At 42.4% G+C, this 139658-nt stretch overlaps 13 protein-coding genes, 1 non-coding gene and 2 pseudogenes across 18 annotated transcripts; 9 read left to right on the top strand and 7 right to left on the bottom strand.

The window, feature by feature from the left end:
• Positions 1-2681: 2681 nt before the first annotated feature.
• On the bottom strand, positions 2682-7941 carry LOC127763459 (protein RADIALIS-like 3). 2 transcript variants are annotated; one of them, XM_052288164.1, is made up of 3 exons: positions 7733-7941; positions 4321-4533; positions 2682-2977 (listed from the first exon to the last, which is right to left on the bottom strand). In XM_052288164.1, exons 1-3 carry the CDS (start codon positions 7810-7812, stop codon positions 2953-2955), a joined length of 318 nt encoding a protein of 105 aa, XP_052144124.1. In that variant the 5' UTR covers positions 7813-7941; the 3' UTR covers positions 2682-2952. The 2 variants fall into 2 exon arrangements, with proteins under 2 accessions (XP_052144124.1, XP_052144125.1); XM_052288165.1 differs by lacking the exon at positions 7733-7941 and adding an exon at positions 4717-5323 and having other exon boundaries at positions 4321-4622.
• Positions 7942-18065: 10124 nt separating this feature from the next.
• On the top strand, positions 18066-24139 carry LOC127763612 (U-box domain-containing protein 6-like). Its single transcript, XM_052288376.1, has 6 exons — positions 18066-18569; positions 20312-20410; positions 20861-21046; positions 21164-21271; positions 21720-22918; positions 23039-24139. The coding sequence occupies exons 2-6, from the start codon at positions 20354-20356 to the stop codon at positions 23799-23801; spliced, it is 2313 nt and encodes a 770-aa protein (XP_052144336.1). The 5' UTR covers positions 18066-18569; positions 20312-20353; the 3' UTR covers positions 23802-24139.
• Positions 24140-41822: 17683 nt separating this feature from the next.
• On the top strand, positions 41823-44017 carry LOC127761338 (transcription factor bHLH63-like). Its single transcript, XM_052285615.1, has 6 exons — positions 41823-42282; positions 42369-42635; positions 42730-42864; positions 42968-43261; positions 43358-43436; positions 43849-44017. Exons 1-6 carry the CDS (start codon positions 42010-42012, stop codon positions 43884-43886), a joined length of 1086 nt encoding a protein of 361 aa, XP_052141575.1. The 5' UTR covers positions 41823-42009; the 3' UTR covers positions 43887-44017.
• Positions 43924-47761, bottom strand: LOC127761339 (uncharacterized). Its single transcript, XM_052285616.1, has 5 exons — positions 47298-47761; positions 46203-46282; positions 45851-45969; positions 44726-44802; positions 43924-44227 (listed from the first exon to the last, which is right to left on the bottom strand). The coding sequence occupies exons 1-5, from the start codon at positions 47548-47550 to the stop codon at positions 44202-44204; spliced, it is 555 nt and encodes a 184-aa protein (XP_052141576.1). The 5' UTR covers positions 47551-47761; the 3' UTR covers positions 43924-44201.
• Positions 47762-49092: 1331 nt separating this feature from the next.
• LOC127761337 (tubby-like F-box protein 5) lies at positions 49093-52792 on the bottom strand. The gene is made up of 4 exons (XM_052285614.1): positions 51495-52792; positions 51331-51418; positions 50153-50285; positions 49093-50066 (listed from the first exon to the last, which is right to left on the bottom strand). The coding sequence occupies exons 1-4, from the start codon at positions 51885-51887 to the stop codon at positions 49394-49396; spliced, it is 1287 nt and encodes a 428-aa protein (XP_052141574.1). The 5' UTR covers positions 51888-52792; the 3' UTR covers positions 49093-49393.
• Positions 52793-59820: 7028 nt separating this feature from the next.
• Positions 59821-62104, top strand: LOC127761690 (pheophytinase, chloroplastic). The gene is made up of 5 exons (XM_052286014.1): positions 59821-60022; positions 60109-60213; positions 60343-60481; positions 60906-61332; positions 61427-62104. Exons 1-5 carry the CDS (start codon positions 59941-59943, stop codon positions 61811-61813), a joined length of 1140 nt encoding a protein of 379 aa, XP_052141974.1. The 5' UTR covers positions 59821-59940; the 3' UTR covers positions 61814-62104.
• A 1592-nt stretch (positions 62105-63696) lies between these two features.
• Positions 63697-72429, top strand: LOC127762638 (uncharacterized). The gene is made up of 17 exons (XM_052287115.1): positions 63697-63925; positions 64050-64184; positions 64666-65224; positions 65755-65870; positions 66893-67098; positions 67188-67256; positions 68347-69565; positions 69794-69904; positions 69989-70021; positions 70466-70634; positions 70721-70902; positions 70983-71119; positions 71227-71322; positions 71513-71582; positions 71701-71775; positions 71858-71903; positions 72258-72429. The coding sequence occupies exons 1-17, from the start codon at positions 63743-63745 to the stop codon at positions 72323-72325; spliced, it is 3474 nt and encodes a 1157-aa protein (XP_052143075.1). The 5' UTR covers positions 63697-63742; the 3' UTR covers positions 72326-72429.
• A 2002-nt stretch (positions 72430-74431) lies between these two features.
• LOC127762263 (soluble inorganic pyrophosphatase) lies at positions 74432-79264 on the top strand. The gene is made up of 9 exons (XM_052286708.1): positions 74432-74573; positions 76733-76864; positions 77004-77032; positions 77489-77554; positions 77902-78009; positions 78091-78156; positions 78508-78628; positions 78736-78817; positions 78922-79264. The coding sequence occupies exons 2-9, from the start codon at positions 76735-76737 to the stop codon at positions 78962-78964; spliced, it is 645 nt and encodes a 214-aa protein (XP_052142668.1). The 5' UTR covers positions 74432-74573; positions 76733-76734; the 3' UTR covers positions 78965-79264.
• Positions 79265-79923: 659 nt separating this feature from the next.
• LOC127762262 (ornithine carbamoyltransferase, chloroplastic) lies at positions 79924-82882 on the bottom strand. Of its 2 annotated transcripts, none has more exons than XM_052286705.1 (5): positions 82593-82882; positions 81480-81814; positions 80844-80975; positions 80484-80756; positions 79924-80331 (listed from the first exon to the last, which is right to left on the bottom strand). In XM_052286705.1, the coding sequence occupies exons 1-5, from the start codon at positions 82771-82773 to the stop codon at positions 80149-80151; spliced, it is 1104 nt and encodes a 367-aa protein (XP_052142665.1). In that variant the 5' UTR covers positions 82774-82882; the 3' UTR covers positions 79924-80148. The 2 variants fall into 2 exon arrangements, with proteins under 2 accessions (XP_052142665.1, XP_052142666.1); XM_052286706.1 differs by having other exon boundaries at positions 82602-82882.
• Positions 82883-84629: 1747 nt separating this feature from the next.
• LOC127762737 (uncharacterized) lies at positions 84630-88591 on the top strand. Of its 2 annotated transcripts, none has more exons than XM_052287212.1 (4): positions 84630-84682; positions 85388-86238; positions 87280-87708; positions 88094-88591. In XM_052287212.1, exons 2-4 carry the CDS (start codon positions 85458-85460, stop codon positions 88252-88254), a joined length of 1371 nt encoding a protein of 456 aa, XP_052143172.1. In that variant the 5' UTR covers positions 84630-84682; positions 85388-85457; the 3' UTR covers positions 88255-88591. The 2 variants fall into 2 exon arrangements, with proteins under 2 accessions (XP_052143172.1, XP_052143170.1); XM_052287210.1 differs by lacking the exon at positions 84630-84682 and adding an exon at positions 84696-84882.
• TRNAS-GCU (transfer RNA serine (anticodon GCU)) lies at positions 86902-86989 on the bottom strand. Its single transcript has one exon. It is a non-coding gene; the product is annotated as a tRNA-Ser (tRNA).
• A 446-nt stretch (positions 88592-89037) lies between the features above and the next one.
• On the bottom strand, positions 89038-91808 carry LOC127762738 (lipid phosphate phosphatase epsilon 2, chloroplastic-like). The gene is made up of 4 exons (XM_052287213.1): positions 91292-91808; positions 90269-90494; positions 89679-89752; positions 89038-89526 (listed from the first exon to the last, which is right to left on the bottom strand). The coding sequence occupies exons 1-4, from the start codon at positions 91592-91594 to the stop codon at positions 89302-89304; spliced, it is 828 nt and encodes a 275-aa protein (XP_052143173.1). The 5' UTR covers positions 91595-91808; the 3' UTR covers positions 89038-89301.
• Positions 91809-95880: 4072 nt separating this feature from the next.
• On the top strand, positions 95881-101763 carry LOC127763504 (uncharacterized; annotated as a pseudogene).
• A 24337-nt stretch (positions 101764-126100) lies between these two features.
• LOC127762856 (9-cis-epoxycarotenoid dioxygenase NCED1, chloroplastic) lies at positions 126101-128210 on the top strand. Its single transcript, XM_052287359.1, has one exon. It carries the CDS (start codon positions 126134-126136, stop codon positions 128060-128062), a length of 1929 nt encoding a protein of 642 aa, XP_052143319.1. The 5' UTR covers positions 126101-126133; the 3' UTR covers positions 128063-128210.
• A 917-nt stretch (positions 128211-129127) lies between these two features.
• Positions 129128-132592, bottom strand: LOC127762857 (WAT1-related protein At5g45370-like). Of its 2 annotated transcripts, none has more exons than XM_052287360.1 (6): positions 132262-132589; positions 132014-132130; positions 131643-131928; positions 130767-130922; positions 130302-130453; positions 129128-130002 (listed from the first exon to the last, which is right to left on the bottom strand). In XM_052287360.1, exons 1-6 carry the CDS (start codon positions 132534-132536, stop codon positions 129798-129800), a joined length of 1191 nt encoding a protein of 396 aa, XP_052143320.1. In that variant the 5' UTR covers positions 132537-132589; the 3' UTR covers positions 129128-129797. The 2 variants fall into 2 exon arrangements, 1 of the variants encoding a protein (XP_052143320.1); XR_008015605.1 differs by having other exon boundaries at positions 129854-130002; positions 130302-130496; positions 132262-132592.
• A 975-nt stretch (positions 132593-133567) lies between these two features.
• LOC127764427 (uncharacterized) lies at positions 133568-134998 on the top strand (annotated as a pseudogene).
• Positions 134999-139658: the final 4660 nt, after the last annotated feature.

The raw sequence follows: 139658 nt of genomic DNA, 5'->3' as shown, positions 1-139658 counted from the left end.
TCAACGACCTAGATAAAGAGAAACAAATAGAGTGGCTCATGTGTTAGCCCAATTGGCAATGAGTATAGGTCATGTGGGAAGTGGAGACTATGTGCTTCCGCAATAATCTAGACTTAAACCAGGAATGTAACCTCTTATATAGTCACTAATAAAGCTCTCCTTTTAACCTCAAAAAGAAAATAGCGCACGCAAAAACTATTAGGTTCACTAACCAATACGAAAACCGCGAGAGAAAAACTGACCTAGTTGACCCATCCTCTCCTAGTCGTCCTCCTGTTCCCAACCCATAAAAAATCACTAAAAATATAGAGAGAGAAAAATATGAGAGGAGTTGGGAAAAAAGAAAAAGACGGATAAAAAAAATTAAATCATGTTCCTCATATTTGGGGAGAAAAACAAATAGTTTGAAAAAAAGGGAAAAAGACGGGAGAGAAAAAATTAAACCGTGTTTCCCCTATCCGGGAGGAAAAAAAATTGAACCACATTCTGTGCGGACCATCTTGTTTCTCATCCCCGTTGCAACTTGCAATACATGACATGTGACTAGTCTGAAAAAAAAAAACTGAGATTCAGGGGGGTGGATAGGTGACCGTGCTAACTTATCTCAATTTTCCCCTAAAAATAACTTATCTCAAATTTACTTAAGCTACAATTATTCACAATGATGGGATCAAATCCTCCGCCCCTAGAGTTCAAGGACTGTACATGCTGAACAATCAACTATGCAAAAAAAAAAAAACTCTTAGAAAAACGTATGCAAGAAAAACGTTTTTTCATTTTTTATGTGATACCTGCTTAGGGGTACTGTTGACAAAGAACAACTTAGGATCTGTTTACTTTAATGCCAAAAAAACCTTACCAAATTTTGGTATAGTTGCCAAAATTTTGGCAGGATTTCTTATATAGTTACCAAAATTTGGCAGCAAACTAAATGTAGCCACTTTTTTTGATAACTTTACCAAAATTTGGTAAGATTTTTTTTAGCATCAAAGTGAACAGGCTCTTAGCCAAGAGAAATTGGAATGGTAGTTTGAGATATTATTTTTTATGAAAAATGAGACTATTCAATATCTTTTCATAGAGTGTCATTTTGCAAAATTTCTTTGGAGAGCTGTTCAGGTTTCATCTGGTTTATATCTCATATATTTAAAAATTGGCTTGTGGGGGTTGATAAAAAAACCAGTAAACTTATTTTTATAGGAGCATCTACTATATGTTGAGCTATAGGGTTGAGTAGGAATGATATTGTTTTTGACAAATCACCACCTATGTCCTATATGCAGATTCTTTTCAGGGCAACATATTAGCTTTGGTCCTGGGCACAACTATAAAAGTATGATGAAGACTATAAGCTTTTGAAGTCTGCATGTCGTAATCTTGAGACGACAGTTATGCATCCTTTTGTCAACTTCGGATGGAGATTCACAAATAAAATTTAATAATTATGCGCTCTTTATCTTGTGTTGGCATTTATGAGTTTGTGTTCGCTTTATGTTTGGAAGAGTTTTTTTAAGTTCTCTTTAAGTTGCACTCGTTTTGAGTGATTTCGTGTAATAATTGGTTGTAACTCGTTTGAGCAAAGGCTAGGATGGATTTCTATTCCATTATTATCTTAAAAAATAAAAAATAAAAACGAGGTATAGCGGTACTACAGCCTACAGGCTACATCTAGGTTGCGGAGACCTAATAATACCCGCCAAAGACTGTGCATGTGGATATATGGTCTACGAAATCACAATGCAGATTCCTTAAGCGGGTCTTAGCCGACCAACCTGGTGTCGATTTCCATTGTACATTTTAACCTGAATCGACAATGACATGGCAACCGTCGTGCAATTATACAAGCTTAGCTTGCCTTGCGTCCTCTTGTTACATGGTGTAACTAACTTACCCTACACCCAGTTGTTATACTTGCTTAGAGTGTTCTTGTTATACAAGCATACAACTCATTGCTTGCTAGTTGCTACGTACACTTGCATGGTGCATCTGACGCCTGTGATCATCGAGTTGTTTTTTTGTCCATGGATGCTAGTATTACTCAGGACTGATCGATCTTATCATATCTTCCACGATCACAAGTAGACTGCTGCTCTAGCTTTGCTTAGGGACCACGCTGCCGACAGAGCTGGATCATGGCCCTCGCCTATCCAAGATGGCTATTTTTTCCTTATCTTATGACTATTGATGAGTACTTAGACATGGATTCGGTACATTGCATCCAAAAGCCCTGAACTTTCGTTAGCGTCCAAATCCTGTCGCACTGTCGCGGTATCGTGCAACCCCGCAGCATCATCTTTACGACTCAACAACATAATAGATTAATAATACCTCCGTCTCAGGTTATAAGACGTTTTTAACTTTAGTCAAAGTCAAACTGCTTTAAGTTTAACTAAGTTTGTAGAAACAAGTAGTAACATTTTCAACCCAAGACAAATTTATTATGAAAATATATTCAATTATTTATTTGATAAAACTAATTTAGTATTATAAATATTACTATATTTTTCTATAAACTTAGTTAAACTTGAAATAGTTTTACTTTGACCAAAGTCAAAATGTCTTATAACCTGAAATGGAGGGAATAGTTGACAAGTTGGTACACAATCACAATGACACAATGGGAGTTCGCAAAGTAAGACAACATGAAGATAGATATATAGTAAGAACATGTGAACTTTAGATCGCAGAGAAGATTATAAACTTTCCATCAGATATTACATATACAGCATCGTCAGATGGAATACAACAGTATAATTCAGCAAACCAGTCATAGCTCAATTGAAACTAAGTTACTAACTACTGGTCTATTAGGGCCAGTTCTGATTCACACACGCGCATAATAGAAAACATAAACGAAATAGTTAAGGTAGCATCTGCAGGGACAGTCGATCATATGTGTCGGTCTTGCTGGAACTCAGGCTGCTTTCGGCTTTCGAGATGTCAATGTCACATTCACTGAAAGTTGTGGTACCTCCTCCTGCAACAAGAAAAGAAATTAAAACAGCAATAATAAACCCATTTATTCATCTTCTCCAACGGAAAGATGAAGATAAAATGTTACCACTTCCATGCAAGACAAGAAAAGCCCCACTATTTGAAAGCGCTTTATACCCGTCATAAAGGCGAAAAACTTTAAGATGGTGGGGTTCTATGTTGCTTTTCCTGCAACTCTTCGGTAAAAGATGCATATGGTTGCTTAATGCTGTGCTAGGTTCCATTCTCATGGGGCCTTTCTCTTTCTGGAGAGGAATCCAAAGGCAGGTTCCAAAAAGATGGATACAATTCTTGGCGCCTTTGCCTGTCTATTTTCTCACAGACGCACACAACTAGAGTAATCAAATTAAAAAGCAAGTGTGAAGCAGTGCAGACATACTGATAGAAAGAATGCCAATTGTTCACTTGCATAAACGATTTTCTGGGCCACGAGACTAGGGCCTTACAATATGTAGTTATGAGTCCTGGCCTACTTATCCTTCCAGCAGAGTGCACACTCATCTCTTCAACAAATAATTGAATGGCCGAGTTATGTTTAATAGCTAGGAACTAGCTAGGACTACTAGATTATCTCCATATCTTTCCCCAGATTAAAGAATTTAGAATCGAAACCAAATTAGATCAGATGGGCAGATGATGTTGAATTTGCATATTGCCTGCAGTTTCCCGTACAGAATATTTCCATCTAGTTAAATTTGCATGTTGCCAAACAAAGCATGTAATTGACAATTAGACAAGGGATGGCAAAAGGAAATAATGTCTTTTCTCATTGAAATAAAGTCCCAACAAACATAGAGCAAAAAACAGGAAGAAAATAGCACAACTTGTTACCAGTAATTGTAATAAAGAGATACGACAATTGTAGTTTAGATAAGGCCAAAAAAAAGGCACTTTGAAGAGCTAGTAAAATTTCAAGTTTTCATAAGAATGTCTAATTAACAAACTAATGGCACGACTTGAGAAACAAGTCGCCTCCAGCTAAATCCTAAGAACAATTGTTAGCCTTACTTTGTGGAAATCACATGGTAAGGATAACCAAAGGTTGTGTCCACACACACAAGCAAAATAACTAGAAATGCTAGCTAACGGAACAAAGCAGAACAAGCAATAAAAACATGTTGCAGATTAGAAGGGAAAAGATAATCAAGGTGGACAGCAGAATATAGTAAGCTAGAAACAATAAAATGAACAAAAGCCTCTAGCTCAAGTAAACATATACTCATGAGTCATGGCCTGTGTAAATAACTTCATAAGAAGAGGATGTACAGGGTAATGATGGTGCATATATGGAACGATCATGAAGAGAGTGATGAGCCACCAAATTACCTCTGGTCCTCATTGGCACTGCCCCGAGAGTTGCTGCTGCTGCTGCTGCTGCTGCTAGCATTGGAGCTGTTGTAATGGGATCCTTGATGGCCTCCTGTAGAGTCAATGCGATCCACGTCCTTGATCAGCTTTTCATAGTGCCTCTTCACATCATCAACTGACTTTCCACCACCAACTGCCCGTGCCACATTCTGCCAGCGATCTGGCGTATCCCTGTCATATATTGCCAGCGCCCTCTCAAACACCTTATTCTGCTTTGTTGTCCAGGATGAACTCATCCTCCTTCAAGAAAGGCCAAGGTCCTAGAAATGGCTACTGTTTATGGTTGCTTGTATTTCAATGGAACAAAGAGTGAACATGGTGCTGCTATTTATACAGAGGGGCCAAGAAAAATACCCTGTAATGGTGGTGGTGGTGTCACTGGTGTAGTGGTGTGGTGTGAACCATGTTGATGGGAGTACCAAAGAGGTACTGTATCATTTATTTGGAATCTATAGACGTGTACCACAGAGGTTTGGCCTTCTAATACCCCCTCTGCCACACCCCAACCCTAACACACATATGAAGAAAAAAAGAACTATTTAGAGAGATCATTTATCCTTTGATCCCTGTTTGGGACAATGTGTTAAGGGTGCATTTGATGGTTAACATATGCTAGGTAATATGTTATCACTATGTGAAGGTATTGGCACTAACAACTTGTAGAATGTTTCAAGTAAAGGTGATTTATGGTACTGATTCAAGTCAACTGAATGGCTGTAGAAACCATAAAATGTGTATCAATTCAGTGATTACGACAAGCGAATAGTTTTTGGAATAGAAGCTGTGGCTATGAAGCCTTCCAGGTAAAAACAAAAGACTAGAAATTTGTATTAACATCCTCCCCTCTCAAACAGAAATGTTCAAATATTTTTTTTTATTTTATCACAATCTAAATGATGAGACATGTGCAAGTCCTAAACAGTTTATTGAATGCTTGTATTATATTCATTTTTAGTAGAATTAGAACCTTTATATTCAAATCAAGAGGACAAAAAGACTGCAGATTGTCTTGTGCAATGCACATATAGCAGGCCAGTCTTCACTATAACCTTCACTCTGCAGCTTCACTGAACCTATTTAAAGGAAATGCCAATAAAATGAGTAGGAACGGACACACATTAAATATATGCCTATTTGGACTTCCTCTAATTGAGGAAAATAAGCTTTTATTGCGCCAGAAAGGATAGAAGTACTTATCTACCCCTTCATATTTCAACTAAACTAATCTGTCATGGTGCTAGAAAAGAATGACATGCGAACCAGATATATTATTCAACTGCGATATGTAGTCAAACAAAACAGATAAAAACAATCCATATCAACACCTAGAATTCAACCCCTTTGCGCATAATGACGACATACTGGAGATATTCAGTCAAAATGTTCATAGACAGAAACTATATTGAAAATAGCTATTTCATTCAAACATTAAGTCACTTTGATGTCCAGTCACAGATAATTGACATTTTGGAAATTGACATGTAAGTTTGGGTTTGGCCATTAATTTCTACTGTAACATGTTTACGGAATATAAATATATCATGAACACATTTTTCAAGAAAAACTTACATAAACCTTTTTTTTCAATGTAATTGCAGTCATCCCAAAATGTCACTAACCTTGCTGGTGGGAGCAATATAGGTTTATTCTAGTAAAAAATATGTAAATAGGATCTAGTGTACAATGAAGTGCCATAACTAGATTCATGGGATAACTGCATGTTATGCGAGAGGATACATACTTACATGTTTGATTTCCGTAGCACAGTGATTGGTAGATAGTTCAGGGTACTATGAACCTCCAGATTTTCTATAAAAAGAAAATGACAGATCTGATCCAAGCATGATCCAAACAGTCTAAGGAATTTCTTTTCTGGTAACCCTGTAGGATGGTGAAATTACCACTTATTATAACAATGGTCCATTCCATGTAGAAAATCATGTTTTATTTCTCTTTCTTGGTGAACATTCCAATGGCATCATTCCATAACTTTCTTTTCTCAAAGGACTAATTGTTCAAGAGAACTTCAAAAGCTATACAAAATGAATTCGCTGAACATTTCTAAATGGTTTGTTCCTGCCGAAATGCGATTTGGTAGTTCAGTTTTTTTTTAACATTGTAAATTCTTAGCATTTACTTCAGATTTTTGTTCTTTCATCTTAGTCCTCAGGACTTCCAATTAAAATGAAAGTCCTGCCACGTCTACATTTTGGCCAACATCAAATAGTTGACTAGGCCACAAACTGGAAGTTTTTAATAAGAGAGAGGAACAGGTCATCCAGTTATGATGATGAGAGTTTAGAATAGGTTATGCCTGAAAGTGTGGATTACAAAATACTTACTGGCTCCTTTACATCAGTCGCATCAGCAAAAACAAAAGTCACCTGCACATATGCGAATCTCCCACGTGATAATTCAAATCGTCAACATCCTAAGGTGTGGACGATGGGGAAGAACCCCCACCATGCAAGTGGCCAAGATTCTTGTATTACATGGGATACAAATCTCTACAGTCAAGTACCAGGGTGCTCTCTTGGCAATAATCTATTCTACGGATTTGGTACTTGAAAACAAAAGGACTCATATATTTATTTGAATATTTATAACTCAAACTTACCAGCCAAGGGTATTGGATTTCCTGATCACGTTGACTAACAATATCAGCCTGTCATGATATGTGGTGCATTGAGAAAAATAATATGAAAGATGAAACAAGCTAAGAAAATTTATGATCAAATGAACCAAACTCCTAGCACTCCCAAAGAAAAACTTCTGATATTTTTCTGATTAATCATGTATTTACCTCTGCAAGTAAGCATGTAATTATGTGACGGTGACATCATAAGAACAGGATCCACACCATATACTAATATAGCACATCAAAGATTGGATTCCCAACATAGATGTGCACTTGATGAAAAGTAGGGAACCCAGCAGGAAACTGGAAAAGGTACCTGATAATTAATCTGTGGCATAGGAGCTAAAGAATGATGCCTGATTGCCTGGATAAGAATCATAAGATGCGATAAAGCCACTGTGAGAGGAGGAGGCGACGAAGTATAGATAGATTAACTAGAATAAGATCTAGCTGATCTCGGGGCTCTGATGTTTCCTTCTTCTTGCAGGGAACAATTGGTCCAATTTTGTGTAGACAGCAGGTTGGCACGTAGGGTCGTATCATTGGCCCGGTGATCTCGTTTTCAGCGGCCAAATCGTACGAAATGCCGACTTCCATTCCCTCCCCCATCCTAGATTCCCCCGTGTGTCTCGTCTCGCGGCCACAGAATCAAAGCATCTTCGCTACCCCCAGACTTAGATTACGCGCAAACGAACGATGCTATGATAGTGGAGGCCGGGGGAAAATCCTCACCTCACAGTTACCTCCAATGGCCGTCGGCTACGAAACCCACGGAAGCCGCGAGCGAGCAACCATGCCCGTGGCCAGCCCATGGCCTCCCGCGTTTGGAAGGACGCCGTTGCCCACCGCCGCCGCCGCCGCCGCCGCCGTGGAGAGAGAGAGAGAGAGAGGCGAGGCGGAGGAGAGGACACGCGCGAGCCGGAATCCCCAGGCTTCCCGCTGGGCCGTTCGCTGCGAGGGCCTGGAAAATGGGCTGCGGCCCATTTTACGAGCAAACTGGCCCAGCCGCACACTGGCGGCCACGGCCTATTCTCGGCGTGGCTGCGCTGCGATTGTTTTTTTTTTTTGAACTTTTTTTGAACATTGTGGTCATGACAACTGGATTGGCGTGGCAAAACTACGCTATCACGTCGGTCAGAATCTCGGCATGGCCACGTTATGCTTGCAATTTTACTTATTTTTTGAACTTTTAAATTTTAAAAATAAACCATTTTAAAACTTACTTTCAATATCTAAACATTTTGGCCACGCCAATCGGACTGGCGTAGTAAAACGACTGGCGTAGCAAAACAATGTCACGCCAGTGGCTAGCGTGGTAACTTTATTTGGTCACGCTATATTTTTAAAATTAGAAAATAAAAAAAATCCTGCGCTTGCCATATTGTGTGGCGAAACGTGTGGTTTGACGACATGAGCGGCGCCGATGGGCGCAGCCGTAGGACGGGTTGGTTTGTCCGGTCGTTCGGATGTCCGGGTCAATCCCGGGGGTTGGCATTCGTGTGCAATGCCGTCGTAGGCTTGGGGATGGGTCAACCTATCGGATCGTCAACATGTACTCCATATACAGAGAACCACCGGTCCACTTGCACAAAAACAAGCGGAGAAACGCCGGGGGTGCAGGTACATGATAACTACGTACTACTGCATCGCCTAAATATATTTCGTACACTTCTAGCTGTACCTAGAAATGTCCACTGCCTGATTGGTCTGGCTCGTTCATCTTAGCTGAGCGTCTCGATCGGTGTTTGCTTCGCGGCCCAATGAGCCTATCATTTGGTGTTTCTTGTGCTGAAACGTTCGGACTTCGGAGGCGCGTGGACGTGACAACGTTACGTGGTCCACTCACGCGTTGCTCCGCGTGGAGGTAGCATTGGTTGTGACCTGCGACTGATTTTGGGATTCGGAATTGGGTTCTCTTTTCTTCTTGAGAAAAGTAGTAGGATGGGTTTTCATTTTGGCCCATAACCCTATTGACACATGGTTATCGACTCTCTGAACTCTTGAGCTCTGAATATATACGTGTGCTGCATCCTGCATGGCGTGATCTGCTACAACGCTACTACTAGTTCATACCGGTAAAGGTATGTGATCTGTGAGTTAGCGAGCACAAGGCTTTCTGATCGCTCCGCAACAATTTGCAGCATGGTCTGGTTCTGAGAAATGTACACATATTGTCACTTGTCAGCTTCCGTTTGAGATCGATTTTGGAATATTAGGAAATGCTTTTTGGGTTGAAGAGTACACTATTTATGGACAAGTGTAAACCTGACTGGATTATAGCAGATCCTCCAGTCAAACCAAAGCGATCTTCTTGTCTGAAGGCCTTTTTTTTAGAACGTTGTCTGAAGGCTGGATCAAGTATTCCAGTCCACGAAAAGTGCATTTCATATTATTGCGCTATTGTATACTCTCTCAATTCCACAAAATATCAATTCCTATAATTTTAAGGACATCTACAATCAGGGACATTTTAATAGTACCCTCACTAACTGAGGGTACCCTCTGGGAACCCCCTCACAATGGAGGATACCCCTAATAGCCTAACGAGTGCCCCTAGCCCAAAAAGCTCAGGTAGGTATTTTATTATACTACCTCTCTCTTCTCCCCCCTCTCTCTCTTCTCATTTACCGGCGCGCCTCCTCCCCTCCGTCTCCACGCATGCTCGTCTCCTCCCCTCCGCCGCTCGCCTCTCTCTCTCCCCCTCTCCCTCTCGCCGCTCGCCATCGCCAAATCCCACGCCCCCCATCCGATCCCACGCAGTGCCGCGCCAAATCCAGCGCGCTGCCGCTTGCTGGAGACGCAAGGCGTGCTCAGCGATGGCGCGGTCCTCGGCCGTGGTGGCCTCATCGAACCCAGGGAGCGGCGGCGAGGACGAGGAGGAGGGACGCCTCTCCCGTTGCCGGCGTCCACCACTGCCCCTCTCTCTCCCTCTCTCCTGTCGTCATCCTCCCCGGCATCCTCTGCCTCGCGCCGTGGCTGGTCGGGGGCGCCAGATCCAGCGCGTAGTGGGTGGATCTGGGCCCCCCCGCTGCGCCGGCGGTGGCGGGCAAAGCGTCGGCGGAGGAGGCCGGGCAAGGCGTGCGAGGCGGCGAGCACGGGCGCCTCAAGCCGTCTCCACTCATCGCTGGTTGGTGGCCAACGGCTGCCGCGGCGTGCGGTGGCCGGATCCGGTCGTCGCTGTCGCCTCTCTCTTCTCTTTCTCTCTAAGGCCATCAGCAATGCGTCGACGGTGGCGGTCCCGGCGGTGGTGGGCGTGGCACCGGCGGTGTCGGGTGCGGCGCGACGAGACTGAGGAGAGAGCGAGAGTGAGGCGAGGGTGAAAGAGGAAATTTGGGGGGACGATGCCGTGCCCACGAGCTCCACACGCGCACAACGCGGTGCCAGGCTGCGTCTCCCCATGAAAAGTTGGCAAGGCGCAGAGAGAGCCGTGTCCCCCAGTAGAGGGACGCGTTCCATCGCAGGGGGACGACGCCGACGGAAAAACGGACGGCCGTCTGTAGGGACACGGGCTGAAGTACCGCATTGATGATGGCCTAAGAAGAAACTAGTGGAGAGTAAAAATGACCAAAATACCCCTAATTATTGGAAAAATAGTAATAGTGATAGATAGGTAAATGATATTTAAGGGATAAAACTTCTTGTTTTATGTGTTAACAGTAGATAGAGTGGTATAAGTTGATTTTTTTGGGACAAAATTGAAGATAAGGTTTTTAGGGACAGAGCGAGTACTCGCTATCAGTGGAATCAAGTCATGGAAAGAGAGGATAAATTAAACCCACAGGTAACCATCATTTGCTTACTGCATGCGCTCCACTCACGTACGTACGCTGCGTCGCCGCCCTGATGACATCAAATCAAGAAAAAGAAAAGGTCATGAACTAGTCACGTTTGAATCGTTCGTGATTAAATAATCATGTCATTGTATATATGCTCCCTGCGTGTTTTCGAATATTAGAAATTCTGATCCAAAAGGAGAAGGAGAATGACCATTCGCCATTTTCTAACCGTGTTGTGATCACTAGACGAAAAAGGACTTCCATGTATATGTATATGCCTTCCTTTTACCAATTGACCATGAGATTATTCTCCGGTGTCCACTTCCGAACGGAGACTCAGCTTTCCCCGGTCAAGAAAAGTCACCTGCAGATTCATATGCAACTGCTGCATATATATATATATATATATATATATCTGCATATCTCCTCTCTTGACGTTTTTTTTTAAGTAAATTTCACATTGCACCATATATTTTGACCAAAGTTTCGCAATGGGCAAGGGCCAAACCAACATTTTCACTTAACACCACATATCTTTGCACTAGTTGGCACTTTGAACTAGGGTTGAGCACATTAATAGAAGTTGTCAGAGAAAAGCTAGTTCAAATAATCATTTTAGTTCCATGGTATTAAGATAAATAACTTTAGAAAGAAATAGCAAATCACAAAACAACTTTTTTCAGCACGTCACACTAAAATAATGATGCCAATATGTTTAAAAGCGGCACAAAATGATCTATGCATAGGGGCAAATGAATAAAAATAAAATAGAAAATAGTTAATTACCACTCACACTAAAAAGAAGAAAACATAAAATGTTTTGCCTTTTATAATTATCCATGTGTAAATCATATGAAGTTTTCTCACATTCCCTTGCTTTGCTCACCCCTAGTCCAAACTGAAAACTTATGTAAAGATGTATGGTGTTAAGTGAAAACATTGATTTAACCCTAGCCTATTATGAAATCTTGGTCAAAATTTGTGGCCTAATGTGAAATTTACTCTTTTTTTTTCTCTTCGAAAAATCATCCCCTGACAGTGGGAAAAAAATACTATGCGGCAGTGTCGCACAACACTTCTCAACCAACATTGCTCAAACTGACAACGCATATTCCGTCTCCTAGAAACGGCTCGGACTGTAGCAGGAGATGGGACACGCGTCGTCAGTTCGAGCAGTTTTGCACGATAAGCGTTGTGCGGCACTACCACAAATAATTTTTCCCCCTGACAGTGCTATAATGGCCGTGTTTAGTTCTTTGGTCAAAATTTTCTGAAGTATATGGATACACATTTAAAGTATTAAGCATAGATTAATAACAAAACAAATTACAGATTCCGCCTGTAAACCGCGAGACGAATTTATCAAGCTCAATTAATCCCCACAAAGAATTTTTTTCTCTAACAGTGCTATAATGGCCGTGTTTAGTTCTTTAGCCAAATTTGAAGTATTAAACTGCTAACGACCAAATTTGGTAATATCAGCATCGGAAAAGGAGATTAGATCAAGGTGGAGTCGAAGGCGGAGATTGATCTGAGAACAGAGCAAGAATCGGCTGAAGTCCAGATTGGCTACGATTAGAATCGGCTGGGTCTGAGTCGGACTAGGTGAGCCGATGCAGCCGATTCTAACTGTATAATTTGGTGTATGACATTGGGTTGAATTGAGATGCTTCAAGATAATTGCCGCACATGGATAGAGTCCTGAGAAGGCAATTGCATCTATTAATTAGGATGTTTTATGTAACTTCCTTAGAGATATGTTTGGACAAAAGTCTGCCGCAAAGACTTATGGTATCTTAGAGTTTGTTAGAGATAGTGGTCGTGTCCGGTATGGACATATCTTGTAATTCTTGGGGATAAATAGACCCCGAGCCCTGTGTAATTTTTAACACACACGTTCAATACAATCTCGGCGCATCGCCACATTTTTTCTTTAGTTTTATTTCGACGAGTTCTTGCTTTCGGGTTGAGCTGCATCGATTTTGATCTTCAACAAGAGGTAAAACTTGTTATGACGGCTTGTGTTCTCGGGATTAGTGCTTCCATCCTTATGACACTCTAATCTTGTCTATATAATTCATCAAGTTATCATATATCTTACATAATCTTTGGCAATATCGCCATCTAACCTACAATCGGCTAACATCTGTTAATAGAAGGCAGGCGATTAGGTTAAATAGCGACGTTGTCTTAGATTATATAAGATATCTACCACTTTATGAAACATCCAGCGGCTTGATTGTCTAGATATTGTTCTTCTTTTCATACTTAATGCTGCATCAGTTGAGTTTGATCTATTAAGTTGTGATTAGAATATCAATCTCTAGCCTGTACTCTGGTTGCCGATTAGGGTAGTATCGGAGTTTCAGCCGATCTTATCTGATTTAACCATATTCGATCTATATGCTTCAATGACATGTTAAATCCGCCCTTTGTGTCAAGATATCGTTGCAATCTAAATATATTAAGCTTCTGTTTAATACATCATACCTGTTTTAATATCTTGATATAGAGTAGTATCGGAGTATTAGCCGATACACGCTAGATCTATCTGATCGGCTATGCTATAAACATATATAATCCTGTTATTAATATATATTTCGATCTAAGTGATTTATACTGTCTCGGCATGGTGACCGATCTATCCCAATCACTTGATTTAAGTATATATTAATATAAGAACTATATATCGTTAGTATCTACAGCCGATCGAATAGATTTAGTTTCTTACTATCTATTTATAACCGCCGATCGATTCATATAGGACATCGGCTCAAAGATAAATGATATGTCATCGGCACCTAGCCGATCGGCTATCATTTATAGATTTAACCACGAATTCTTTGTCTCTACTTCTTGTTGATTACATGATCAAATCAACTGGCACGTTCATATATTCGAAGGCGAGCTTTGGACCTGCACTGGAGTAAAGCAGATCTCCCAGGCCTCGTGTTTTCTATCAACATAAACATAGACTAATAACAAAACAAATTACAGATTCCGTCTGTAAACCGCGAGACGAATTTATTAAGCTTAATTAATCCCCACAAAGAATTTTTTCCCTGACAGTGCTATAATGGTCGTGTTTAGTTCTTTGGCCAAATTTGAAGTATTAAACGTAGACTAATAACAAAACAAATTACAGATTCCGCCTGTAAACCGCGAGACGAATTTATTAAGCTTAATTAATCCGTTATTAGCAAATGTTTACTGTAGTATCACATTATCAAATCATGGCGCAATTAGGCTCAAAAAATTTGTTTCGCAATTTACATGTAAACTGTGTAATTGGTTTTTATTCGTCTACTTTGTAAACATTGTCATGCAAACTGTGCAATTGGTTTTTATTCGTCTACTTTCTAAACATTGTCATGCAAACTGTGCAATTGGTTTTTATTCGTCTACTTTCTAAACATTGTCAAATCATGGCGCAATTAGGCTCAAAAGATTCGTTTCGCAATTTACATGCAAAGGTTTTTATTCGTCTACTCTTTTTAGAATTACACTGTAATACGCAGGATTCGTTTCGCAATTTACATGTAAGCCGTTTAATACTGAAAAATTCGCTCCCATGGGAGTCGTCGTTTCCCAATTTACATGTAAGCCGTTAAATCCTGAAAAATTCGCTCCCATGGGGAGTCGAACGGGTACATCGCCTACCACTGAAAGCATAACGCCGTTAAATCCTGGAAAAATCACTCCCATGGGGAGTCAAACCCAGGAGCTCAGGTGCTACTGAGGCTCTTGTAACCACTAAGTTACATACCCTTTCACTTATTCGTCTACTTTTAATGCTTCGGGTGTGTTTAGTTCCTGAAAAAAGTTAAAAGTTTGAAGAAAGTTGGGAGTTTAAAAAAAAAGTTGAAAGTTTATGTGTATAGGAAAGTTTTTGATGTGATATGATGTGATGGGAAGTTGGGAATAAGGAGTAAATTAAACACGGCCTTCATGTGTTTAAACATTTGATGTGATATTTTTAGCTAAATTTTTTTTTATCTCAACACACCCAATGTTGTATTCTTCTCTGACTCTCCGATGATGATCTGACCCGGAAGATCGAACGAGGAAACATTCGTTGTTGCGGGTCAATGGCCGAGTTAGCCGCGGCAACGCAACGACGAGATTGGTGATGAGGTAATGGGGGTCACCGGTTTGAAGTTTAAACACGGCTGCTACGCAGAACGCCCCTTTTCTGGCTGATGTTTCTCGCGTGACACCGATCGCCGCTGTGCCACAAAACCCGCACGACAGCGACGCGTGGAGTCGTGCACCGCCCGCGCCCGCGGCTGAACACGCCTGCAAGCGAAAGAAGTTATCTGGACTTTGGAGATTTGATCGGATCAAACCTTGCCGCTGCCGGACTAAAACTAAACGCCGAGAGGGGTTGCGATCGCGGCGTCTGCTTCTGCAGCCGCACCCCGCGGATTGACACGGCCACACGGGCACGGTGTCGCGCGCGCGGGGACAGGCACGCAGGGGAGAGGCGTGGTGTGATGGTGTCCCGTGCACGGCCGCGCGCGTTCACGTGCCAAGAGATGGGCAGCGGCTAGACGGCTGCATATATAATGCAGGCATGGCCCCGGGCGTACACGTATACACCTGCGTTTAATGAGCCGATGAGAACGACTAACCGGGGCGATCAGCTTAAGTTCTGGATACGTACAAAGGTGACCCTTTCATGGAATTTATTGTACTGACACTGTGGTGCCCGAATCCGCGATCGTGTACGACTGAAGACGTAGGGCCTGTTCACTTGAATGAAAAAAAAACCTTACCAAAATTTATCATTGCCAAAATTTTAGTATAATTATCAAAATTTTAGTAACTTATCAAAATTTGACAGCAAAATAAATATAGCCATTTTTTTTGGCAACTTTAACAAAATTTGGTAAGGTTGAAAATAGTATCAAAGTGAACAGGCCCTAAAATTTTGGTATAGTTGCCAAAATTTTGGCAGGATTTTTTATATAGTTACAAAAATTTGGCAGCAAACTAAATGTAGCCATTTTTTTTATAACTTTACCAAAATTTGATAAGGTTGAAAATAGCATCAAAGTGAACAGGGCCGTAGTGTCGCGTACGTAGAATCCAAGACGAGACCAGCTTTTTACGTACAGTCCCGTCATTATGGATTATGGAATCGGGAAATCCTCTACTGTTAAATAAAAATCTGACCGGAAAGGACACGTAGCACGTAGCTGGGCCGATCGCTCGCTCACACGCATACGGACAGCGACTTACACTCAGACGCACGCTTTGATCGGATCGCATCGCATCGCAGCAAAAGGGCATCGTTGGAGCCGTGGCCGCGATCGCCGTCCGGCGGCTCGCGCGAGCACTAGCTAAAAGCCGTCGCCACACGCGGTGGCGCGCGTGGCCGCGTGGCGGCAGCGGCAAGCCGGCAAGTGTCGTCTTCCTTCCCGGAGCACTGGGGCTGCTCAGTGGGCTGCACATTGTTCACGCACAACGGCACAAGTGATGCCCTTCTCTTTTTTTTTCCCTTCCTCCTCCTTTCAGATCGGAGGTTGTGAGTGAGTACTCCTACAAATGATTCATAGGAAAGTCAGCCCTCCTACGTGTTCGTCATCCTGTGCCCGACTCGGAGCAATCAGGAAAAGAGAGACGCTCCATCACCACACGTCGCCGTTTTTGCACTGAATTATGAACCGCAACAAGATCGATGAGCCCGATGCGCTGCACCGACACACGATCACTCACCACTCATCAGTCACACACACTCGCAAAAAGGGATCACCTTTATCACCTAGCCAGTCGCTCGGCCACATGTAGTAGGAGTAGAGCCCAAAACCTCCCAAATCGTGTAACGCACAACACGATCAGAATGTCGCTGAGACGACGGTAGGCGCGGTAGCTGCAGCAGCAGGGGAGCAATGGACGACGTGAGGTTTTATTGGCACCGAGACGCGACCTACACCAACACCCGACATTGCCTGCGAGGGTGGGCCTTTCCTGCCGGCCAACGCCGAGACGGCACCCGTTGCCGTTGGGTGGTTGGTTTTGGTTGGCCCGAGCCAATCGGCCGAGACGCTACGGCTCGCCCGTGGCCTCTCGTTCGCCCGCGCCGGGGTGGCGTGTCAACTGTCAATCGATCGCCCTCGGCGCGCGCCGAGGCACAGCGCGCTCATCACTCGCCCTCGCATAAAGCGGCTTGTTGTCACGGTGCCACCGATCGATCGTTTCTGGGGCGTCGTCTTCTCCGTGAAGGGAAAAAATGAGCGAGAAGGAGAGGATGATCGAATGATCGGTCCCTCTGTTCGCGAGAGCAACCTGCGCCCACCAGCTCGATCAAAAGAAAAGGCGTGCTGCGCGCGTGTCGACCTGTTGATTCACACCTCTCGAATTATCCGCGGTCGTGGTTTTGTGTAGTGTGTGTCGTGTCGTGTCGTTCGCTCGCAGGAACGCACGAATGGTGACGGATGCTTCATCAGGACGCAAGGCCCTGACCCTCTCTCTGCTGCTGACTTGTGCGCTCGATCTTATCGTCTCGTGGAATCCTTGATTTCGTGATCGCCATGGGGACGTTCAATCGTGCCAGGAGATTCCTGGCCCGCCGTCTAGCAAGCCACACACAGGCTTCTGGAAAAAAACCAACACTACCGTCTCTTTTCCTTTTTCTCCTCTATTTTTATGTGCGCGCGGTGCGTGCGGCTGCCTACTGGTGCTACTCACCGATTTTGGCTGTGTTTAGGCGTGTAAAGTTTTAGCGGGTCACATCAAATATACGAACATATATTTGAAGTATAAACCGTGAGACGAATTTATTAACCCTAATTAATCCGTTATTAGTAAATATTTACTGTAACATCACATTATTAAATCACGCTATAATTAGGTTTAAAAGATTCGTCTCGCAATTTACACTCAATCTGTATAATTAGTTTTTTTTTCTATATTTAATAATGCGTTCGTTGACATGTCGAGCACCGAGCACCTAATGCGCCTGAGATCAGGTGTGCTCGTCGCATGCAACGCACGCCCGCACGCCCGCGCCGCGGAGGGGGTGGGTGGCCAACCGGCGCGTGTATCCGAGACGAGCGAGAGCCCGCGTAGAGCGCGTCCGTGCTTTTCCCGGCGATCACATCATCGCGGAAGGTGGTGGACTGGTGGTGGGCGCGCGCGCGCAGCCACCAAAATCGTCGCTGCTGCTGGTGCCGCCTGCCACTGCCAGTCTCGTCTCGGGCGCGGGTCCCCCCCTCCCCACAAACAATCCCGCTGTCTTTCTCGCTCTCTATCTACCAACGCGATTGAGATAGGAAGGAGAGAGAGAGGAAGAGGAGTCTCGGGTGGTGGCGCCATCGGCGGTGGGACCCGGGAGCCGCTACGGGAGGCGTAGACGACGACCGGGGAGGAGAAGAAGAAGAAGAGGAAGATTAGGCACGAGCAGGAAAAGAATAATTAGCGAGCGCCCGGGTGGTGTACCCATCTGTATTCATCATTTCCGCGATTCCACCCTCTCTCTCTCTGCGGCCGCGCCATTTCTATCCGAGCTCGAGGGTGTGGCCGGGGGGCGACGAACGCCGCTCTCTCTGCCTTCCTCCTTGACCGATCGCTCCCTTCTGACCGCCTTAATATTCTGGAAAGATCGGTTCTTGCCTTCTTGGGCTGCTTCAGGGGCGTGGGAGAGGTTTGGGGTTGGTTCATCTCGCGGGCTTGGGCGGCGGGAGGAGGAGAGGGGTTTTGCTTTGTCTCCTGTTCCGACTCTCCGGTTGATTCCTCCAACTGAGTTCAGGGGGAGTTCTTCAATCAGGAAGGTCTTGACTCTCGACGAGGAGGTTCGTTCATTTCCGAAGTGTTTTTTCTCTTCTTGGTTTATGCTGTTAACGTGTACTGTATTGTTGCTTGATTGGTGTTTATCTCGTATTAATAATCTGAGCTATTAGGATCCTTTTGTTAACAAAGTGAGGCTTTTTTGATGGTTTCGATGAACAGTGAACCTCAGCTTCCTCGGGTGTGACTTGTGATTTGGTACTTTAGTATTGGGTAGTTTAGCTGTCTGCCTTCTCCCGTCCTGTTCGTTCCCTGGAGACCAAAACCTTACCTTTGTTTCTTTGTATTGTTTCAGTTTGCACGTTTTAGGTCCATTCCTTAATACAAAAAGGGGTTAATTTTGCATTCTTCTCTGCTCCTTCTTCATTCTCCTTGTATGGTAGTCGATCTGGTTGGGGTTTAAGCCTCATGATCAGAGAATTCTGTAGAATTGAATGGTTCTTGTGCTTCAGTGCTTGTGTTAGGCTCCTTCCAGAAAATCTCTTGCAAGATTCAGGTATGCTGCCTTGGTACAGTTGGCAATGTGAAGTGACAACCTTAGAATATACTACTTCCTCCATCCCAAAATATAAGCATTTTTGAGGTTGGCACGGGTATTAAGAAACTAGGTGAGAATGATTGAAGAATGTGTGTGATTAGTTGAAAAGAGAAAGTAGGTGAAAAAGAATGGTTGTGATTGGTTGAGAGGAGAAGGTAGGTAAAAATAGCTTCATTTTGGGACAAAATACTGTGCTAGAAATAGCTACATTTTGGGACGGAGGTAGTACTAATTTAGTATTAGTGTGCCCTTTGTCTTATCAGGCGATTCACTTCTGTACCAATATATGAAATTGGCCCGTAGCCTTGAAAAAGCACTATAGTTTTGAAACAATTTTGTTTGTCAAGTTCTTAATGCTCTTCCTGTGACAATACAAGAAAGTTGACAAGAATCTAAAACGTACAACTGACCACATATGCATTTGCTCAGGAAGATGAAATAATATTGCGAGCTATACTAATAAACTGATAACATCATAACACCACTTTTACACCTATCCAGTGGGTGCTTAAAGAATTGAATACAATGGTTTTGACCAATTAGTTGGCTTCAACCTACGGTAGGAATTCAACTGAAAGGTGTAAATTCTGTTAATTGATCAACAATATAGCAGTATGTTGACCTAATTAGTCGATTTTTGGCAACACTGGGAGACTGGGAGTCAGGCTTGGGTGTGTATCTAGCTAGAACTTCTGTGTGTGCAAAGGATGTATCCTGACCTATTTGGAATCAGCCATTTTTTATACGTTGTACAATTTATCTGCAAATTTATATTAGCAAACACTTTTTTCAATAGCACGCAAAAGGCTCGCATGCCATTTTTTATTTATAAAAGATGAAAAAATTAGCTACAGCAACAACCACGCCCCATGATAAGATGGGTGATGATACAGCATGGGGTAGTTGCTAGAGGCTTTACTAAGATAAACAATTTATTAAATGTCCAAATGTTATCTTCTCTTTATTTTAGCTTGTTTAAAGTGAATAGTATCTACTAGAACAAACCTTTTTACAACAATTGATAGTTCTCATCAAAGAAAACACAATTGATTTTCCCTTGATTCATGACCACTAAAAACTTTGAGAATCAACATTTGTTTGATTGAATTATCCTATCCTAAATCGAGAAAAAATAATTATGCATGTCCTTCCTACTTTGGTAAGATGCACTTTGATTTGATCCGGTTATTACCTTCTGTGCTGAAACAGTTCAAGGTTCTTGGATTAAAGATTGGCAGTCATTCATCGTGGATGGAGAATAGGAACAAAGAAGATATGGGTCCATCCCAGCGTAATTCTTGCCCTAAGGTAGAATGCTGAATTACTCCCTCCTTTTTACTAATATTTTAACTATCGTTCAAGCATAAATTCTGTGGCTATTTGCCACTTTCATGCAAGCGAAAGCACTCTTGCAAATGGTGGGGCAGTAACGCTCGTTCCCGTGATCCCAATTTTTTGGCCCTTTGTGGCATGGTGATGGTGTCATGTGAAGCTAAATGCTAGTGACCGTTGAAGTTGTAACATTAATATAAATATCATCATGTAAAAGGAGAAGAATGAATCCTCATATTGCAAGCTTTCAAACCTGACTCTCAAGAGACAACTCGATTTTCTGGGAATGGTGGAATATCTAGACTGAATAATAGAGTTTATTCTCATTATCTAGTGTGTCATTGTAAAAAAATTATGTATTCGTCCTATCCATTTCATATTCCCCATTATTTGTATGTTTCTTATTCGATTGTTTTGCTCTGTTAGGTTCACAGCTCAATGTGCAGTGAGCTGACAATGATGTTAGATAAAGTCTCCTCTATTCTTCCATTAATTGAGGCAGCTCGACCAGGATGTAAAGCAGGTATACAGGAATTATGCAACCTATACAATATAGTTGAGAAAGGGAAACTCATAATTCAGCACTGCGTTGAATGTAGCAAGCTCTACTTGGTAAGTTAATTCTTGTGTTTATTGGAAACTAAGAATATGATATCCTTCATTTATTACTGATTTGCTAATTATTATTATTTTACCATTTAATGATTGTGTGTATGTATTTGTGTTCAGGCTATTACTGGAGAGGCGATTGTATCTCGGTGTGAAAGGATCAGAGACTCACTTAGGCGGAGCTTGTTCCTGATTGAGAACATGGTCCCACCAGCACTAGCTAATCAGGTTAGTTCATTTTGTGATCTTTGTTGTTTTACTCTATCATGTCAGCCTCACAAACTCAAAGTCATTATACTGTTTATAAGTTAAATAACAATTTTTTTTTGCTTCCCTCATGTGCATGAATTGCTATATAGCTTTTCTTTTGGCCAGTAAATAAAAGCAATACTGAAAGATATCTAGTATTCTTGGAATTTGATTTTGTCTTCTCCAAATAACTGAGTTTTCAAAGGTCTCCAGACCTACTTCTGTAAAGTAATATGATTTAACTTGAAATACTAGTAATTTATAGAAGCACCTGCAATAAGCAGCAAATTGATCAAAACATGCTTCTTATAACTTGCAGTTAGAGGATATATCACTTTTATCATGGAATTCTGTGTATTGCTATGATATCTTTCTTGCAACTACTTCTCATTTGCTTGATTGTTTATGAAGTTACTTTTTCTCACAGATTGTTGACGTCCATGATGATCTTGGGGACATAAAATTTGTTATTGATCCCACAGAAGAAGAGGCTGGCAAAACCATTTTAGAGATGCTTCGGCAATCTGATGTGACTGAAGAACTTGAACTAGAGACATTCCTGCAGGCAGCTTCAAACTTAAACCTGACATCTCCTAAATCTATGCTAATTGAACGAAGGGCTATCAAGAAACTGCTTGACAAGATTAGCGGTACTGATCCCAAAAAGGAGGGAGTTCTTAAGTTCCTTCTATACCTTGTTAAAAAGTATGGAAAAAACATAAAACCAGAAACTGGTGAGCGGAAGGAAAACATGCAATCTGAAAGCCAGTCTTCGACTCCAAGCTCAAGTTTTGTTAGTGATACCAGCACTCCTGGAAAGTGGTACACACCCACAGACATCCAGAGGAATGAGGATCAGACTAGTATGTCAGGAGCAGCCACACCACCTGCAGAGTTCTGTTGCCCAATATCAACAAAGTTAATGCGTGATCCTGTCATAATAACATCTGGGCAGACTTATGAAAGAGAAAATATTGAGAGATGGTTTAGGGAGGGATATGATACCTGTCCCAGGACACATATAAAGCTAGAAAATTTCGCGATGATTCCAAATACTTGCATGAGGGACCTCATTTTCAATTGGTGCAAAGAGCATGGTTTCATAATCTCAGATATTCTCCCTCCATCCAAAAATGCATACAGTTACTTGCCGGAGCAATTGCATGGTTACTCCATGTCAAGTCTGCACAATGTTTCAGTACCTCTAATTGCTGGAAAAGTCAGGGATTTTGTGATTGACCATAGCACTTCATCTGTTGCATTATCTGAGGCCAGTTATATGTCAGATTCATATCATGTGCGGGACATGGAGGAACCGAAAGATAGTTTTTCTCAGTTCTCTTGGAGTGCGGACTATCAAGAGTGTTTGTCTTTTCGCAACTTCAACCAGGACAAGTTCCTAAGGTTCTTTTACGAGCTGTCGAAGCTCCCATTGGAACTCCAAGACAGGTCCATTGGTGATTTGAAGATCATTCTCAATGAGGAAAATGAGGCTTCATGTGCTATGGTTTCCAATGGATTTGTAGAGGCATTCTTTGATTTCTTAATGAATGAAGATGGAAGCTACAGTATGCAAGCTCAGAAAGTTGGATTTCAGTTCTTTCGTGTTTTTCTTTCCAATAGCAGGTAACCACATTTCCTCTGACAAATGTGTTCCTTTCATCAGTCTTATATTGAAGATCATTTGCTCTCATAGCTCACAATCAGAATGAAGGTTTTTTAACAACATATTTCTTTGACGTACAGGACTAATATTCTACACATGAATGAAGAAGCATTCCGTCTATTTGCATCCTTTATTGATTCTGAGTTAAAAACCGAAGCTTTGCTGACACTTCACGAGCTGGTTCAACACCTGAGTTGTCGACAATCCCATTTGATGGCCTCTATTATCACTCCTTTATTGGAGTCTGAAGATGCCGAGGGTCTCGAGCTTTGCCTGAAGATTGTCTGCAATCTTTCATCTGATTCGGATGTAAAACCATACCTAATTTCACTGGGAATTGTCTCAAGATTGTCACCCATTCTTTCTGAAGGAACCTTTGCTGAGTGTTGCTTGGAGATTTTGCGGAACCTGTGTGATGTGGAAGAAGCCACAGTGCTTATTACAAAAACTGATCGATGCCTTGGTTCCGTTGCAGAATATCTGGACACTGGAAGCCCTAAAGAACGAGAGCATGCAGTGGTTATCCTTTTAGCAGTATGTTCCCATAGTTCTGAGGATTGTTTACTTGTAATGAAGGAAGGTGTAATCCCTGCCCTTGTGGACTTGTCAGTAAATGGAATTGATGAAGCAAAAGGTTGTTCAATGAAGCTACTTCATCTTCTCAGGGATCTGAGGCGAACCGACCAGTTGAACAACTCATGTTCACAAGAAGTGGTTGTCACAGATGTAGTGGAGGGTCCTCCTGACAGTTCAATTCACAAGCAGCCAATACCAAAGTCATCTCGTTTTTTCCAAAGAAAGTTGAACATTTTCTCAAAGCCCCGGTCACTTACGCTATTCTGAAAACTGGCAAAGATCGATCGAGTTAGTAGTCCTTGTATATTTTATAACACTAACAGTTCTTTTGTATAGGGTGGTAGAGGCTGTATTGTCCAAAGGAAATGCTTGATGAGATGATCTTTTTCATCCTCATGTATTCCAGTAGAGTTTGATCAACTATTGTGATGCATCTTGCAGATTGCAGTTGTTTTGCATCTTGCTGCGTGTAAAAAGTAGGCTAGATATAGTTTTTGTATTTTTGTACTCTGCTGTAGTGCTGTTCCATTGACAGCTGGAAAGCCTGAAAACAAGGTTTTGTTTATCTTATCTGAAGTTCTGAAGAAAGCAGAACTGGTGATCCATCCCTTTGTTGACTGTTACCTTTCCTTTTTTTTCCCCCTTTTATAGCTGGTATACACTGGCAGAGGTATCAGCTAATTCGGCCAAAGTCAAATAGGACCGGATTATTATTTAGATCTAACTTTCCAACATGAATGGTAATTTCGACTGGACATTGGATTAGTGTGGTAACTTGAGGCTTATTAATCATCTCTTTGGGAACTTACACCCTTTTTCTTTATCAAATTATAAAATTTCTCATCCATGGCTAGCGCCAGGATGATTCAAGGTGGTGCCGGCTCCTATCCCGTTGGATCCTTATGGAGAGAGGGGAGGAGGAAGAAGCAGAGGAAAAGAAGTAGGGGGCGTTGAGGAAGAAGAAGGATCCTTATGGAGCTTATGGAGAGAAGTAGGGGCACCAAGGAAGAAGAAGGTGAGCCTCCCTTTCATATTAATCCTGTAAATGACGGTTATCTAAATATAATCTTTTTCCATGTTATATCAAGGATATACAAACAACCCATACAACAACACTCTTTTATAGTAATCTAAATTTATTTCGATAAATGTCTATATGATCGTCCGGTGACCAACAAATGGCAATCTTCTCTCTTCTTTTTCTCTCCTCTTCACCTAATAAAAAAAAATCCATGTGGCATCTACTACTTAGATGCTGATATCACACCATAGGTTCCTGAAGAGGGAAGGTAACATGACTTCAATACTAATTTATGATAATTCCCGTTATCAACAGCTACACTAAAAAAAATATGACCGCAATGCAAATTCTAAGGTAGGAGTGAGAGGCCCCTTTGATGCTCTTAGGAGGGTGAAGGCTGGTTGGCGGAAGGGTGCCGGTGCGGTAGAGTTCACATGCTAGCGTAAGCTATTTGGTTTTTTTTTTTTTTTTTGGGGGGGGGGGGGGGGGGTGGGTTGCGGTGTTAGGGAGGGAGGGGAGGCTGTGGGTGAAAGGCTAGCTAGGCGCCTTTGGGTATCGCTTTCCCTCTTGGGGCCATTGTCATGAAGCCTACCCTCTTTCTCTCCCAGGAGGATGCTTCGGGTGAAAACTAGGTCCAATCCGTTGGATGGGTGGCGGCGGTGCTTCTAGCGTTGTGATATCCCTAGAGGCGTCGTCTAGGAGGTCATGTTTCTGTCTCTTCTCAGCTCCATTTTGTCTGACCTTCAGCGGTCCTCTTAGATGTTGCCACCGGGGTTGCGCGAGGGACGAGTGGATCCTTCTTCTCTCTTGCCCTCCCCCTCGTCAACCTCTTTGTGTAGAGACGTCTGTGAGTTTGTTGGTGGCCAATAGCTTGGAGTTGAGGTTGGGCAGTGTGCGTATGCCCTGTTGTGAGCTGTTGCGACCGACAATGCATAGTGGCGGTTGACTCGGTATTAGTTCTTTCCTCAAGCTAATGTTTGGGAGTCGTCGGTTTTGTGGTGGTGTGCTTTTTCCTTTTTACTGATTGTTACCTTATAGAGTTGTAATCTTGTACTCCTGTTTGGTGTGGTTCGTTTCAAAAACAATGCAAAGTTCTCCTGGTCAGCTGGAGCTGTTCTGTACCCCTCTGAAGATGTCTACCATCACCACAAAGCAAGACGCGATCATGCCAGTCTCTTTTGCATTCCAGATCAATCGTTGAGTGCACAGATTCTCTGAATCTGTCTCGAGCAATCGCTTGGAAGACTGCACATTTGTTCCCTTGTTCCTTTTGTCATCCCACTATCGCTAACAAAAACCATAGTTATGTCAGCTTCACTCATCATGATGATGGCTCAGCTAACCCAGCACAGGTGTAGCTCACTGACTCGAGGCCGCCGGGCCGTCAGTTCAATCGTACGTTCACCGGATGAGTGGAACCTTTGGCTGCACCATCAGTCCATCCCTTTCCGAATTCTCCTGAATCAGGTTCAGGCACGCAAGCACATTCTCATTCTGAAATCTTGTCACGTGCGCTATTGAATTCCATAAGCAGTATGGTTCAAATAAAAAAGAACAATTAAGAATAGAACAACATCGTCTCTACTCTAATACCATATTGAGTTTTATGTGCAGATTATATCCATCAGATGACATGAAAATCTTTGGTAGTTTTGAATTTCATTTCGTGGTGGTTCTGAATTTTCAGTTGGTGCCACAAGATCTGCTCCTGAGTGCTCATTTGCACCAACAATGGACGAGAAGCAAGTGGGGGCAATAAAAGTCGCAGACACACTTGAACCTTCCTGACGCCCATTCCAGTTATGGCCACATGGGGGCTACACTGCCGCTACTACAATGTACAATCCTGTCCAATCTGGCGAACGTTGATTGTGTCCTCTTCTTCCCTTGCATGCAAATATGCAATGCTTTGCCCAATTGCCCAAGCCCAGGTGCAGCGCACGGTGACCCGGGCATGTCTTCGTTTTCTTCCTCTGGGTGCAAAGGCATCAACGCAGCATCCACCAGCGCCATGAACACGATGAGATCCGTGTCACTCGCCTATGCCGCTAGCTTGACCGCCGGTGCCCATTCCCCTGCACTGTCAACTGTCAGAGCGCATGCGCAAAACGGGCAGATCCGTCGTATTTGCAGTAGTAATTACACTTGCAATTGCATTCGCAATTTGCACCGCACACGGATTTGGCAGATTAAGGTGTTGACGTGTTGTTTGGTTTGATCAGTGTGCTCTCGCTCGCACTATCACACATGGCTGGCCTGGATTTTTCACAATTTAGTCCTTTTAAAAAACTTATTTTGTAAATATACTTCTGAAAAAACTTATCTTAAAAATAGTATTTTTTTGGACGCTAGAGCCACTGGCGACGTCGTCCAACGAGAGGGCGCCAGCCTCTCTGGCGTCGTCCTCCTGCCACCGTGGTGGGTTGGCGCTGAGGTGGCAGGAGGGCGGCGCCAACCCGGCATTTTTTCTCTCTAGTGTAGAGGAGAGAGATGTGCATCCTTCTTTATTATTATTATTATTATTATTATTATTATTATTATTATTATTATTATTATTATTATTAAAGGAATAGAAAAAGGAGCCTCCACATTCGCTCTCATGGCCTAGAAATTCTCACATTAATCGGAGAAAAAGAAAAAACAGAGTCCATATAGAAATACAATTTAGAAATAGCTTAAATTCGAAATTAAAAAATAAGAAATATTAGAATAGGATACTAGAGTCCATATAGAAATACAATTTAGAAATAGTTGAAATTCGGAATTAAAAAATAAGGAATATTAGAAGAGGAGACTACAGTCCATATATAAATACAATTAGGAAATAACCGAAATTCGGAATTAAAAATAAGGAATATTAGAAGTAGAGTATATAGTCCATATAGAAATACAATTAGGAAATAACTGAAATTCGAAAAAGGAGCCTCCACGTTCGCTCTCATGGCCTATAAATTCTCACATTAATCGGAGAAAAAGAAAAGACAGAGTCCATATAGAAATACAATTTAGAAATAGCTTAAATTCGAAATTAAAAAAATAAGAAATATTAGAATAGGATACTAGAGTCCATATAGAAATACAATTTAGAAATAGTTGAAATTCGGAATTAAAAAATAAGGAATATTAGAAGAGGAGACTACAGTACATATATAAATACAATTAGGAAATGACTGAAATTCGGAATTAAAAATAAGGAATATTAAAAGTAGAGTATATAGTCCATATAGAAATACAATTAGGAAATAACTGAAATTCGGAATTAAAAATAAGGAATATTAGAAGTAGAGTATAGATTCCATATAGAAATACAAGTAGGAAATAATAGAATTTTGGAATACAAAATAAGGAATATTAGAAGTAGAGTATAGAGTCTATATAGAAATACAATTAGGAAATAATAGAAATTTAGAATTATAAATAAGGAATATTAGAAGTGGAGTATAGATTCCATATAGAAATACAATTACGAAATAATAGAAATTTGGAATTAAAAATAAGGAATATTAGAAGTAGAGTATAGAGTCCATATAGAAATATAATTAAGAAAAAAAAAGAAATTCGGAATTAAAAAAAAAGGCAATATTAGAAGTAGAGTATAGAGTCCATATATGAATTTAAAACTAACTAAAATTTGGAATAAAAAAAATAAAATTAAAATTAGAGTTTAGATTCCATATAAAAATACAATTTATAAATAACTAAAATTCGAAATTAAGAAAAACATGGGAAGAAGAGTTTAAAGTCAATATAGGAATACAATTTAGAAGTAAATGAAATTCGAAATTGAAAATTAAAGAATATTGAAAGATAAGTTTAGAGTACACATAGAAATATAATTAGAAATAATAAAAATTCAGAAATAAAAATAAATAATATTGGAAGAAGATCATAGAATCTATATAGAAATACAATTTACAGAAAATTCAGAATTAAAAGAACACATATTAAAAGACGAGTTTAGAGTCCATATATGAATATATATAATTTACAAATAACTAAAATTTGATATTAAAAATAATTAATAACTAACACGTATATAAAATACAATATGAATATTACACATTAGTAGTTTTGTAAAGTTATTGCAAAATTTAAAACTATGTTGTCATTTTAATATATTTAAATAATATAATGAGAAAACATATATGCTATTATATGAGAGAAAATATAATAATGCTAGCCACGTAATCTGCGCGGGCCACCATGCTTGTTATTATTAAAGTAATAGAAAAAGGAGCTTCTACGTTCACTCTCATGGCCTAGAAATTCTCACATTAATCGGAGAAATAGAAAAGGCAGATTCCATATAGAAATACAATTTAGAAATAGCTAAAATTCGAAATTAAAAAATAAGGAATATTATAATAGTAGACTAAGTCCATATAGAAATACAATTTAGAAATAGTTGAAATTCGGAATTAAAAAATAAGGAATATTAGAAGAGGAGCTAGAGTCCATATAAAAATACAATTAGGAAATAAATGAAATTCGGAATTAAAAATAAGGAATATTAGAAGTAGAGTATAGTGTCCATATAGAAATACAATTAGGAAATAAATGAAACTTGGAATTAAAAATAAGGAATATTAGAAGTAGAGTATAGAGTCCATATAGAAATATAATTAGGAAATAATAAAAATTTGGAATAAAAAATAAGGAATATTAGAAGTAGAGTACAGAGTCCATATAGAAATACAATTAAGAAAAAATAGAAGTTCAGAATTAAAAAATAAGGAATATTAGAAGTAGAGTATAAAGTCTATATAGGAATTTAAAATTAACTAAAATTTGGAATAAACATAATAAAATTAAAAGTAGAGTTTAGACTCTGTATAAAAATACAATTTACAAATAACTAAAATTCGACATTAAGAAAAACATGGGAAGAAGAGTTTAAAGTCAACATAGGAATACAATTTATAAGTAACTGAAATTCGAAATTAAAAATTAAAGAATATTGAAAGATGAGTTTAGAGTCCACATAGAAATACAATTAGAAATAATAAAAATTCAGAAATAAAAATAAATAATAGTGGAAGAAGAGCATAGAGTCTATATAGAAATACAATTTACAGAAAATTCGGAATTAAAAAAAGAAATATTAAAAGACGAGTCTAGAGTCCATATAGGAATATATATAATTTATAAATAACTAAAATTTGATATTAAAAATAATTAATAACTAACACATATATAAAATACAATATGAATATTACACATTAGTAGTTTTGTAAAGTTATTGCAAAATTTAAAATTATGTTGTCATTTTAATATATTTGAATAATACAATGAGAAAACATATATGTTATTATATGAGAGAAAATATAATGATGCTAGCCGTGTAATCTGCGTGGGCCGCCATGCTAGTTATTATTATTTAAGTAAAGTCCATCACCAGTCCCTAAACTTGTACCGCTGTGTCATCCCTGTCCCTAAACTTGCAAATCGACCGTTCAGGTCCTCAAACTTGTTCTACTGTGTTATCCCGGTCCCTATACTTGCAGATCACTCGTTTAGGTACTCCAACTTGTTCAGTTGTGTCACCCCGGTCCCTAAACTTTGATTTGAGTATCATCTGGGTCAAATAGGACGGTCTAAAGACTTTGTATTTAAAAATAATTCATAATTTTTTCACGTGAACTCTAATAAAGACAAACTTTATATCAAATTTGTAGCCATCGACACGATCTACATCTTTGTAGTTGATTTTTTTTATTTTAAGTCATTTTTTGTCCCAAAATGTAATTTTAAAATTAAAATTTCAAAATTATAAACATGCAACAATATTTTGGGACCCTAAACAGTTTTAATTCAAAAACTTTTCAACTACAAAGTTATAGGTCACGTCGAGGGCTACGATTTTGATATAAAGTTTGTCTTCATTAGAGTTCACATGAAAAAGTTATGAATTATTTTTTGATATAAAGTTTTTAGACCGTCCTGTTTAGGGACTGGGGTGACACAACTGAACAAGTTGGAGGACCTAAACGAGTCATCTGCAAGTTTAGGGACCGGAATGACACAGTTGAACAAGTTTGAGGACCTGAATGATCGATTTGTGAGTTTAGGGACCGGGATGATACAACGGTACAAGTTTAGGGACCGGTGAAGGACTTTACTCTTATTATTTTTTTCCACACTTAGTAGCACACAAGAACCAACCGTAGAAAAATTAAACTCAAATACATGAAATATGTGACTTGTTTCAAAGCTATACCGACCCCCCCCCCCCGGGCGCGCATGCTCTTCCTGCTCTTCGTTATTTTGGTTTTTCCTATAATAAAAAAACAGATTAGATTTCGAACACTTTTAGCCTTTTTTTTTTACATCTTTTACATCATTAAAAAAAGTTATGGTCTGTGTTTTATTTGTTACATTTGGGTGTCATTTTTTAAAACAGGCGTAACTTTCTCATGTGGACTCAGAATCAGGCAAATAATATATCCACAGACATTTACAGAAAAAGTTACATCCGATTCTCCCCGGCTTTGCTGAGTCTGGCGAAATTATAATATCTAAATTCCACTTGCAAGATTGTATTTTCGAGGCGAGAAGCTTTTCGATAGAGTTTGAAAAATTTTACAGGTCACATATTTCATACATTTGAGTTTAACTTTTCTATGGTTGATCTTGTGTGCTCCTAAGTGTGAAAAAATATCAAAAATAAAAAAAATTAGGGGGAGGGTGCCAGCCACATTGGCGCGCTCCCCCTACCACACCTCAGTGCCAACCCACCACGGTGCCAAAGAGGCTGGCGCCCTCCTGTTGAACGACGGCGCCAGCGATACTGATGCCCATAAAGGACCATTTTCAGGATAAGTTTTTTTCAGAGGTCTATTTATGAAATAAGTGTTTTTAAAGGACCAAATCATAAAAAATCCAGCATGCCTGGCTGCATCGATGCTTTGGATTAGCCAAGTTAGCCACTGCTCCGAGTTTACACCACTCCCACTACACTTGTATTACCAGGGACGGCTTTGAGCTCCTGCAGTTTGTTCGTCAAAACCGCTGCAGGTTTCGCTTTTGCCCTGTACTACTATACTCGTGTGCCTTTCCCTGATCTGCCTGCCAGGAGGCCACAGGATACGATTCCGCAAAAATCTGTTGATCTGCTCGCTCCTTGATAGCTGGAGCGCAGAATAAGAGAGACGCAGTGACGACGAGTCACTGCAGCCTATAGTTAGTAGTCCTCCCTCCGTCTTAAAAAAAGACAAACTCTGACTTTCCATGTCCAACTTTAATTGTCCATCTTATATGAAATTTTTTATAATTTGTATTTTCATTGTTTTTAGATGATAAAGCATGATTAATATTTTACGCATGACTTATCTTTTTATTTTTTTCATAATTTTTTCAAATAAGACGGACGGTTAATAGTTGGGCACGAAAACCAGGTTTGTCTTTTTTTTTTTTTTTTTGACTGAGGGAGTACTGTACTAGCCCTGATGGAGAGCGAGAAAAATTGCACGATATGGGTCGGTCGGTCGCTGCGCTGCTGCCACCGCGCGCCGCCGCCTCCTTTTCCCCCGGGGGGCCTCTCTAGTGGTGCCATATCGCGTGGAGCCCCCGGCCGCCTCTTTCTCTCTCTCTCTGTGCCCAAGTTCAGTGCACCGCCACCGATCAGGAGAAGCGTGCTGTCGCTGGCGAGTGCATGATCCTGCAGCTAGCTAAGCTAGCAACACACGCTTTGGCTTTCGCGCGGCGTAGCGGACGTACGCGCGCTACCAATGGTGGTGGTGGAGATCGATCGACATGTTGTTGCGCCGTGATGGCGACCGCGGGCGCGGGCGGGGGGTGAAACGCCACGGGTTTTGAGGGCTCGCGTCGCGGCCCAAGGATTTTTCTCGTCAGATTTATCGTTTCTGTAGTGGGCGCGCGGCCGTGACCGCGAGAGGAGAAGGGGCGTGTCCCCGCGCCCACTACGGCACTACCCGGTGCCGACACCGTGTGATTTCGTAGCATATCGCGGCGGAAGAGATGTTTCGGTGGAGACGTGGCGGTGGTGGCGGTACGCCTGTACACAACACTATATACGCCGTTGAAAATGACTTTTGTTGGTGTAGTGCTACTATCTGCAGCCTCCGTGGACGGTTAGTTACCCTGTAGATGTATTCATGGCAGTGGATAGGGATACTGGTACTAGTGTCCACCTCTAATTCTTTTGGAGTTTTCTCTTCTTCATGGAAAGATCTGTCGGGTACTGGGCGGGTTTTTGAAAAGACGGCTATACTGGAGGGACCGTAGGATCAGATTTTCAAAACATTAATGGCTACCTTGGCAGCTTGTACTGCTAACAGTATGTACTTTCAGTAGAATACGAGGAGCAGAGGACCGAACCGATGATCAGGACTCAGGAGGCTGAGAATTCAGGAGGATCGAATTTATCATCAGGAGTATTATAATGTTCCACGCTGTTACTACGGTTACAATTATTTCCTACTCTAATCGGTTGAGAACTTAAGATATGGCTGACAGGCCGTAGAAAAGTTGAACGAAGCAGCTAGTAGAACTTGAAGTAGTACATTATTAGCAGTTCAAAAAGCTAAGGATGAAAAATGAACTACGATGATTAAAGAAAAACCCAAAATCAAATCTATAATTAAGTATTAAATATCAAACTTTGGTTATGGTTGATAAACCAACAAGCAGATGGTGAGAGCAGGCATTTGAACAGCAATAATTGAATAAAACAATACACACATTAAAAATTTACAATATGAAACAAACACTTTTGCCATAATAAATCACTCAACAATTCCCTGTTATTAAAACCACCACGTTCAAATGGCCCATAAAGACTATTTTAGGTGAGCTATTAAACCCTTGAAAATGTAAATTTTCTCAAGGCCTGTTTGGAACACATGAATTCTATATTCTATCGGCAAAATACCGTATAAAACATTTCATGCCTTCTTTGAAATGTGGGAGGCTATTTATATACTTCTAGAATTGAATTGATTTCTATGTAAGTCTATATATATTTTTAGTATGATTTGAAATCCTATGTTTTTCCTTCAAATATCCTTCAAGTCAAATTCAAATTATTAGTTGTGATCTCCACAGGAATCGGGAGACCGATTCCCCGGTCCACCCTAACGCGCGCCGGCCGATCTATGGCCATGGGCCCCTCTCACGCAGCGCAATAATAAAAAGGGGGAGTCGTCGGGCACGCGAACGAAGGTTCGCCGTGCATTCGGACTCCCCACAAAACCCTAATCCCTCCGATCCGGGAAGCGCGCTGAAGTAAGGGGATAGCTCACTACCGCTGTCGTCATCCTCACTGACGCCGCCGACTCCACACCATTGCCATGGCCGCGTCAAGCTCCAAGAGTGAGGCTATGGACTTCTCCATCCCTCTCTCTCTCCGTTTCTTCCCTATAAGGTCAACCATACTTTTAATCCTATGAGGTAGCAAAATCTCTAAGACGGTACCTAGTGATCCTAGAATCCTAAGTCCTAACACAAAGGAGACCCAGTTGGCATGTTGCAAATAGAAGAGCCTCAGGAGAGCTGGAATTCCTGTTCCCACAGCCGTGACATTGTACCTTGCCCTTATCCAGACAGCTGTGGAGAGACCAAAGATGCATCAGACAGAAGAAAGGGAAAAGAGAACCACCCGAAAGGATAGCAGATAGCTACCCTTCACAGGGACCTATCATTCCCGGGCCCTAGTTTTGGAAGCCAACAAACTTGATGAAGACCATGCTGATGGACCCATATGATTGCTCCTGGCAAGATTCCCAACCTTCACCATAGCTCTTGTGAGAAATTTCAAACATGCATCAATATCAAATTCTTACTCTCCCATCTCTAAATATAAGGAATTTTGGTGGGATGTGTACTAATCTAATTTCTTTTTTGGGGCATCCAGCTCCTGTGCATATTCTTAAAAATTAGTATCAATCAACAACAGTTCTTTCCTGAAGTTTTTTTTTACATGACTCAAATTTTTTTAAGGTTGTCAATCAACAGCAGTGGGTGGTGGAGCCATAAATTTTACGAGGCCTGATGAGCCTAAACAGAAAAAGTTGTTGGTCTACCAGAAACTGAGCAAATTCTCGGCGTTTTTCCATTAGAGGATGTCGCTTTGCCTCAATAGCTCGAGAGCATGAAGCCCAGGCAGCCGCCCACCTAGATCCACCCTTTGATCAACAGGAGAAGAAAAATGACTTGAGCTGTTTTATGGTGCTTGAAAGCCATATGGCCTATCCATTGGATGCAATCCAACTCTCCACAATACAATATCAGTTGCAAGGTCAATTCCGGATCGTAAGCGCACAATCTGTAGAGCATGCGGTTTTAATGTGCCCACGTCGGTTTAATTAGCTTTTTAGTGAGTGTAAAAACTCCACTGAGATATACCAATGGCGGTCAGTCTCCTGACTTATTGCCACTAATTGTATGCCACATCCGATTCGGATGAAAGTAATGTGTCAAAGCTCGAAGTCGATTTGCTGGCAGGTTGAGTCTGCATCAAAACAAAAGTTTGAGTGCCCGTAATTATGCACGTAAGGTGAGATGCATCATTAAACAGTGGATCGATGATGAAAATCTGACGAGTAATCAGCTGTGCAGTAATCCGGTCTACCTCAATCAAGGTCTGGGGAAAGGATATATAGGCTGGATCCTTGATGGGAATGCCACATCTTTGGTTACTTTGGAGTGATAGACTGATAGCTTAACAAGAGTTGGTGACACGGATGCAACAAACAGAGGATGGTGGAGTCTCCAGTTTGTTCTCCCGTGTTCCTTTAAATTGTACTCTACTCTCTCCGTCCCATTTTAAATAAATACAACCATATTTTTTCGTGTCCAATTTTGACTATTCGTCTTATTTAAATTTTTTTTAAAAAGTTTGAAAACATAAATCATACATAAAATACTATTCATATTTTATCATCTTATAACAATAAAAATACTAATTATAAAAATATTTAAATAAGACGGATGATCAAAGTTAGACTCAGAAACTCATGGTTGCAGTTAAAATAGAATAGAGGAGTATCATTTTTCTTAAAAATAAAAAAAAAATCTAGAACGGACCAAGCCGGAGTGAAATGCATTTAAATGGGGACACCATATAGCGCGCAACTCCCTCTGTTCTGTTTAGGCCCTGTTTAAATCCACCGGCAAAATTTTTCACCGTGTCATATCTGTTTGGATACATGCATAAAATATTAAATATAAACGAATAAATAACTAATTACACAGATTGTTTGTAAATTGCGAGACGAATGTTTTGAGTCTAATTGCTCCATGATTTGACAATGTGGTGCTATAGTAAACATTTGCTAATTATGTATTAATTAGGCTTAATAAATTCGTCTCGCGGATTACAGGCGAATTCTATAATTTGTTTTATTATTAGTCTATGTTTAATACTTCAAATGTGTGTCCGTATATTCGATGTGACACGCCAAAACTTTTTACCCATGGATCTAAACACAGACTTAGATACCTAGATGGTAGTAGTACTCTAGTACTCCATCCGTCTCTAAATATTTGACGCTGTTGACTTTTTTAAACATGTTTGACCGTTCATCTTATTTAAAAAATTCAAGTAATTATTAATTCTTTTTTCTATCATTTGATTCATTGTTAAATTTACTACTACTACTCAAGTTATTGAATAATGTTCACAAAAGTTTTTAAATAAGATGAACGGTCAAATATATTTAAAAAGGTCAATAGCGTCAAATATTTAGAGACGAATGGAGTATTGTTTAAGAACGGAGGTATCAGTGCACCGGTACACTCAATTGTTAATACAACTAGTATCAGTTAATCATGGACACCGACTTTTCGTCGGTTTTATGAACTCTCTACTTATCGGCGAACAATTTTGAAGTGAAAACTAGCTATAAAATAGATAGAACTCAAGGCTGCATATCCATCAGTCGTCCCATATGGGAGCAAGAGGGAGTTAAACATTAAACATTAAGTGGATGAATCATCCACTTAATGTCTAGCTTGGACCTGTAATATACTTCATCCGTTTCACAATGTAAATCATTCTAACATTTCTCATATTTATATTAATTTTAATAAATCTAAATAGATATATATGTCTAGATTTATTAACATCAATATGAATGTGGAAAATGATAGAATAATTATATTGTGAAACGGAGAGAGTAGATATTTTGATTACTATATATCCGCCTACATACATACGTACACGGATAGCATAGCCTGAATATCCACGAATTCTGGACCGCATGCAGCATGCATGCACCCCCCAAGTTTGTCAAGATGCGTAGGCAGCAGCTTAATTAGCCATAGACAATACCCTTGGTTTACTGCATGTGCGCGGACCACTTTGACGCATTCCATTAACCTGCTCGCTCGCTATGCATGTATACATGCTAATTAAGCCCGGACCATACACGCATCGTCCATCCATGTGTAAAATCAGCCGCACCACACCTGTCCAGGAGAAGCGAATGCCACACATATATGGATAATGGATCGAGCTAGCTAGTACACCCTCTGCCTCAAATTATAAGATTTGCAATTTTTTTCTACAGAGTTTCTAATGATATACTCCCTCCCTCCATAAAAGTTACACCTATTTCACATTTAAGTTTTTCCAAATAAGTTGTTCCTATTTATAGTCTTTATGTACTCAAGAATTAAATGAAAATATAAATTAAATGTTTTATTAGAACCTAAGGAGTCATCTAAATACTCATTGGTTGCATGCTTGCATTCACTCCTTGATTTTGTAACATCCAAGATGATTTAATTTCTTATTAGTTTTGGTATCAAAAGTAATATGTGTAACTTTTATAGATGGATGGAGTACTTAATTTGACTACTAATTTATTTCATATTGTATATATTATCAACCACCATAAAATTAACATCACATAAAAATATTTTAACGTACAAATCTAGTAATATAGCATGCTTATATAATACTTATCGTAGATATTGTTAGTGTAATTAGTAGTAAAAAAATTACCAAGTTTGATTTTCTTTAAAAACAATAATGTTCTATAATTGTGACGGGGGAGTAGTACGTTGCTAAGCTACGGGCTATGGCTATGGCTAGGGCCCTGTTGGAGGAGCTTGTTCTAGCTGCAACTTTTCCCAAAAGCTGCTTAAAGCTGCCCCAAACACTCCACAGCTTCCGAGAATGTGTAGTTACAGATTTTGAAAAATGAACTAAGAAGTCAGAAGCTGGAGAAGCTGGGTTTTAGAGCTTTTCCAGATTATTAGAAACTAGCTACCAAACAGTTGCTTATTAGAATCTAAAGTTATCTAAAGTTTCCCTAAACAGACCCTAGGTACGGGACGGGAGGGGAGGACTAATCTGAGACTCTGGGGGTGTTTAGATGGGGCTAAAATTTTTTAGCCCATGTCACATCGGATGTTTGGACGCTAATTTAGAGTATTAAACTTAGACTAATAAAAAAACTAATTTCATAAATGAGAGCTAATCCGCGAGATGAATTTTCTAAGCCTAATTAATCCATAATTATCAAAAGTTTACTGTAGCATCACACTGTCAAAATTATGACGTAATTAGACTCAAAAGATTCATCTCGTGAATTAGTCCAATATTATGAAATTAGTTTTATAATTAATGTACGTTTAATACTCTAAATTAGTGTCCAAACATTCGATGTGACAGGGATTTGGAATAAGTCCATATAAACTAAACAGCCCCTCTGGATGATCACGCGGGCGGAGGCACGCACGCATGTGGGGTGTCTTGGTAGCTGGGGGTGGCTTTCAGGGGCCCTGTTGGGCTGCACCGGCAGAGATCCCCTCTGCCGTGCCTCCCGCCGGCATCGACAAATAGAAGACAAGCCGCGAGCCCCCACCACCCTGCTGCTGCTGTTGCTAGCTGCTAGGGCCTCCTCTCTTGATCCATGCATCTGCGTACATGCGCGCACTCGCTGCTGCGTGGAGGAGGAGGATCAGCAAACAGTCGCTCACAGTTTGCCGCGTTGATCTCACACCGCGCCCCTCTCCTAGCTCTCTCTCTCTCTCTCTCTCTGCAGCCTTGACTTCGGTCACTTGACGGCATTTTTGCATCGGTTTTTTTTTTCGTTTCTATGGCATCGGCGTGCTTTCGAGAATTGATTTATGACGCTTATGCTGTGTTTCATTTCATCGGTGGTGTCAGTAAAAAAAATTCAGGGAGGTGGGGAGAAAAAGGTTGCTGCTGTTGTTTTCCTTTTTAAAATCTTTTTTGCCGTCACAAAACGTACTGTCAACATATACTCTCTCCGTACTAATAAAGGAAGTCGTTTAGGAAAATATTTAAGTCAAACCTTGGGAATATAAATCATTAATAACTCTCAAGCTTTTGAGTTTGAAAATGTAAAAATTATATGTATAGATTTGTCTTAAAAAATACTTTCATAAAAGTATACATATATCACTTTTCAATAAATATTTTTATAGAAACAAGAAGTCAAAGTTCTAAAGTTGTGTTTAGAAGACCGTGTCGCTATCCTAAACGACTTCCTTTACGAGTATGGAGGAAGTATTTTTTTAAGAAAAGAATACTGCATTAGCTTCATATTACTTATCGTTCTTGTTTTATCCTAACTCTTAAGTCAAATATTTTGTATCTTCTCTAGAAATTTATCCTGTTTAACATAATAAGATTTGTTTTTTAATTAATTGTGAGAACTACTTTTTTTAATATATATTTTACATGTTGTTCGACAATGAATTTTTAAAAGTTGACGGTCAAAGAAATAAGTGTTTGGCTCGATACAAAACTAAAATAACAAACAATTTGATGGAAATGAGAGAGAGGAGCTAGCCTATCCCTCTCCTCAATAGAACTCCCATCCATGACCGTGACCCTTGCGCTATAACTCAGCGATCCCTCTGATCAGGACACTGAGAGGTGCATGCATGCATTCAGGGTCAAACAGATCGAAGCTAGCACAGCACACCGCTTGGTGAGATATGTGATGAACTGATGATGGGCGTGCAGTGCATGCGTGTATGGGCTATATGGAGGCTGTGTGCTCTGTAGCACTAGGCCACCACCGGTATTGCGCGCGTGCATGGCAGTGGTGTAGAGTGTGGCTACTTGCATGGACGTTGCGACCCTCGAGTAGGAATGTAAACGAATCAACCCACGAACTCATTTAGTGATGAATATAATTATAAATATTCGTTGACTCGTGGATTATTTATTAGTTTAATCTATACCTTTAGATACGACAAGTGAACCACGACACGAAAATCCATAAGTTATCACTTACTAGATTTGTGGGTCGTTCCGCTTCCATCCCTACCCTCAAGTTCTCGTCCTGTGTGGACGCTGGTCGTGCACGTGTCGCGGCCACGTCGGCGCGCGCCGGCCGGGCGGTTTGCCTGATTCTGCTTCCCCGTCGCTAGCTAGCTCGCTAAACTGATCCATCGAGATTGGAATTACTAATGATCAAACTGGTCTTTCTAAATCCCCATCTCCTTCAATTCCCCGGATGAGATTGATGATCAAACTGATCTTTCTTGATCCCTATTTCCTTCAATTCCTCGAATGAGATTGATGTGGTGACACATATTGGTGCATGCAGGTATACAAATATGCATCATCTCTCTTGCTGCTGACTGGAGCTGTATTATGATCACCAACTGTAGGTATTGAAACAGGATCTTATTTATACTAACTTGACTTTCCTTTTTTCAGGATTCAAACCCAATTCATGGCCTGGGGTGGATTTAAAGTTTCTATGGTTGCACCTAACCCAACTGGATGTGAGATCCAGTTAGCAGAAAACCTGAAACCGGAGCTTGAGTTGTTCAACCGAAAGGAGACGGCTAAACTACCCTAATGGGCTTGTCCCCAGAATTTGGATGAATTTTGTACTACCTTTTACAGCTTTGCTACTCAAGAGTCAAGATTCAATTAATCACACCGTCATAAATTTAACTTTAAAGAGCCGAATGAACTGTGTATGCCAACTATATACTCATAATATATAGGTGCAGATCTATGTAAGCAAGACATACATACATGATGGACACCGATAGTAATATAATAGATTTAGTTAGTTGCAATGGTCAAGTGGACGTCGACTATTTGGAGCATTTGTTTGCTAAAAAAATCATAAAACTGCAGGAACAGCTTAATAAGATCATCAGCAGATCCACACAAACGTTCATTAATTAGACAGGGAGCTAATATAGTTGAATGCTAAACTGAAAACCGCCTAGCCGCAAAACGAACAGAAGCACTCCAGGTTTTTTCGAATCCACTCCTGTCTTTGAACAACCACTAACTGTTGCACAATTCCATCTAATCATGATCTATAGCAGCATTACTTGCCCTTCAAAAGAAAATAGTCTCTTCTACTTAAACTAACAGTTCCCCTCAATATCCTGCTTCCATAATGTGCTAGACAACAGACACCAAGATGGGGTGCAATGCATGCTTCCAGACAATCACCAGGAGATTGTCAGTGGACAAAAATTAAGCCGATGTTCACGTGCACTGCTCATTAAGGAATACTCGTGTTAACGAACTGGAATGCAAAGTCCGGTTCTGTTCAGTAATATGGCCAACGGGTTGTTATCACTAATCTGAGCATCTTATTTCTTAATGCAAATGTACACGTGGCGAGTATGGTGTGGTGGGACAAGGGTCAGTGCAGAGAAGATAGAGCTGTCCATACAGGTTAATGGAGCAGCTGTCACCTCCCCAATCGTCCTTTTGCAGCATCAGCAAATGTTCAGAAGCCACCTCTTATTTCAGTATATGCACAAATAAAACCTTATGCATGTTATTCCTTTAGAAAAAGGTTAGCTAAGTGCATGGAGCATGATCATCACTTAAGTTGATACTTGAGAATGGCTATGACTATGATTCAAAAGCAAATTGAAAAGGATGATGAAGTATATAATGAGTAAATAATATGGAGTGGTTCAAGAGCCAACATCTTATTGCCTGATATGGTGTTGATTTATATGCCCATAACTAAAGCAATCCCATTGATTCTCACATTTATATGTTCTTTTGTAGAGGAAATGAAAGCAAGAGCATAATTGCTAATTTGTGGATTACAGGAGGGCCAATTGATGAGACGTTCTAGCCAATGCATATGCCAGCTGAAACACAGGGACCCGCACTACTTTATCCAGCCCTACCTCACATGAACACACCTAAAGGGCCAAATCCAATCTCATACCAAAAGTACGATTACACAATGAAAGGTTCCTCCTCTCTATCCACCTATCGTCCACTCTATATATATGGATTAGGAAAAAATTCCTGAAGAGCAAAAGAGGGAGGGAAAGAAAGGGACACGCAAACTTCAGGCACAAGAACCCTCCCCTTAAGCTTACACATTAGCTACCATCCTGTTGCTTACCTTGAAAGGGTCACATACTACCTATTTGCATCAAAGGATAGGAAGAACCAACCAAATCTTAGCTTTGTTCCTAGAATTGATCGTCTTCTCTTCTTGCTAAGTGGTTAGTAATATGGCGCAATGCGGCGGCGGCGACGTTTCACGACACCGGAAGGGTCACCTTGACACCGTCGAGAGCCTCTGCCAGGGGCTACTCGACGACGTCATGCTCGACGACGACAAGTGCCGCGCCATGTTCGGCTACCTCCAGGAGTGGCAGGACCTGGCAAGCATGTGTTACGGGAGCTTAGGCGGCGAGCCGCCGCTGGCGCCGGAGGCCAGCAACGGCAGCGGCAGCAGCGGCGGCGGAGGCAGCTTCCGGAAGAGGAGACCGGACGACGCAAAGGTGAGAGAGATTTGTGCATTGGCTGCAAAGAGTTCAGCTACTACCCGACCGAGTATTTGACTGGCTTGTGTATGTACCTGTGTCAGGGTGAGAGCAACAGCATCTGCAAGAGGCAGAGAGGGAAGCAGCAACAGCAGCAGCAGCCGTGTCATCCCGATCAGATGGCGGCGGCGGTGGGGAAAGGAAGGCCGGAGAGGGCACGGCCAGGAGCCAAGAAGAAGGCGGAGGTGGCGTCACCCAAGGATTCCCCGGCGACCTCGGCGTCGACGGTGACCGCCGGCCAGAAGACCGACTACATCCACGTCAGAGCCCGCCGTGGGCAGGCCACGGACAGCCACAGCCTCGCCGAACGGGTACGCCACCGCCAATGATCCTGCCTCCATCTCGCGTCTTTGTTGCGAGGCGAGAGCTAACGACGACATGGCCAAAACTGTTATTTTTTTTTAGGTGAGGAGGGAGAGGATCAGCGAGAGGATGAGGTACCTGCAGGAGCTGGTGCCCGGTTGCAACAAGGTCACCGGCAAGGCCGGCATGCTCGACGAGATCATCAACTACGTGCAGTCCCTGCAGAAGCAAGTCGAGGTACGAGCACCAACGCTCCAGCTCCCTCCTCCATGGATGCAGCTCTGCTTTCTTGCTCGGTGTTTGTTCATCGAAGGGCTTGCCGTGGCTGCTGTTCTTGCAGTTCTTGTCCATGAAGATCGCGGCATCAAACCCGGTGGTGAACTTCAACATCGTCGAGGACCTCTTCGGCCGGCAGCTCAGCCAGGCGGCGTGCAACCCTGCGGCTCTGCCGGCCATGGCGCTGCCGATGGCGCAGGTCGAGCCTTCCTGCCTCCAGATGAGCCCCTTGCAGCAGATGCAAACTTCTGCAGGATCCTCTGGCTATGGGCTGGAGATGGTCGTCAGTAACCAGTACTCACCACCGGGCGGGCCGATGTCGGTGCCGGCCGGTGCATCGGTGGAGCCATGCCTCAACGTAGGTGGCTGTAAAAATTAGTCCTCCTTGACGGGGTGTGTGGTTTTCTAGTAACTGCATTTCTGAACTTAGGGGGGCTTCTGTATGCTGCTGCAGGTGAATGGAGCTGCAGGTTGGGACATTGGCTCTCACGGTTTGTTCAGTGGATTTGATGCACCGTTTCAGTCAGTACAGAGTGAGTAACTGATTCTGAGAATCAAGCTTGCAGGTTACTTTGTGCTGAACCTAATGTGAAAGAACACAGACAATAGTTAGTCCAGAAAAAAAATTATAAAACATTTCCTGATCAAGTTAACAATTCAGAGTACAGGGTAAATTGACAGGTGGTTAAAGAACTAAAAAAACTGCATCCATCCTCGTATAGTTGCTCATATGTACAAATTTGCGTTAAGCTCATATGTATAAATTTGCATTAAGTGAAAGGTGTACGTATTATGCTTAAGCACGCTAGCATAATGTTATGAACAAAATTATGCTTACCTTAACCAAGTTTTTGTACCTGTGAGTGATGAAAGTGTTAAAGCTTGAAAGAGTCCCTTTTATATTTAACTTAAGTGACTGAATCCAGCTTCTGCTTTCTCCTGCAGGTGATTGTTTGCTAGACAATCTCAAAATGGAAATGTAAGAAGGAATGAAGGAAGGAGAAGTCCGCATTCCAAGAGTTTTAACCACATCAATATTTGTGGCTGAAGATTCTTTATTCATAGAAACTGTACTAATGTCATCAATGGCAATACAAGTACATTTGTGTGTTTATATTTGCCTTGCTACTCCACCAACTTCTAAACAATCCATCATCCTTCATTACACTACCAAACAATACCAATCCAGTACAAATATGCTAACAATTCACAACACTACGTATAAAATTACAATAATTGAAAGCACAACACCATACCGACGCACCATCATCTGCAACCTATCTTCATTCTTCCGCCCTTTAAAGCACAGACTGTTCACCAGCTTCTGCAAAGACACAACTGAACCTTACTTGTACTGGAAGTAAAAGATAATTCGTCTGCAAAATATACGCTGGCAGATACTTCTAATTTCTGGATGAATGCATTCAGGTCCCGCTCAAAGAAGGCATCTGATCTAAGGATCTAAGCATCTTATCTTGGTTTGAATTTTTTTAGAGTAGCGATAAATTCAACCACTTCAATTAAATGAATCTTATCATTAGAAGACCATGATATAAATAAATTTACTCTCAAATCAACAAAAGTACCAAAAGAAAAAACTGCTTTCATCAATATACTTTCTGATTAATCTCTTTCCTGACTTCATAAGCAAGCTTATAATGTTCAGATAAAAAGATTAGGTTCTTTACAATGCAAAATCGTAGAGAAAATGTAAAATTATTTTCTTGTTATCCAAACGTAACTAATTTCTTCTTGATCTTATCTGCAGCTAAGAACCTGTACTCCCTAATTATTTTGTGAAAAGTTAAGATCTTGAACTAACCTTTGCCTGGAACAATGATAACTGGGGCTGCTTTACAGTTGTGGAAGCAATATTCACTGACACTTCCCTGCAACACACTACAGTATAAAGGCGAAGTTAGAGATGGAGTTGAAATGTCATCCGCAACTCATGTGCAAGAATGAAATATGACCATGCATCAAAAGGTTGAAAGAAAGAAGGGACAAATATAATATTCAGCAGAAATTTGCACGAGGGTCAAGGATTGACTGTATTTCAGATCAACTCGTTAAATTATCATATCTTCTCTTGAGGGGCACCCTACTACTCTAGCTGATGTTCCTTTAATGCATTAGTTGAAGCACATCTCACTAGAATTCCTAGTAAAGCTATAAGTTGTGGTTTCACTAGCAATCATGCCAGCCTTCTTCAATCATCGAATTAGAACATGGGCTTAGCACTTCACAGCAAATGTGAAAAGCAGAAGTTCTATTACATATGAACATCAGTGGAGTTTCTTTACATCAAAAGGTAAAGGTAAAAAGGATGCTAGATTTATTTGCCTATTTTTGCAAGATCTACTCCTTGAAACGATGCATATAATTCTGATTTTTGAAAATTTTGCAAACAAAGACCCACATACACGCAATACCAATGCATGACACCATTGGTGGTGATTTTTTACAAGAATACTCACAAGATTATTCTGAGTAAAGTCAATTGATTATTATGCTCCCTAGAGTTGAAATACCTCTTCCATTAATGTCAGTGGTTATTCTATTAAAACACAATATCAGAACATGAAAGTTAAAGTTAGTCCTTTGTGAGTAGCACTTTTAGATGATGGATTAGTGAGCAGATTTTAGCGTTCACAGCTCAAGATATTAGTGAACAGATTTTATGGTTCACTACATAATCATCCCAATATTTCAAATAGGGGCTGTAATTAGAAGAACATAAAAAGAAGGGCTTTAGAATGACAAGTTCCATGGGTTGCCCATGATATTAATCTCATCCTGATGGTATACTATTTACCAGAAAAATTGCTACTCACAAAGTTGGCCAAGGTCGTGATCTTTTATCAGGTCTACAAACCAATTTATCAGGTCCTAAGATTATCTAAAATTTAGACAGTTGGAACTGGACTGCAGTTTAAGAGTCTGATACCTCTGAATTAGACCTCTTCCACGAGTGCCCAGAATGACTGCTGCAGGCTTTAGCCGCTCTGCCTCTCGGCAAATAACCTTTCCAGCATCCCCTTCAACAATCCTTGCCTTGGTCCGGACCTGGTAAAATCCCCAATAAAAAGAACATGCATATATCAGAAGAGAAAATTTGATCCTCAGCAAACAAGAAAGTGGTTCCAAAGTTTTCATCAAAAATCCACCCATAGCATTATGTATATAGATTTATAGGGCAACAGATTAGGCATCAGGCATGTAAATGAACCATTAAGGATAACCATTGGGTGCTTCTTTGTGCAACAAAATAATATATGCATGGGAGGAACAAAGCATACCAGTGATGTCTTCAATGCCTCAATGGCTAAATCCTCCATGAGTTCCTGACTTTTCTCATATACTAGATCATTATTGACACCTACACAAATTATGCACTACGCAATCAGCCTGATTTTCAATCATCCAAAAAATTGATAAGGAAACATGTGTCAATAAGTAGCAACTTAAATTTCTTTCAGAATGTAGACTATAAGACCAAGTGACCAACTGTCTTCTATTCAACATACAAATTCCGGAAGCTCGAGTGATCTCAAACAATTTACCAGATGTACCTCGATTATAGAACTGGTTCTATGATAATACACCAGGAAAACAACCCACAATCTTCAAACTTAGAAAGTTACAATACCCAAGTGCTACTATTCCCTTAGTCTCTCAAACTACAGTACTGTTTTAACCTTTTTTAACGGGTCAGCCGAAGGATTAGGCTGACCAAATCTTATTAAGAAAAGGAGGTTACAAAGCGGTTACAAGATCGACATTAAGCTGTTGAGCTGGGGGTACTGCTTTCACTTCTCTAATGAACTAGATCATCAAACGGAAGTCCACTTCTAAGTCCATCATAAATTTGACCTCCTGGAAGTCAGGCCTCTATATAGGTTCATCCAACAGTAAACAATGACACAACACGGTGATGCTGCATTGTATCTTGCTAGGATGACCGAAGAAAGGCCAATCCGAATGTTATTAAGATAGAAGATAAAAAGGGTTACAAGTATCACAATTAACTAGCCTACTGAAAATTATATAGGCTCGCTGCCTGGGCTGCTGCTATCACATTCTATGTATATTTGTATGGTGATTCAAATCTGAAAAAAAAAAAGGTGCAGTGAGCTAGCAGCCAAATGACAAATGAGATGCAGATACTTCTGATTAATTAATCCATACACGACGACTGGGTTGTGTGCACTAAACAAATCAAGTTGCTAAATTCGCTTGAGCAATTACAATAAATTACTTAATCATCAACCTAGTATATGATTTAAAATTCCGGAAGCTAATTAAAGTACTAGATGCATATATGCTCCACAAGGCTAGGTAAGTTCGGAGGTGAACGGACGGGGATGGGGATGGTGATGGGGAGGGTGCTCAACTGGAGACGGCGTGGACGAGGTGGAGCGTGTCGGCCATGCGGGCGAAGTGCACGAGCGCCCAGTCGAAGGCGTGCTTGGAGTTGGGCCCGAAGTCGACGGCGACGAGGAGCTCCCTGCCCCGGCGGCGCTCCCCCGTCTCCCGCTCCAGCTCCGGCGCCGCGTCCGACACCACCGGGACGAGCCGCGGCAGCAGCACCTCCCTCCAGCTGTACTCCTCCACCTCCTCCTCCACCGTCTCCATCGACCGATCCATCCCCCCCAACTTCCCAAACCAAACCCTCCCTCGCCGACGACGAAGCCGAAGAGCACCGAAACAACAAAAGAGCTTTGGCTATCTAGCAATCGTTGATGACGACGCGTCAGATCGGCGCCGCGCGCGAATCCCCGTATATATCGGGCACTTTCCGGTTTCCGCTGCCGCATTAACTCCCGGGGTTTCGTGTGCGCGTGACTCTGTAGACTGGACTTGTCCTTCCTGTTTGAACGTTCGGATTTCACCTCTTGTGCAGGTCTCACCTTCTAGAAGGTCACGTGCGCAAATACAGTAGGCCCTCAGCCATTAATAAAAAACCAACTTCTTATTGCCAATCGTAATTACATGCCTAAAGGATTTTAGTTGGATATCAGCATATTCAGATACATAAACTTTTTTTAAGGACTAAGGAGTTTGATTTCAAACTCAGGATCAAAAGTTAGTTTTTTTTATGGGAGAAAAGGAATACAGTACATAGCGCTGCTTCTAGAAGGCCGGCCTGTACAGAGGTCGTCGTCTACTCTCGTCTTCCTCCCTTCCGTATGTCACCAACTCACCGTGTGGTGACGTCACGACGACATGGACATCGGAGATGCTTGGAGGTCGCCGTCGTCGTCGTCCACTGTTCCGTATGCTACCGTGCCATGTGGTGACGTCATGGCGACATGGACTTCGGAGCTGGGAGATGCTTGGTGCAGCGGCAAAGCCTAGCGTGTACGAGTAGGAAGGAGATGATGGACCATGGATAGGGTCGCCACGCCACGTGAAGAGCGCGGCCACGGGCCGCAGATGTTGCCGGCTGACGCGGACGGCCGGCGGCCGTTGCGCTGGCGGCTGGCCCCCACCGCGCGTGCAGACGTGCAGCCAGTCGCCGGCCTTTGACCAGGAAGAGAAGATTCAGCCACCGCTCGGTTAGCCGCCGCCGCCACCGCCCGCCGGCGACGAACAGACGACGAGGCAGTGTCAAGCAACAGTTTACTGCCAATATGCATTCTGGCTGTGTTTAGTTCCACGCTAAAATTGAAAGTTTGAAGAAATTAGAACGATGTGACAAAAAAGTTGGAAGTTTGTGTATGTAGAAAAAGTTAGAAGTTCGAAGAATAAAAGTTAAAGGCTGTGTTTAGTTCCTTCCAAAGTTGGAAGTTTGGATTGAAATTGGTACGATATGACTGAAAAGTTGTGTGTGTATGACAGGTTGATGTGATGAAAAAAATTGGAAGTTTGGATCTGGCTGTGTTTAGATCCAAAGTTTGGATCCAAACTTCAGTCATTTTCCATCACATCAACCTGTCATACACACACAACTTTTCAGTCACATCATCTCCAATTTCAACCAAAATCCAAACTTTGCGCTGAACTAAACACAGCCGAAATCTAAACAGGGCCGAAACTGACGATGATTGCAGAGTTTAACTTTCTACTGATGATTCTGCAGGAGTAATTGTAACTTTAACAGGCTCAAATGATGGATCACAGGAGATACTCCTTAATTAGCATCATAATCGCCAACCTCACTGTAAATAGCATCAAGGAAGGAGGTAGGGCACGATGAACAGCGTCCATATTATCCATAGCGCAGTGATATTTCACCGCTAAACATTCCAAGAACAATAGTACAATAGCAGTTTGTTGGTTACAGCATTGTCACTCAAATCTTTCCTGGGGTTTTGCCAGTTGCCAAGATATAGATGCCATTGTTCATCTTGATCTGACAAAGCTACTGTCTCCCCCAGGAGTAGGCTCATTTTGGCATAGCAAGACCGAGAATTTTACAGCATCCAACGGAATCAGACGCTGCCTGAGCTAAATAGAGAGAAGACACAGGTTTGATACCTTTCTTCAGTTATTCGCACGCCGGTTTGGTGTCAAAGCTAGTCAGGCAGATCGCAAATGCCTGGAACGCCGAGAGCGGGTACCTATAATCCATTGTGAATATATCCTTTCCGATTTTCCCAAATTGGAGGATGACCTTCTCCTGCTCTGCCGCAGGGATACCAAGGGAAGGATCAACTGAGGCAACGAGCTGGAAGTTCTTGACTGATGCTACTGTAACGCGCCCTCGGAAGTTGAGGCACCAGCACTGCAGCTGCTCATGCCAGCGGGGAGCTTTGTTCTTCAGAACAAGAGGCACTTCATTTGTACAGACCGGTCCAGACAAATCAGCGCTGAGGCTTGTCGATGAAAATTCTATGGCTGGTTCCTTTCCTTTGCTAGTTGATAAGGCGGGAACTTGTTCGTCAAGTGAGTGGATGATGCCGGTAGGGGTTGGGGCCTTCCCACCTTCCTGAATACACAATGCCGGTATAGAGTGCATGGTGCATTGCATTCTCCTTGGTCCTCGATTACGTAGGACAGTGAGCTCATATGAGACCGTAGCAACATTGTAATTGCCTAGTGGCAATCGCGGTGATACTTGCTTGAAATGTCGTTTGCTTGGTCGGTTGTTTGGCAACACTACAGCATCGCAAGGAGGCTGGCTGTCAAAGATTGTAAACTTTGTGCCAAGGAAGTTTGGTCTGATACAGGGGAATAAATTTGAGTGAGCTTTCTAGAAGTAAGAGAATAACCAAATTACTTAAAGTCAACATTATAAAGTGCTTACTTCAGTTTACCAACATAGGTGCTGCTGGATAGAGAGAAGTCATTGGAGACCAGTGAGATCACAAAAGAAGTCCTGGTCGCACGCCTAATCTTGCGTGCTGCAAGCAAAAGCTTGTCGTTTTCTCCATGTAGAGCTGCATTCATAAATAGAATAATAGTTAGTGATGTAGTCAACATTAATTGTCCGTATTCTGAGTTCCATATTAGCTCTATTCAAATTTTCAAAACAGGAGATGAGCTATTTAGCCCTTATAATACATCCTACTCCCTCCGTCCCAAAATATAAGAACTTCGAATCGGATGGGACATTTCCTAGTACTACGAATCTGGACACGATCCTAGGTTCTTATATTTTGGGACAGAGGAAGTACTAAACAGCATACGTACCAAGTTTGTTGTGGACTGCACTCACAGCCTGGTAGATAGGGGGGGTTAGAAGTAGATATTTATGCATCTAGAGTGAATAGGAATCTGCAGAATGGCATGCATATCATGGATTGCCTGCACATATTGTCTAACCTATTCCGGAAAATAGTAAAGCACCGCACTTTCAACGGTTAGGTTCAGCTTAGGATCCTGTACATTTGCTACGCTACAAAGACTTGTGTTAATGAGGTAGCCAAGTGCGTTGAAACAACCTTTACAGGCTCTATGTTTATTAGTCACAGTTGGTTTCCTTCTCGATCTGGAGGAGCAACCAGTTCAGCTGATGTGATCGGAAAAGGCGAACATTATCTTTTCTTGTCACTGAGTACTCCTCCGCGGTTGAATTTTTGCATAATGTAGCGCTCAAAGACAGGCAGGACAAACAAAATCTTCATATACATGCAGGCACTAGAAAACATCTGCTCGTGTAAATAATGAAAATTTGCTATGCATATGAAACACCCATAGCAGATTGCATTCCCCTAACCTTAGCCTTAAGGAACACAATTCATTACCTGACACAGATTTCGGTAAACCGAATTAACAATGGTAGTAACTCATTCAAACAGCTTATTCTGGTTTTTCACTGTTGCAAATGGCAGAAACAACACATCTTGATGCAGATGAACTGGACTAGTACTGAATACTGATGGACTGATGGTACATGATACTCTTATAAATTGGTAGTAGAACAAGATTTGTAAGCCATATATTTTGTCAACAACCAAAAACAGAGATGTAAATTTAACTTACATGGGCTGAGCCCCAGGTAGAGGAGATAGGTGGAAGTCGCCCTGTCCCTCCTCACAAAGCACTGCACTGGATGCTCACGAGGCCCCGGCTGCAGCAATCCACAAAGTTAACCATGGAGAAATCCAAACTATCACCGGCATGGAGAGACGGAGAAGCTTTGTTACCTGCTTGAGGGAGATGGGGAAGGTGATCCTGCCGCACTCCTCGAGCGTCTTCACCACCTCCTTGGTGACCTCGCGCCACGAGCGGCAGACGGCGGCGCACGCCACCACCTGCCGCCGCGCCGGCCACGTCGCCTCGCTGGCCTCCACCCTCTGGATCACGTCCAGAAGCAGCTCCGGCGGCAGGTTCGCCCACCGCCCCTGCTGCTGCTGATGCTCCTGACGCTGCAGCTGCTGCTGCTGCGGCGGCTGCTGCTGCTCCGACCACAGGCCCGGCCAAGAATGCCGCGAGCCGCCGCGCCCGCCGCCGCCGCGCCCGTCAGCGGCTCGCCTCGACATGCTGCCGATGCCGTCCCTCATCTCCCTCAGCTCCCGCACAATGCTCTTCAGAGACATCGCCGCCGCTTAATGGCTAAGCACCCTTCGCTATCACCGAAGGAACCCCCTGCTGCTGCTACTACTACTACTACTACTACTACTACTACTACTACTACTACTACTACTACTACTACTCCATGGCAAGATCCGCCATTACTGACGAATCTACTCTAAAAAAAAATGGCAGGAGACACCTCATAAAGTAGTCCGCATCACTGCCATATCTAACCCCCAACTAAACAAATGAACTTTCTGAAAAGGATTTGAAGCACGGGGGGCTACCACGAACACAGCTTGCTCCAGAGCCCAAATTTTGGGCGGATTTGGGGAGAGCGCAAGCAAAGATCCGAGTTTCCCTCGCACGGCAGCTCGGATCTGGGGGCAACAAGGCAATGCAGCAACGGAGCACCGGAAGAAACCAGGCTTCGCGCTCGGGTAGCCTCAAGATCCAAATTTCCCCCCAACCCCGCAGCTTAAAAAGATCAAATTTCCCGGCTCAAGAACGGATCAAGGAGCTTCTCCTCCCCCATTTCATCACAGCTCCCATGAGATTCTCCCAACTCCTTTCCCCCCAACCAGCTCCAGATCAGAGCAATCACCCTCCCTTCTTCTTCTCTCACTCTCCCTCTCTCTCAGGCTAAAGATTTCTTCACGGCATCCAGCTCCTCGCCTTTATGCTTTGTCTCTCTCACTCTCCCCTTCCTCTCTCACCACACTGCAAGCTCCTGCGAATTCATGTGTGTTTGTGTGGGGGTTTCTATTAGGCAAGAGGATAAAAGGGATTGAAGAAAGGGAAAAAAAAAAAGGCTGAGCCGATTTTTTTAGCCCGGTGGGGGCAGCTTTTGTTGGGAATTCTTTTTTCCTTTTTTTTTTCTTCTCCTCCTCTGGGTTTTCACTTTTCAAGGCGTTAAATTTTTTTTCCGGTGCGTACTTGGCTACTTGCAGTAGCGGCTCCCAAAACTCAACAGCGGCCCAACAAGAATCCTATGCCAGACCAGAACGCGGAGAGTGTGTATACCACAGCACAATTGCGCAACTACCACTCTAGTACTACTGCTACTCTACTCATATCTACCGGTGGAGCGCTCCTGTTCTTTCTGGCCTTGCAGTTGAGCTGCTGCTTGGTGAGGTGTGAAGTGATGTGGTGAGAAACTGAGAATGGGATTGCTGGCCGGCAAGTTACTCCTCCTACCATGATATAAAAAAGGCACTTTTTATTATGTTAGAAAGATCTCTTAAACTTTAGTCGTGGTATGGATGGCCAAAGCATGAGAGATGAAAAGTTGTTGAGAGATTTGAGGGGTTCAGAGCTAGCCAATTTATGCCGTGAAAAAAATTACGGAAATCTTTAGAACGAAAATGCGAAAGGCTGGCAAATAGTTAGGGTTGGTTTGGTTTGTGGCCTAAAATAGGCCTTACCAAATTTTGTCAATGCTAAATTTTGGTAAGTTTTGGCATGACTAATTTTGGTAAGGCAAAGTTGTGTTTGGATTGAAGCCAAAATAGCCTAAGTTCACTATTAAAATGGCCTATTTTCTTAGGCATGCCAAATTTTGGCTTCAAAACAAATAGACACTAAACACTATTGAAATTACCAAATATTGGTAAGCCTAATTTAGGCCTCAAACCAAACCAACCCTTAATTATTCCGCTTGGGTATGTTTGTTGCAATGACATGAATACCACCCCGTGATAGTAAGTTTAAATATTTATAGGATAAAATTTTAGATTGGGTTGTTTGAGAGACCAAGTTCCCAATTTAAAAGGTTGCTTATATTCAATTACATATAAAGGTCGGGTAAAAAATATCATTCTCTAAAAAATTAAAGAAAAACCTCTAGAACGAAGGATTCTCAAAACGCAGCGGATTATCATATACTCCCTCCGTTTTAAAATGTAAGTCATTCTAACATTTTCCACATTCATATTGATGCTAATGAATCTAAACATATATATTTATCTAGATTCATTAACATCAATATGAATATGGGAAATGCTAGAATGACTTACATTGTGAAACGGAGGAAGTATGTGCTATGTATTGGACTTGATTTTTAATGGAATGAGGGTATAGGAAATCAATCCTTATGGATTTTACAATCATGTTCCTTTGTTTCAAAAGAATGTCATAGGATTTTTCTTTTCCCCACAAGAATTGTGATTCTACAAAAGTCCTAGTATGAAAAAGGAGCACTACTTCATTGGAGAGAGAACAAATGCATGTATTTCATTGTGACGAAATGTTGTTGAGAATTGAGATGGATTGCATGGTGACCACGTGTGTTTGTGGCATCTACCCTGTCCTGGAAGTGGAGAAAGTGGAGAAACATTTATCTTCGATTGAAAGAACATGCTTTTATATTTTTGTGTCAGTAAGTTCCAGTGATGAGAAGCAGAAGCATATGGTGAGAGATCGTTTAAAGGCTTATATAAAGTGCAGGGCAATTTCCAACATAGTGTGCTTTTTGTAAATTACCTCCTTAGATTCTGGATTACGAACACTCCACATCATTGCGGCAGATCCATGAACCCATGCTTGACAGTATGGTGTCTCATCTGAACTTTTGAGATTGGATATTGCTATGTTCACTGAATTTACCCTCCCAAATGCTAGAGGAGGTTCAATGAATTCATTCTGTCCAAAAAAATATTTTTGAATCCTACATGTATTCCTCTTAAATCCTAAATTGGACCCAATCACTCTAGCATTAGTCATCACTTCATATATAGATTTCCCAAGGTGCATGCCCATGTGATCTAACTTTCTCAGATTCATACCAAATAAACAATGGCAATGGTCAATCAAGAACTATACAAGAGTGGGAGGTTTTTCTTCTTCTGATTAATCAGCACAGAATCAGATGATCAGTTGCATTGATCCCACACATAATTGCATTGCATATATACTTGCACCCCCTTCATGAGGGTGACAGCTGCTTGTTGGTTGCCATTGCCATTGGCACATTGGCATGATTGCATTGCATTGCATCGCCCCCCTCTTGCAATCCATTCAAGGCATTCATTACATCTCATCTTATATTCATGTGGGAGGGCGTACGTGGAGACCACACCTACACCACATTTCCTCGCCTCCATCCGGACGCCAAGGGGTCCAACTCTCCATGTTCCGGCGTCATCTCTGGTTCTCGCAAGAAAAGAATGATCAACTGGGACACAGCTGCAATTGGCAAATGCAGTATGAACAAGGGAGAAAAAGGTTCGTCAAAAGGACCCCAGTTACCGTCATTTCTCGACGAATAACATCAATATACATCATGGTCCATGATCTCCAAATATATTTCGGAGTTCGCATATCATGGGGCTCTCAATCATGGCCTGAGTTTCTTCCTTCTTTTCCCTGCCCTTTTTGACCGAGCGACGTACAGATATATAGAGATGTTGGTGGCACCACGTGAGCGTTTTGATCTGAACTTCTGAAGGTTTTTTTTCTTCTCTGGAGTTGTTTTGAATTTCAGGAGCAACAGTTTCAGTGAACTACTACTACTCTGATGGAGTTCTTGTTTTTTACCTATATATAATGTCACAAATCATCAGGAATTGAAGTTTCAAATCTGTGAACAGAGAGCTCTGAAATGGATAGGCACAAAGCGCCATTCTTAAAGCATGGAACGTATATGGATGTTTCACAAGTCATGTAATTTCTGTGTCAGAACAACACCTTGGAAACATATGCAGTCCATTGCTTTCCAGTTATTCAGAGAGAGAGAGAGAGAATAAAAATAAACATATACATCAAAGTATCAAATCACCTAGACGGGTCGAATGCTTAATTTCATATCACAATACATGCACCTGGCTATTTTCTCTTGGAACTACCTCCCCATCCCTTTGTCCTGAACCAAAAATCCACAATTTGTTGTTTGTGCCCCTTCCGATCATAAACTATAGTTGCTATCGATGGTAAGCATGTATCATTGCATCACCATGTTTACTTCCTGTTTTTAGTCGCATACGAGTCAAACAACAGTTAGAAATTCTTGCACGCAGAACTGTCGAGGTTGCATAACTTAAAGCATATTTTTCTCTTGCTTCAAAAATAAAATTGTAGGGATTGTGGGGATGACCGAAGGAGATCATCCAATTTAATTAAAATGGAGGAAAAAACTATAGGAATGAAAGTGAAAATCATACTCCCCTAGTTCAGAAAGTAGACTATGTAGGCTCCTCTAAACGTGGGATTGTAAAAATATAGGAATAAGGAAAAAAATAGATGGTAAGTTTGGTTTTAGTCAAACTTAATCAAGCCAAAAATTAATTTCGTACTACCAAAAATAGTCATATGTTTGGTTTGTACCAACAAAAATTGAAATTGCCAAATTATTTTGGCTTAGTTGAATGCCTAATGATACAGAGTTTTTCTACGTCATCAGTAGAAAAAGGTTAAAAATATCCGCACGATCATTTTGGGGTATTTCCCAATGGGAGGAACACCAATTTGTCATTTTATCTTCGGTATCCTCATTAAGCAATTGATGGAACAATATACCAAATTGACAGAGAGAATACACGCCCGATAGCTAATCTATTTCGCAAAGCGGACCAGATTAAGAGAGGACCGCTGGTCCCTGTAATCCACAATGATGAATGATGAGAGTTGATGACCACCATTTTCCTCTTTCAGAGGACGCAGACAGTAGCCCAGTAGCGATATTCTAATCACACCCTTTTATCGATGTCTTTTCTTTTGCTTGTTTAGTTCAGAAAAGGTTGCAAAACAAAAAAGGTCTCTGTGCTATACTAGAGATCCCCCAAGGCTGCCTATATTAAACTCCCCAATTGCTAATGCTGTTTTCAATCGTGTTTGCCCTATATGCCATCCACGTGGCTGACAACTGGGGCCCTGCCAGATCCGGGCCCACCAGTCAGTCACTGGACTTGGACGACCTGGTCAGCCTTTGCGTGTGTGCTGTTTTGAAATGCGGTTAATTGGCGCGCTCTCAGATGCGGAGTAATTGCCCATGCGGAAGTAAAATACTCCAAGCAACGGCTTCGCGTTGCGCGCGTAGTTGCCCCTCCTTTTCAAGCTCCAGTTGCGAATGGAATCATGAGCAGCGAGCACGGAGTTCTGCAGATTCTTGACTGAATACTAGTATTAGCATCAGTTTTGTTGACAAGCGCAGTCACGCACGCACGCTGAATCACACGATTCGGGGGTAGGAATTAGGGATTCTCTGAGGAACACACAGGATGGCAGGAGTAGAAAATGAAGTAGTAGCAAGTGCACGAATAGATTATGAACGTAAGAAAACGTAAGAATAAGAACTCTGAAAAGTCCATTTAGGAGTTCAATGGTCCTCCGTGGATGGAATCCTTATAACTTTTATCCCACAAAAAGTTTGTTTGGAACACATGAATAGATTACGTTGATCTCAGTTCCGTAGGAAGATAACTCAACCCTCTTTGTTGCTGTCATCTTTGAGAAGTCGAGCGAATTCTCCTTGTATTTCTTTCCCTTCACTTCTCAAATATTGGTTTCCTGCAAACTGCTATGGACCATAAAAAAAATTAGCTACTGCATAAGTTATCACAAGTCAGGGATATAGTGATATACCGCTGACCTTTTGTTTCTTTGAACCTGTGTAGGAAAACACATTTATGCCTCTACGACAATATGAGAGTGGTGTGCATCCGTAGCTGTGTGTCTCACATGTAATCGAGGAAAGAAAAGTAGGAATTGCTAAGAGTTGCCGCTAGTTTTATTGGTGAAGAACTTTCAATAAATTATAATGTAATTAAACCATAACTACTTCCTCCGTTTCACAGTGTAAATTATCCTAGCATTTCCTACATTCATATTGATGTCAATGAATCTAGACATATATGTCTAGATTCATTGACATCAATATGAATATGGGAAATGCTAGAATGACTTACATTGTGAAACGGAGGGAGTATATAATTATAGTATAATTATATTATAACTCATTGTAACTTTTAAAGTGTACAAGACAATAGTTATAGCATTAGTATTAACTAGATGATACCTCGCGCGTTACTGCATGATGTTGGTATATAATATAGTTGCAAAACTATGATATGTTTATCAAATATTGTAAATCCCACTAAGAAATCAGTCATTAACAGTCAAAACAGGATACATGGAGGTTAGAAAGATTATGCAATAATCTTACCCATTAACAATCACGGGCTAGCCAAAGTACAAATTGCAGTTAACAGATTGTATTATCAATGTTCTCGTAAATGAATTTGGGAATGTTCTGTGGGAGGAATGGATAGGGTTGGTATCGTTGGGCCAATGGGAAAAATGTGTAGCGTAACAGAGGCCCATGAGTAGCATGGGCTGGCCCAAAACTGTTCAATGTCGATGTAACGTCCATCCGGAGACTTGCAGACAATCCAACGGCTCAGGAAAAAAAGATGACATGGCGCAACATGGTGTAAACTTTATAGCAAATAACTTCTCTAGTGGGTACCAACTATATAGGAAGAACCAACTTTTCTAGTTGTATTCGAGAGTTTTACACCTTATAAACTTGTGACGTTTTTTTAATGGTCTAAAAAAGGCTAGACCAACATTTTTTTAGCAAACAATAGCAAAAATATGTTGGTACAAAAAAAATTAGTACAAAAACTCTCCCTTTTTAACCAGAAGCACATGTTATTGGCTTTTCTTCAATTCGTAGCACCCGTCATATTTACCGTTCATGCATGTGAGTCGGGATGGAGAAAAACTAATTTGCATGCGCATGTTCCGCCTTGTATAGCACGGTGACTTGGTTAGGTTGTACCTGGCTTGTGTTGATATCACGAGAAGATCATGGATAGCCGTCGACACGATGACGCGTGGTGGTAGGGGATCTAGGTCTCCCTGATTTCCCACCTTCATGCTGCCCTCCCCACCTTCTCCATCGGCACCCACTACCCGCACCACGCCTCCTTCCCGCTCCCAACAACGCCCTTCGCCCTTCGCCTCCCTCCTCCTTATACCCTCTCGGAGCGAGCACCCCTCGCTCTCAAGGCAGTCACCTCATCCCCCACCAACTTCCAACGCCTTTCCTTCGTCCACACCAACGTCTCCCTCTTCGACTCCGCGTCCGGTGTTCCCCTCGCCTCTCCATGCTCACCATCCTTCGCATGTCCCTCCTAGCATCTCCCGCCTACTCGCCCTTCACTCTCACGCTCATGGGCGCCGACACTCTCACACCATACCTCATCGAAGCCCACTTGCACCCACGCCGGAGCTCACTGCATGAAAGTCACAAGTGAAGCGGTAGAGCGTACAACGGTATCCCAAGTTCTTTTTTGGTTGGATAAAGGACAAATTCATATGTTCACATCCCTAATCATGGCCAAACAATCGACCTAGAGGAGTGAATGTGACAAAAGTGCTACGAATCGAAGAAAAGAGACATATTTTTCTGCTCGGAAGGGAAAAAAATTTTATACTATTTTTGCTGTAGATTGAATTTTCTGTAAACAGGGCACCAATCTTAGACATATGTCAAAGAATCTCAAGTCAGAAGTATTGGATGATGATTTATTAGTACTACTTGTACGTACTCCCTCCGTTTCATAATGTAAGTCATTCTAGCATTGTCCATATTTATATAGATGTTAATGAATCTAGACATATATTTTAGCATTGCCCATAATCATAGATGTTAATAAATCTAGACATATGTGGACAATGCTAAAATGAATTACATTATGAAACGGAGGAAGTAGCAGTAGCATCTTTAAGCAGCGCGCAGACCAGGCCGGCCCAGCCAGTCAATGAGCCCAGGTTCCACACGCTAATCACAATCAGGAGGCCCATTGCCTGGTGGCCTCACCCGCCACACCTCGACGTCACCACCGAACTCTTTGACGGGAGAGAGTCGCTTGCCTCCGTCGATCTCTGTCTCCCTCTCGAACTCCTTTGGCCCGGACGCTGCCACGGCTGCCCGATTGCCCGCCGCCCACACAAATTTCACTGCGGAAACCTATACAAAGCTTGGCGCTTGTCCCCAACGAATTACCAAGCTCTCTGCCTCTCGTCTTCTTCTCCAAGAATCCCGCCGCTGCCGCCACCGCTGCTGCTGCGCCGCCAATGTCGGTCGCGTGCGCGGCCGCCCTCCCGACCGCCTCCGCGCGCCGCCGCCACCGCGGCTCCCCGCAGACCGCCCTCGAAGGTACCGCATCTTGGTTCATTTTTTTTTTCCATTTTTATTTGTATTTTATTTTACCTTGCGGGCGGCTTTTTTTGATTTCTTGGTAGGAGGAGGCAAGCTGGTGATGATGCAGAGGAGGGACCTCGTGACCAAGGGGGTCACCCTCTCCGTCTGCTGCTCTATGCTCTCCTCCTCCAACAGCTCTGCCCAAGGTAAGTAGTACTAGCACTTAGCAATCGATTCTTGTGTTATGGTAAACGACCAATCGATGCTCTGAGGTCTGAGCTGCGAAAACGCGATTGCGGTTAAGTTCATTTTGCTCGATCGGTTTGTTTTTGTAGCATTGGAGAGGTTGCCGTTCAAGGCTGATGGATACAACTTCTGGACATGGAGGGGTCGCCGGATACATTACGTCGAGCAAGGCGCTGGCCAGCCCATCGTGCTCATCCACGGATTCGGCGCCTCCGCGTTCCATTGGAGGTTAGAATCATTTTGGTTCAGTTGCTTGTCGTATAACCATTACCATCTCCCCGGTTTAGGGACTATGCAATATGCAGACTAGTTACTGTCTTACTGATAAGTGCAGGGCGGCTTTGCCCCTTTCCCGTTGTTAGGAGTTACGTTTAGCCGTCGTAGTAGTTCCTAAGCTTCAGTTTTTTATTTTGTTTTTTTTTCTCTTTCCTTGACATAAGCCGGTTTGGCTAATTATGTTGTGTAAAAAAATATTTTTTTCTAATATATTAACGTGTATAATCCTTTTATACGTTCATGAAAAAAACTGTCTTACTGATAGGACAGTGATTAACTGTAGATAGCACCATGGCAGAGCATTTGGCTAATCAGCTAGCTGAATGTGAACTAACACACGCTGAAATTTTGGTGCCAATTTTCTGAAAATTTTCAGGTACAATATACCAGAGCTGGCCAAGAAGTACAAGGTGTACGCCATTGACCTGCTCGGATTCGGCTGGAGCGAGAAGGCGCTGGTGGAGTACGAGGCCACCATCTGGATGGAGCAGGTCCGCGACTTCCTCCGGGACGTCGTCAAGGACCCGGCCGTCGTCGTCGGCAACAGCCTCGGCGGCTTCACGACGCTGTTCGCGGCGACCGAGGTGCCGGAGCTGGTCCGTGGCGTCGTGCTGCTCAACTCCGCCGGACAGTTCGGCGACCCCAACCGCCCGCCCGAGGCGGCGGAGGCGGCGGCGGGGGAGGAGAGCGCGGTGACCAGGCTCGTCGTGAGGCCGCTCAAGGAGGCGTTCCAGCGCGTCGTGCTCGGGTTCCTCTTCTGGCAGGCCAAGCAGCCGGCGAGGGTCGAGAAGGTCCTCAAGAGCGTAAGCAACCTGAACCGTCGTCGTGACGAACAACTTCGCGCCATTGCTTTTGCTCCGTTTGCTGCTGACTTGCTGGCTGCTGCTCGTCGCGCAGGTGTACAAGGATGCGACCAACGTCGACGAATACCTGATCGGGTCCATCACGGCGCCGACGGCGGACCCGAACGCCGGCGAGGTGTACTACAGGCTGATGTCGCGGTTCATGGCGAACCAGAGCCGGTACACGCTGGACAGGCTGCTGGGCAAGCTGTCGTGCCCGCTGCTGCTGCTGTGGGGGGACCTCGACCCGTGGGTCGGGCCGGCGAAGGCGGCGCAGATCAAGAAGTTCTACCAGGACACCACCGTCGTCAACCTCCAGGCCGGCCATTGCCCCCACGACGAGGCGCCGGAGCAGTTCAACGGGGCGCTGCTCGAGTGGCTCGCCTCCCTCGACGCCGGCAAGCCGGCGGATCAGCCGGAGCCCGCTCTCCAATCCGTGTGATCAACAATAAACCTGGAAGAGAAACAATGCGATGTTCAAGTGTACTCCTATAAGCTAGTTAAAAATGATAAATAATTTACTAGTAGTGATTTTAGTTTATAGTGATCTATGTATAGTGTTGGGGTGTTTGTTACCTAGCTGACGAACTTTTTTTTTTTTGAGAAATCCCTCGTTGCCATGCGAGATCCGCTCGAAATTAGACAAAATTCAAACCGGAAGCTTCAATTCATAACCTCAAGGTAAAGAATGTAGCGTTACTTAGCAAGTGATTATATAAATTATTTATTATTACCGATGGACCGTGACAACATATACTATATAATAAATATTTGTAATCGTAACCTTTATCTCGGACTTATTGGAAAGCGGGTGACTCTTATTTTCAGGTTAGCCTCATGAAGGTCAAATATGAATTTTCCGGTTTGGATCCTTTCGTATTAAGGACAGCTCTCAAATAAGATTTTGGAAAGATAAGTGGTTAGGTAATACCTTGTTGAGAGATCGGTATCGTTGTCCCTGTAACATAGTAAGACATAAACAGTCAACTATTTCTCTGATTTTCCAAACCAACCTACCTAGCTTTTTATGGCGAGGGATCTAATTGGTGTAAAATTAGTTGCATGGCATAATTTATTTCCTCACGTAGCTGATTTGGTTTTGATACATGAATATAATATGTGTTAAGTTGAAACCTCACCCCAATAGGGTCTTTTTGGTCTGCTACTTAGCTCTAGTTTATATCGGGGTCCCAAATATCAAGACACATTTCAAAGAAAAAGGTACCTTTAGAGGTCAAGATTTTCCTTTGTTTTTTATGTCGGGGAGTAATTCTTACCATGGGTAATCTAACTAAGTGAAAATAAAAAGATTGTAAGACTTTTGTTTTTGTCACGAGGATGAAACCATCCATCATTTGTTCGTCCAATGTTGTTTATCTCTTTTTGGTATGGTCTGCAATTTATATGGTTTCTAGTAATTTATAACCAACTTACAATATTACTTAGTATATGCTTAGAGTTGGCTTTCATGTGTACCTATATGAGAAATCTGCTTTTGATAGGTGCAACAACTCTTTGTTAGTCCATTTGGCTAAGCAGAAATGGAGTTATTTTTTAATGATAAGGTGGTATATTCTCCTTTGCATGTTATTACTTTAGTTATATACCCTTTACAAACTGGGATTATATGATACTATTGTTGTGCTATCACGACAGTTAGACTAGATGGCATGAGAGTTTTTTTACCGGAGGAGCATAGCGGCGGTCTGGTCTGCGTTTGATAGCCCATAGCCAATAATCTTCATGTTTCTTTCAAACCTTCTGTACTTAGATGAGGTTTTAGTAGTCTCTTTTTTTTGGGTTGCGTGCATTTTATGCTGAAGCTGGGGTAGACACAATTAATTAACTTCCATTATCTAAAATCCAAAGCTACAAATTACTACCATGTTGTAAATGCTGGGAATCAATCAACGGGTACAAAATATGTATGGTGATTATGGGTTGGTTTGGTTTGTGGTCTAAATAGGCCTTACCAAATTTTGTCAATACCAAATTTTGGTAAGTTTTGGCATGACTAATTTTGGTAAGGCAGAGTTATGTTTGGATTGAAGGCAAAATAGCCTAAGTTCACTATTGAAATGGCCTATTTTCTTAGGCATGCCAAATTTTGGCTTCAAAATAAATAGACACTAAACACTATTGAAATTGCCAAATATTAGTAAGCCTAATTTAGGCCTCAAACCAAACCAACCCTATGTATTTGTATATGTGCGAACTTTGCAGCGAGCCGTTCGATCCAAATCAACGGCCCAACATTACTTGCCAGTTAGCCACACGCCCACACCCTCCTACTTATTGGCATCATTTTTCCTCTTTTTTTTTTCTTAATCTATCCGAACGCTCTAGATCTTATCAAGTGGCGTCGGCGGCGATGTGCGAGGAGGCGACGCGGAGCAGGGTGCTGGTGGTCGGCGCCACCGGGCGGCTCGGGGGATGCCTCGTGCGCGCCAGCCTCGCCGCCGGCCACCCCACCTTCGCGCTCGTCCGCCCCCACCACCTCGCTGTCCCCGACTCCGCCCCACTCACGTCGCTCGCCGGCGCCACGGTCGTGAAGGTAACAACCAGCGCGGCATTCCGCGAGCCCCCCAGGCCCCCACCCTTCCACCTGCCGATAGATGGGGAATCTCTTCGATCGACGTCGGTTTTCCAATGCCTGAACTTGTGGAGTTGTGGTTTAGGGATCGCTCGAAGATTACCCGAGCCTGCTGGAAGCGGTGCGGCAGGTGGATGTCGTCATCTGCGCCGTGCCCACGAAGCAAGCGCTCGAGCAGAAGCTTCTGATTCGGGCTATTAAGGATGCTGGGTGCGTGAAGGTGAGCTCACAACTCATGGTTGCTCGGATAAACGGATTGTTTTGATATCGGAATATGTCGCATTGTCACATGATGTTGGCTGTTTATTCTCGAGAACAGTTGATTAGAAGTTTAGGAAAAATGCACTAGTAAAAATGTCAAAACTAAGGAATGGAGGGTGAAACGAAATGTGACACTGATATCGACAAAGTTTTAATTCCGTTCCATCTTATTGAAAAATAATGGAGGGAAAAAAATCCAAAACGTAGGTGGCACTGCAGTGTAGACAACTAACAACTGAAATACGCTTAGAAAAATGCCTATCCTTTGGTAGGCTTGTTAGTTTTGACATTATCATGTCCAGTTCTACTCATGTTAGTAGTTTGTTGGACAACCTCCAGAGCGTAAGTCTTATTACTTGATTCTGCACTATGACCAATTGACCATTACTGCATTATGAAAATGTAAGCATCACTTTTAATTTTGCAATGAGTTCTTGCAGAGATTTATTCCAGCGGAATATGGACTTGATCCCACAAAGGTTCAAATTTGTGGCATGGACCATGGCTTCTATGAGAAGAAAATTGAAATACGCCATTTAATAGAGAGCGAATGCATTCCTCACACCTACATCTGCTGCAACTTCTTGATGCGTTATTTGCTTCCGTCACTTGTTCAGCCAGGACTCGATGCTCCTCCAAGAGATGAAGTTAAGATATTTGGTGATGGAAACACTAGAGGTCTTTGCATATTACTTCTCAGCTTCTCACCAGTCTGTTGTTTGGTTCCTGAAAAGAAAAAGAGAGGTTCTTTCACATTTTGTATTTTTAACCTCAACGGAGAACTATTCTTTGCAGGAGTTTTTGTTGAAGAGACTGATGTTGCTAAATTCACGATCTGCACTATAGATGATCCCAGGACATTAAACAATACGCTGTATCTGAGACCCTCGGGAAATGTCTACTCAATGAACGAATTGGTTGACCTCTGGGAGAAAAAAATAAATAAATTCCTGAACAAGATATATATCACAGAAGAACAACTCCTGAAAAACATTGAAGGTAAGTGATAAGTGCTTCCAAACTGAAGGTTTCCATAACCCGTTAATTGTGTAAAACTGTAAATAACTTTGGAGTCACATTGTTTCACTTGTTTTTGCAAAAGTCCTGCTGTTAGGGTTATTTCCTTCATTATCAAGTCTTTTACCTTTTTGCGTTTGGTTGCAGTATAAGAAATAATCTAATCCAAGTTTCTGAAAGTAGTTTCTGTTGCAGTTTCATGATCAAACCTTTGCAGTTTTGTTTTGAATTTATCCGATTAGTTTTGTAAACTTCACCAAAAGAGTTGCAAACATTCACTTATGCTTGACCAAAAGTAGATGTACACTGCTTCATTCCTAAGTCCTTCCTAAACAGAATGGAACTGACCAAATTGGAAGAAATTTTGAAACCTTTCTATTTGTTGGTTGCAAATTAACTTTGAAATCTGCTAGATAGCAATGGGGCTGATTCATGTTTGGGTTACTTTTGTATTGCTATTCTTCTATAGTTCATATCTTTCATTCTAATTTATCCTATTTTAATATTTGCAGATGCACCATTGCCCTTGAAGATGGATTTGATATTTATATATTCAACATTTATTAAGGGTGACCAAACATATTTTGAAATTGACTCGAGAAAGGAAGGAACTCAATTGTATCCTCATGTAAGTTATACCACAGTGGATGGTTATTTAGATAAATTGGTTTAGAATATTAAATATTTGTTTTTTCCTGTACTAGTACCATTCCTACCTCTATTAGTTATATTACCTTTCATCTCTAGCCTACCTCAACTTGCTAGGGACTTTATTATTCTTGTATCTTGCTCATAAACAATACCCTTCTGTTAAATGGTATTTTGAAAGAATTACAAAATGACAATCAAGTCTTAGTTTGTATGTTCAATTAATCTCATTCAATAATATGATCTTTTTTGGTTGTTCCCTGCCAATTATTTGGCTCTAAGATTTTGTGTAGATTTCTCTAACTATCAAAACTAATACAAAATTAAACTTCATGGACATTAGATAACTTACTTTAATAAATTCTCTAGGCATGAATATTTGATAAATGGTCAACTAATTATTGAAGGCTAATGGCCTAATTGGAATACTGAACATGTCTCTTCCAAGAGCGCATGCTGTTTTTTTTTTCTCTTTTTGCAATCACCAAGGTCAATATGCTTATTCAGTTAGGACTTTAGTGCAACTGACATACTCCCTCTGCCCCACTCATTAAGACGTGGTCAAACTTGACACAATCTTCAAAACTAATCTTTGACTTTAAATTTCTCATATACTACAATGTTTGTAGCAACAAAATTATAATCACATAAAAGTAAATTTAAATCACAATCCAATGATATTATTTTCATCAAATGAAATTTAATTTATAATAAAATATTTATTGGTCAAATATTTAAATAGTTAAATATTAAAATGCGTGCGTGCCTTATTGAGTGGGACGGAGGGAGTACTAACCAGTGGACAAAATTCTAGTTTCAAGATCGACTCAACAATCTGCTGATAATATGGCAAAATTTGATCATGTGCATGACATGGTCTTTTAGTAATGAACCTCAGAACTTATTCATACTCCTTCAGAAAATACGTTATGTATGGTGGATGTTTGTGAAGATCTAGCAGATGTTGCATACTGTGCTTATTGACGTCAGTAAGATTGACAGGATGAGAAAATGTCGATGAAGGATCAATACGTAAGGCATAAATGCAAGATCATACAGCTACAGGTTCTATTCTACATATGTCCTCCTTTTAGGGATATATTTAGCTTCCTTGGAATAGATGACAATTTTTATAGTGAGCAGCCTAGGGAGTGGAGAAGAATGGATGGTTCCTCTCTTCTTCTTTGGTTTCTTCTCTCCTTGGTGGAGTGAAGGAAGAAGACAAAAATGCCAACACAGAAAAATAAAATTGAAATATGTGTTTCTTGTCTTTGTCCTCTTATTTGTCTCTTTATAGTTCTTGCTTTTGTCCTCCCTTTGGCCCTCCAACTGTGGATGTTGGAAGAACACTATACTGCTCTTTCAGGTAATAACTTTTCCTGATTCATCCTTGATCTGTCTATTTATTTGATTCAAAATTTGCATCACCTATTTCCTTACCCTGTAAACTGCAACACCTTAAGAATGAGATATTGGCAAAACTCAGTCAGATATTTGATTCTAAATCCATTATTTTCTCTACAGTTTAAGTCTGTAGAAGCATGGTAGAGCGCAAATCCAGGATTGGAAATTAGATGGTTATCTACTTTGAGTCAGAAAATTGATTCTATAGATTCATTATTTCTTATGCGGTTTAAATCTCTAGAACTAAGTTAGGGTACTATACAGGGTTGGAAACTCTACGGTTATCTATTTAGAACCTATAAACACTTGGTAAATTCCATTTTCAAATGATCAAATCCTACCACTTTCATTTTATGGAGTGTGATTTGTTTAGTAATGCATCTCTGGAACTGTAGTTCCCCTGTATAGGAGTTAGCTAGTTAGGTATTTTGCTTCAATATACAAAGTTTAGGGTTTTCAGCTAGTTCATATTGAGACCACATTGATCTGTTGCTTTATACATTTTCTCCCAGCCAGATTTTCACCAGAACACTATTTGTAAGATCATATAAGCAAATTGACCCACAGCAATCCAGTAACGTAATACTGAAGAATGCCATGTAGGAATGAAGAGTGAAATCCGTGCAACACTGCATTTTGATTTAACTGTGATCTGTGAGTCTGAATAAAGTGAACGTAAGTTCATATAAAGTTATGAACTCATTTTGTATTTTGCATGTTCAGAAAGTTCCCTTTTATATAGCAATCTAAATCGTTCTCTGTTTGTTAATTTACAAGCTCTGTTGCCAAGTGAAATTATCGAAGTGAATTACTTAATCCTTGTATTAGTTGCATTATATTCATTTAAGTTTTTAAGTTACATCATAATGAATCTTGATTTGTTTTATTACTTAATTAATTTTTGAAAATTGCATATTCTTTTTTACTTTATTCTATTGATATTCCAAAATTGCAGTTTGCAAAGCCACAGAAGCTTTGAAGTTCGAGAGATAGTTCTTTGCTCTGTTGATATTACAAGATTATAGTTTTCTAAGCCACATAAGCATTTAACTGTTTGAGGGATTGAGAATGTTAGCTGCAGAGAGAAGCTCAGGACACAATCGACATTCTCGTAATGATTCTTCCACAAGGCACAAGAGTGGCTATGAACCTTCGGACACAGAAACTGAGTGGCACGAAAGCCCTTGGAATGATGCAGTGTTGCCATCAGGTAGGAATACCCAAATTGGTGCTAGAAGGCAAAACTTGTCTCCTAACCATACAAGAGAGTATCCTAATGAGAAAACTTCAAACTTGAGAAACAGCCGTACTCCTCCAAGGTTCACGGAACAAGTGCACCAAAATTCTTCACACAGTGGTGGGAAGAATGAATTACGCAAGAAGAGCAACCGAACACCTCCCAGATTTCGGCCTTCAATGGAAAGCTTTAGTCGGTCATCTATCAAGGAAAAATTTTCCCAGAACCGGTCAATTTCCACGCCAAAGCTACGGCCTCATGAGAAGGAGCATCCTCCTAGAGCTCCTGCATTCCTTGGCACTAATCTTATCTCCAAACAGGGGGAAATGGATTCAGCTGACAATATCAAAGAGGATTCACATGCAGAAAATTGTTCCCAAGAGATCAATGAGTTGATTGCGAATGGCAAGTGGCCTAATTCCAGATATAATGAGTATGCATGTACGAGTACAGAGTCCATACCTACAGGTGACATCTTCTTCTCTCGTGACTGTAGGGCTCCAATTCAGAGAACACCAACAAAGCATAACAATGACAAGTCCTTGACCTCAGAAACTGCCCGTGCTGAGAATTATGGTACTGAAGCAAATAGCAATAATTTAGCCCAAACACCAAAATCTATTTCAGCCCAGACAGGCCTTTCACGAACAATTAGGAATTCCAACTATGGTACTAGTCGGCACACTCAAATAAATAGTGGCGCCACTTTGAGTAGCCAGTTTAATAGTGGCAGATATAGTGGGGACAGTGGAAAGTTCAGTGATTTCACTGGGAAATTAGTTGGAGGAGTCATGAAATTCACCTCCAACATGCAAAAGGCGCAAAATGATTCTTGGCTTCCATGTGTCACTGGAAAGACATGCCGAAAACCAAAATCACCGAACAGCAAAACAACCGACGAATCTGAATCGAGTTTCATTCAGAAGGCTCTTGTTGTGGAAAATATTAGGCTTTTCTGGGCTGATAAATATCGTCCAAGAACTCTTGGTGGATTTACTTGTCACAGGGAGCAAATTGAACAGCTTAAACAGTTGGTAACCTCTTTCAGGCACTTAACTACATAATTTTATAGATCTGTAATCCTTGTTATCTTTTATTGGACGAACTGTCCATTCTACCTCCTGACTAGATTAGTCCTGGGAATTGCTAATAAGCATGGATCTACTTAGCAGTTGCATGGTCATACTTTTATACATGTTGTCATCCCCGTTGCTCAAAGTTAGTGATTTAGTCTTCTAAATTTTAGCGTTTTGTTGCACCAGGTCTCCACTGAGTTTTGCCCGCATATCATTTTCAAAGGACCTCCAGGATCAGGAAAGAGTTCATTGTGCAGAGCCGTAGTTACTGAGATCTTTGGTGACTCCTCTCTAAATGTACAAACTTAAAGACTGAAAAAAGGAAAAACTTTGTCATTGTATACTCATAGCTTGCGTTAAGTATTTGTTGTTTTTTCACAGGTTTCTCACTACTTGAAGAGCTGCAGTGGCCAGGTTAGTGCTGCCATCGAAGTGTATAATTTAAATTAGGAAGTATAAGTTAGTTTCCCATAGTTTGGTTTCTAGATTAGTGAATAGTGCCAGCTAATTTTAGTAAAAATACAGATGAAGTGCTGTGTTGATGTTTGTGGTCTGTATCTAACTTGTCTATGTGGCGGGGTTACTTATTTGTATCTACGTACATCTCAACAACTTTGGGGCTGAGTAAAAACCGAAATTCAATATTGCTCTAGAATTTTAACATGTGCATATGACATATCATGTGACCTGCTGCATTACTTTCTACTTAATTTACAACATAACATGGTGCCCTTTGCTGACTGGGACTTTTTTTTGTGTCACATGATCATTCATATTTGAAAAAAAGAATCCACCACACAGAAAAAAAAATCATTTTTAGGAGTTAAAATGAGCAAAGGGTTTCCCTGATTTTGGCAGGGTTCTACATCTATGCCCGTTCTTGTCCCTTTGTCATCTAGTGATCACCATATGGAGCTTAATTTGAGGTATTATTCGAAGAATGCTGGATATGTTTTGATGGATTTGGCAAATGAAATTACAAATAAGAAGAAAACCACCGATCCATCTGTGAGAAAGAAATTCAAAGGTATATCCATCCTCTGAAACATTGTTATTTGAAATCCATTTCATTTGATGCCTTCCTATCATGATTGTTTTATCTGTTGATTGCAGTAATTGTTCTCTATGATGTTGACAAAGTTAGTGAGAGTAATCAACGTTTGATAAAATGGATGATTGATTCATCCTCTGACACACACAAGATATTAATGACTTGCCAGGACGAGTCCCATATTCTCGATTCAATGAAGAGCCGTTGCAAGCTTATTTGCATTGGTGTACCCAATACACGCGAGGTGAGGTTTCTTGCTCACAGCATTGTGCTTCACTCCATTATTTGGATAACATCACCGACTAACATAGAAAAGATTATCAGATTGTGGATATTCTTACTTACATATCAAAGAAAGAAAGTTTTGATCTTCCTTCAAGTTTTGCTGCTACCATCGCAAGTCAATCTAGGCAAAACATGAGGGAGGCAATATTGGCCTTGGAGGCATGCAAAGCCAACAAGTATGGTTGCCATATTTGTCTATTCTGAATAGTATTAATTCCTTTTTATTTATATCACTATATTCCCATTATCTATTTTCTGTTTTTGCTTCCCTTCCGTTTACCAGTTACCCCTTCATTGATGGACAAGCTATACCATTAGGATGGGAGAATGTTCTGCAGGAAATTGCTGCAGAAATATTGGATGACCCTTCTCCTAAAAGGTTAGACATTTGGAGCCAAGAACAGTCATTGAATGTTTAGCTACCGATACTTTTATACTGTATCAACTTTTATCAGTCACCGAGTGCATGAGTTTCGTTGTTAACTGACATTCGATACAGAAAGGTGGGATTGAACTGTGATCACATATTTGCAATTCTTTTTATGTAATGCATGAAAAACACCATGTAGGTTATTTTTGGTGAGAGGCAAGCTTCAGAAACTCTTGGTTGAATTTGTACCTCCTAAACTAATACTCCAGGTAATCATTGCAAAACAAACGGCAGTTTCCTTTTCTGGAATTGTATATTTAACTTCAAGCATGCTGTCATCTTTTCACATGTAACCATGCAAATGACATTTATCTTGATCATTCTCAGAAGCTTGCAGAGCTATTTCTGAAGGGAATCCAATCTAGTATAAAGAGGGAGGTTTATTATTGGCATGCCTACTATGTGAGTTTTGCTCTGCTGTGTTTCTGTTTTCATGCATTAATAGTATGGTCTATGATAATCATGTATGGGCATTGAATTCCAGGATAAGAGATTGCCCGTTGGCGCAAGTGCACTGTTGAAACTGGAAGGTAATTTGCCAGCTTTTATGTATTCCAGTATTAACCTTGTCTGAGTACCATCTATGTTAGTGTATGTTTTTCTGGTGATCCTGCTTCTGGCATTATTCTCCAACAAAAATCGTAGTTCCAGTTTCTAGAGTAGTATTATATTCAAGTCCAGTTGAAAGACCGTTTTCTTCTTGAAGTGCAGTGTCTTCTGAACCACTCTTGACTATCATGTTCAATCTTTGAAAATTGTTTCTTCTTTAGGGCAAAAAAGTTACAAAATCGCATTCAATCATTATACTTTTGCAAGTGCCACTTGCAGTATGGATTACCCAAAAACAGCACCTAAAACATAACATTTTTTCTTTTGTCGTGCAGAATTTGTTGCCAAGTTCATGAGCATCCACAGGAAGACCTTGCCAGTCAGATCAACACGACCAGTCTAGTATTCTTGTGAAGGTGTGATACAAAAGAGAGCATGTCTTCGGTGTGTGTCAGTTTTTGTAGAAATGAAGTTTCTTGCGAGTATGATCGTGTTTACATTTTGGAAGTGTGGGATCCGGAGCAAAGCAAATCTAAACCAAATTATGGACTTATGCTACGTATGGTACAGTCGACGAACCGAACCATGCATAGCTGGCTTCGAAATGTAACGTACGGGAAGAAATAAGTGTACGTACCTTTTGTGTTTGACCAGAAAAAATGCCCAACGTTTCTTTTTATGGTACAACCGCTATTAGAAACTGAGCAATCAAACGAGAGATGCCGGCCCGCAAGAGACGCTGGCCCCTGCGTCCCCCGGCCACCATTGTGTGACCAGCTCATTGCCGCTCTGGTAGCCACCCTCCGTCCCTCCCCAATCCCCATCTGCTGCAAGAAGACGCTGTCTGCCGGCCCGTCCCATCCCCAGCGCCCACCCTCCGTCCCACCTGTGCGCCGGAGCTTGCACGCCGTTGTCATCACCGGAGCTCGCTCTGGAGTTACGAGGCCCCGCTCACCTGCTGGGTCCCCTGCGACGGCTGGGGCGGGTGAGGTTTTCCACCCGGTGGCCGATGCGGGGGCGGGGGGAAAATGCGGGGAACAGGGGGAGCGGGGGAGGGGGCGTTTCTGGCCCTGCGACGGCTGGGGCGGGCGAGGTTTTCCACCCGGTGGCCAATGCGGGGGCGGGGGGAAAATGCGGGGAACAGGGGGAGCGGGGGAGGGGGCGTTCCTGTCCAACCCAGCCCCGCTCCGTCCCGCTGTTGTCCCTTATCTTGGATTTGCATGATCATGATATTGTTTTGAACACATTGAATATTTTGAATCTCTCAAATAAAAATGCCCCTTATCTTGGATTTGTATGATCATGATATCGTTTTGAACACATTGAATATTTTGAATCTCTCAAATAAAAACTCAAGCGACAGTTTTACTATAGTCATAAAGTGGAGGACAATTACTGTAGCACTGGAAAGTGGGGACTTTATGAGTCCATTAAAAAAAAGTAAGATAACACTCCCTGAAAGAGAAAACAGTGCATTAACTCCTAGAATTTGCAGACTTCTACCTGCAACATTCTAATGGATCGGCACTTTGAAATTAGAAAAGAAAAATGACATAAAAAGAAACTTATGACTTTTCACGCTACTAGAAATTACAATAAACAGGAAAACATTAGTGGTGAAATCCTGATGCTCATAAATATTACACATACAAATGAGATTTCAATATGTTTACCCTAAGGTCTAATATGTGCACTGGTTTTCGTTTCGTGTATTTTTTTAAATAAAAAGAGTAAATTTCACGTTAAGCCACATTTTATTACTGATGTTTCACTTTGCATCACCTTTTAATTAATGTTTTCACTTTGGGACGAGTAATTTTACATTTGTTTCATTTTGGACCACCACAACTTTCTTCTCAAGCATATGAACAACCTCGAATATGCTACCTTCTATTCGTCAATAAACCTTTTTGTTGTATGTAGACCGTTTCTTTGATATATGACAAATTGGATGTAAATAGATAAAAATAGTAAGTGATACATTGGTAAATTACCCCGTTTAAAATGAAAACATTGGTTGGAGGGTGACTCAAAGCGAAACACCGGCAATAAAAGATACTAGTCTAAAGCGAAAACTTACTTAAAAAAATTTACAAAAAACCATTTATAAAGAAAAAACAACAACAAGAAGAAAAAAGAAATCACGCGTACACGGTATATACGTGTGTACTACACGATACAGTACTGGTACTAGTGCGATGCGACGCAGTGACCGACGTGCCCCGTGCCACTGTACAGCATGGTCCACAGTGGACGAGGTCTACCCTACGTCGTGAACTCGTGATCCCGATTCCCAGTATATGCCCTTCTCTTCCTCTCGTGGTCGTGGGAAAGAATCTGGTTCGCCTCGCCTCGCCTGGCCCCACCCCCACCCATCTCTCTCTGCTTCCACTAAAGCGTTATCCCACACGTGGATCCATCCCCACCGTCCGATCCCCGATCCGACGGCCCCCGACGCGGCGGCGCCTGGCCCCAGGACGCCTACTCGGGCTTTACCCATCTCCCCTCCTCGCATCGCCAAAAAGGCCCTCGCCGAGATACCAATCGAGACTAGACAGGACAGGCGGACGCGAGCGTCGTCCTCTTCGTTTCGCTTCTCCTCCTCCTCCTCCGCCTCCGCTCTCGCGAGATCTCCTGATCGACTCGCTCCGGTGAGGGTTCTCTCCCTCGCCTCGCCTCCGGTAGAGTAGGATCGGTTGCTGCGTGTGCGCGTGGTGCGGTTTGGTTGGGTTGTCTGTGTGGCGGCGTCGTCTCGTGCGTGTTTGTGAGTTTGTGTGTGTGTGATGAGTGGAGTGAGCGCGTGAAACTCGCCGTGTGTTCTTCCGCTGCTTTGGTTCAGATTTTTCTTTTTGGGTTGCTCGTTTCTGTGATGAGTTGTGCAGTGCGGTTGTTGTTGGAGCCATTCTCCTCCTCCGCCGCAGCGAGATCTTCTCATCGGCTCGCTGCGGGTGAGGGTTCTTCTTCCACGGTTTGCTGCGTAGTGTGTGTGGTTGCTTGGGGTTGTTCGTGGCGGCTCGTGGTGTTTGGTTTCTCGGAAACGATCGGTGCGGCTGCTGTGTGTACTGTGTGTGGCCGTGCCAGAGCGAGCGGGTTTTTCGCCAACTCGGCGTGTTGTGTTCTTCCGCTGCTTTTTGTGCGGATTTTCGTTTTTTTTTTTGGGTATTTTTTGTGTGTGTTTCGTTCTCTGATGAGTCGTGGTGCAGTCTCGGGAGTCATTCTACTTTGGATTTTTTTTCAACACCTTTTCATGTGCTTCATCTGATGGCGGCTATGCAGTTCGTGATAATATTCTTTTTGTTGGTTTCGCTTTCCTTTTCAACGCAGGATATTTCCCCCAATTTTTCCGCCTTTTCCTTCGTCTTCGCTACATTTCGGTGTTCTTGGAACTAAATGCTACTTCTACTAGTACTACGTCTAAACTTGCTGATGTTTTTTTTTTTTTTGCGAATTTTAGTTTGTTGTCTGTGTCTATTTCGATCTGTTTTGCGGTGGAGATCAGTTCTCGTTTCGTGGTGTTTTCAGTGGAGATTATTTCTCGTTTCGTGGTGTTCTTTTTCCTCCTTTTGGGGCAAGTTTTCTTCTCCTGATGAGTTTTCCAAACATGTAGCGGCATTCTTTCGTTTTCAGAGCTTTACTCCCCATCTGCTCGTTGTTGTGATAGTTTCCTTTCTAAGATCTGCTTCTGCTTGCCAGCAGCTACCATCTGCTCGTTGTGATTGTTTCCTCTCTAAGATATGCTTCTGCTTGCCAGCAGCTGTTCTTTGTCGCACCTGCAGTTGCGGATGATTCCTTTTATTTACAAAAAATCTGATGCATGGTTTGTCCAGGACTAGGTTCATCACCTTGTCTCCATCTGGAGTCACTTAGGACATGATGTCACATTTTCAAGTTCTTGTTATTAAATTCGTACTAGCAGCTAGCTCGATCAATATATTAGTACGATCCTTCTGACAGCTGCTCGTAACTTGCATAGATTAGTAGTCTAACCGCTATTCTTGCCTGTTGCTTAGATTAGCCTCACTTGCAGTTGTTTAGTGAACCTTTTCTTAGTGTTGTTTCGAAGTTACTTTGAAGGGCACTTTCGAATCGCCTTTTGTATATGTGGCGTTGAAGTTACTTAGAAGGGGAACTTCTCTGCATCCTAAGTTCGCAGCATTTACCAGATGATGTGTAGATTTTGGATATGTACCCTTTTTGCAACTGTTTTCAACTTCTTTGTAAACTATTTTGTCTTGCAAGAAAAACCAAAACCTCTAGGTTTACTTGGTCCTTGAGATCATGCATATTGCAAGCGACGTTATTACTGGATAAGTGCATACTTTGTCTGCTAGAATGTGCTGTTAGAGGGTACAGTATATGCAGTAGTTTATTTGAAAAGTTAGTAGTTAACTGTATGCAGTACTTTATCTTAATGTAGTGTGTTGTATGGGTTTGGGAACAATATATTTTACATGTAATGTGAGGCAAATGTTACATAGTTAGCTTGTTCACTAGCGCTATCGTCAATATCTTTGTAGCACCTATGTTTTGTTACTATCATTCTTATGATGGGGTCGATCCTTGAAAGTCAAGCCTCAGTGTGAAACTTATCTTCACATAAAAAGGTGGTTCAATCATTCAACTTATTGTTAGATCTAATAAGTGATGGACAATATTGACAACTTACCCAGTAGTTTTTAGAACCTGGTTTGGGTATAACTTTTTAACTTCTTTTTTAACCTGTTTTTACAGAGTATCTTGTTTGCTTGCCATATCCTTGATTTAGATAATACATTTTGGCTTTTCAATGACATATTTATAATTTATATAGCCATGGCTGGAGAAGCTGATGGAAAAGCCCCACTGGGATCAAGATACCCCCCTGCTGCTCTCAACGAGCGCATCCTTTCTTCCATGTCTCAAAAACATGTTGCTGCTCATCCATGGCACGATCTGGAGATAGGTACCTTGCAATGTTTCACTCAGAATATATTTTTTTCTGTTCAGTCTTTTCCTTGCTTATGCTTGAATTATTCTGTGCTCTGAATGATTTCTTGTTCCAAATTTGTCTTATTGGATGCCTATTGTCCTCTTAAATGCAGGTCCAGGAGCTCCAGCAGTTTTCAACTGCGTAAGTTTACCTTTACTACTAAATCTCTAAATATGATTTGTGTCATTTTATGGGTTGAATGTCAATCTGGCTCTTTACCTTCATAGTTGGAATCTCTCATGGTGTCATAGGAACCGAACTGTCTGAACTGACCGCCTGGTCCTTAGGCTTTTGGAATCATCAACCTAAACTTCACTTTATATATTACTATGTATATTGTATTGTTGTGGGGTCAAATGCTTGCTCCTATTGAAACATGCTGTGACAATGTTGACTGTTGAGTAATGACCGTGTGTTTCCTATTTCTGGTGCACATTTGCTTAAACATGTATCAAGCTGCTGCACTCGATTATATCCACAAATCAATTGTTACTCAATGATCGTGCAGACCACTTTCTTGTAGTATGCCTGGTCTTTAGCTGGATTGTGGGGTATTGCTAAGTTCTATGCTATGAAACTGCATGATTTTTTTGTCAGGTGGTTGAAATTCCTAGAGGCAGCAAGGTTAAGTATGAGTTGGATAAGGCAACTGGTCTAATTAAGGTAAAGCTCATACTAATTTTACTCAAGCAAATGCATATATTTCTTACATGTACCAGCTACATGTTAATCTTTGGTCTTTATGAGCACTGAGCATATTCTCCCAATTTGAAATAAGCACTGAATCCATATCTTGTCTCAAAATGTAAGAGGAGGTCAAATGGCACTATCAATTAGCACTTCATGGTACAAAAATCATGCTTCTTCTGATCAGAACTTTAAAATGGCAAACATTATGACTGCCATTAACAGTAGGATGGTTAGTGACAGGGATAATGCGAGGGGCTGCAATAAACGACTTATTTTCAACATTGACAAAAGAGAACTTGAAAATTTTACCTGTGTTTCAGGTTGATCGTGTTCTTTACTCATCTGTTGTTTACCCACACAACTATGGTTTCATTCCACGCACACTCTGTGAGGACGGTGACCCCATGGACGTCCTCGTCCTGATGCAGGTAACTGATGGATGTGTGTGTGTTTTTTAAAAGAAAATATACAAACCTTCTCTAACATTGCTTCTTTTTCTCTCCTGATAGGAACAAGTTGTCCCTGGATGTTTCCTGCGAGCTCGTGCTATTGGGCTCATGCCTATGATTGATCAGGTTAAATCCCATCATGTCCTTGCTTTTTTTTTAGAGAGGGGAAATTCCTCCATCCTTGGTTACATGGAAGTTGCTTTTGTTAGATAAGGTTTCCATGCTTTATTGCTTGGTGCATGAAATTTCTCTAAGCCAACAAATGAAACAAAAACAACAGTACCCTTGATCCATCATCCATGTGATTTTACTCTCTGGACAAAAGAAAGAAAAACAGTAGTATGAGTTGATTGATAGATGAGATTTCACCTAGACCTAGTCAGTAGCCCAACACAAGAAAGAAATAATGGTATTCTGTACCAAGTGATTATGATCTAATGGCTTGAGTTCTTACACATGATCATTTGATGCAAACAGGGTGAGAAAGATGACAAGATCATAGCTGTTTGTGCTGATGACCCTGAATACCGCCACTTCAGGGACATCAAGGAAATCCCCCCTCACCGCCTTCAAGAGATCCGCCGCTTCTTTGAAGACTGTATATTCTTATTCTATATCCATGTCTTCCTTTTTCCAAATGTTATAATGTAGATAGTTGACTGCAGATACTAGAACCGTATAATTAAACTTCTGTGGTGTTGACAGACAAGAAGAATGAGAACAAAGAAGTTGCTGTCAATGAGTTTCTCCCAGCAGAAGATGCCATCAACGCAATCAAGTACTCAATGTGAGTTTTGCTTGTTAATTCTTCAGCAAAACCTGATGTTCATTCTTTATCCTGTCGTCTTCACAATCAATCCACTGACTAAACTATCAATTGTTACACCACAGGGACCTCTACGGCGCCTACATCATTGAGAGCTTGAGGAAGTGATCTCCAGCTGATCAACTGCAGAGGCTACATGATTCACTGAACAGTTTCTCATCAATAGTACGACATATGTTAACATACATGGTCTAAAACCAGTAATTCGGGGATATATACCTTCTACTATTCATGTTAAGACAAGAAGCAGCACCTTTTCTTTCCATGTATGCCATGTCAGATACTCGGGTCCCAAGCACCTGACCCCTTTGCTGAACTCTCTGCTGCCCAAACCGACAGTTTGCTGAACGGTTACCTAATAGAAATCAACCATTTACATAAAGGCTCATTGGAATCCTTTTTGACAAATCGTGTGATTCTGCCTGTGTAAGCATGATTTACTGCATTCTGATTCTGCCTTGTGTTTTCTGAGAAGCTTTTTTGGAGCGCCATGCGGCGTTACCTTGCCTGATAGTATGACGCTAGTCTGTTTGACTGATGCGTAATTTGTTGCAAAGCTTCAAATATGTTGGGTTGCGAGTGCGACTCGAGGAACTCGTACCGCAGCCTTGGAGATGTCAAAGATTATGGTGGTCACGAGTAACGACTCGTATCACAGCCCCATGGAGACGTCAAATATGGTGGGTTGGTCGTCTTCTCAGGACTCGTATCGCAGCCATGGAGACGTGGACTCGGCTCGTTTAGGCTGTGTACTTCGTGCGCACGTTACTCAAACAGTTACGGTGCATCGTTTTTTTAAAAAAAAATTATATGAAATTATTTTTAAAAAAATCATATTAATTTATTTTTTAAGTTAAAAATAATTATTAATTAATTAGTTATTCGCTAATAGCTCATCTTGTTTTGAGTATATTCTCAATTTTCTCCTTTCTTCTCCTCTCAAACATGGAAGATTATATAACTTCAATCGGTTTGGAAAATGTGACTAGAGTAAGGCAAGAGAGAGGTAAAGACTGATAAGAACAAGTCAAATCTGAACAAGATCTAAAATTAACACAGTTTGGAAATGGATTATAAAGGTGCGCCATTTATTCAGGATTTACCGACCTGGTACAGTACAAGCAGCTACCACGAAAAGTACAAAATAGTATTATCAGACAATCCAAAGCATCTGAACATAGTGAACTTCTCCAAAATCTCTACCCTCCTGCCCCCAGGGAGAAACTGCGAAAACCGAAATGATATCGCCATTCAGATATCAATATTCATTTAACTGGTACACGACTGTAGGTCTAAGCACCAAGGACGTGAAGCATGATAGCATTCTGGGCGTGCATTCTGTTCTCAGCCTGGGGGAATACGATTGAGTTGGGAGCTTCAATGGCGCCGTCTGTTACCTCTATCCCTCTCTCTGCAGGCAAACAATGCATAAGGAAGGCATTTGGCCCAGCCATCTCCATCATAGCTTCATCCACCTGCAGGAACAAAGAAACAAAGTATTGAGAATAAAGTATTAGCCAGATCCCATATGCAGATAATAGTGGAGAGGACTACTGAGATATTATGTGTAAAATGAGTTTGTGCAGACAGAACATCGGAACAAGAGCATAAAAGGAGGTATTCTAACCGTGAATCCTTGGAACACTTTTTTTCTATATTCAGCTTCCTCCTTTTGGCCCATGCTGGCCCAGACATCTGTATACACAACATCTGCTCCCTTAACTGCTTCCATAGGGTCATCTGTTATTTCAATCTTACTACCAGCACTCCTGGCTATCTCCACAGTCTTTGCATCTGGCTCGAAGCCCTTAGGACAGGCACATACAAAATGTAAAGGAAATAAAGCAGCCAATCGAAGCCATGAGTGGACAATATTGTTCCCGTCTCCAACATAGACAACCTTCATAACAATAAAAGTTGAAAATTAGTCATAATATACTAAAGCAAGATTACATGGTGGTTCCTTAGGGTGCAATAAATGATCTACCTTAGTGTTTTCAATACGACCAATGTGTTCGAGCATAGTAAGTGCATCAGCCATTATCTGGCATGGATGGTTGTAGTCCGTAAGGCCATTTATGACAGGTACAGCTGCATACTTTGCCAAGTCCAAAATGTCCTGCAAGATCATATAAGTTGTTAGGAAGATATGAGAATGCTTGGTGGAATCACCTTCAGTTCAATTCTACGAGCAATGCATGGGTGCAGAATGGGAATAACATAGAAAGGTGAAGTATGTCTGTAGTTAAGCATACAAAGCAAGCAAAATATTGTGAAAGTTGAGTAAATGATCAATTTTGAAGATAAGATACATTTATGTATAGAAAAGACATCAATCCAAATATTTCTATGTTGGCACTTAGATGATTATAGAACTACACTTTGTCAAAGTTCATACTTTATTGAAGCTTTATTTCTCTAATTTTAATGATTTTCCGAATTCCCAGTATACAACTAACTGTGCCCAAGCACCAAAGAAGTTCCTATATTTTTATCTTAACTCTGATCACTAAGCAGTATGGAGCATGCAGATTTTATGTGTAGGGTAAATTCTGTATCTGTGTACAAGTAGATTGTGCCGGTAAACAGATCAAACAGAAAAGCCAGGGCCTTATGATCATACTTGGTGAGCAAAAACCCTGGCCATAATGATGTCATTATATCCAGAAAGCACACGAGCAACATCACGGGTCTCTTCACGCTTGCCCATCTGGATATCATCAGGACCCAGGTAGATAGCATGGCCACCAAGCAAAAAGAATCCTGTCTCAAATGAAACACGGGTTCTCATTGACGGCTTGGCAAATATCATTGCCATTGATTTCCCTTTGAAAGGTTGGAAGCTCCTGTCTCCTGACTTTATCATTGCCTTGACCTCAATAGCCCGATTAAGGATCTTCATGATTGTATCCTTGTCGAAATCATCAATATGAAGAAAGTCCTTAGGAATCTGTTTGGCTGCATGATATGACAACATAATTAAGGAAGTGAACTGCACATGAATCAGTAATAAAAACATTATTGATGCCCAAAGGATTAAAATTGCATATCATAGATTGAGCGATCATGTTCTAAATAAAACAAAGTTAAATTGGTTGCACATGTGCATCTTCAGGGGGGAAAAGTAGTAGGACAAAACAGCTAACTACCAACCATGTAAACAATAATTGAAAAACAAAAATCTTAACAAATAATTGTTGTTAAAAGTTCATGAGAAACGGAATCCAATCAAGAAAAATATCACATTGATGAGAGGATCAAGGGGAAAGAAAACAGATTTTGCTTTGCATTGTCAAACAGGAAAATCTGTCCGATTCTTGCTTGATCACCCATATATCCAGTGTGATCTCTCGAGGACTCTCATCACAAAATCATTTCTCATCTGTAGGTACCATAGTTGCATCCACGTTTTGCACCACCCTCAACTATATTCCAAATCCCCCGGAGCAACCCAACGCCTGATGTCCAAAAGAAAGAGGACTAAAATATTCGCATTTAATTAATCAATCAATCTTCATAGCCACCCCCAACGGATCACAAAATTTGATTTCTTACTGAAAAAAATCGAATCGATTCAAGATTTAACAAGACCACATTCCTCACCAGAACCCTAGCTGTTCCTTTTTCTTTAAGACGAGAACCCTAGCTGTCAGTACCAAGTTGACTACACGCTAGTTCCCCAACGACTCAACGAGCAATCGACAACACTTCAATGCGGCGCGAGAAAAACACTAACCATCTTTACCAGCAGAGGACGACACGGCGGGGCTCGACACCGCTGCGGCGGCAACGACCCCGCGTCGCGCGGCGGGCGCGGCGGCGGCGACCGACACCCGCGCGGGGCGCGGCTGGGGCCGGGCCCCGGGCGCGGGGGGCGAGGAGAGGACGAGGCTGGCGCCGGAGATCGCCGCCGACATCGCGGTGAATCGGAGGGGAGCCGAGGCGGCGGCGGCGGAGGAGGAGGAGGTCGTCGTCGGGGAGCGAGGCGTGCGTGATGACTGGTGTCGAGTGGGCGTGGCGGCTGCTGCGGCGAAGCGGCGATGAGACTTTGCGATGGCGAGAGTTGGGCCGCAGCCGACGAGGCGGCTGGGCTTATTATTTTAGCCCATGGAGTCAAGGAGGAAACCGTTACTGACTATTGTTGGGCCTAGCCTAACTCGAGTCGGCCCATGTAACGGATGCAATTTGCAGGATTGGTCAAATCGTAAACAAATAAGGCTGTGTTCTTTCCTGGGTGATCTAGGTGATTGTGAGTGAGTTTTGTTTCGTTTTCCGTGCACACGCTTCCCAAACTACTAAACGGTGTGTTTTTTACAAAAAAAATTCTATAGGAAAGTTGTTTTAAAAAATCATATTAATCCATTTTTAAAGTTTAAAATACTTAATAGTCAATTAATCATGTGCTAATAGCTTATCTCGTTTTGCGTATCTTCCCAATCTCCTCTATCTCATCTCCTCAAACACAGTCTAAGGCTGTGTTTGCTAGAACACATTCCCATCCGGAACAGTGAACACGGAAAATGGAGTGGTCCATTAGCGTGTGATTAATTAAGTATTTGCTAATATTTTTCAAAAATGGATTAATTTGATTTTTTTAAGCAACTTTTATATATAAACTTTTTGTAAAATCACACCGTTTAGCAATTTAAAAAGCGTGCACGCGGAATACAATGGAGAAGGGTTGGGAATCCTTGGGTCCCAACACACCCTAAGAGAGGTCAATCGAGGATGTAGAATCGCAAACCCACTTCTACTACAATCTGTGTACGGTACACAGAATTATGTAAATTTTACACCGGTCATCTCTCTTTCACAGAGTCAAAAGTCAATGCACCTCGATCCATGCATATGCATGGCTCATGACCTCATCAGTCAGTCATCACCATGGCAAGAAGACCATCGCAGATAAGCACTTCCTCCTCGGATTTCGTCATCCCAAGCAATTTACAAGCCTGCTCCGAATTCATGACAGAAACGATGCTGTAAATTCGAACCGCTCGTGTAATCCGTGTACGGTACACAGAAACATCTACTCCTATACTACTCGTAGTCCCTCTCTCTTTCACAGAGTCAGAGTCAAATTACACCTGAGTTGGCAAAGTCAATGCACCTCGGCTACGAGAACTTGTCGCACAAGGACACCGTAGCATAGCAGATCCTCGAATCGGGCTCGGCTCGCGTGATTGCGTCGTCGGTGGCGTCACTGCTACACCCACCCACCCGAGACGGACACCGCCGCGAACGGCCCAGATTTGTCCAGAGCGACTCGGAGTCTCGGATATTTCCCGCACGCGAAAAGAGCGGCCACCCACGCTGCACCCGCCGCGTGCCCAGCGCGCGTCACGTGGTCACACGCGGTGCGGTGCGGGGAGCCACCGAACCAACGAGCCCACCAACCCAGAGTAGTCCCAACCCAACGCACCGCCACCCAACCGAAACGCCTCGGCCTCGCGCCATCTTCCCGGCGTCCGACCGCGAGACCTGACTGACTCCGACCCGGGCCGCTTTTCCCCCCCGGTCTCCCGTACCCACTCGTTTCACCTCTTTCTTCCCTTCCAAGAATAGTGGAGTCCTCGCGCACCACGGCGCGGTGCCACCGCCGCCGCTGACAGCCCGGGCCCACCGGTCGGATCGTGCTGGGTACGCAAGGGATCGTGTCGGGGCTCTCGCTCTTTTTTTTTTTTTTCCTTGTTTCCTTTCGTGTGCTCCAGGCAGTAAATCGCAGGAAATAAATAAAAAATTGCCAGCTTGCTTTCTCTCTCTCTCTCTCTTTTTATTGAGGGTTCGCTTCCCCCTCGACCCTCGTCCTCGAGCTGTGCACGGCTGGTTCGTCTCGCGCCGCTTATTTATTTTTTTTGTTGTGTCCCGCACATAAAATTCGAAACGCGATAGGAGGAAGAGACGGCGGCGGCGGCGGGGGGCGCGACACGGCGGCTAGGGTTTCCTCGCAGCGACGCGACCCGCGCGAGGTGGAGGCGCCGCTCGCATCGCACGCGCGCGCGCGCGCCGCCGGGGGCAGGTGGCTGGTATGTTCCCGGACGAAATTATCTTTTATTTTTGTTCTGAGGGCCGTGCTGGTTCTGGAGAGAGGAGGGGTTTGATTCGAGCCGCCGCCGGCTGCGGCATCTCGCCTCCTGATCTGGAGGAGCTGCTGGTTCGTTCGGGAGGTTGGTTTGGGCGGATTAATTCTGCGAGGCGGATTTAGTTGTGTTTTTTTTTGGTCAATTTTTTTTTGAGGGGAGTGTTCGATTCATGAGTCTTCGTTTGCGGATTCATGGTTGATTTTTTGGAGATTTAGGTGGAGAAATGTCGTGCGTTTCTCCTTTTATTTTTTCTATAAAAAAATTTGTAGGTGCTTTTGGGCATCTTACGCTGCATCTTTTTCGAAGGATAGGGTGCATACGTGTTCCGCTGGAGATGTTCCCGAATAATTTGGATCGGATTCCTAATCTCGGTGGCATGTTTTCCTTCCCAACTGGGATGAGAATTTGATTCATCCTGACATCCTTTGTTTTGTCAATTGCGATTCAGGGCGCCGCCGTTGATGCCAGGAAGTCGAAATCTCCGGTGATCTCCCTCTGATTCCGGCAGCCGCATCACCATGCCGACCATCACGCACTACGTGCTGGACCCGTTACTGGAGACCGGGTCAGCTACACAGTCCCAGAAGGCTGCTTCCAAGCCGCCTCCAGCTCCTCCCCTTCCTCAGGAGAAGGCCGCCGAGAAGCCGATACCTGTGCCGGTGGCTCCTGTCAGGAGAGCGCAGACTGCGTCGGCGACACTGTACGCCACGCCTGAGAGCACATCACTGCCGGATTCGCCTTCGTCGTTCCCGGGAACCTGGTCACCGTACCTCATCAACCATAAAAGGAGGGGACCCTGCTTGGTGAAGACACTTTCCCAGGGGGATGTTGGTAGTGATGGTAGCCAGCAGCCCATGCTCTCTGTGACGCTGCCTCCTTTGCCGAAAAGAAGTCAATCCTTCGAGGTGCAGGAACCTGAGTTTGAGTTTCAGCAAGCAAGCAATGGTGTACTTGAAGGTGACAGTGGTGTGGTGGAGACCCTCGACTGGCAGAATGGAATGCTACAGAAGGGCAAGGGCACTGTTTCAGGCGAATATGGGCATGATCAGGCTGAGTTCGAGTTTCAGCATGGAAATCCTGATGCGACAGTGAGGCCTGTCAATGTTGGAAGGCCTGCCAATGGTGGAACACCAAGGAAAATCAACAATGATGCCTTCTTTGAGCTTCAGGATTCACTGAGCATGGCTAGTAACTCTGAGGCGGAGGATGCTGGTGGGCATGAGCGGTGGTGGAAGCCTAGTTCCCCTCTTGGGACATCTGTTGGCACACCTGGTGCAGAATTTTATGATGCATTCGAAGGTAACAATTCCTGTGTTCTAATGCTAAGTTTTGCTCCTTTTAATTTGTGTTTAGATCATCTTAGACTGTTATGGTGATACAAAGATAACCAATTAATCAATGTAGTAGCATGCTTCGCATCATGTTTCAACTGGATTCTCTAGTAGAACTAGTACTGCTCCTGCTTACTTAGTACTATAGAGTACTTTATGGGTAAAAAGATTGCAGGTGGAGTGAAAAGAATTGTTAATGCAAACAAAGAACTCCAGAAGGGTTCATGAATCATTGTGATTTAATTCTAAGGGTACCAATAATGAATTACTAGTTTTGTTCCACAGTGTTGTGCTACTCAACATGTTTTTTTTTTTCATTAGTTTAGTATATGACCACCATGGACCTCTCAATATGCCTCCTGTCCTGTTGTTACGACAGTTTAGGTGTTCCTTTTGGGGGTTTGAAAACAATTGCCTTCACAGCTTAGTTTGGTTAGTTAAGCATTTTTCATAGCTTTCAGGTGCAACTTAGTTATTAGAGCTTTCAAAACTTTATGACTTTCTGTTAATTTGTTATCTCTTTCATTTTGGGTCACAATTTTTTCTTTAAGCATTGAACCATGTGTGCTACAAGAAAATCTGGGGGGTCAGAATTCCTTCCAATTCAAAAGTCCCAAACGATCTGAGGGGGCGGAAAGAGAGGGATTCGAACCCTCGGTACAAAAAAATTGTACAACGGATTAGCAATCCGCCGCTTTAGTCCACTCAGCCATCTCTCCCCGTTCCAAATCGAAAGGTTTCCGTGATATGACAGAGGCAAGAAATAACGATTGCAAAAAATCCTTCATTTTTCTTTCAAAAGTTCAAAAAAATTATATTGTCTACTCATTGCGGTAACTAAGTGTGGGCTATGAGTTGATTCTTTTACTCCCATGATTATCTCAAAGATCATTTTCCATGTTGTTCTGGGGAAGAGATTATCTTCATTAACACTTTGGGTGCTTTTGTGTACTTAATGGCTGTGAAAATGCTTCTGTTTTATTCAAAGTGCACTTTGTTTCAATTGCAGAAATATCCAGTGATGGTGCAACTCGATCTTCACAATGCATGGATGATGACCTTCGTGAAATGAGGTTGAGTCTGTTGATGGAAATTGAGAGAAGGAAGCAAGCTGAGGAAGCACTTGAGAACTGGCAAAAGGAGTGGAAGAAGCTGAGTGATCACCTATCACTTATTGCCTTGACACTTCCACCTCCAAGTTTAGCTGAGGACACTGATGATTCAAGCATGGATCCTGGAGCTGAGTTGTGCCAACAAATAACTGTTTCACAACTTGTGGCTGCTGCTATTGCACGGGGATTTGCTCGTGCAGAAGTTGAGACAGATATGGAAACTAAGATTGCAGCAAAGAACTTCGAGATTGCAAGGCTATCCGATAGGGTCCAGTACTATGAAGCTGCAAACAGGGAGATGTCTCAAAGAAACCAAGAGGCTATCGGTACTCATCCTGAACTTAAACATTGATTTTTGCAATTAGTACATATGTTATGTGTATATTATTCGTCAATCACAATGCTTCTTTTTCTGACCTTAATCCCATACAATATTTAGAAGTTATAATGGTGAATAATGTATTATAGTGAGTAAATATCTTATGCTGATCTGCAGAACTTGAAAGGTCGAAATATTCCCTTTGGTGTGTAGAATCTCCTAGGTGTCAGGTTTCAATTGTCTAAATTCAGACTGATATGAAATGCATTTTTATAGTTATAATATTTTTACATCTTTTGCCATTAACTGCTTTGTATCAGAAACATTAGTTGGTAGTATATTGCAAATAATCATGTAATTGATGAGTGAATTCCTTTCCTAATGTCTTGCAGAGATGTCGAGGCAACAACGAAATATCCGAAAGAAGAGACAGAAGTGGTTCTGGGGCTCGGTTGGGCTTGCAGTTACCCTTGGCACAGCAGCCATTGCCTGGTCCTACCTACCTGCAGCGCAGCCCCAAGCCAGTCAAGACTCTAATACCAACAGCGATTAGAGCTAGATGAAGATGTATCTTCTCGACCCTTCAGAAATCCTAACAAGCTCTAACTATACAATCCTAGAGGAAAGAAAAGATTGTATAAGTTCTCTTTTGGTGATCGGCCGTGATCACTGCAATCTTCATTCGCCGCTTCCTCTGTAAATGTCGAATGGGCCATCTCCCTACAGGACTGGCTCCATTCCCTCACAGTAAATCCCTCTTTGCATAGTTGGTTGTGCAAAAATAATACGAGGAATGTGGATGGCTAGTAATCCATGGTCCATGCAAACTCACTCCACTGGAGTTGGTTTTGAAAATTGCAATTTTGATCTGATCATTGTGTTCGTGATCTTGAATTGTGATGGTTTTACCATTCTGTTTGTGTAGCGTTAATCTTGTCGGTTATTTGCACATGTAAATGTATAATTGCATCTCAGCTGTGCAATTGGACGGGTGAACGACCGTCGTCAGATTAAAACGAGCGGCAATCACGTTACCAACTTTGCAAGGCATTCGGAATTTCTGATTCTCTGAAGTCTGAAGTAACTGATCATCTCCGTATCTATCAATGAAATGAATTAACTGATCATTTCAGTATCTACTACCAAGAATCAGAAGTAATGATCATCCGTATCTATCAAAGAAAAAAAAAGTATCTATCACAGGGAAAAAAAAAATCGTCTACGATATCCTCATCAAACGAGGATATCGAGTGCTCTCTTGCCATCTCTTGAGATTAGCGTGGAAGCAATGAATACGACACAGTCTCAGGTATATCTGTGAAAGGGAAAATGTAAGTGACGCAAAGCAAGGACATCATTATCATTTCGTGGAAGAAATTTCAAGCATAAACTGTTCTGTATTACAAGAATCAGTGCTGTGACTATCCTGCAGCAAAAATGCCAAAAAATGAACTGAGGTTGCTATCTGTGACTATCTTGCGAACCCACTCCCAAATAATTCCAGTATGATCTTCCCATAGAGTATACAGAGCCTTCCGTTACCAGTTGATTTTGTGTCTCAATCAATCACCTATTGGTCATTGCGATTTCATATTGCTATTCACTCATCCTTGAACCAGTGGCGAACGACATGGATGACAAAGCCGATGCATAATATTGCCGTCCCGATAGTCACCGCAATCTGAACCGGTACGGAAGAAGCAAACGCCTCTTGCACGAGCAAATTAAAAAGCGCAAACCACATAGCACCAAAGGCTGATCCTACTATAGCACCCACAAGAACCTGGTTCAGTGTATGGAGGCGCTGCGACACTCGTAACCACGACTGCACATAAGTAGAATTATGATTAGAATGCACTGAAGAACTTGGAAATCGCAATCAAACTAAAAGAATTAAAGATGCAAGAGTTTGCAAGGTGACCAATTGCTGCTATAATATGGTACGGAGTAATATTTTTACTCAGGAAGGATTCTTACAAGATAGCAGCACATTGCTAGAATTGCAACCCCAAGAATAACTGACAGATAAGTTCTCCCGAGCCAGTAGAACACTGCAAAAGAGCCATTAAGATAAACCACGCATTACATTGCAAAGGGGCAACCAATTGTGGATATAGGAGGTACTGGTCTACTCCAGTCTCCAATGTTTTTAAAGAAAGTGATAGGTTTCTTTCTTAAATATCTTTCTTCTGAAAATCCAAAATTATGTAAAAAAGCATAGTGTATCCAAGGAAAATGCAAAATTACATGTACATGTACATATACACAACACCTTAGCTATCTGAAGTGCTTATAAATTTCTAAAAGGACATTACAATTTGATAGAATTAGAATATGGATCAGATGGACTGAATTTGCTGATAGATAGATAGGAAAACCATCTTTGCGCTCATTTCACTTAATCAATGAAATATAAAAACCATGTTGGCATGTTGCAAAACAAAAGAATGAGAACACTACCTAATATGAAATGCTGAAAACAACTGAGATCTCTAGCCAAACTCAGGTGATTATACTGACATACAGTATCATAATTGAACTTTCAAAGTAAATCTCAAAGTGCTTACATGAAAGAATTAGAAACACCGCAGAATAGAGAAAAGATTGCGCGTGGGATGAAGGCATTCCAGGATCAGACCGCAAAGCAGACGCAGGCCTTTCATGGTTGAATATCCGTTTAAGAAGATTTGAAAACATAGAGTTTAGAACAGCACCAATCATAGCCCACATAATAAGAGCATCATGCTTCCAAATGGCTGCAGAAGTATAACAACCCGCGACCAGCCATTTACTCTGGAGCACAACATAACAACTTTAGTATGAGTTCCAGTGTTCCCAGAGAAAACAAAATTAAGAGCAACTTGTAGAGAAGCAGTGATGCTAATGCCAATCATTATGGTTAATTACACTTCAGTAGAGAGCTGTAATCAAAATTCTGTCTCCAAATTTAATAGATATAACTGCATAAATTCAGGAATTGGATATAGAAGATCCTACATCTGAGTGAAATTAAACGTCCGTATGGAAAAGCCTAGTTCATAACAATTTACTGAAGCTAGACATCTACAAAGATAACAACAACTACCTCTAAAGATATTCATGATTTGCCACCCCTCAATAGTCAGTGCACATTCCCTTCACAGATCGAATCAGAATATTCAGGTTCTTTTTTTTACGCCCTTGTGTACGTAAGTTACACAGTCCTTCAACCTTTTCAGCTTTTCATCTTTTGAACTTTTCAGCTTGTCATGCAAAAGTTTCAAGTATGAGAGTTCAATTTAATGCCCAACTATAATTACTCCCTCCCTCGAGACACTTTGACTTTTTTCTAGTTAAACTTAGTTTGACCAAATTTACAGAAAAAATTAACATCTATAACACCAAATTAGTTTTGTTAAATCTAGCATTGGATATATTTTGATAGTAGTATCTTTGTTTTGTGTTGGAAATGTTGCTATGTTTTAACGGAGGGAGTAGTTCATAATTTGAGGTAATCTTGTACTGCCCTAAGAGTAAAGCACCCAGCCACCCACAGATGACAGATGAACATTGGTAATCACGATCAAATTAATCCTCATATATGCACTAACCGTCTGGTTCAGTCTCGCCTCGACGAGCTCCCACCTGGTCGCCTGCCGCCTTTGCCCGTCTCCGCCTCCGCCTCCCAGGATCGCGTCGCTCTCCTCCGGGACGCCCAACTCCTCCTCCCACGAGGGCCCGGTCCCAACCCTGGCCATCTCCGCCATGCACACCACCACGCCAAAGGACCGCTGCGTTCTTGGCCTCCTCCGGGGCAGCAAGAACCGGCCGCCGCCTCCCGGCTGCCGCTGCGGGAGTCGATTCAGGCGGACGGGCGGCTTCAGCGGCGGTGGAGCTGGAGGAGACAAGAGCATGGTTCTTGGCGCGCTGACCTAGGTAGCTCGGGACCAGGGTTGCTAACGGAGGAGGAGGAGGAGGAGGAGGACGGCATCTTTGAGGATTGGGGGGGAGAGGGATTTGGGGTTGGTGCTTGAGCACTTGGGTTTGGAGTTTTGGATGGATTTCGGATGACCGTGTTTGGTTGGTTGGTAGCTTGGACTGATGCGGTTGAGAGAGGAGAGGATAGAAGAGATCAAGAGAAGACAGGGCTCATCATTTGCTCTATCGGGCTGTTGTCCTGTTCGGCAACTTGAGACAAGAGAATTAGGAGTTTGGAAGAGAAAATTAATAATAAGGTTAACAAGAGAATTTATTTTTAGTCGTAATTTTTTGTTTGATAGAGGTGGTAGTAATTAATAGAGATACATGGTGTTTAGTTAGAAACTAATCTTGAATAAAAACGAATGACTAGGATTTGTTTTCGGATAATCTTAATAATAAATTTGTAGTTTTGTGATACTTACTCTTAGACATATAGGTTTATAATAAATTATTATTAAATCTTTAGTTGTGTGATACATAGTTTTATGATAATTTAGTCAAAGCATGTGTAATTTTGTGAAATTTACTTAATTATTTAAGTTTGAAGTGCACAAAAGTTTAGCCTATTTTATCGGTTTTCTTCAATAGTCGAGTACTAACAATCATGATTATCGACAAAACCGCTTGCCGTACTATTGATTGAACGGTTTTGAAATCTTAATTCTTTATTCGCATCGACTTGTTGCAATTGTTTTGCTGCAAAATCAATTCCCAGCCAACATATTTGATTGTTCAAATTTTCTAGTATAAAATTTAAAAACTTTTGGCTCGGTGTCAAAAAAGATATGTAGTAGAAGAGATTTTGGTCATTAAATTGAAAGTTCAAAAGTTTCAGCTTAAAAGATCTGAATTTTCAACTGGATTCAACCATCCAGGCCTCGATAAACCGAAATAAATATTTTCAACAACTAATTCTAAAGCTTTTAATGTTGGATGTGGGTGTTTAGCTTTGAGAGAAAGGATAATATCATGTTATAAGTCAGCTATAAACTCATTATGTGAAAGAGAGATAAGAAAAATGATGAGCGTTGATTCTTATGTACTAGCTATACACATAATTTATAGTGATGAGTGTTCCAAAGTATTTACATTAAATTCATAGTGAGAGAAAAATAGAGGAGAAAAGACCTTATAGTTAATTAACATATTATATATGCTAGCTTCAATATGGATTAATAGTCCATAGCTAGCTATACTAACTTTCTAAGTATATTGTTTAGACTGCTACTACTATATATGTATAAATTACGTTTAAGTTCCATGTTGATAGTCAACACTACACACACTATCTTCGTAGTATCTTCCTTTACGTGGTAAAAGTCATGTATAGCGTATGCTATTGGACTATAAGATAACCAAATATTATTGTCTACTATGTCGAGTGCTTTTTATAAGCAAGCGTTGTTTGTTATTATCAAAGGAAGATCAATACACGTGTTGAGGACTTGACTTATTTGGTCTCCTCCTTCAAAGGAAAATTTAATAAACGTGTCAATACACGTTGCAACCATACATTGAATAATTGCATACAACTCTACATATGATATGCCAAAATTAGGAATAAATTAAACAAATAGGCCCGTAAAGCCGTAATCCATCACGGGCTCCTTCCTCAAATGATTGTTTTGTTGATGCTGGCCACTTCGAGGCCTCCAAAGTTTTCTCGGTGCTGTATACTTCATGTGAGTTGTTTCCATTGATGTATCTCGCAGGGGTGGGGCCAGCTAGATTTTAAGAAAATAATTATATAGTATGTATTTTTTTGTGTATACGAAAAAAATGCCATATTCATGCGAAAAATAAGGTGCAAAATAAAAATGCTCATCTATATTTATTTAAGAAACACATTACAAACACATGCGTCCACAACACTCACACACTCACCGCTATAAAAATACACACGCGATAGGGTTATGGTTCCTGTTCCCGTTCCCTGAGCGCCGATCTGGGCGCCGCCGTGCCACCCTCCCCTAGCACCGCCGCGCCGCCCTGCCCTCCCCTCGTGCCACCGCTCCGCCGTGCCCTCCCCTCGCGCTGTCGCGCCGCATCGTGGGCCTTCCCCCACGCCGCCGCGCCTCATCGTGGGCCTCCTCCGCGCGCGCCGCGCCGCGTCGTGGCCATCAGTCAAGAGTTGCTGTTGATATTTTTATTTTCTAGGAGACTACACAACGGTATTACTGTCGTTCTAGCTGATGTCAACATGATATCAGAGGTATCGCATCTTCAGTACCAGATATGATACACGAGGTCGCCGCCCCTCCCCTCACGCCGTGGGGCAGTTTGGAATTGAATCAACCAGGGGCAGTTTGGTCATCAAAGTTGGAAGAAAAGGGACAAAATGATTTTGATTTACTACAAATGAAGAAAATGGCATTTCAGCGGGTTGGTCCGAGTTGAAAGTGATATTTGGATGAATCCCAATTGTAAAATGGCATTACAGTGAAGCCTCGTTTTGAGGATGGTATAATACCCATTTTCTCCAAAATGTTATACCCGTTTCTAATATCTTAGCTTACATATGCCTATATGCGTCATGATGTAAATTTGGAGAAATCTTACTTTATGATACTCATGTTATCTAACAACCATGTTTGAAAACATTAATATTAAATTATAGTAGCTAGTTCTTGCCAATGTTTCTATTTGGTTGTTTGAGCTAGGGAAAATTTTGCTATAGGACATCATGACTTCGCAGTTTTAGCTGTAGGATACCGCATGAAGTAACTTTTGGTGGAAGACACTCCCAAAAGTTAGATATTTGCTGGTAGACACCGCACGCATTAAAGTAATAATTTCTGATTGAAGATGAGAGAAAAATCACATGGAATGTCAGAAATGCCCTTGGGCCCACATACCAGCTCTCCTATCTCTCTTCTCTTTCTATCCCTACTTCACTTCTCTCTCTATCCCACATGTCAGCGATGATGGGCGGCAGGCGAGGTCAAGCGGCGGCGGCAACGGGAGGTGAGTGCGGAGCGGCCGCGACGACGGGAAGGCGACGTCTCCGGCCAGCGGTGCGCTCGGACAGCGACACCGACCGCCGACTGAGCCTCTCCCTCCTCACTCCGCGCGCTGTAGACGTCGTCGTCCAGCCACGCCACCGCTCCTTCACACACAGCTGCCACCGCCAAACCTCGCTTGCTGTCCGGTCGGTGATGCTGTCTGGGTGCGCTGCTGGTCGCGTCCGCTCTGCCCTCGTCCTCTCTCCATCGGACCTGGCCTGCCCAACCCTGTCGCTGACATGTGGGATAGAGAGAGAAGATATTAGAGAGAGGAGTGAAGGAGGGGATAGAGAGAGAAGAGAGATAGGAGAGCTGACATGTGGGCCCAAGAGCATTTCTGACATTCACGTGCTTTTTCTCTCCTTTTCAACCGGAAATTATTACTTTGATGCGTGCGATGTCCACCAACAAATATCCAACTTTGAGGAGTGTTTTCCCCCAAAAGTCACTTCGTACAGTGCCCTACAGCTAAAACCACGAAGTCACGGTAGCCTGTAGCAAAATTTCCCTTGAGCTAATGTTGATAAGTTATGGAAGAAATGAATGAAGAAAAAAAATGAATTGAGGTTTGGATATTTTTATTGTCAAAGTTTCGTTGTAATCCTCTTCTGTCACGACCTTTTTACTTGATTAGACAACCTTTTTAGAAATAAATTGATTTGAAAGTAAGTTACTTTCCCCATTTTATAGGTAAGTCATTCTAGCAATTTTCCACGTCAATAATGATGTGGAAAATGCTAGAATGATTTATTCCCTTCATTTTATAATGTAAAACTTTCTAGTATTGCACATATACATATAGATGTTAATGAATCTAAACACATGCATATGTCTAGATTTATTAACATCTAAATGAATGCGGGCAATGCTAGAAAGTTTTACATTATGAAACAGAGGAAATACATTGTGAAACAGAGGGAGTATAAAACTTAAATGTTGTTGTGGCTGGTAAACTAGCAAACAGAGGATGAGAGGCTGAAGATAATTTTTACATCAGTACGGTTGCTAAGTTTATAGAATACTCTCTCCATCTCATAAAAATCAACCTCTGAATTTTTCATCCGCTGGCTCCCAAGTCCCAATGCATCACGAGCGGCGCCGGCGCCGGTGAGGCCCGGACCGACGGCGGCCGCCTCCAAAGTCCAAACCGCGAGGATCGCGTCGGTCAGTCAGTTCACTTAGAGAGCATCAGCAACCTTCGCTTTTGACGAATCATCATCCTCCTCGCACCGTTCACACGCCCGACCGTGACGCCGCCACGCCGGTAAGGTGTTCGTCCGAATGCCTGTGAGGGAGAAAGTGGCCACGCGTGCTTCCGCTTTCTCTTGTGGTCGGTGAACGAGGATCCCTCGGACCGTCCGCTCCTTCCAAAATTTGGATCTTCTGAATCCTCAGAAGCTTCCTTCTCGCCGAGCCAGTGAATCTGCATCCGGCGCCCCTGCGTCAGCGCCTGCGTGGACATGGGAATCGCGGGCGATTCACTGGTTGGATGGCAAAGTGCGTTACATCCGTTGGACTCCGTCACGAGCCTTTCGGGACCACGGAAACCGCGCGCGCGCGCCCGGGCGGCGACGTGGGCGCACGAGGCGCGCGGAGCCCGCGCCCGCGGCGCGACAAACCAAAGCCGGAGACGGCACTTTTACTGGTTGCTCGTTTGCGTATGGTCGCGACGTAGCCGCGCCCTGCGCCACCAGTCGCCGGCGGGGCCCGGCGCGACGCGCCCCCTCGCGCCACGGGATCGCCGGAAATATCACCGCGATCGCTGCTGCCGCTGCCTCCCCCCGCGCGCGGTTGGCTCGTTGGTTCCCCCCCCCCCCCCCCCCCCCTCCTTTCCCGCGCGCGCGCGACTGCGCTCCGCCGGCAGCCGGGGCCGTGGGCGGGCGCAGGGGCGGGCAGCTGCAGCAGTAGCATGTCGATCGATCTCCTCCCGTGCAGGTTCTTGCTCTCTCCCTCCGCCGCGGTGAGGGTCCCGAGCAGGAGAGCGATCACGCTTCTCTCTGCGGGGGCTTCGCCGTCGACGCCGTCGCGGTCGGCGGGCGCCCCTTCTGTCCGGCAGAGGCGCGTGCGCGCCGCGCCGTCGGTCCCCGCCAAGCAGGCGGCGCGACCGCGACCTGCCGGTGAGAATGGCAGGACGACAACGACGAGGAGGCGGCGGCGGAGGAAGCAGCAGGGTGAAGAGGGGGAGGAGCGGGGGGAGAGAGGGTGCGTGCCGTCCATGGAGGAGGCGTCCATCAGGGTCGGGACGCTGTACCAGAACGGCGACCCGCTGGGGCGGAAGGAGCTCGGCCGGTGCGTGGTGGAGTGGCTGAGGCAAGGGATGCAATCCATGGCGTCCAAGTTCGCCTCCGCCGAGCTGCAGGGCGACATGGCGGACCTCGACGCGGCGGCATTGGCTCAGGAGTGGGGATCTGCAGATGGGAGGCTTGGGTTCGTGATCCAGGCACAGCCTTACATGTCGGCCATCCCCATGCCCAAGGGCCTGGAAGCACTCTGCCTCAAGGCCTGCACACACTACCCCACACTCTTTGATCATTTCCAGCGTGAGCTCCGTGATGTTCTGCAGAGTTGCCAGAACCAGGGACTCATCTCCGATTGGCGATCGACAGAGTCATGGAAGCTTCTGAAAGAAATGGCCAATTCTGTGCAGCACCGGGAGGCTGTGCGCAGGACGGTGCCACGGCCTAAAGCTGTGCACGGTAGCATTGGCGTAAGCCTCAACAAGGTGAAATTGATGCAGAGAAGGATTGAACAATATGTGACGCATATGTCGGACCTGCTGTGCATTGAACGGGATGTGGAGCTGGAGTTCACACAGGAGGAGCTGAATGCTGCCCCAATGCTCGACGATGATTCTGAGCCACCCAAACCGGTTGAATACCTGGTGAGCCATGGGCAGTCTCAGCAGGAGCAGTGCGATACCATTTGCAACTTGAATGTGATCAGTAGCTCAACTGGTGAGAGAGCTAGACCTGAGTAGTTCCTTTTCTTTGTATGCTTAGAGATATCTCTTATGCTTTTGAAAAGTTCATGAGTCAATTCTTTGTTGTTATTGCAAATCGCCGTAAGTGTAGGGTTGGGAGGCCTACATTTGGTTCTATTCAGAATTGAAGGCGGACACAAGCTGCCTCCAACCACACTGTCTCCTGGGGACATGGTCTGTGTAAGAACATGTAATAGCCGTGGTGAAGGAGCAACTTCTTGCATGCAAGGCTTTGTTTATAATCTAGGGGAGGATGGTTGCAGCATAACTCTGGCTCTGGAATCCCGCCATGGTGATCCTACATTCTCCAGGCTGTTCGGGAAAAGTGTGCGCATTGACCGTATACAAGGATTGGCTGATGCTCTTACATATGAGGTATTTGAATTCTTCATATTGAATCTTGTCACAGGACTGAAGGGTCTGCAGTTCTGAATGCTTGTCTACTTTTAGAAAGTCTAGTAATTATTTGAAACTTTTTGGTGGATGTGCTATGGATCTTATTGTAATATAATGGGATGTGGGATGTTGAGCTGCATCTTTGTCAGGAGAAACTCATCATCTTCCTAATGCAGAATTAATTAACATTCTGTTTGCATCCTACACTAGAGTGGCACAAAATGTACACAACCAGAACAAGGGAAATTCCACCTTTAGGAAAGAACAGTGGATGGGGGGTTCCATTTTTTACATAGTGCTTATTCTGAAATGCTACCGGTAACATGATTAAAAGTTTTCATCTAATTCTTAAATATTTTCATTTGGCAGCGCAATCTTGAAGCATTGATTATTCTTCAAAGGAATGGTTTACAGAAAAGCAATGCATCCATTGGCGTAGTAGCCACTTTATTTGGGGACAACAAGGATGTTATGAAGATGGAGCAGAATCACCTGACTGACTGGAGTGAATCAAGTGCACCTGATCCGAGGATATCAGAGAGGTATGCACTAGATGCCTCCCAGTTAAAGGCTCTCTCATTAGGCTTGAACAAGAAGAGGCCTGTTCTAATTATCCAGGGTCCTCCTGGCACGGGCAAGACAGTCTTGCTCACAGAGCTCATTGTACGTGCTGTCCAACAGGGTGAGAACGTCCTTGTGACAGCTCCTAGCAATGCGGCAGTAGATAACATGGTTGAAAGGTTGTCAAACACTGGCTTGAACATTGTGCGAGTTGGAAACCCTGCTCGGATATCACCATCTGTTGCTTCAAAGTCCTTGGCGGAGATTGTGAACGGAAGGCTTGAGCAGTTCAGGAAGGAGCTTGAGAGAAAGAGAAGTGATTTAAGAAAGGACCTGAGCTACTGCATAGAGGATGATTCTTTAGCTGCCGGCATTCGTCAACTGCTGAAGCAACTTGGAAGGGATCTGGAAAAGAAAGAAAAGGAAATGATTAGGGAAGTACTCTCTGAGGCACAGGTTGTGCTTTCTACTAACACAGGGGCAGCCGATCCACTTATCAGGAGAACATGTTGTTTTGACTTGGTAATCATAGATGAAGCAGGGCAAGCAATAGAACCCTCCTGCTGGATTCCCATATTGCAGGGAAAGCGTTGCATTCTCGCTGGTGATCATTGCCAGCTTGCACCAGTAATTTTGTCAAGAAAGGCCTTAGATGGAGGGCTTGGTAAATCTTTGTTGGAAAGAGCTTCGTCATTGCACAATGGATTACTGACAACAAGGTTGACAATGCAGCACAGAATGAATGACTCAATAGCTAGTTGGGCATCTAAAGAGATGTATCATGGACTGCTCAAATCTTCTCATTCTGTTGCTTCACAAACTCTTGCTGACTCTCCAGTTGTGAAGGTACATACATGCTTTTAGTTCAGGTGTCAGGATTGCTTGTTCATGTAATTAGTTTCTGTTTTGGTGCTCAAGATTGAATTCCATATCAATGTGGGCAATCCTTTTATTTAAACTTACTGGATTCCATTGAAGGGTTGCATATAAATAAGTTGTGATTGGACCCCATTAGATGAATTTGCTTTTGTTTTTCCAGGGGATCTGAATCACATGCCATTTGGTCTTTTAACTCTTTACCACTTTGCAAGCTCATTAGTGTTCGACCTTCATAAAGACTGGTCTTTTCTGAATCCAGTCTTATGATAAATTTCGAAGACAATTTGGACATATCTGTCCATCCTATATAGTATGCATACTATGTGGACTATTGTATGATGCAACTATATGGAGTAATGACGAGATCTACGGGTACAAACAGTTTGTGATAGCGTAAAGTTCACCCTCACATACATCCAAAGATATTGCTGATCCAGTCAGCTAGTTTCCAAAACTAACAGTCAATATGAGGTAGAATTAATTCTTGTATGTTGAAACCGGATGTTGGGGACAATAATTACTTGGAGAATTATCTGTGAAAGAGACAGTTGGATATTGAATTATCTAGGATCAACCCACAAGTTTTGCTTTTAATTGTTGTGCTATTCATTTGAAATATGTGCACTCCATGTCCTGGAACTTTTTCATCAATGCATCTATATGAGTTGATTTTATATTGGTATTACATTGTAAATTGGATCTATTTTCTTCTCTAAAAAAACTGATCTATTTTACCTTTGTCCTTTTGATTTCAGGCTACCTGGATAACACGGTGCCCACTGCTTTTACTTGATACTCGAATGCCATATGGGGCCCTGGACACTGGTTGTGGGGAACAAATAGACCTTTCTGGTACAGGCTCATTTTATAATGATGGAGAGGCAGATATTGTGACACAACATGTTCTCAACCTTGTACATTGTGGTATGTACATTTTTTTTTAGACTGGTGGTATGTACATATTTCTACTTTAATTAGATATCGCCTTGGACATTGTTTTACCAATTTAAGGCTCTTTTGGTATATTCCTTCTGCTCCAATCCTTTTTCAGTTTTGTTAGTTACACGCACATCAGGGTAATCAGATAGCATTTCACACTCAAGGTTCTAAAAAAAAGGGATCAAACTTGTACATATTTTCCGTGCTCAAAATATTGAACTTACAAGCAGATCAAAATCATGATCGCAGGAGTATCTCCAACAGCGATAGCCGTTCAATCACCCTACATTGCTCAAGTGCAGTTGTTAAGAGAGAGGCTAGAAGAATATCCAGGGCTTTCTGGGGTTGAGGTTTCAACCATAGATAGCTTTCAAGGGAGGGAAGCTGATGCAGTTGTTATATCGATGGTAAGCGTCCTATCCTCTGTTCTACACCTGCCACTTTTCTGATTTATACGCTGAGCAATTGCAATGCTGAAGCAAATGGCATTTACGGGGGCAATGCCCAACGGGATAACAATCATTCCGTCTTACATTTCAACTCACCAAATCTTCAAAATACTCCCTCATTGATGTGTATTTTCTGTTTTTATTTCTAGGTTCGATCAAACCCACTGGGAGCGGTAGGTTTCCTTGGTGACAGCAGGCGCATGAATGTGGCTATTACAAGGGCATGCCGGCATGTCACCGTGGTATGTGACACCTCTACTATCTGTCACAGCACCTTCCTGGCAAGGCTCCTTCGTCATATCAGGCGATATGGGCAAGTGAAACATGTAGTGCCTGGTTCTTTGGATGGGGTGTCTGGCCTTGGCTTCAGTCAACCCACTCTGCCGTCCATCAGTTAGCACACACAACAAATGACTTCCCACATTATCATTCGGTGGACATGCCCATCTGAGCATGTATGTATATATGCAAAGAGGTAGACTCTGTAAATACACAAAGAACTGAAGACTGAAGAACCATAGGGTCCCCGTTCGATATTTATCTGTGAAGAGGATACAAACAGTGATTCATGGATAGACATGGAAGAGCTTGCGATGACGCATGATGCATGGCCAGTTGATCTGTTGTTGAGAGTAACTGGAGGCAGGAGGTTAGTCGGTCTTGCATTTTGGATTGGTGTACATGATCGTTTCAGCAGCAGGATAAATTTTAGTGTCCTGGGCATCTCGAACCTACTGCATTGCCGACTATGATGCTCCTGCTGCCTGTAATTTCATATAGTTTCTTTTTGTTGGACTTTAGGGGCCTCCCTACATTGTAATTAGTTCAAATACTGTTGACAAGGATAAATACTGCCCACAAAGGAAATGTATAGTAAATTGGCATTTCACAATTGATTTGAAAATTTTTAGAAAAGGTGCATTTCATTTGGAAATTCCAGGTTTCCGCTGCATGACAGCGGAATTATCTGATTATATTTGATTATGTGTCATATCCATGATTCCATCCGAATTCAGCCTGTCAAATTTTATTTGGAAATTTCAATCAATTGTTATATACATGGAGATCTCGAAAACATTGGAATTTCTATTTTGTATTTGATAACTGGTATTTATCCTCTCCTATGTTGTCCTTGTCAAGAATCATCTGTCCTTACGCAAATATATTTTTCTTTTAGTGTTCTTGCGTATGCAGCTGCAACTTTGCAGTATTATTCTCATTTCACTTTCTGGCTCTCAAAAGTAAAAAAAGGAACAGAACTCATCTCATCGATGAACGTGCGTGCAGTCATTCACCTAAGAACCATCTGCACTTACGCAAATGGATTTTTCTTTTATTGTTCTTTCGTATGCAGCTGCAACTTTCCATGTTTTTGCTGTTTTCACTCTCAGAGTCTCGAAAGTCAAAAAAAAAAAAAAGATATGATTGATCAGCTCCGTTCGAAAGAACGGTTTGCCTTAGCTTTCTTTGTCGCATGTGAAATGCTATTAGCATATGATTAATTAAGTATTAAATATTATTAATTTAAAAATTATTTTTATTTGAATTTTCTAAAAACCTTCTACATAAAAAGTATTTTTTTAAAAAAAATACACCTTTTAACGGTTTAACAGTTTGAACGATAAATGAGTAGTTGCAAAGTCACTTTCAAACTGAGACAGTTGAATCAATGTATGTGCAATCCTGTATGGACGAATCATCTGCACCGACGCAAATGAACTTCTCTTTTGTTGTTCTTTCGTACGCATCCGCAAGCCTGCAACTGTCAGTATTTGCAACTTTCAAATGAACACACCAACGTACTCGAGACACGAGAGGAAAAAGACCTGGAACGCATTAAAATCAATAAATGCCTGCCCGTGTCCATTTCACTACGGCCGGCAAGAGAAGTGAAGAGAAATGGGAGTTTTAAGGAGGGAGTTGATGGTGAGATTGGTTATGGGAGTTACATTTTTAGTCCTCGTCCCTTTTTTGTTTTCACATCGAATTCCCTTTAAATCTCACGAATTAACAGGCCTCCCCCAGGTAAGAGATTGGTGGGAATTCGACCTTTTAATTCCCTATCCCAAACCCTCTCGAATTCCCAAGTCTTCCAAACAAACTACAGACTTAAACTCCCAGATATCATAAACTCTCATTCCCCATCACCAACTCCCTCCAACCAAACAGGCCGACGGTTTAGTTCCTGAAAAAAGTTGCAAGTTTAGAGAAAGTTGTAAGTTTGGAAAAAAAAGTTGAAAGTTTATATGTGTAGGAAAGTTTTGGATGTAATGTAATGTGATGGAAAGTTGAAAGTTTGGGGTAGTTGAGAGTAAACACGGCCTTACTGTACAAGTACCTCTGTTTCAATGTTCATCTTGTATCCTTGTCAATCAACCTGGTACCTGTAGCCATGTGTATTGAGAGAGACAATGACGCTGTTGTCCAGGACAAATGCTGTCTGTCAGTATGGCAGATAATGTCACTATGGTTTGTCATATACGGAGTACGAGCGATACATCTCGTTGTTAAGCTCCACCAGCCGCATGGAGAAACTGTTACTCCCTCCGTTTCCCTCCCTTTCATATTACAAGGCTTTCGTATATCTATATAAATGTAAACAATACTAGAAAGCCTTATAATATGAGACGGAGAAAGTAGCCATGAGTAGTACTGCCAAACTATAGAGTACACGCATGCGTTTGTTAGGACGATGTGGGATGGATGAAATTCTTCTAAATGGGTGACCTCAATAGTCCATTTAATATGAGGAATGATATGATCTTGCTTCTTAAGGATGACACATCTTAACTAGAGGAAAGAAAAATCCCAAGTGGAACAAGAATGAGCTATATCATTTAGTAAATATTAACCTTTGGATTTACTACAAGACAAAAGAGAGTGAATACCATTGGATTAGATGGATGGTAAAAGAACCCATTCAAGAAACTTCCCGAGATGAAGCTAGTTGAAGTGGAAAGAAAAAAAGGAAGAAAAAAAATCCTCATCCTTTAACTAAAGATTCATTAGTCAAGATTGAGTTATTCAAGGCATATTCAAAATGTATGTTCATGTGATTAATTTTGATTCTAGCAATTAATTGTTAATGTATTTGAGATAAAAATTGCTACACAGACATGCACATTCCTTCCAATAAAGAGGTCATGGTCGCCTGAATATAGGTCTAACGATTTTCACACAAATTTAAAATAAAAATTAAACTAATTCCTTAAAAACTTACAACAACATATATGATCATGAACCACAAAAGGATCGCACCAATAGAAAATAAGTGGAGGATAAAGGGTAATACAATGGCAAAGACTCACAAAAGGAGTGCACCAATAGAAAATAAGTGGAGGATAAAGGGTAATACAATGGCAAAGACTCATACAAAGACGATGACTCGTACCTATTAAAGTTTGTAATAAATATTAAGCTACTATTATATTTATTATATCAGGGTAATACTATTATTCATCTTGACCCAATTTTTTACTAGCAACAAGAAAGCCAAGAGAAATATATTTGCACTCTCACATATCACATAACGAATGTGTAGAGTCGCGCAAATGCTCAACATCATAGATTGGTTACGTAACCACTTGTACTACGATCACTTAGCATTACTGGAATAGTTGTGTGCAGGAAAAATCCCATACATAAGTTACAGGAGAAAAAGAGGTGATGTACAGTTTCCAATATTCCATAGGCGCATTGCATACAATAAAGCTGCATGTTCGTCAGAGTATATGGTAGTTACACACAAACAAATTTACTATATATATATGGTGCTACATGGAGTATGGGCTCCAAGATTCGAATTGAGTATATACCCAATTTAAATGAGTATGAATTTTTTTAAATGTTTAAGTATGAACATTAACTTCTTTACTAACAAGTTCAAACAAGTTTGAACTGAGTTTGAACTTTTTTTTTGTTAGATTTTGGTTCTAGGTATATAACATCCAAACATATAATTCGCTAGGTATGTAATAATGAATTGTGAAATAAAGTTGAGTTTGAGTTATTTTGTTGTTAGGTATTGGTATGAATCAAATTCATATACCTAGGTATATACTCACAATTTAATTTTTTAAAAAAATTTGAGAGATTTTGTGTGTTTTATACCTTGGAGCCCGAGCACCATGGAGTCCCATATGGGTATCCTATATATATATATATATATATATATATATATATATATATATATATATATATATATATATATATATATATATAATATATATATATAGTAAAGTAGTTAATGTTAATACCTAAGTAATTGAAAAAGTTTCATACTCATTTGAATTGGGTATATACTCAATTTCAACAATGGTGCCCGGGCACCATGGAGCACCAAACAAATTTAATATTATATATATACATATATATATATATATACATATATACATACATATATACATATATACATACATATACATATATATATATATATATATATATACACATACATATACATATATACATATATATATACATATATATATATATATACATATAGATATATATATATATATACATATACATATATATATATATATATACATATATATATATACATATACATATATATATATATATGTATGCCTGATCATCTAGCCTTAAGAGAGGGAGCATATATATGATTACTCGTATGGCTGGGTTTCTTTCTCTTCCTTCTAAGAGATCAAAGAAATAATCTTGGAGTCCAAGGAATATTTTCATTTGTCTCTCCTTAAACTTTTGCCAAACAAGATCGAGGATATCTTGCCCAAAGAAAGATAAAGTTTGCTCCGTCTTGAAGTTTAATCTAGGTTGGAGATTTTCATATGTGGTACTCATGGGATTTTGTCTTTTAAGTTTCTTTTGGCAAGAATCTTTGTAGGCACAAGATCTACATGGTGCTTGTAGCGCCCGTTCCGTCGTGGCGCCTAGCGGGAAAACTAGCTCTTAAAAATCCTATTTACGAAATCCGTTTCTTTGCTTGTTGTCTAGTGCCCGTGCCATCTCAGATCTCAAATCCCCGATCCATCGTCGAGTTCAATCCCGAATCCAAATCCTTCCCAAATCAAATCCCTCCGCAAAAGTCTAATTCGCCTCCCTAAGGTTCGATGGGCCGAATCCCTCTCGGCCCATCTCCCCCTCCCTCCCCGGCTCTCTCTCTCTCTCTCTCCCTCTCCCCCGCTCTGCCCGAGCGCTGCACGCGCGCGCGCGCGAGCCGCGCCGAGCCGAGCCCTCCCTCCCGCATCCCGCTGCCGTTCCCGCCGACGCCGCCAAATCGTCGCCGCGCGCCGTTGCTTCCCGCGCGCGCGCGCCGTGGTGGCCGACCAGCCAGTCGCCGCCGCCGTCAGCCTCTGCCGCGCCTGCCGCCCGTGTCGCCGCTCTGCTCCAAGCCGCCTCCGCCATCATCGCCGTCGTCATCGCCTCGGCCCCGCCACTCCCCGCGCGTGCCCCCAAGGGATGGAGGCAGAGCCCTCCGCTCCCTCTGCCGCGTCGCCTTCTCTCCCTCCTCCTTTTCCCAAAACGGCAAGGAGGCAAGCCCCCTTTTCCTCTCCTCCTTTTCCCCTTTCCTCTCCCCGCCGGCGTCATCCTTCCCCCACCTCTGCGCCGCTTGACCGCTCGCGCCACCCGCCTCATCTCCCTTGACCGCCCAAGGTCGGTTTCCAAACCGACATCGCCGTCCTATAAACCCAAGCGCCTCCCTTCCTTTTCCCCTCCCAAATCTTCCCCGTTTTCGCCCGCGCCATTGCTGTCCCTCCATCTCTCTCTCGCCGACCGTCGCCGTCGCGTGTGCCGGAGGAGCCGGTGCGCGCTAGGACACGGAAGGGGACTCCGGGCGTCTTCTTCCTCTTCCCCGGCCCGAGACCGGAGAGATCGCTCCCACGCCGTTGGTTCTCGTCACTGCGCCCCTTCCCCGCACGGTAGTGTCTCCCTCCGTTCTCCCTTCTCGTTCCATCTCCTCCCCTTAGACTCGGGTAGTAGCACGAGTAGCCTCCCCGTAGCTAGTTGGCGCCGCCCTGACTGCTGCCATCGCTCGTCGCGTGCTCGCCGCCGTCGCCGCCCGAGCTCGGAAGCGCCGCTCGTCGCCGGCCTCGCTCGGCGTAGCTCCGCCTAATCCGTCGCTAGCAACGGATTCCCGTAGCCGCGTAGATGCTCTCACCGCCGGGAATCGACCCCTCGTGACCTCGTCGCCGTTTCCCTCTTCTCCCGCCGCCGGTTGCCGCCGCCGCAATCCGCCGCCGTCGAGCATCCCCCGGCGAATCCGAGCCGTTGGCTCGTCTCCTCTCGTCCCGTGCAACCTCCCGGTGTGCTCGCTTCGCCTGTATCGCCGTGGTTCGCTCCGCCGCTCGCCGCTGTCGTCCGCCGTCCGTTTCGGCCGGCGTCGTCGTCTACCTCCCGCCGGTCCGCGTGGCAGCCACGTAGGCGCCACGTCGGCGCCACCTCGGCCGCGACCGGATCAGCTGACCCGGCCAGCCGCCCCCTCCGTTTCCCTCCCCGTGCGCGCGGTCCACCGCGAGCCGTGAGGCTGCGCGTGGGCCCGTCGCACCACGTCCTCCGCAAACCGCGCGCATGCGCCGCGCCTCCCTCCCCAAACCCTAGCACGCCCACGTGCACCTCGCTCACGGTGAGCCAAGTCGCTGACAAGCGGGTTCCACCTGGGACCACGCGGAATGGACCCGGCCCACCGGCTCTTTCTCTCCCCTCCCCGCCCGCGCGCGCCATGGGCCGCCTTCTTGGGCCGGCCGGCCCATTAAGCTTGGCCGAGCCGCCCCTTTCTCTCGGGCCGCGCCCTAGCCGCCCGAGGGAAGTCTAATTTCCCTCCCTCCTTCTTTTCCTTTTCTTTTCTTTTTCAAAAAGGATTTAAATAAATCCTTTTCCTTTAGACCAAAAATCCAATAATCTTAGAAATTCAATATCTTCCCAACCGTAAGTCCGTTTGACTCCGTTCAACTTCCAAAATTCCTCAAATGTCAAGATCTATCTAATGGCACGCTTAGAGGTCAATAATAGGGCTTTATTTTCGCCATTTTTTGAGTTGTCCCGTTTCGCGTGTAGTGTCGGAGCCCGAAGATCCGCAGTGCGAGGATTTCGAGGATCAAGCTCCAGATCTCGAGCAAGGCAAGTCACCTTTGATCATCTTGCACCTATAATTTAAATCTAAGTATTTCTTTCCGCAAAATTTTGCATGAATAGGATTACACAAGTAATTCGGCCGCGGCTCACGAGATAGCCTGCCGGTCCCCAACCCTAATTGCTGCAATTACCCTCCTTGATTTATTGAACACTTAAACCTCCTTTGTCGACTGTTGTGCTTCGATGCATGGGCCTTCAGGCACGGGCATCGAAACACCTCCCCTCAAATTTAAAATATCCAATGATGGGTAAAACTTGGGGTTTTACAAAAGACTTGGAAAACCCGACACCTGGGTCGGTGCCTGCGAACTAAATGATTTTCCAAATCGCGGACCGGGGAACGTACCGGGTGTACGGTTTCCCGCTCTTGCACTTAAGGACCGTTTCCTTAGAATTTCATCCGAACATAAGACAAGTACGACCACATAGGTGGAATGGGACACCCCTGGCTGAGTAATTAGCTAATCGGGGGAGCCTTGATGCCAAGAGACATGTGGATTCGCCGGGGTGGTGTCGGGGAGGACCCCTGGGCTTCCTGGCACAGTATGGTCTGGGACCTAATCTGGTGTTGGTCTGGGACCCCTCTCGTTGGCATATGGTGAACCTGTGTCGGCTTTCGAAATGCCTTGTCATGAAAGCCTTAAGGTCTCTAGTCGTGGCCGTTCTGCACGGGCTGGATGATCCGGGTTAGTAATGTCGTGTGAGTAAAGTGTACCCCCTCTGCAGAGGTTATTAAACTGTTCGAACAGCCGTGCCCACGGTCATGGGCGGATGTGAGGTGATTCCTAGCGTAGTTTTGTTTGACTACTGCCTTGTGAAATTTTGCTGTTGTGAAATGGGTTTGATATTTGGAAAATCTGCGGCTGATGGGATCAGCCAGGCCCGGGTGGCCGTTTGAAAGCTGTTGGCCGGGTGCCAATCTTGATCAATTCAAAAGACTGATACATTGCACAAACTCCGACCGGACGAGACGCACTTTCTCATCCGTGTCGTTTGAGAAGCACTCACTTAGTTGTTTCAGGAAAGAGTTCAAATAAAATCAATTGCAAAAACAACAGCCCTTCCTTGAAGCCTGCATTAAACACTTATTTCCCATGGCTTGCTGAGTACTCTCGTACTCACCCTTGCTCCATATAAATAATTCCCCCCCAGTTGCTGAAGAAGATGAAGCGGATCCCGCTGACGAGGAGTTCTTGCAGGAGCAAGCCGGCTACGATGAGTTTTAGGGTTTCGGCCTAGTTCCCAAGTCGCGCCTGTGATGTGTGGTCCAAGTCTTGGCTTCCGTTTCCCTTTTGTAATGCAGTTGTGAGCTCGGGATCTGTCCGCAGCCCAACATGACTGTACTCCTACTCTATAATGAAGAGACCTCTGTTGCTGTGATATTCTGTCTTCCTGTGATACCAGCACTGTTTCCTGGGACTGGTATCGATTAACAGGTTAATTTGGAGCGTCTCGGGCTAGTTCCGCTCGGGACTAGATCGGGGCGTGACAGTGCTTTTGGCTGGGTCCGGAGTATATATTGTGGAAGGAATGAATTGGGATGATTATGCAGTATGTATGGTGTTTGGGGAATGGTATCATGCTTTTTTGTGGATGATGATGGTTTATTATGTGGAAAAGATTGCAATAGGTTATTGATATTTATGTGGAAAGCAACTATGCTCGAAGCAGGATCTGTTGAGATCAAAATCTTATCTGAGAATACCTTGGTATTCTTATCTGTTGCCATAGATTGTTCAACTTTCATGGGAAGTTTATCTTGGCTATCACGGGATTTCTCCTCGCGATAATCTAGTAACCTCTCCTCATGATGAGGGATATCTTGTAGTTTAGCCTTTTTTTCTATTATCTTTTGATCTGAGGGCACGGAATTTTTGAAATAATATGCCAGGCCATTTAAGGCATGAGCTTTTTCTTTTTGGTTTTTTGCCTGCCACAAGAGGTTTAATAACCCTTGTTGTAGCTCTGTTACTCTGAAATTGTGATTAAATCGTTCTCCATGGCCTCTGGGCAGTTGGGGCAGTCTCCATGAACTCATATTCGTGAACCATTCAGACTTCTGTGAAGCCATTTCCCTGCATATATATTCAAAATTTTTAGTAGCTTTTAATAAATATCTATCTTCCCATGATGTCTTACCTGGCAAGTCCATAGATTTTGGAAGATATGATGGGAAAGAATTGTCATGTAAATATATTGTATTCACAACTTGTTCTCTTTTGGTCTGAACAAGCTGGTCAAGAATCTCATCTGTGTTAGACGAAAATCTTAGGCTCACCTGTTTGCCCATTATCTCAAATTGAATATCTTCGTTTGTGACAAGTAAGGGACGAATGAGTGATAAAAACGGTGTTCCTAAAATAACATCTTGCTTAAGATTTTTAACGAGTAGAAAAGATGTTTTAATACAAACTTCAGATATGCAAATATAGATTTCAGGGATTTGATATTCTACTGTTAAAAGTCCTCCATCTGCCCCACGAATTCTGTGGGCGGCTTTACAGAAATATTTATGAGGGATAATACCTTCTCGAATGCAATTGACATCAGCACCAGAATCAATTAAAGTGATATGCTGAAAGTAGGATCCGTCTATAAAACGATACATAACTTCTGTGTACCATTTTTGCTTCATAAAACGATACATACCTTCTGCGGCTCAACAAGGCATACACCATCCCCTGATAGTGGATCATCCAATAGGATACAATTTACTGGATTGAACAACAAAATGATTAATAAATAAATGATGTAATTAACAATCGGGGATGCATGCATGCAACTAATAATTTGAAAATTAGTCCGCCTGTTGCATGCAAAGTAGTTATATACGTATTCAGTGCACCTTTTTTTTTTCTTCATAATATTCGGTATATATGTACCAGAGCCAACGTTGAAAATGCCTTTTTTTTAGTATCCGGTATATACTGTGTGTTTATGTGTATGATTCAGTATGTACACCGTATTAGATTTTTGGTTGTTGGACTATATGCATTTTTTTAATATCCAGTATGTACATACTTGATTTTTTTTTTTAGGTATGGCATATACTTTTTTATGTTAGTAACAACATATACCTTTTTAAATTAGGAGAGCAGTATATACCTTTTTTTAATCTGGTATATACTGGACTAGATCATGTACTGGTTGGTTGTAGATACTATGTACCGCTTTAATTTCTTTGTAGGATTCAGTATATACTAGACCAAATACTGTTTTTTTAGGTACGATAGCTCTTCCTTTTTTCAGGGAGAGTAGTAGTCTTTAAGTAGTTGTGCATACTATTTTATTTTAGTACATACTGTTTTTAAACTTAGTAGAAGTATATACTTGTTTTAACTTAGTATCAGTATATAACTTCTTTTAATTAGCTAGTACCAGTATATGCTACATACTTTTCAATTACAAGTATATACTTTTTATGAGTATATACTGTTCTTAAACTTAGTAGCCGTATATATTTTTTTATAGTAAGTTAGTAGGAGTGCATACTGTTTTTAAACTTAGTAGCAGTATATACCTTTTTTTAACTTAGTAACAGCACATACATTTTTTTCAAGTTAGTACCAGTATATAGTTACTCATACTAGTATATACTTTTTGATGAGTATATTTTTTGAACAAACATAAAGATGTTTGATAGGAAAAAAAGTCAAAACGACTTGTAATATAAAACGAAGGGAGTAGTATAGGTATTTTTTTTCCACGTAATAGTACGTACCATTTTTGTCTTATAGAATAGAACAATACGTAAATTTGGTATGTGTAGGGTTGCTAATTATGAATAAACTGTATTAGTCAATGATTGATGAAGAAGCGTCGTCAATCACTAGCAAAGTATCGGGTTGCTGCATTCTGAATAAAGCTAAATGAATGAAATACGCTAGAAGTGCACTGAATTCTGAATAGACATTCTACATGCATGCTAACAAATCGGTTAGCATCGACGGGGTCACGCCAAACACGCGCCCGAGAGGGAAACGAGTATTCATGTGTCAGCTTGCTGGATCAACGGAATCACGGACTCAGCGCCGTCGCCAGACGACCGTACATGCTGGAGTGTCCTGTTGTCAGCACCATCTATGCCCACGATAGATGTGTCTCGCATCTGCATGCACCAAACAAATGCATTCATCAGAGGCTTAATCATTCTATCAACGTCATACTTCATGTCTGCATCCTCGTCTGCAAACAATAACAGAGATATACCCAATAGAAAAAGGAAAAGGAAGAGTATGTATTATCGTTCTACAAGAAAAAATTAATCAAACAAAACCGGAAGAAGGAAGAAAGGGCTTGCCTTGATCGTTGCACGGGCTTGATCGATGCCAGCTGCATGACCACAGTGGCTGGCTGAAATATTGATGGCGTCCTTGTTAAGGTCACCGGCGCTAGCTTCGATCGGTCAGCCAAGGTGAAGCCACCGCCACCTGCGCGTAGATAGGAAGAACCGATGGATCGATGCCGTGATACCGTCGCTACAAGGGCCGGCACCGCCTGGGAACGCCGTGTTGCTGCAGATGAATGCCGCCGCATCCCAGCAAATCACCGATGGATGTTGCCGCCGGCGTGGTTGCTCGATCCCCAATGGATCGTGCCGTACCTCTGCTTCGAGTCGCCGGTAGCTAGCGCTCGATCCGAATACAACGGAGAGATTGCCATCGCGGATGGGATGGGAACCAAGGGATTTATACGATCTGTTCATAACCGACCGATTAGTGCGGGATAATTAAACATTATAGGAGAATATTCTTTAAAAACATGGAAACGAGTCCGGTGAGTGCATCCGGTAACAGGGTTGATCGTGGGTGGCTACTGATCAACGGTGGATGGGAGCAGGTGTACGTACTCCTAGGAGTATAGAATCATTTTCATATATATATATATATATATATATATATATATATATATATATATATATATATATATATATATATATATATATATATATATATATATATATATGAAAATGGTTCTATACTCCTAGGGAGTATGAACTCCCCCTCCCATCCACCGTTCATTTGATCGATCAGATACGTACTCCCTCACTCATCATAACGGGTTTGCCTCGGTGGATCCGATTAGTTTTTCTAATTAAAAGACCGAACTGCTTATCCCGAAATTTGGGGTTTTGGGGGGCGGCACGGCGACGGACCAGCGATGCAGCAGCGACTGGGTGGCTGGCGGCGGTACAGAGATAGCAGCTCGTTCCTTCCTCCAGTGATGACTCCTCCCCTTCCTCTTCCTCCAGTGATGGCTCCTCTCTCAACAGTCTGTGTTACTAAAGCAGGAGTAATCGATCTAGAGACGATGCCACCCGTTGGTGTCCCAGGAGGAGAGGTCATTGATCTGGAGTCGGCTGAATGCAGGAGCAGAGCAACCATGGCAAAATCGACGGGGCATAGCAGTGGATTTCATCCAAAGCAGCAGGTTAGTATTCGTTTATTTTTGTACGGCAAGATCAAGACACGATGCCTAAAATTTTCTTGTTTGCAGCAGGGTCACATGAAAATCAGTTTGTCACCATAGTCCAAGGTATGCCACCTGAAATTGAATATATGTATGCATGTAGAGAGGGATTATGTGTAGTTCGGTTCATGTACGCTCTCAGTTTCAGATGCTATTTTTTCCCCTTTTAGTGCATATGATGGTTTTTTGGGTGGATAAAGTAAATGCTGTTTTAGCCCCCACCCCCCCCCCCCCTCCCAAAAAAAAATGTAGATGGTAGTACGTACTGAATTTTCCACAGCATGTACTCATTTTTTTTCTTTGGAGGGATACTTACTGAACTCTGTTAGACGGTATTATGTACTGAATTTTTCTATGGCAGGGTTCTTCCTGAACTCTCTGGTAGACGATAGTATATACTGAATTTTTATATGGGGAGCTTTGTACTGAACTTTGTTAGACGATAGTATATACTCTTTTTTTTATGGAGGGGTTCTTTCTGAATTCTGTTGAATGATAGTATGTACTGAATTTTTCTATGGGGTATATACTGAACTTTTTTAGACGATAGCATATACTGCATTTTCCACATGTATACTGAATCTTTCCATAGTGGTTCATAGACTGAACTTTGATACGCACAAGTATTTACTGAATTTTTCACAGATATACTGAATTTTTCTATGGGAGGCTTTGTACTGAACTTTGTTGTACGACAGCATATAGTATGTATTGAATTTTCTATGTGGTACATACTGAACTTTTCTAGAAGATAGCATATACTGCATTTTTCCACATATATACTGAGTCTCTTCCATAGTGGTTTACATACTGGACCTTGTTACGAAGAACTATATACTGCACTTTTACATAGAGAGGTATAAGCTGATTTTTTTAGACAGCAGTAAGCTCTAAACTTTGTATATACTTACTTTTTTTTTTCAATAGACATGATTATTTTTTTATTTAGGGGGTACACATAGGCAGAATTTGCTACTCAGTATTATGTACTTCATTTTTCCATACATATATGAATATATGAGTGTATGCTGTTTTTTTTAAACAGAAGTATATGTTGAATTTTTAAATAAACTGGTCCATGTAGTATTGTCTATTTATGTAATGAAAAAATAATTATCTGCAGGCTTTGAAGGTTTCTGGCACAAGGGGCAGCCTAAATAAGACGGCTGCACGGGTGGTATCCAGGTATCGGCAAAGCAGAGTATTAAATAGACAGAAGAAAGACAACACTACCTTTGGTATCAACTGCAGGTGTCAGCCCAAATGCGTAGTGAATATCATTAAAGACTTTGATGATAGGAAGAGGGACTTGATTGGTGAAATTGGATTTGATGGACTTTTGGATATCAAGCTTAGGCTGTGTTTAGTTCCTGAAAAAAGTTGAAAGTTTAGGGAAAGTTGGTAGTTTGGAAAAAAAAGTTGAGAGTTTACGTGTGTAGGAAAGTTTTGGATGTGATGTGATATGATGGAAAGTTGGAAGTTGGGGGTGAACTAAACATGGCCTTACTAAGGTACACATGCAGTTTGGGGCATGGCAACTGAGCAAAGTTGATCCGAAATCATGCGCTATTGTTAAAGATGTCAACCAGGAGCTGCCATTCGGTCCCAATGATGTCAATGCAGTTTTTGGCTTGCCATGCTCAGGTCAACCTATTATCCCTTGCTCTCAAGATGAATTGGATGGGAAGAAACAAATATTGTGTGAAATATTTGAGATACCAAACTTTTCACACCTCAAAATATCACTCTTAGAGAGAATCCTAAAGAAGCAGTATGGTTATCCCAAGACAATAGATGAAAAGAGTGTTTTCATGGCGGCTTTTGTGCTTTATGTATTTTTCTAGTGATTTTGTTTGTGAATCTGTCATTGCAGATATGTACTTCTTTTCATGTTGCTACTTGTAAGTCCTAATGTATTCTGATTTTTCTTGAGATGTAGTGTGCTCTGTGATTCATAATGTATAAGCAACCCCATACCTACTACTAATAAAATAAAAACAGTATATACCGCTACTATCTAAAAAAACAGTATAAACCACTGCTAGCTTGGCAGTATATACTGACCGAACAAAAAAAAAAGTAGTACATACTGCTTGATTAAGTGATTAGGAATGTAGTATACACATACTGACCCAAAAAAAATTGTATATACTGCTTTATCGACGAATTAATGTAGCATATAATGATACTACAACGTCAAAACAAGTATATACTACTGCTCTTTAATAAGTAGTACATAGTACTACCAGTAGTACTAACTGTATGCTAAGAAAAAAAATACATATACTGCTTCTTTGTAGAAAAAAAAACACAAACCATAAAAAGTAGTATATACTGCTGCATCGAGAAATGCAGTATATACTGTCAAGGAAAAAAAAAGAGTATGAAATCAGATTTGTAGTATATACTGACTCCTGATAGTACAAACTAATCTAACGAGTGTATAGTATATACTTACTCCCAAAATAATAGTATACTGCAGCAGTGCACATTTAGCATTATAAAAGTTTTCATACCGACATGCATGGATCAATTATTATAGAACAATTATTTTTCCACCGGTTGATTTTCCTCCATCCGTTGGACATGCATACTTGATTTTTGAATTTTTCAAACCGGTTCACCTGGGAGTACGGAAGAGTCGTCCCCTATATATATATAGGGTAAGACTATTCTACACCCGGGATATAGAATAACTATTTTACACCCCTCCCTCCCGATCCCCCCTCTCTCTCTCGCTTCCCCTCCCTCTTTCGCCTTCTCTGTCGCTTCCTCTCCCTCCTCCCGCTTCCCCTCCCTCCTCCCGATCTCTGTTTTTTTATTCCTTTTTTTTCCTTTTTTTTCTCCCTGAAACACATTTTCTCGGAAAATAAAAAATAAATTGCCAAATTCAAGACTTGAACCTATGATGTCATAGTTCAAAGCACATTCCTCTAACCAATTCATCTAATGATGCTATTTGTTTCAAGAATTTTGTGAGAAAGTAATATGATTATCAATTCTAATATCTTTCACTACCCAAACTCATAACATGTTACTATGCTCCAGTAGTAACATTGTTGTAAAAGTACAGTAACATGTGACGTTACCGTAGAACACATAGGACGTTACTGCACTTCTGGCAGTAACGTCGTGTAAAATTGTAGTAGACCAGGAATCGAAACAAAAATATATGGGTTAAAGCCTCACATGCTAACCATATACTTGTTACTGCACAAAAGTAGAAGTGTTACTACATAATAGGTGCATGTTACCACTTCCAAGTAGCTATGTTACTGCACGATAATCGTAGTTTTACTATGTCATTTTTACGAGATGAAGATCGAATAGGTAACCTATAGGTAAAGTCTGTAGGTGGCTTTGAGCGAGGTCTGATTGATGTAGGAGTGTTTTGAACAATTTTATACATTTGGTAAAACCATGTTACTACATGTATATACCCATGTTACTGCAAATTACATATTATGTTACTGCATATGGAGTGTTAAAGTTCAAAATGCCAATATTTGAAAATCAATATCTCACAAGATATGTATTATTTTTTAAAACCGTTTTCACAATGATGCTATAGTGTTACTGCATGTGGAGGATAGAACTTCAAAATGCATCTACATACACCCTCTTCAAGAAACCATTCTTCCTCCCTCTTCTTAAGAAAACCGGTATCATCCCTCTAATATAGTGTTATTGCATGCATGTATATGACGTTACTGCACTTTTGACAGTAAATCAGGAATTGAAACAAAAAAAATATATATGGGTTCAAAGTCTCGTATGCTAACTATATATTTGTTACTGCACAAAAGTAAAAGTGTTATTGCACGGCATATACACGTTACCACCTGACGGTTATACATTACTGCATGTTTATGCAGTAACACTATCTAAGAACTGTAGTAAAACACTTTGTTACTGTAGAACATACAGAACGTTACTGCATATTTGGCAGTAATATCGCGATGAAATTGTAGTAAACCAGAAATAAAAAAATGGTTAAAAGTCTCACATGCTAAATATACTTGTTACCGCACAAAGTGGGAGTGTTACTACATAGCAGGTACACGTTACCACATATTTATGCAGTAACACTATTCAAGAATTGCAGTAAGACGCATTGTTGCTACAAAACTTATGGTCTTTACTGCACACTTACAATAACGTCGCGATGGGATTGTAGTAACGCACAACACATAGTAGTAACGAGTAGTAATAATGCTATAGTATTACTACTTGTGGAGAGTCAAGATCCAAAAAAACCCAAGCTTTGAATAACAATATTTCTCATGTGATGTATGATTTTTTTAGAACCGTTTGCACCATGATGCTAGAAAAAAAGTGCTTATCAAAAGTAGATCCGTCATGACTATATTTCAACTAAATTTGAATGCTGTTACTGCATGTAAGACACAACGTTACTGCACGATGGCTGTCGCGTTACTGCACTGTTCCGCAAGATGAGAGCTGAGAAGAGGTGGGTGGTGGGGGAGTTGGTAGGCGGTTTGACCAGGCTTTGACCAATGTGGGGAGTGCTTTGACTGACCTTTGACTAAGGTGGGAGGTGGGTTTTGAACTCTTAGAAAAGAGGGGAGGTGGGTTTGGCCCTTGGGAGGGAGGGGGTATAGAATAGCTATTCTATATCCCGGGTGTAGAATAGTTTATATTGGTTGAGCAGCATTGTTTCTTGTTGATCATTTGTCTGTGTTAAGACTATTAACCAAGCGACTTTTTAATTATTTTTGAACGTTTTAAATTTTAATTTTAAAATTAAATCATCCCTAAACTTATTATCTGAATTTTTTGGTCACGCCATCCCAACCAGCTTTGAAAGTAAGTTTTAAAAGGGTTTGGTTTTAAAAAAAAATAGATGGTTCAAAAAATAAAATAAATTCTAACCAAGAGCAACCATAATATCATTTCTTGATGAAATATATCACATTTATCTTAGAAAATACTCCTTCTATCCCAATATGACCATCCTTTACACAAAGCACATCAAGACCAAGAATACCAAAATATACATCATTCTGAAATCTTCTCATCAAATACACTTCGTGTCCAAAAGAAATTAGTTCACACTTTAAATGATGTATAGGTTTAACCAATAAAAATTAATCTTGGTTGGTTACGTACAAGGCATTCCATGATTCATATTTACTCCTTACATAAATAATTTGTTAGATTAATTAAGACAAAATGGGTACTCAATAGCTCGAACTCTATGCACACATAAAAAACTGAACAAAGCCAGTGTAAAACGTCTTTATTCTCGAGAAGGCAGTTTACACGATCAAATTTCACCCAAAAAAAAAATCTAGGGGGACCCTGAGCTCCCTGTTCATCTGAGCTGCACTTTTTTTGTGAACAAAACACGAAGCATTACTGTTGGAGCACAGGGACCACCAATGATTCAGATAGCACAATGCACACCTACACAAAATGTCCCCCAGATATTGCCGCATCGCCGTCACCGCCGTTGCTTTCTCATCACTCATGGGAATATCTTGCTGGCCATCCGCCACTGAAACGATTTAGCTTCTTGGCTTCTTGCTGCAGTTTACTGTTTGCTCTGATCCGTCCAATTTATCACAGCCACAGCCCACAAGCAGCCGAAGCTTACCGGGATAAACCCATGGATTTTTTTTTTTTACCTTATGCTTTTCGTGAGCGAAATTAGTGGGGCAGCGGTTTGGGGTTGGAGTGGAAGAGAAGGCAATGCCCGGGTGGCTCGGCTCATCCGTTTCAGGGGTCACTGGATTCCATTTGATCATAAATTTACGATGGAGATGGCGGCGATGGCTTACGTGACATGACATGGATGTTGCCGGGCTCAGCCATCCTCGCCACTCACTTCCCACGCAATCAAAGAACCAACTACAGCAAAACTACTGTACTATATACTCCAGGGAGTATGTCTTTTACAGGGAGTCTTCTTGTGGTGCTACAATTCCAGTGCCTGATTATTTGCATTAATTCTGGTGTAGGGGTGATATTGGAATCAGATATTAGTAGGCGATACCATTGGTTATATCGGGCAGATTCTTTGCTTCTTCCTACTAGATGTCAGTTTTAGGTGTAATTTAGGATTTAGCGGATACATTTTATGGAAACATTTTCAGTTTTTCTATCTGTAAGAATTCAGAAAAAAAAATTCTCATAAGACCCTTTTTTTTAAAATAAAAATCATGACATCGTCTGAATGCAAGACAGACTTGACGATTGGCTTGCCAGCTGAAATGGTATGTGTGGTACAATTGGACGTGCACCACATTGCGTGCACGCGTTCAACTACGAACAAAAACCTTGCCTACAGGATGATGCTGGGATTCCAGGTTGCGTCGGTTCTCTCACTCTCTAGTCTCTACTTCGCATCTCCTTTGCTCCAGCCATATCTGTTATCTGCAGTTCTACAGCTCACGCAGCATTCAGCTCTTCTCGACTACAGGTTCCCTGTAACCTATAGTATTCAGGGATCAGGATTTAAATTTCCCTTGTGATTTTTTTTTAAACGAATCGACGAGGCCGCCAATTTCATTGAATAAAGGAGATGAAAACTGTACAAAAAAGGATAAAGTACATAAAACAAAAAACCCAGGACCGTGGCCCTAACTATAAGCAGTTATATTGTCAACCAGGCGGCGAGATTTTTTGCGCCTGCCAACCCCCATGTTCCGTTGTGATCAACTAAAAAAAATAAATGCGTGTTCCTCTGCACTCCCTCCATCTCATAAATACAGGATATGACACATCTTATTACTATAAATCTAAATAGATATGTCATCGTTCTGACACAGTGAATAACAAGCTTGTGACTCCTCCAATACCCTCATTGCCTCTGCTCCCCTCCCGTCCACAGGCTCCTCTTCACCTATGGGTGGCGCATCTGGCGGTGCGCCCACGACTATCCAAGGTGGTGGCAACACTTCTGGCAACAACGGCTCGACCACCACCACCACCACCACTTCTGACGGCAATCGTCCGAACAATCATCGACACAAGAAAAGCAATGGCGGCGACAACAACACAAGCAGCACCAACTCTCCTAGCACTGGCGCGTTGGCTGCTCCTGGCTGGCCGCCAACTTTCTAGCATCCTTGGGCCAGCCAAGTCCAAGGTGTGACCTATGCACTCGTACTTCCCCGGCACATCACAGCCTCGTCTGCACGCTCTTGTTGTCGATCACCCTAGCGCCATGGGCTTTTCAGCCGGCCTACCTACTTATGGATTGCCTCCTTCTCAGCAGTGGACACTGGCACTGCTAGACCATGCCTCCTTAGGCCGGCTAGGATCAGGGCACCCTCGCCAGTGCATTCAACTATATGACGCTGACTCCCCCGTTATCGACAAACTGGTATATGGACACTTGTGCTAGTGATCACATGACATCGGATGTCGGTAACCTTGCTCACTCCAATTCTCCACACCTTACAGTCACTCCTTCCCATATTGTCGTAGGCAATGGTTCTGTTATCCCTATTACTGTCACTTGCTCTCCATCTTTAGACACCCCCTTCCGTAATTTCCTTCTTAAGAACGTCATTGTTACCCCTCATATCATCAAGAACTTTTTTTGCACTCCAAATTCTCTGGAGATGGATCCCCTGTTACCGATCCTACTAATTATCGTGGTGTTGCTGATGCTCTATAGTATTTGACATTCACTTGCCCTGATATAGCTTACTCTGTCCAGGAAGTTTGCCTTTTCATGCATGATCCTCGAGAGCCACATCTTGCTTTGATTAAGCGGGTTATTTGATATCTTCATGGTATTCTTGATCACAGCTTGGTACTCCATCAAACTTCTCCAGCTGAGATGGTGGTTTACACTGATGGTAACTGGCTGGTTGTCCAGATACACACAAGTCCACTTCCCGCTATGGTGTGTTTATTGGTGATAATATTGTCTCGTGGTCTTCCAAGCGTCAACATATTGTCTCTCGCTCCAGTGTAGAAGCCGAGTAACGTGCCATTGCTAATGGTGTTGTCGAAGCTACTTGGTTGCGACAGCTTCTTACTGAGCTTGGATCCCCACTCTAGCGTGCCACCATGGTGTATTGTGATAACATTTCCGTCGTCTATCTCTCCTCCAATCCAGTTTAGCATCAGTGGACTAAGCATGTGGAGATTGACTTACACTTCGTTCGTGAGAGAGTAGCTCTTGGTGAAATTTGCGTTCTGCATGTGCCTGACACTATATAGTGTGTATATGTTTTTACAAAGGGTCTACCCACTTCCGTATTCACAGAGTATCGGTCTAGTCTCAACATCCGTCCTCCCAATACGATTTGTGTGTGTGTGTGTGTGCATGTGTGTGTGGAGGGGGCGTCCTCCCAATATGATTTGTGTGTGTGTGTGTGTGTGGAGGGGAGGATAGACTACTTAGGTTGTTTTGGGTTATTTGAGTCGCTTTCCTTCTCTCCCTGGTTTTTGTTTCTATAAATCGGTAGTTAAAATATGGAAGGCTTTGGACTCTCCCCTGCATATATAATCTCTTGATTATCAATCCAATTATTACATGAGTTATTTCGCCTTCATCTGCAAATGCGTCCCCTAACACATGCTCTAAGTGATATAAACCAGTGTTACATCCCTATCTCACTAAATACTAGTTGAAAGCCCATCTATATGTGCATAATATTTGTGAGTACCAGAATTTAAACCCTAATGAGTAGAGTTATGTACCCACGACTTCACCATCATACCACTTGTGCTTTTCTAGTGATGTTCATACATGACTGTGTAGATATTATATGAAGGGAAGATGGAAATGGACGATGGCGACGAAGGAAAATTGTATGGTTCTCCCTCCAGGCTGATAATACTTGTCGTTTTAGACAAGGTTGTGGTCAAACTTTAAAATATTTGATTATAAATCATTTTTAAAATATTTTTCTTTCAAATATGGTGACTACATATATAGATTAGTCTTAAAAAGTACTTTAATAAAATTATATATTTGTTAACACTTTTATACATATTATAATAGAAAATAATGGTCAAAGTTGTTTTTTTAAGACCGTGCCCTTGTCCAAAACGATAAGTATTATCAACCGGAAGGAGTAGCAGGGACGAGTAATAAGAAGAGTCGATATAGACAGTGTGGGCCCTACCAATCCACACCCAATTCGTAAAATGATGGTTTGTGAAACTTTTAGATAGAAATAAAAATTCTGGTAAAAACTATCGACTCCCTCTATTTGTGTTTACTTGGTAACCTAATTCATTCTTCAAACTTGTAAATTTCAATGGAAAATTTCCTATTTACACTCACTGACATCTCGTTTCTTAGTTTTTCCCATATTAATTTGGTGTCGGCATATTTGCTCGCCTTAATTCCAGATATTAATTTGGTGTCGGCATATTAATTCCAGATATAACTTGTGTTAGATTTGTGCATAAGAAATAAGAAAGGAACTTTGTTATACTTCATTCATACTGTCATACAGTGCTGAAAAGGATGAGCCTTTTATATATAAGATTGACAATATTTATTTGATGAGCTAAACGTGTTAGAAATTATGATAGGTACTTATAAGTTATAAAATAACCTGTGTTTAGGAAAGAGTTGAGAAGGTTAAAATGGTTATTTAGAATCAAAAGAAATATTAGCAATAACCTTTTTGATACTAGAAGAGGTACGGGGCTATTTGGTTGGTGGCTGTGGTTTGCCACACCAAACCTTAGGCGTGCCATAATTTCTTAGATTAATATTTGATTGAGTGTCACAGTTAAGTCAAACCACACTTCATTAGCATATTGGCCCATGCATCATATTCTCATTTTCTAGTCAAAGTTTGCCATAGTTAGGGCCAATAAATTATTGGCCACACTTAAGGCTAAGTTCGGCAACCCAGGTTCCCAACCCAAACATTCAGCACGGAAAACGGAACAATCCATTAGTACGCGATTAATTAAGTATTACTTTTTTTTCAAAAATGGATTAATTTGATTTTATTAAGCAACTTTCGTATAGAATTTTTTTTTTTTGCAAAAAATACACCGTTTAGCAGTTTAAAAAATGTGCGTAGAAAACGAGGGAGAGGGGTTGAGAAAATGGAGTGCCGAACACACCCTTCGTGTGGCTTGCCCAGTTATGGGTCTTATGACAAATGAAGTTATAGCAAAGTTAGTCTGCATCCAAACAGCTTCGTACATCGTAGACATATCATGCTGCCTAAAAGCTACCATAAATTAAATACGAAATCCGTTTGTAACGCAAAATATGCAAAACCAAATGATTGTTCTAAAAAAACCTGATTGCCTTTGGAGATGAAAATGTAGAGTACTGCAAATATATCCTATTCTAGGTAGGCAATTCTAACACGGGTATATCCAACATGTATCCAGACACCAGATTTTAGATTGATTATAGATTTATATTATACTCCTTCAATTTCATATTATAGACACTTTGTTTTTTTTCAACCTTCTTTAGGTTTGGTTAAATTTAGCAATATTTTTAACATCAAATTAGTTTTATTAAATATAACATTGAATATATTTCGATAATATATTTATTTTGTGTTGAAAATTTTTGCTGCATTTTTTTATAAACTTAATCAAACTTAAGAATGTTTGATTAGAAAAAAAGGTAAAAACAACTTATAATATAAAACAGAGGAAGAGAATGTTTGATTAGAAAAAAGGTAAAAACAACTTGTAATATGAAACAGAGGAAGTTTCTTACTAGAGTAATTTTTTAGGGAACAACTACTAGGCATTTGCTCGGTAGTATAATTTTATAAGTATGAAAAAGGTTATTTAAAAGACTTACAGGAAAAGAATGTCCAGATTGAAATTACAATAGTTGTAACCAATCAGCAACTATTTGCTTGAGAGAAATATTCACTCTACGCATATTCAGGAAAATCTCAGTCCTGAAATAAAACAACTAGCTATCAAAAGAGGGATCAATATTTTGAAAAATCTTTCCATTTGAGCACGAGAAAATTCAAGAAATGTAATTGACAAACAACCAAATCCAAAAAAATACCATTGATGAGTGTGGGTTCCATAAATACCATCATACAAATGATTTTGTCCCAGAAATATCATTGTCGTTAGGGTTTCGTCCATCCCGCACAGTTAAATACATTGTTCATCTTATAGCACTTAACTTGTTCATCTTATAGCACTTAACGGAGGGTTGCTGGTGAAATCTTAACGGCAATTATATTTCTGGAACAAAGTAGCTCGCACAATATCATTTTATGGAACTTGTATTTATTGATGGTTTTTTTGAAATTGGGCGCTTGCTAATGACATTTCTTGAATTTTCTTTTGAGAATTTTACTATAGAGTTTCTTGCCAATCGTCCAGGTTTTACTAGTCAAATAGTCTACATAGTTCATAGGTACATCTGTACAAAATTACGCCGTATCCTTCCCTTGTCTGAAGTGGTACAGTAGTAGTGTACTCCCTTAATACTCGTAAAGAAAGTTATTTTGGACAGCGACACGGTCTCCAAAACACAACTTTGACTTCTTGTTTCATTAAAAATATTTATTGAAAAGTGATATATGTATACTATTATGAAAGTATTTTTCAAGACAAATCTATTCATATAATTTCTACATTTTCAAACTCAACAACTTGAGAGTTATTCATGATTTATATTTCCAAGGTTTGACTTAAATATTAGAGAGCAGCTACAAAACGGGATCCCGTTGTAATGGGATAGTTTAAGTGACTCCTCCCCGCTTCCACGTGCACTCCATCTTGATACCTGGTACCTTGGGTATCAGTTGATACCTGGTACTTGGTACCTTTGGTACCGACTGATACCTTTGGTACCTAATATCTGGTACCGGCTGGTACCTGGTACCTAGTACCGTGATACCTAGTACCTGGTACCCGTGATACCTGGTGCCTGGTAGCCTAGAGGAGGAGGAGGAGGAGAGAGAGGAGAAGGCAGCCGCATGGTGGAGCAGGAGGAGGAGGTGGCGGCGAATCCGGTGGTCGGCGAGGCGGAGTGTGGAGGAGGAGGCAGCGGCGAATCCGATGGTCGTCGAGGTGGGGCAGCCGATGAGAAGACCAACGAGGGCGGGGAGCTAGAGCAGCGCGGTAAGGGAGGCGAGCTTGAGGGCGACCCTTGCCGGGGCCGCGCCGTCGTCGTCCTCCTCGGCGGCCGGGGTCTTGAGCCGACAGGAGAAGCTCCCGCCCGGCAACGCCTTCCCCGACGCCAACAGCGGCCTCCACGTCCCGCTCCCACTCTCCCTCTTGTTCACCGCACCCGTCGCCGAGTTCCTTTGTCATCGCCTCGACCCCGCAGCGGTAGGGCGACAGCGACAGGGACAACGGCGGGCACCGGCTCCGAAGAGCGTCCTCCACGCCCAACGCGCCACCCCACACAGCTAGCCATCATCGTCGTCTTCGTGCTGGTAGTCAGAGAGAGAGAAGGGAGAAGGAAGGGGAGGAGACAAAGAAGAGGATAAGGATGCTAGATATTTAGTGGTAGTAGTTGTCCCGTTGCAACGGAAGCCCGTGGTGTAGGTTTTCTGTAAATATTATGCTAAACGACTTTCTTTATAAGTACGGAGGGATTAGTATCTTATCACGAGTTACTTACTATCTTTCTTCCCGGTCTAGCACGAATCTGAAAGGGACAGCCTCCCTTAGCAAGAGAGGCCTTTATAAATAGCCGCACGGTTAATCTCACAACTCAGTGCAGTAGACAGTAGTAGCATGCAAAGGATTTGCCCTGCTCACTGCTCGGTCACTCACTCACTCACCATGAAGTCCGTGAGGCTTTCCTACATCCCTCCTGCTGCTTCTGCTGCTCCACAGAGCCCCAGCTATGGCAGGAAGAAGAACGCCTCCACCGCGCCGCCGTCGGCCGCCGCCTCCACCACCGTTCTCACCTCCCCGCCGGTGACCACCACCCGCACTCCGAAGCAGACCGAGCAAGAGGACGAGCAGTTGGTAGCCAAGACCAAGACTACGAGAACTGTTACTGCTACGGCGAATGGCAGGGCGGCGCCGAGCCAGGCTCGGCCTCGGCCTCGGCCTCGCCGCCGGCCTGCCCCCGCCGCCGCGGCGTCGGCCGCTTCGCTGCCGATGACGTTCTGCAACGCGCTGGAGGAGGTGATCAACACGTTCATCGACCCGCCGGCGCTTCGGCCGGCGGTGGACCCGCGGAACGTGCTGAGCAGCAACTTCGCGCCCGTGGACGAGCTGCCGCCGACGCCCTGCCCCGTCGTGCGCGGCGCCATCCCGCGCTGCCTCGCCGGCGGCGCCTACATCCGCAACGGGCCCAACCCGCAGCACCTCCCGCGCGGGCCGCACCACCTGTTCGACGGCGACGGCATGCTGCACTCCCTCCTCCTCCCGTCGCCCGCGTCGTCCGGCGACGACCCCGTCCTGTGCTCGCGCTACGTGCAGACGTACAAGTACCTCGTGGAGCGCGACGCCGGCGCGCCCGTCCTGCCCAACGTCTTCTCCGGCTTCCACGGCGTGGCCGGGATGGCGCGCGGCGCCGTCGTGGCGGCCAGGGTCCTGACCGGGCAGATGAATCCGTTGGAGGGCGTCGGGCTCGCCAACACCAGCCTCGCCTACTTCGCCGGCCGCCTCTACGCGCTCGGCGAGTCCGACCTCCCCTACGCCGTGCGCGTCCACCCGGACACCGGCGAGGTGACCACGCACGGCAGGTGCGACTTCGGCGGCCGCCTCGTCATGGGCATGACCGCGCACCCCAAGAAGGATCCCGTCACCGGCGAGCTCTTCGCGTTCCGCTACGGCCCCGTGCCGCCGTTCGTGACGTACTTCCGGTTCGACCCGGCCGGCAACAAGGGCGCCGACGTGCCCATCTTCTCCGTGCAGCAGCCGTCGTTCCTGCACGACTTCGCCATCACCGAGCGGTACGCCATCTTCCCGGAGATCCAGGTCGTGATGAAGCCCATGGACATGGTGGTGGGCGGCGGCTCGCCCGTGGGGTCGGACCCCGGCAAGGTGCCCCGCCTCGGCGTGATCCCGCGCTACGCCACCGACGAGTCGGAGATGCGGTGGTTCGAGGTGCCGGGCTTCAACATCATGCACTCGGTGAACGCGTGGGAGGAGGCCGGCGGCGAGGAGCTGGTGCTGGTGGCGCCCAACATCCTCTCCATCGAGCACGTCCTGGAGCACATGGAGCTGGTGCACGCCTGCGTCGAGAAGGTGCGCATCAACCTCCGCACCGGCGCCGTCACGCGCACCCCGCTCGCCGCCGGGAACTTCGACTTCCCCATGATCAACCCGGCTTTCCTCGGCCGCCGCAACAGGTACGGCTACTTCGCCGTCGGCGACCCAATGCCCAAGATCGGCGGCGTGGCCAAGCTCGACTTCGACCGCGCCGGCGAGGGCGACTGCACCGTGGCGCAGCGCGACTTCGGGCCCGGGTGCTTCGCCGGCGAACCGTTCTTCGTGGCCGACGACGTCGAGGGCAACGGCAACGAGGATGATGGGTACTTGGTGTGCTACGTCCACGACGAGGGCACCGGCGAGAACCGGTTCGTGGTGATGGACGCGCGGTCGCCGGACCTGGAGATCGTCGCGGAGGTGCAGCTGCCCGGACGCGTCCCCTACGGCTTCCATGGCCTGTTCGTCACGCAGGCCGAGCTCCGGTCACAGCACCAATGATACAAACCAACGTAGCAATGTATAGAATTCACGTATACATTTTCCATACGAAATTACGAGTTACTGTGGAACACGTAGTATAAGTGCACACATACTTCGAGAAAATTATGTAGAGTACATATGAAATGAAAGAATGATTTTAACTACACGAGCACAGATGCAAAACATAGTAACGTCTGAAGTTTCCAAGTGCTGATAAACTTGTGTTACAGAGGACCATCATGTGGACTAGGAATTTCGAAAATTAAGCAACTCCAGAGTTGCAACAAACAAGAACAATCTCACAAAAACATCGATTTCAAGAGTTGCAACTGGCATGACTTGGTGAAATGAACAAGCATTTAGGACATGCACAGTTTTTTTAAGTCATTTAACTGCCCTGACTTGTGCACAAATATAATTTACAGAGTACTTACATTACATATGCAAAAGCGTAACTGGATACGTATTGTTGCCTTGTTGGGGATTCAACAAGCCGAAGGAGCTGCCGAGAGGGCTTTGCATTTGGTAACAGGGCAGTCAATTCAGGCAGCATCCACAGTGTTGTTAGTCTCACTATCACAAAACTAAATGAGAATAACCTCAGTGTTGTTAGTCTCACAATCACAAAACTAAATGAGAATAACCTCTAAGTGTTGTTAGTCTCACAAAACTAAATGTTGTTTCTGAAGAGAAGGCCATATAGGGACTCTAAGCCGAGGATAATGACAGCATTGTTAACATAGTCTTACCTACCTTCGCTTGAATCTTCTTTGCAGCACTTCTTTCTGTATCTACGTTCTGAGCAAGGGAGGACAGGATATACCCAAAGGAAGTGATAGCAGAGACCACCAACTTCTTAAGAGTTATGATTCATATGGAACGTTCCACAGCCTAGAAAGAGATATATAGGGCAGGGCCATGTTTCCACTCTTTACGACATGAGAAGTACTTTCAAGTGACTCCGATGCACATTTCCATATGAAATCACGAATTACTGTAGTGGGAAAAAAACGTAGTGTGATACTGTACACACACAGTTGAGAAAATTATGTATATACATACGATGATTTGAAATACAAAACATAATAACATCTGAAGCTTTCCAATTGCTGATAAACATGTGTTACAGGGGACCATATGATGTGGACTAAGAATTTCGAAAAATAAGCAATTCCAGATTTCCAAACAAACACGGACAATCTCACAAAAACATCAATTCAAGAGTTGCAACTTGCATGATTTCCAGGACTGAATTTATACAGTACATGGTGTACTCTGGTCAAATGAACTACTAGCATTTAGGAGATACATAGATTTTTAAGTCATTTAACCGCTCTGACTTGCGCACATGTATAATGTTTACAGAGTAATTACATATGCAGGAGGTTAACAGGATACTTGTTGGGGATTCACTAAGCCGACGGAGCTGCTGAGCTGGCTTTGCATTTGGTGAAAGGACAGTCAATTCAGGCAGCATCCTCAGAGTTGTTAGTCTCACAAAACTAAATGAGCATAACCTCTCTTTACTCATACACAAATCAACTTCTCCTAGGAAATGAAGAATAAGAATGCTGTTTTCTGAAGAGAAGCCATATGGGGAACTAAGCCAAGGACAGATGACAGCATTGTTAACATATAGTCTTAACTACGTTCACTTGAATCTCCTTTGCGGCACTTCATGTTTTCTAATGCATGCTTTCTCTATCTATATTCTGAGTAAGGAAGGGGATAGCAGTGACCAACTTCTTAAGAGTTATGATTCATGTGGAACGTTTGACGGCCTAGAAAGCGATATATAGGGTACCGAGGCCATGTTTCTGCTCTTTACGACATGAGAAGTACTTTCAAGCAACTCAGATGCACATGTTTCATATGGTACTCCAATTGTCAACTTTTCTCTATGCCGGGCCCAGGTGACAAGATATAAACCAGAGATGATCAGAAACCCTCCAATAATACTGCAAGCAAGCAAAGATCTTAACTTCAGAGTTTAGATCAACAGAAATGAGAAAAATGGATTGATAGAAAACTATTTGTACCCTGATCAATTGATAGATTAACTAGAAGCTTGAACTATTGATCTATCATCAAATAGCCAATATCTCAGCATCAATATGCAAACATACATTACAAATTTACACCAGGAAGGTGAGGCCATGAGGCACCAAAACAGTATTGTTCACATTGCAAGAGAAAGTTTTTTTAAAAAATTGTAACTGTGATTAAAAAGTAGAGTGAGTGATAACAGTGTTCTTACCTTGCAAGGTAAACTGAGCTTCCCAGAAAAAACTTCGACAGTAGAGCAGAAACCACTGGCTGAAGAGGCATATAAAGTGACACCATAGCAGGGCCCAAAATTTTGTTGGCCCATGTCAGTAAACCAGTATTAAGAGCAGAAGAAATGAATCCCTGCAACAAGGGATAAAACACACTTAGCAGAAGAAATGAATCCCTGCAACAAGGGATAAAACACACTTTCATTCAAACAATATTATGCACGGTATGCAGCAACTAAATTATTTTATGGCCTGTAAAAACTAATGCAAGGTTTCTTCAATAGGACCACATATAGAAGCAGAATCTCAATTCAAGGAACATGCAGCAACCCAATGCACTGCATCAGCACTAACATATATATGTACCAAAGGGATATTAAGCCATGCAAAATGCACACTAAGAACATACACGTCAGAGCATTAAATAAATTTGAGATAACTCTTACAGCATATACAACAGCACCAAACTCAGATCGAGTCAAAGTCCAATCTTCTTTACTATTTGTTGCAAAAACTCCTGAAATGACCATTAAAACAGCACCAAAAAAGTATGAGTACGCTGTCAATGACAAACTACACGGATACTTCACCAAAATTGGAGCCTGAAAAAGAAATAGATGAATATGATAAGTATAAAAACAAGAAAGGTTAGAGCACGCTGATCGCATAAAAGTTTCAGTACTCAAACAGGAGTAAGATACTAAAGTCAAGTTGAATACCACACAAACATAAGTTTCAAAGTACAGTGAGATAGATGGTCTCCTGTAAATGACTAGTCTTTGTTTTTATGGTGAAGTATAATCTGATGATCTGATCAGCCCATGACAAATCACCTTGCAGAATTTCGTCAATCTATTAAAATAGACAATTCGACCACGCACAATCAGTAACCCTGTGTGATTGATAGAACATGTTTGGGTAGCAACAGGACAATAAAATGAAGAGATTATTGTATGGCATAATCATCAGAGCCTGGTGGCAAGTGTGGAAAGAGAGGGATACAAGAATTTTTTAAAACTAGTGGCTAATTAGGATGTGCCCTTTTAGGAAGTGAATAAAAATAGCCTAAATTTCAAGAGGGACAAAACTATGATGATTGAGGAAATTGTCAACACTGAAATTTATCCAGCTAAAATGATCTTGACAAACTTCATGGTTCTAAAGTCACCCTTTTTAAATAGTAATCTTAGCTTACAGAACTAGCTCTACTCATATCTTTTATCATAAATTAAAGTTTCCAGGCGTCCCAATAACCCCAAAAAAAAAAACATCAAAGAGTGCAAGCAAAATTGAGCTTTAACAAGCTGAAAAATCAGTAATACCTGGAAAGCAAGATAAGTAGCCATACAAAGACAGTTCCCTATCAAACACAGCACTCCAATGTGCCACTTTTGGAGCCCAAACACAATGGACAAGGGTCCGACTGGCTCAGGCTGTGACATGTCAGCAATGACACCATGACTATGAGCATCATCAAGTTCGAGCTCGCCACTACCGAACAAAGCAGGACCCCTGTACAACACCATGAAAACAGCCCCCATCACGCAGACGATCGTTCCACCAATCTTGGCCCTGCCCTCATGTGTGCTCAGGTTCACCGTTTCAGTGCTGAAACAAACAAGAATGCTTAACCTTGACAAACAGAAGCATGAACATATATGCATTGTCGCAAACCAGTGAGAAAGAGACTGACCCCATGAGGGCGGCCAAGATGAAGGTGAAGACAGGAATGGAAGGCTGAATTGCAGCGGCGTATGTGGGATTGGTGTAGCTGAGGCCGAACAAGAAGAGAAGCTGGTTGGCGAAGATGCTGCAGGGACAAACATAGTGGATTCATCAAAGTACGAATTTTTCAGAGCATAGCAGCTGCATTGCTTCAGAACTCCACTACCGAGTTCCTGACCTCAGTGACCTGAGATGTTGGGAGTGGGTGGGGTTTACCCTGTGAGCCCAAGGATGAAGAAGGAGGCGAGGAGGCGCCAGGTGAGAGGCGTGCGGGCCTGCGAAGGCGACCCGCGGTGGCGGAGGAAGGCGAGGGGCGCGAGCACGGCGAGGGCGAGGACGTCGCGGAAGACGCAGAAGACGACGCGGTTGACGCCGACGTTGAGCGCCTGCTTGGCGATGACGTGGTACCCGGCGTTGATGAACTGCACCCCAACCATCGTCGCGTGCGCCCGCCTCCCATCCCCGTCGCGCTCCTTCGCCGGCGACGCCATCCCCCCCGCCGATCCCGATCTCCCCACTCCCCCGCCTCCCCCCTCCGGTCGTCCCCTTCGCCCTTCGGTAAACTCCTTTTCCACCACTCCACTCAAAGTGGCAGGCCTTCGTTGGTGGGCTAGCCTTCTATCTCGGCTGGGCTGGGCTGGGCTGAGCAGTGGACAAGGTTTTTCTACACCCACTCCCAGATATCATGGCAACCTGTTATTTATATGCGATTCAGATAATTATAAAAGAATTAAGAAATACTAGTAATAACATCAATTAGGATAATATGAGTCTATAAACAAATATGCAAGGCTAAAGTTAGTCTTGAACTAGAGAAAAAATAATAAAATCAAAGCAATAAATAGTACCTATACAATATATGTAAAATTTATTATTTTTATTTCTTTATATATGAATTTAGACTTATACATTTGTATAGTATATATATTATATCATTGTAATCTAACTTTTTAAATTTTATGAAATCTTTATATAGCTGCCTAAATCACATGCATACATGGTATTTGAACCTCATGTAGATGAAGATTAAATGTTTTACGCAAAATAAGGTGATATTAACATATGATTAATTGAGTTTTAATTACTATAAAATTGAAAAATATATTTATATGATATTTTAAAGCAACTTCCATATAAAATGTTTTCGTATGAAAACAAATCATTTAACAGTTTAAAAAACGTGTCATGAATATTCAATTTTTTATGGCCGGCCTAGTGTTGTACTCCCTCCGTCCCAAAAAAACGAATCTAAAACTGGATGTGACACATACTAGTATCCAGATTCATAGTACGTGCACGTGTCATATCCAATACTGGTTAGTTTTTTATAAGACGAGGGGACTAGTAGTACCTAAATGTATAAACTACTTTCCCGCGTAGCACTCCCAATTTGACCTCGGATCGGAATTCGCGTGTCGTGATGAGCTGCGACTTGTATGATGTATCCGCGCGGCACACGTATCGCGTCTCGTCAGCGCTCGATCCATCCACAGTCCACACACACGGAAACGGGAAACCTATATCTCGCCGTCTTCGGCGTCGCCGAACATGTCGCCGACAGAGGACGCGCCACGACGATCTTGGTCGGAGCTCTCGACGGACCTCGCCGGTGAGATCTTCGGTCGCATCCTGTGCCACGGCGACCGCGTCCGCTTCGGCGCCGTCTGCCGCCAGTGGCGCATCAGCGCGCGGCGGAACCCGCTGCCCCGGCAATTCCCATGCTCGCGTTGCCCGACCGGACCTTCTACAGCCTGCCAAACTCCGCCTTCCGGCGGCTGCCGCTCCATCTCCACCGCCACCAGCAGCTGCCGCACGCCCAGAGCTCCTGCGGCGAGTGGCTCGTCTTCCAGCGCCGCGACGGCGCGTACACGCTGGTGAGCCCGTTCTCCACGGCCACCACCATGGTGCTCCCCAGGATGCCCACCGACCCACCGGTCACCCACGACACGCCGCCGCCGCTGCAGAAGCTCGTCGTGTGTTCGCCTACCCTCGTCGCTGCTGTCGTCGGCAAGAGGCCGAGCCAGCTGTTGCTGTGCCGGCCGAGGTCAGCCTCGTGGTCGTGCAGGCATGACAGATTGCAAGCACTCGAGATCCAAGACATGGTCTCCTACCAAGGAAAGCTCCACGCCCTCGTCAACAGCGGAGACCTCCTCTCCATCTCCATCAGCGAGGACGACGACGGCAGCCACGCCGGCGGCGAGCCGACCGTGTCCAGCGTCGATTGCCTCGTCCGGGTAAGCCCCGGCCGCCGCACCGAGCCGCCGCTCTACCTGGTGGAGTCCGACGGCGCATTGCTCATGGTCCGCAAAGAGAATCACAGCACGAGAGAGGGATCATACTCCGACGACGAACAATCCAACGTCATTTTATATCCCGACGACGACGATTCCTACGTCCCTTTGTATTCCGCCGAACAGATAGAGTTGCAGACCAAGTTCGAGGTGTTCGCGGCGGACATGGCGGGGTCGCGGTGGAGGAAGGTGAGGAGCGTCGGCGGCGACCGCGTGCTGTTCGTCGGGCGCTGGTGATCCCGGTCTGTCCACGTCGTCCCCGACGTCCATCAGGGCAAGGCACACAACATTGGGGACCGCATCTTCTTCTTGCAGGATCGTGGCGCCGATGGCTACGGCGGCCAGCAATGGCGGACGGTGGAGTTCTTCTGCACCATCTACGACATGAGGGAACGCCGGTCGCAGCTGTTCCTCAAGACGCCATTACGGCCAGTGGGTAGCTTGGGGACGTGGCTGTTCCCTCCCTCCGGCCGTACGTGCGGCCGGCATGAGTGAACATTGCTGATGATAGACCGTTGTGCCGCATTTTGAGAGATAATTTTCTCCAAATTATTGTGTTCTGGGATATTTAGCTTGTTTTCGTGAATATACTTTTGTATGTTGATGATTGCTAATTTGTGGCGATTCGGTTGCAGTCGGTGTGTTCTACTATCAGCAGCACGCCTTTTTCTCCGTGATTTTATTTTAGCCAAGTGATTATGAGATCAGTGAGTACAGTTGAATAATAGCCTCCGTTTGCTCCCTGCCGATATGCTCATGTGTTCTGAGTTGTTTCATGGGACTCAGTATTTGGTACTTACTCCGTTTTATATTATAAGACTTTTTAACATTACACATATTCATATAGATGTTAATTAATCTAGATATATATATGTGTATAGATTTATTCACATCTATATGAATATGGGTAATGCTAGAAAATCTTATAATATAAAATAGGGGGAGTATCAGAAATGGTCCTTTGGTTTTCCCAACACAACAAATAGCTGAAATTCCATATGGAGATGAAAAATTCTGCAAAGATGACAGATCAACGTGAACACGTGCACACACAAGACAGCAGGGCGTCAGAGCGAATGCATTTGTTGATTCAGCAAATCAGGACGGAATTTAAAGGCAAACGGCCCAAGCTTTCAGCACTTCACGTCGACGGACTAGATTCTAGTAATGGGCTAGGCCGAGCACGGTACCAGCCAAGCTGATCATATGGTGAAAACCACGGTAGGGCAGTTTCATATGTGTATTATATGTTTTAAATAGAAAGGATTAGTTATTTTCATTTTCTTGTTAGGTGTCTTATCTATTGTCCGATCAAAACTTGTATCAACCCAAGCGTATAAATACGTACACTTATGGTCTTTGTAAATCATCTATTCATCTCCACTTGTAATACCACCACCTTTTATTCCGACGAGTTCTTAGTATCGAGTGAGGCTACATCGTTTCGATCTCCAACAAGGAAGTAGTTTCGTCAACTTCGCTTATATCGGTATGGCTAGAACTTTTTCGAGTTGGGCTACATTATTTCGATCTCCAACAAGGAAGTAGTTCCTCAACTTCGCTTGTATCGGTATGGCTAGAACTTTCTCAGTTAGGTATGACATTCTATTCAAGTTGTTGCAATCGTTGTCTATATGATATAGGGAGCGTATCCTATGCACACAGGCCCTTGCGTGTACACACCGTGTACACCAACTAAAAATTATCACAAACAATTCTAGGAAAATTCATACATGTACTTTCAATAGTATTACATCTACGTGCAAAGTCGCATCTTCAAATTCATTCTACATAGAGAATAACAAAAAAGATAAAATTCTGACAAAATTGCAACCTTAAATCTGTCAGATTTTTTTGTTTTTTTTGTTACGGCTAAAATATAATGAATTTGACATTAAGATTTTAACCCTAGGTGTAATACAATTGAAAGTATGTGTATGATTTTTTCTAGATTTTTTGGTGACATTTTTTAGTTGGTGTGCACGTGTGTACACGTGAGGGCCTGTGTGCATAGGATATGTTGCCTCTGATATATTGGTTCTATTTTTTAACTACATCGTTATTTAGAGTCGTATCGGTTTAGTTAGGACTCCCTCGGTTAGGTCCGATATTCTGAGTAAGTTATTGTTTTTCCAATCACATTGTTGTTTTAGATTGGTTCGATATATCCATCATGGTTTTGTAGATCTATCAACTAACTAGATCTTTTTCTTATTATTTTCAATATTATACTGTCTCAGTTAGGTCCGATCTATTATATTGCTACTAATAAGTTTGATTCTACTAAGAGCATCTCCAATAGATGACTAAAATTAAACTCCCAAAAATCCTGTATTGGGGACAGCCAAGAACATATTTAGCCTAAAATACACCCCCTTCTCCAAGAGATGACTAAAATTTGGTTCCCAAAATTTTAAAATTTTTCCACATCATCATTAGTGGGCCCTTCCCAACTAATTTTCTACCTGCTCGTTAAAATCACAGGCGAGAGCGGAGGGGGAGATCGCGTCCTGCGTGAGAGGCGAGGAGGAGATCGCGGCGTGCGGATGCGGAGGGGAATGGGCATGGTCAACGCGACACACGCGGACGGAAGGAGATGGCTGCTCATCCTAGTCGCGCGCGAGATCGCAACTGATACCGTTGGCGAGGCTATATATCAGACGCAGCGATATACGAAATTGATCGAAGGACACGGTGCTATAGACGCACACAGAGCTCTTCCTCTGTCAGCGCCGACGGCGTTAGCACTTCACTCAATCAGAGCTCTTCCTCTGTCAGGGCCGGCGACGTTAGCACTTCACTCAATCAGGCAACTGCAGCAAGCAGCAACGATTGGTGACAGGCACAAGCTCTTGTGCAGTGCGTGAGTAGCAAAATTTTGCTAGCAACCATGTTTTTTACTTTGTTCTATTTCCTTTTTTTATGTTTCTGATCTGACAATGTCTTGATGGAAAAAAAAACTTAATTTGATATGATGAATAAATATTTGGAAAAACGGAAGGTCAATCACATTTTTTTTAATTTGATCTGACAATGTCGCAAGGGGAAAAACTTAATTTATTATGATGAATAATGGTTTGGCAGTTGATTTGATCCAAGATGAGTCGACCTCGCTCCTCGTTTGAACAGCTCGTGGATGAATCATCGTCTGACGATGACGATGATTTTTTTTTTTGCCATGGCACAAATCGTCCATAGCTATTGGCACTCTGTCAATGCACCAAGACATGGTGGGTCTGTCATGGGACATGAAATGATTGATCGCAACAGAGAAGCACGGCACTTGAGATTATACCAAGACTACTTTTCCGATAATCCTACCTATGGCCCAGTTTTATTCAGGCGCAGGTTTGTATAAGTAAATTTTATATAATTTATTTTTGTTATATGCATAGATATGCATGTCTCATTAGTTATGATTCGCAGGAATAGAATGAGCAGGCCTCTGTTTCTCCGCATAATGAATGCAGTAGAGGATCACGATGACTATTTTGTGCAGAAGAGAAATGCAGCTGGTTTAATTGGGTTCAGTTGTCATCAAAAGGACACTGCAGCAGTGCGTCAGTTGGCTTATGGTATAGCAGCATATGCTTTGGATGAATATCTCGGTATTGCAGAAAGTACCGCTATAGAGAGCCTGAGAAGGTTTGTGAAAGTAGTTGTAGAAGTTTTTGAACATGAATACTTAAGATCACCCAATGAGAACGATACAACTCGATTACTTGAACTTGGGGAGGACAGAGGTTTCCCCGGTATGTTAGGCTCCATAGATTGCATGCATTGGAAGTGGAAGAACTGCCCTACATAATTACGGTATGTACCAAGGGCACGTGCACGAGCCTACAATAATTTTAGAAGCCGTTGCTTCAAAGGATCTCTGGATTTGGCACGCTTTTTTTGGTATGCCTGGGTCACATAACGATATCAATGTACTTCATCGATCCCCGCTATTTGCAAAGCTAGCTGAAGGCAAGGCTCCTGAAGTGAACTATAGTATAAATGGTCACGATTATACGATGGGATATTATCTTGCTGATAGCATATATCCTTCTTGGGCCACATTTGTGAAGACCATACCAGAACCACATGGCAACAAGAGAAAATATTTTGCCAAAGCACAGGAAGCAGTAAAGAAGAATGTCGAACGAGCTTTTGGGGTTCTGCAAGCTCGATTTGCCATTGTTCGAGGGCCAGCTCGACATTGGGATGAAAAGACCCTGGGATACATCATGAAAGCTTGTGTTATCATGCATAACATGATTATTGAAGATGAGGGAGAAGTTGATTGGGAAGAACGGTTCCCAGAGGGGGGAGAAAATGTCAGAGTGTCCCACGATGAAATACCTGATCTTGATGATTTTATCCAGATGCACAAAAAAATAAGGGACGACGAAACTCACTATCTGCTACGTGAAGACCTAGTGGAGCACTTGTGGCAACATTATCCGGATAAATATTGAGGTTTTATTTATATGTTTGAATTCCATGTAATAAATAATATACATATGTGAGGATTTGCCAAATCATCTTAATTTGTTTTTCATGTATTGAATAAATGGTGTACTGTTCGGTTTAAGAATAGTACAGGAGAATTAATAAAAGTCCACTTCCTTTAACTTGTCAACCTAGTCATAGGTACAGTTCAGCTTATATATAATTTGCAAGATATGCATCAGCTTGTCAGCAAGATGAAAGATCATTAGTACAAATTTCAAAATATATGAGGCTTCTGACTCTGTCAACAGCAACAAAGACAGAAGCATTACTGACAGCAGGATGAGGGAATTACCCAACTACTGAATAGACAATTCTGAATTTAAATAGTTTGCATTGCATAGACTTAGTAAACCCACCTAATTTAGAGACAAAAAATAGACACAATTGCGAATATAAATAGTTTGCATTGCACAGACTTAGTAAATCTAGGTAAATTTCTAACTAATCTGAACTCCAAGTACGATTGCCACCAAATATTGCCATCTCCTTCCCTCCCATTCTCTGATCTGGTGGCTTCCCTGTTGATAGCAACGAGATGGAGTGAAAATGAATCAGAATACATGTACAGACCAAGGTTCAGACCAAGATTTGGCAGTGCATCATGCAGCATATTTAAAAATATATGTAGTCCCATGTATCAGTGGATCATGCAACATATTTAAGAATCATATGGTGTAGTGCAACTGTGCAAAAGCAGCATTTCAACAAGATGGACACAAGAACAAGTATATGCATGAACACAGGCACTCAACTGAATGTAAACTGTTATGAAACACAAACCTATCAACTGGAACTGTTCATGCGACGAGCGATGATCTCATCTTG

The sequence above is a fragment of the Oryza glaberrima genome, chromosome 2, assembly GCF_000147395.1.
Source record: "Oryza glaberrima chromosome 2, OglaRS2, whole genome shotgun sequence".
Lineage (NCBI taxonomy): Eukaryota > Viridiplantae > Streptophyta > Magnoliopsida > Poales > Poaceae > Oryza > Oryza glaberrima.
The sequence above is the reverse complement of the archived record's forward strand: the minus strand, read 5'-3'. Positions and strand labels throughout refer to the sequence as shown.

What these genes read in the sequence shown, in the direction of transcription:
- LOC127762263 (XM_052286708.1), top strand. Translation starts at nt 76,735, where the DNA reads ATGGCTGGAGAAGCTGATGGAAAAGCCCCACTGGGATCAAGATACCCC. An exon ending in ATGGCACGATCTGGAGATAG is followed by an intron (nt 76,865 to 77,003) that starts GTACCTTGCAAT and finishes TCTTAAATGCAG; the next exon opens with GTCCAGGAGCTCCAGCAGTT. An exon ending in CCGCCGCTTCTTTGAAGACT is followed by an intron (nt 78,629 to 78,735) that starts GTATATTCTTAT and finishes TGGTGTTGACAG; the next exon opens with ACAAGAAGAATGAGAACAAA.
- LOC127763612 (XM_052288376.1), top strand. Translation starts at nt 20,354, where the DNA reads ATGGAGAATAGGAACAAAGAAGATATGGGTCCATCCCAGCGTAATTCT. An exon ending in AATGTAGCAAGCTCTACTTG is followed by an intron (nt 21,047 to 21,163) that starts GTAAGTTAATTC and finishes ATTTGTGTTCAG; the next exon opens with GCTATTACTGGAGAGGCGAT. An exon ending in GTTTTTCTTTCCAATAGCAG is followed by an intron (nt 22,919 to 23,038) that starts GTAACCACATTT and finishes TTTGACGTACAG; the next exon opens with GACTAATATTCTACACATGA.
- LOC127761338 (XM_052285615.1), top strand. Translation starts at nt 42,010, where the DNA reads ATGGCGCAATGCGGCGGCGGCGACGTTTCACGACACCGGAAGGGTCAC. An exon ending in GCCACAGCCTCGCCGAACGG is followed by an intron (nt 42,636 to 42,729) that starts GTACGCCACCGC and finishes ATTTTTTTTTAG; the next exon opens with GTGAGGAGGGAGAGGATCAG. An exon ending in ACCGTTTCAGTCAGTACAGA is followed by an intron (nt 43,437 to 43,848) that starts GTGAGTAACTGA and finishes TTTCTCCTGCAG; the next exon opens with GTGATTGTTTGCTAGACAAT.
- LOC127761690 (XM_052286014.1), top strand. Translation starts at nt 59,941, where the DNA reads ATGTCGGTCGCGTGCGCGGCCGCCCTCCCGACCGCCTCCGCGCGCCGC. An exon ending in CTCCAACAGCTCTGCCCAAG is followed by an intron (nt 60,214 to 60,342) that starts GTAAGTAGTACT and finishes TTGTTTTTGTAG; the next exon opens with CATTGGAGAGGTTGCCGTTC. An exon ending in TCGAGAAGGTCCTCAAGAGC is followed by an intron (nt 61,333 to 61,426) that starts GTAAGCAACCTG and finishes CTCGTCGCGCAG; the next exon opens with GTGTACAAGGATGCGACCAA.
- LOC127762856 (XM_052287359.1), top strand. Translation starts at nt 126,134, where the DNA reads ATGCAAAGGATTTGCCCTGCTCACTGCTCGGTCACTCACTCACTCACC.
- LOC127762638 (XM_052287115.1), top strand. Translation starts at nt 63,743, where the DNA reads ATGTGCGAGGAGGCGACGCGGAGCAGGGTGCTGGTGGTCGGCGCCACC. An exon ending in TTTCTTCTCTCCTTGGTGGA is followed by an intron (nt 67,099 to 67,187) that starts GTGAAGGAAGAA and finishes GTCTCTTTATAG; the next exon opens with TTCTTGCTTTTGTCCTCCCT. An exon ending in TGTGAGAAAGAAATTCAAAG is followed by an intron (nt 70,635 to 70,720) that starts GTATATCCATCC and finishes TGTTGATTGCAG; the next exon opens with TAATTGTTCTCTATGATGTT.
- LOC127763459 (XM_052288164.1), bottom strand. Translation starts at nt 7,812, where the DNA reads ATGGGCTGGCCACGGGCATGGTTGCTCGCTCGCGGCTTCCGTGGGTTT. An exon ending in CCATTGGAGGTAACTGTGAG is followed by an intron (nt 4,534 to 7,732) that starts GTGAGGATTTTC and finishes AATATATGACAG; the next exon opens with GGATACGCCAGATCGCTGGC. An exon ending in AGTGCCAATGAGGACCAGAG is followed by an intron (nt 2,978 to 4,320) that starts GTAATTTGGTGG and finishes TTCTTGTTGCAG; the next exon opens with GAGGAGGTACCACAACTTTC.
- LOC127762737 (XM_052287212.1), top strand. Translation starts at nt 85,458, where the DNA reads ATGCCGACCATCACGCACTACGTGCTGGACCCGTTACTGGAGACCGGG. An exon ending in ATTTTATGATGCATTCGAAG is followed by an intron (nt 86,239 to 87,279) that starts GTAACAATTCCT and finishes TTTCAATTGCAG; the next exon opens with AAATATCCAGTGATGGTGCA. An exon ending in AAGAAACCAAGAGGCTATCG is followed by an intron (nt 87,709 to 88,093) that starts GTACTCATCCTG and finishes AATGTCTTGCAG; the next exon opens with AGATGTCGAGGCAACAACGA.
- LOC127762738 (XM_052287213.1), bottom strand. Translation starts at nt 91,594, where the DNA reads ATGCTCTTGTCTCCTCCAGCTCCACCGCCGCTGAAGCCGCCCGTCCGC. An exon ending in AGGCGAGACTGAACCAGACG is followed by an intron (nt 90,495 to 91,291) that starts GTTAGTGCATAT and finishes GTTGTGCTCCAG; the next exon opens with AGTAAATGGCTGGTCGCGGG. An exon ending in GGTGTTTCTAATTCTTTCAT is followed by an intron (nt 89,753 to 90,268) that starts GTAAGCACTTTG and finishes GCTCTTTTGCAG; the next exon opens with TGTTCTACTGGCTCGGGAGA.
- LOC127762262 (XM_052286705.1), bottom strand. Translation starts at nt 82,773, where the DNA reads ATGTCGGCGGCGATCTCCGGCGCCAGCCTCGTCCTCTCCTCGCCCCCC. An exon ending in GTCGTATTGAAAACACTAAG is followed by an intron (nt 80,757 to 80,843) that starts GTAGATCATTTA and finishes ATTGTTATGAAG; the next exon opens with GTTGTCTATGTTGGAGACGG. An exon ending in AAGTGTTCCAAGGATTCACG is followed by an intron (nt 80,332 to 80,483) that starts GTTAGAATACCT and finishes TTGTTCCTGCAG; the next exon opens with GTGGATGAAGCTATGATGGA.
- LOC127761337 (XM_052285614.1), bottom strand. Translation starts at nt 51,887, where the DNA reads ATGTCTCTGAAGAGCATTGTGCGGGAGCTGAGGGAGATGAGGGACGGC. An exon ending in CTACCTGGGGCTCAGCCCAT is followed by an intron (nt 50,286 to 51,330) that starts GTAAGTTAAATT and finishes TTATGAATGCAG; the next exon opens with CTCTACATGGAGAAAACGAC. An exon ending in ACCTATGTTGGTAAACTGAA is followed by an intron (nt 50,067 to 50,152) that starts GTAAGCACTTTA and finishes CCCCTGTATCAG; the next exon opens with ACCAAACTTCCTTGGCACAA.
- LOC127762857 (XM_052287360.1), bottom strand. Translation starts at nt 132,536, where the DNA reads ATGGCGTCGCCGGCGAAGGAGCGCGACGGGGATGGGAGGCGGGCGCAC. An exon ending in ATCTTGGCCGCCCTCATGGG is followed by an intron (nt 131,929 to 132,013) that starts GTCAGTCTCTTT and finishes TGTTTGTTTCAG; the next exon opens with CACTGAAACGGTGAACCTGA. An exon ending in AGCTCAGTTTACCTTGCAAG is followed by an intron (nt 130,003 to 130,301) that starts GTAAGAACACTG and finishes GCTTGCTTGCAG; the next exon opens with TATTATTGGAGGGTTTCTGA.
- LOC127761339 (XM_052285616.1), bottom strand. Translation starts at nt 47,550, where the DNA reads ATGGATCGGTCGATGGAGACGGTGGAGGAGGAGGTGGAGGAGTACAGC. An exon ending in CCTCGTCCACGCCGTCTCCA is followed by an intron (nt 46,283 to 47,297) that starts GTTGAGCACCCT and finishes TAATTTGTGTAG; the next exon opens with GTGTCAATAATGATCTAGTA. An exon ending in GGAAGAGGTCTAATTCAGAG is followed by an intron (nt 44,803 to 45,850) that starts GTATCAGACTCT and finishes TTTATACTGTAG; the next exon opens with TGTGTTGCAGGGAAGTGTCA.